Source organism: Pararge aegeria, chromosome 10, assembly GCF_905163445.1.
Source record: "Pararge aegeria chromosome 10, ilParAegt1.1, whole genome shotgun sequence".
Taxonomy (NCBI): Eukaryota; Metazoa; Arthropoda; class Insecta; order Lepidoptera; family Nymphalidae; genus Pararge; species Pararge aegeria.
This window is the reverse complement of record NC_053189.1, coordinates 9,852,101-9,996,279: the sequence shown is the minus strand read 5'-3', so window position 1 is coordinate 9,996,279 and position 144,179 is coordinate 9,852,101. Positions and strand designations below refer to the sequence as shown.

General features: G+C 34.6%; 5 protein-coding genes across 19 annotated transcripts in view; 3 read left to right on the top strand and 2 right to left on the bottom strand.

Moving 5' to 3' along the window:
* The window catches only part of LOC120626713 (protein lap4), a 130,794-nt gene extending 120,965 nt beyond the window's left edge, over positions 1-9,829 (top strand). For 6 of the 14 annotated variants that reach the window (XM_039894353.1, XM_039894348.1, XM_039894351.1 and 3 more), the window contains 6 exons: positions 1-303; positions 718-823; positions 2,102-2,273; positions 3,375-3,516; positions 4,381-4,476; positions 7,703-9,829. The exon at positions 1-303 is cut by the window's left edge and continues 1,032 nt beyond it. In XM_039894353.1, the coding sequence (XP_039750287.1) occupies positions 1-303; positions 718-823; positions 2,102-2,273; positions 3,375-3,516; positions 4,381-4,476; positions 7,703-7,945 (1,062 nt within the window). In that variant the 3' untranslated portion in view covers positions 7,946-9,829. Of the gene's footprint in view, positions 304-717; positions 824-2,101; positions 2,274-3,374; positions 3,517-4,380; positions 4,477-6,944; positions 6,989-7,702 lie in introns of all 14 variants that reach the window. The other 8 variants (XM_039894359.1, XM_039894358.1, XM_039894357.1 and 5 more) reach the window with 4 other exon arrangements.
* Positions 9,830-9,875: 46 nt separating this feature from the next.
* On the bottom strand, positions 9,876-12,674 carry LOC120626979 (putative inner dynein arm light chain, axonemal). Its single transcript, XM_039894804.1, has 6 exons — positions 12,540-12,674; positions 12,241-12,375; positions 11,685-11,834; positions 11,290-11,418; positions 10,711-10,908; positions 9,876-10,011 (listed from the first exon to the last, which is right to left on the bottom strand). Exons 1-6 carry the CDS (start codon positions 12,624-12,626, stop codon positions 9,976-9,978), a joined length of 735 nt encoding a protein of 244 aa, XP_039750738.1. The 5' UTR covers positions 12,627-12,674; the 3' UTR covers positions 9,876-9,975.
* A 155-nt stretch (positions 12,675-12,829) lies between these two features.
* Positions 12,830-16,164, bottom strand: LOC120626805 (mediator of RNA polymerase II transcription subunit 4). The gene is made up of 5 exons (XM_039894555.1): positions 15,975-16,164; positions 15,717-15,897; positions 15,484-15,635; positions 14,975-15,153; positions 12,830-13,257 (listed from the first exon to the last, which is right to left on the bottom strand). The coding sequence occupies exons 1-5, from the start codon at positions 16,040-16,042 to the stop codon at positions 13,082-13,084; spliced, it is 756 nt and encodes a 251-aa protein (XP_039750489.1). The 5' UTR covers positions 16,043-16,164; the 3' UTR covers positions 12,830-13,081.
* A 4,152-nt stretch (positions 16,165-20,316) lies between these two features.
* Positions 20,317-46,645, top strand: LOC120626988 (peroxidase-like). Its single transcript, XM_039894824.1, has 13 exons — positions 20,317-20,636; positions 26,758-26,858; positions 26,944-27,244; positions 27,349-27,586; positions 27,687-27,849; positions 28,282-28,478; positions 34,604-34,799; positions 35,229-35,426; positions 38,182-38,465; positions 39,031-39,186; positions 40,042-40,162; positions 41,203-41,383; positions 42,648-46,645. The coding sequence occupies exons 1-13, from the start codon at positions 20,518-20,520 to the stop codon at positions 42,787-42,789; spliced, it is 2,397 nt and encodes a 798-aa protein (XP_039750758.1). The 5' UTR covers positions 20,317-20,517; the 3' UTR covers positions 42,790-46,645.
* A 9,622-nt stretch (positions 46,646-56,267) lies between these two features.
* On the top strand, positions 56,268-127,165 carry LOC120626847 (tachykinin-like peptides receptor 86C). 2 transcript variants are annotated; one of them, XM_039894622.1, is made up of 11 exons: positions 56,268-56,322; positions 66,382-66,594; positions 88,281-88,423; positions 93,062-93,275; positions 99,031-99,165; positions 103,785-103,862; positions 105,374-105,521; positions 115,048-115,244; positions 117,678-117,781; positions 123,744-123,833; positions 127,054-127,165. In XM_039894622.1, the coding sequence occupies exons 2-10, from the start codon at positions 66,455-66,457 to the stop codon at positions 123,785-123,787; spliced, it is 1,203 nt and encodes a 400-aa protein (XP_039750556.1). In that variant the 5' UTR covers positions 56,268-56,322; positions 66,382-66,454; the 3' UTR covers positions 123,788-123,833; positions 127,054-127,165. The 2 variants fall into 2 exon arrangements, with proteins under 2 accessions (XP_039750556.1, XP_039750557.1); XM_039894623.1 differs by having other exon boundaries at positions 56,298-56,492.
* Positions 127,166-144,179: the final 17,014 nt, after the last annotated feature.

Sequence of the window (144,179 nt, the reverse complement as noted above, 5' to 3'; positions counted from 1 at the left end):
TCAAACAATATGACTTATTCAACATCTGTACCCACATTGTCACCTTCATTAGTTAGTTCAGTAGGAAAAGATATAAATGCCAACGTCACTCAATCTATTCCAATTAAAGTGGGAGATGCGCCTAAAAGTGTTCAATCAGAAAGAAGAGTGCGTTTTGGCGAAGTGACGACTGCGCCTGAATTTGATAATTTTTCAAACAATTTGGCGCCGACGGGAGAAGGAAGCACTTCGCCCGCGCCCACCTTGAAACCCGCATGGAGCAGCAATATCAAATCCTTCGCCATCGGCGAGGTAATCTTTAATGTACGGCATCTTACCCATACAATACACAGCTTCTTATGATTGTGTTCGTCGACTACCCGCCCAAAACTTACTAAAACACAAATGAATGTTTTGTTCCATTACCCATTGTGTTATATCAATGTCGTCATTAACTTGCATATTATTATATTTTGCATGTTCCCATTTATTTACTTAATTATTTATTGCATATTTTACTACTTACTTTCAATCGATAAATCGATTTACTATTGACTGCATGGGTGTTTATTAGGCTGGAGATGGGTTTATCATTGCATGTACATAATAATGACGTATATTGCGTATGCTTTTTTATTTTATTTATAATATTAATCATATCATTTCACTATAATATTTATATTCTTTATACTTTAGAGTATAAGAACAATATTAACGTTTTTTTAAAAAAACTTGCAGGCTTCCCCACCTCAATCTGGTAATTTTGTGAAAGCATCTGTCAGCGATAAGAAAAAGTTCTTTGAAAACGCAATGGAAGAAAGTCATAAATCATCGCCAAAACCAGGTATGTTTAATTTTTTGCGCGACTAGGGAGTAACTCAGATTTTTTGCGTCAGCGTCAGACCTCGTCGCGTCGTTAGGCTCGTCGTCAGGCGTCGTCATACGTCTGTGTAGTTTCAGCTATTTAAAAATAATAATTTGGATTGGTTTATGTCATATACTCCAAGCTTCTTGACTTATACGCCAGCCAGTGGTAAATATAATCTATTAGGATTATTTCTTCTCAAACGGATCAATTTTCTACTCTCAATTATTCTATTTAACAAATGAAAATATTTATAAAATGTGAAAGTGATATTAATGATTTTTAAATAGAATATAAAATGAAATAGTGAATATTAAATGAAACGGCGGAGTCCCAGGAACATTTTACTCTTTCATCAATAAATAATAATAAAAGTTTTACTTCAATCGCGCGTAAAGGTTACACGCTCACACTTTTTTTTAATAATTAAGAAATTTCACACCCTAGTTTACCTATTATTGAACTGTGTCAAAAATTGTGTTACACCGCAGTTATCACCTGAGTCGTGCCATTATAAACATCAATAATATTGGGGGATTTGTGATATATCGACAGCGGCAGGTACGCGCTTTTTAGAAATCCTGACCTCTTTACAACCCAATGACCATACATCGATACTGTTTAATACGCACGTACCTACGACGTAGATAAACTCGAGCGAGCGAGATAAATAGCTAATAGTAGATTATTCTACAAGGGGGTAAAGAAATGTCTTTCATTACGTGCGCCGGGATAAATCCCAAGCAAACGAGGGATTTTTAAGTATCTCTCAAGCGTAGTTACGGTGTTCCATCTAGAATCCTTAATGTAGCGAGGGTATTAGGGGTGCCCAAAACGAAGGCAGCTTTAGCCTTTAACCCTGAGTTGAATACTCTACTTTTCACGCCTTGCGAGGCAATAAAATCAAGTTTTGAAGGGTTTTTTTTAAAGTTATACTCAACGGTTCGCGTTCACAGGCAGGCAGGTGAGTGACAGGGAGGCCATCATTTGTTAGAGCGAGAAAGCAATATTAGAATGAAAAAATTTTATTCAGATAAGCCGTGCGCTAATTTCCTCATTCAAATCATAAAAGCCCCTAAGACTCCAGCCCAATATTACTTACCCGCTAAGCCTGTAGGGTGTATTGACATATTTGACCTTTAAACTAGGCTATATAATAATGCATTGTCAAACGAGTGGTTCGAAAAAATACTAACGACCAGACGAGGTGAATGATATTGGCATTACATTTAAAATGTATTTTGAATATTGTTGCAGAGAAAGTGTTCACATTCTTATCAGCGGATGAGGTGGAGAAATTGAAGCAGGAAGAGGAAAGGAAGATGGCATCTCTGTCGCGCGCTGAGCTCAGCTCGTGGTCCCCAGGGGAGGACCGCCAGAGTGAATACAGCTCGCATTCGGATGATGAACCCTACGAGAATGGCCATAGGTATGCCAATAACACATAATATCTTATCTTATATATACAGTGTTAAATATAAATACCAGAAAGCTCTCAGTCTGAAGTTGTTTAGATTAATACTAACAATTTTAGTTCCACGCCTTTTTTTAGCTCGATAGGTTGTAAAATATTCAATATTCAATATTTTACATAGATACTCTACTTGTTACTGCTCTGTAATGTAACATCAGCAAAAGCTTGCACGACTCTATCGTTCGGTCTCTTTTTGGCACTAATTGGCTTTAAAGTGGCAGTATTAAATTATTGTGTACTTTAATAATTTAATCACGAGGTGTGGACAAAGTCAAGTTTTGAGCATCTTTAATAACTTCCATTTTACAGTGTTGTAAACAAAACGACTCGTTCAAAACTTTTGAGCCCTTAGACTAGTCCTATTATAATGAATTATACATAAATTCGCCAAAGCTATTTGAAAATGTTTACCTAAATAAGTTTACACTGAATATATAAAAAATAAATATTATGTTGAAAATAAAATAAACAAAAAATCAAATTATACTTACGATTTTTTTTTTTGTTGTAAATCTTAAGTCTGCACGAACAAATAAAAAATACATCTTTCGTTCGGTCGTGTAAAAAACTATATGTCTTTTAAAGCTGGTGTCTCGAAAACACATCTAGGGGTCTCAGCACCTATGAATAGGATGTTAACTCTGTATAACAGCATTAATAAAGTGCTATCGCAATACTGTGGTATAGTTCAAACTTAGTATCTTTTTATTCCTTTGCTCTTTAGTTAAGCTAGTTTTGTTCTTTAGTATATATTGTCAGCATTCAATATTTTTTTATACATCATTTCAGTATTTGTTTTTTTTGTAATTAATTCTAAAATGTATGTTATTGTTCGCGGCACTAGATCCGGCTAGTTGTGGCAGTCTCTAAGTGGGTCTACAATATAACATTAATATGTTTTTTAATTTTTTGTTTAGTTTTATAAGAGTTATTGTAACCTGTTGATTATCTTTTAAATAAATAAATAAATAAACATTGACGAGTAACGGATTTCATATATTAAAAGTGTAGATATTGAGCTAAGCTACCACTAAGAGTTTCGAATGTCCATTGCAGTGTTTCTTTGGGTGGTGTAAGTCCATCCGCAAAGTCGCAACGTCGTCGTGCAAATCGCGAAGGTTCCGACAGTGAAGACCCAAGTACACGCGCTGCTCGCCGAGCGGCGTGGCGAGCCGCAAGGCTACGTTCACTTGAACAGGTACCGACGAATTGTTGCAGTTATTAATAATTGTTTACATCACGAGTGGCGCACCTGAAGTGAAGCGAACAGAAGCCAAGACGTGTAGGAATTGTCCAATTCGATTATTAAAAGATAACCTGATTTAGTTATCACATCAACAATAGCCCTTAACAGTCCAAGCTTTGCCCATGTTTGCCCATAATCACCACGCTGGAAAGGCTGGTTGGTGATCGCAATAGATATAGTAGTCAGTGGACAGAGGACGTTGCATTCCCTTAGTCAACTAGTTCGACATAATCACTTGCAGTTCCAAGTCACGACTTTCTGACAGCAATTACACCTTAAATACGAGTGTCTTCGGAACTAATATTTTAGTGATTTTAGTTCCTTGAACATTCGTATTATAGATTCACAACGTACAGCGCCAAAACGGCGTCTATCGATTGGAGGCAAAAACAAAACGACAGCTTGTCCAGTGGTTATGATAAGAGGTCATTAGGCTTAACTGAACAAAGATAGGCGTGAGCACAGCCTAATATCTGACGTTAAATATGTCCGATAATCAGCCATTTTGTCTATTTATCAGAAAACTCCTTATGATTCTGTGAGAAATGAAATTAAATCCAAATATTTTTTTTTGAAACTTACATCAGTGTCCTTGAACCTATTGTCTATGGGCGGCGATAAAAAAAAAACAAATACCTACTCTCTTCTAACCCTAACTTATGTGAAGCCTAACTTCCTAAGTTTTAAAAACTCTTCCATATAGCATGCTATATTAAGTTGTAACTCAAACAGTACTTCGAGTTTGCGTTTCGATATGCTATTTAACAATCGATTGCAATCGCGTCTTAGAATACATTTAAACTCTTAACATTTTAGGACGCGATTGAATCACAAAAAGCAATTAAAAGCATGGTGGGTCCAGCGCATGAAATTATAGGAGAGGTGCCGACCAGAGAAAGATCACCCTCCGAGGTAAAACATGTTGCTATTCTAATCAAACTCACTGAATGTTGTGATAATCTTACTAAGGTTGCTATAGATAGAAACAATAAGAAATATTCGTAATTTCATTATTTCTATCCATAGTACCGCCATTATCATCTGAGTCATCAACATCAGTAACATCACTAATGAGAGCGAGATACAAAATAATAAATAAAAAACGGGTGATAGAAGCAAAACTTAACTTAATTTTCTCTATACATTTCTGCATCTGTCTGCGCGATTTGTATTAGAAATACAATGCTCCCATTTCCTCTTCTCTCTACGTGTTGTCATTTTTCAATCTCATATTTAACGAAAAGTGCCTCAACGTGACCTCTATTTTACTTTAAAGATAAAAGTTATTGAATCGTGCAAAGTTTATCTTCAAAGAGATCCTAATTACGCCTCAGATGATATCGGCAGTGCTATAGCAATACATATTCATTTTCTTTAATAAAGTAATACGTGTTTTGTCTGTGTAAACAGTAACGATGATTTGGTCATTAACAAATTTATATGATGGGGTTGCAAGTTTAGACATCAACTGGGACATGAGATTCACTGATTTCAAAATCGGGTATATGACTTAATTTTTTGTATATCGGCAACAAGTGATATAACATTATAATGTGATATTGATATTTTTATGCCATTCCATCGGTAATCGCGAAAATCGCTTAAAAATACCATTTTAGTCGAGTCGATATGAAAAAAACTCTCGCTATTTGATAATTTACAACAATATGAAACTTAATTTGCAGTATCTATGCATTGGTTGCGTGTAAATTTTAGAAGTATTTTCATTTATTTATTCTGCAAATACATAAACCGGCATATAGTGATAGATTAGCAGACGTAAATAATATTGTTATATGTTTGTGTTAAGTCTCTCTTGTTGTCGATGTGCTATATTGCGAAAAAGAAATACATGATAATAGACATTTTGGCAAGCCATCTACCCTTTTATTGTACTTCACAACCATTTCATTATAAGATCAGCACTATTAAACTTGTCTCGCTTAATTTAATAACCCATTGTATGTTTAGGAATGATTTGACTAAATTTTTATGTTAACTGTTATAACTTTGTGTTATCCGTTACCTGTGGTTGAGGGTTGTTGTCGCTTCGCTGGCATAAACTGTACGTTATACGGTGTGTATGTGAAATTGGCTTTACAAATTATAGAAATGGCCCCTGCCACGTATTGCGTTGCGTACAAAACCGGGCCAGATACTGGCCGTGAAGGAGAAGGAAAAATTGTTAGACGAGCGAATAACACTACGCACGGAGGAATACGTGTGTCCGGCCACCGGCGAGACTAAAGTGCGAACCGTCGAGTACATTGAGAAAGTTATTGAGAAAGAGGTACGCGACGCGTCACTGTACATGCTAAATACTTAGGACGCTGTACACAAGCAATGCCGTTTCGTGTGCTGGTTTTACGTTTTGTATTATAAAGAATTACGCTTAGCTTTTTACGTGCAATTACAAGACATGCAACTTACGATGACCGATTACCCAATGGACAGTTCACGCGAGGAAAATATAGAGATATCATTCATACATTGTTCCGACTTTATCTACACAACCACTTTGAAAATTATAAATTTTAAGAGCAATCAATACAGCGAAAATTTTATACAAGACGCAACTAAAACTGACAGATGGCAGATCATTTTTAAAAGAAAAGATAAAATTAATTAATGAAAATGTAACGAATTCTTAAGACTTGAAATAGCCAATAAGTCAAGGTCATCTCAGAGACTAAGTTCTCTTACAATTCTTTTTTCTTATCGCCCAATCCCAAATATTTTAATCAACCCAGTAAAATGCCTTTTGAATGATCGGTATGATCGAGATCGGATGAGTCGATATGGTCTGTATATGTGGTCTTTCTTATTCCTATTGTTTCTGCATTCCATAGAGTAAACATTTTCGCCTAATTGATTGCTCGCAAAATAATAGCTATATCTCGCTATTTATCTATCTTGAATGCCAGTTTTTTTCATATATTTTATTCGCTACGAAAACTTGCAATGCGCGATCTGTACCACTTTTGACTGAGTAAATACTCGATTGCCGTGAACGATAAATGACTGACTGATGATAACCGTGAAAGTATATATTACTGAGGCCTTTTCGCACATAATGTTATGTACTAGGCATATTCGTGCAACACCGTATTTTACAGCGGAGTAGCTTTCTAAGGTAGATACATAAAACACGTAGTTCAAACACTAATTTGTAAATATTGTGGTGGTGAGGATACGTACACGTGGAATTCTTTAGGAGATATCGAAGTATTTGAAAGATTTTTTTTTGTAAGTCTGACAGCGTGTGGTGCAAGAAACGTTGATGTTTTTTTTATTTATTTATGTATTGATATATTTTGTCTTTGTGTGTTGCATGATGTTTTGGCATGGCATGCTAATATATTAATTTATGTATTTGTCAGACAATACCGGGATTCTAGACACGGAATCTTCACCGAAATAAATGGTTTGTTTCGTTTCGATATATATTTATATTTTATGGTACTGCTTTAATAATGCAATTATTTCATACATTATACATTTTGAACAGCAACCAATTCATATTCACTTTTTTGTTTATGCACAACAGAAAAACCAAAACTATTTCCAAAGGTATGAAATTATTGCAATGTTTTTTATGTTTGCTTGCACCGTAGTTTATCACCTAACATTTATTTGGGTTATTATGTAGTTAGAGCATTTCTAAGACACATTAATTCATTACAGTTAATTTCATCAAAAGTTCACTCAAAAGTGTTAATTTGGTTGAATAAGAAAGATGGCGTACAAAAAATCGCTGTTTTATACCTTATTCAAAAATGCTTCTTAAAGACTATTTCGAGCAATCCAACATACCCAAGATTTTTATAATTTTAATTATTCGTTGGATTCATTAAGCTTGGGTTTTAATAATTTTTTAATTTATTGGGCGACATCGCATTTCGAGATGTCTTTAGGGAGTTTAATATAACCTTTAAACGACTTTACGATCAATTATAATGAGTTCGAATTATCGCGGTCTCAGTACTAATAAAACAAAAAAAATAAAAGTTTGTTACTTCGAGTTTCTTATCATTTTCCCAACATTTCAATCATATTTATTCATCTTAATAAATAAAAATTTTGTAGCATTCTGAAAGTCGAATAACACGAAAATCATTGACGCACATATTTCTAATAGGTGGAGACGACGCAAGAGAAGATAATATCACTGGAACTAACAACCAGTCCCACAAGTGAGACCGCTCCCTCCGACTTGGAAGAAACGAGTCTCGAGAATGAAGTTGACACCGGGGAGAATTCACTCCAGCCGGACATCGTTCAAGTTGTCAATCCCATGCTCGACGGAGGCGTAGGTCGCGTAACGGCAATCCCAGTCGGACCCGCGCACCGACTAACGCCGTACAACGACCATCAACAATGAACAACTATCTGAAATATCCCACTAAGCATTTTTATCCATCCAGGTTTACGGGTAGAAAACTTCTTTAAATACCTTGTGTCCTTCGCACACCGACTCGACTACAATTAAAGCGTTAAACACGTTACAGAAAGTGTTGTTTAAAGTCAATGATGCATGGCCGACGCATGGTCTTCTTGTCGCATACTTATTATTTTGAATTTTCTCTGATCTGGTGGGCTTCGGCCGGTACGATACCGCGTAGAAAGTTATTAGGGGTTTAACATAACTGCCACGCCTTAGTAGATTAGCCCGCTACTATCTTAGACTGCATCTTTATGTAATACCAGGTGAGATTGCAGTCGAGGGCCAACTTGGAAAAGGCACACACATTTGTAAGGGTTGCTTTATGTAACATAACTTAAGGCTAAAAATAAGGCATAAAATGCTTTAATTTAAGTCGAGTCTGTGTTGAGTCGATATGTTGTGCGAATGCCATATATCTGTTAAAAGCAGTTGCCTACTATTTCATCTTTTTTAGGGTTGCATCTTAAGTTTATTATTTAGATACTTTTTCACTTTTATAAATAAAGACTAAAACGTTTCTAGTATCCGAAACTTTCCAGGCAAGCCGATGTACAACCCAGTTTCTCACAGATTTTTTATTGGCTAATAAATTATACACATCGTGAAACAAAAATTGGCAACCCGAAAACTATACACATGACAACGTACTCGGCTTTATTTTATTTAACATAATATAACTCGACTTAGCTCGTCGATGAACTCGAAGTAGATTTTTCAGCGATAAGAACGACATTGAACTATTATACATCCTTATTTGTATTTAAACTGTGATAATAAGTTTAGAATTCCACCGACTTTGCTCTTATTATTTGTATGGGATACGTTGAGAAAATCTACAGTCGAGCAGCACTTTTTACTGTGGCATTTTTTATTTCGATCACAATTTTTAATTTTTTTATTATAATTTTGCATCGGAGGTTTGTGATAGATTTTATCTATTTTGATAATATTATTTCTTTTGTGTACTTTACGTATGTGACTTTAAATATTTTCATTCCGTGCAAGTTTTACTGTTTGACTGAATGTTGTTGCTGTACCTGTTTATTTCAATTTTTTAGGAAAATGATTGGATGTAAGTTCTTATGAAGGAAATGTTTTAAGAGATTATACAAAACATAGTGTACATACCATCGTTATATGTATACTATTGAGCTATTGAACATTATGTTGTTCAGTAAAACCAACGACAATTTTTTTTGTACAGTTGGCATCACACAACCGCCTGCTTGTGTATTAATTTAGTTTGATATTTCATATTATATTATTATTTAGTACAAATGCTAATTTTATTCTGGCATTGTCTTAATTGTTACAGTATTTGTGTTAACTGGTGTATTAATAATTTAATTTAATGTTTTAATTTAATGTATGTGGTGCCTTAATTCCTCAAATAGATTACTGTGTAACACGATTTTACTCTTAAATGCTAGTACACTTACTGTATTTGATAATGCATATAAATGTTTATGCTGTAGTTAAATTGTTTTAATAAAAATACCCTTTTGATAATTTATACCTAAAAATAAAATACTTAATTATTTTTTGCATTTTAAGCATCCGAAGGCCGTTAAATTTTTCTTTTAAATGTACATTATATTATTGTTCTTAATCTCAACAAAATGTATATTTCCGTTAATGAAGATGTTTTGGAGTATATTTAATGGTAGTAAACTATTGATAGTTTTGATGTATTGAATGAAAGAATGGTCTCTATGCGTGTACTTTATATCTTTTTAAGATTCTAGTAATGTGGATTGTAAACTAATGAAAATATTGTATGTTTGTCCAATAAATGGTTTAATATATATTTTAATAAAATTATACGGTTGTTTTTTTCTCTTTCGAACATTTATTAATGAAAATATAATCACTTGTAAAAATATTTATTGAATAAAAACTAGGTTAGCGTGCATCGTAAAACATAAATCCTTTTAACTTGATCATCCTGACAAAAACTACGACACAACTTATTTCTTTGGGGCAATGATGCCTTCTAGTTGGGCCTGAAACAAGGAACAAAGTTCATTAACAATTCACGACGGGTCTAAGAACAGAAATTTGAATTTAAAAATCATTATTAGATTGGAAATGAGGAGGGGACTAGCGTCTCACAAATACAAGAACTAGTTAAACAAATCTTTTTGTAAAAATATGAAATCTTTGATTTTCCGCAATAATACTTTTTCTGTATGGGTTATAAGACAAGGATTCTTAGCCTTTCGCAAAATCGAGCGGTTCAGCGATTGAGCCACTTTATTCGCCTACTACAGAGCACGGGTCTCCTTTCAGAATGAGAAAAGTATAGACCGTAGTACACCGCACTGGTCAAAAGCGAGATGGTGAACTGGAATAGTTTTTGAGAATATTCTGATGCTCTCAGGCATGCAATTATGATCGTATTACAAAACTCCGAAAAGTTAAGTTTGCGAGCTTCGGATCTTCTGCACGCAACCTTAACGCACATTCTTAGTGCTTTAGGGCACCTCTAAGATAGAAACGCTTTTCTCTGTTTCGCAAAGATCGTTGCAATGGTGGAGCTAAACATAGTCAACGACACTATCATTTATACTTTTATAGTGCCCGCGTTATGGACTGAGTCGTCGGGTGATAAATGTCAATAACAATAGGAATGTGCAACGTCCGTCGACTCTTTACGTTTATAACGCGGTCACAGGATTCACGCAAAATAAACTATAGTGTACCTTCAACTGAGCGTTAGTTTTCTTTAAAGCTAACAATTCTTCCTGGTGTCGTTTCTCTTCGGCAGCACGCAGCTCGGCCGCGCGTCGCTCCAGCTGTTCCGTTTTTTGTTTTAATTCCATGCATTGCTTTTCCAAAGCGGATCGTTCGCTTTCCAACTTTGCCACTTGATCCATAAGGTCTGATTTACCTTGTTCCGACTAAGCAAATAAATAGATCTTTAGTTTTTTTTATATTAATTGCAGGCAAATAAACGGACTTTCGGTTCTACTTTTCTGTAATTTTATCCAGACATAGTTGTGGGACACCCCCCAAAGAAAGGTGATTATTCCATAATTTGCAAGAGCACGGGATACCTACGTTATCTAGTATAGCGAAAGGTTGGGGAATGCTAGGCATCCGGATGGTGAGCATTATAAATATTGGGTTATCCTAACCTAATTCTTTTCCACTGTAGGTACCTATTTATGTCGTAAGTCGACTCCAGAACCTGGCCAGAGTAACGATAATTATTTTTTAAAGATCTGAATAGTTTAGTAGGGAAAAGTTATTTAAATCATTATATGTGATATGCATTTCACCTGTAAAGCCTTTCGCATACCAAATGCAATAGAACTGCAATACAATGTTTGATATGCTTCCATCGTGATACGTGCTTCATCGCGTACCCTCAGAAGAAGAAGGCCTCGTTCACCACAGTTGATTGTGACCTGAGGAATGAATAGTTAGTTGCAACTGTTATTCGGTACCGGGCCAATTACCTTACGCAGCACAGAAATTTTTCATATCCGAAATAAGTACTAGTAATAAAGCTAAACACTACACTGCCGCGTTTACGGTTGCATGGATATTTACGACTGATCAACGCCTGTTTGAACTAGCCATGTTATTGTTCGCAAGAAGGTAAGATGCAAAGCACAACCTTCTGAAAATGCGTCGTAGGTATTTAAGTAAATTAATGTGTAGATATAGGTACCTGTCGAATAAGCTCGTCGAAACACTGGGTATAGAGTTGTCTGCGCACAGGGCATATTCCAGTTTCTCTCGCCTGCCGCTGTTGTAAACGAGTGTCCAGCATTTCTTGGAGGTTTATAACATCTAGTCTGGTGGCTGGCGTCGATGATATCTAGGGCACAAAATATTTTGGTGTCGGCCCCGTTCATGGGGATAGCGGGAAATGTTTTAATCATTCCGGTAAATATTTTTTATAAGATGATAGAAAGTAGATTTTGGATCTATAGTAAGTAGGTAGGTATTAGCTATCATTGGCACTAGTTTCATCCATAAAACATGCCCACAAGGAGCTACCCTTGTTAGAAGTTTGATCGTTACTCCTAGAGAGACACAATAATCCCCTTCGTTTATAGATTACTTCATTCTTGCCACTACTTTTCCACTTCCCACACTGTTTATTAGGTTCAGATCCTTTACTAAAGTTAATTTGCAAACTAAAAATTTTGTAGAAATTACGAAAACAGTAGGGAGTTACATATATTTAAAAGGACAGTGTAGGTCATACAAAAAGCGCTTACTTTTTGGGTCCATATTTGCCCATCTTCTTCCCATTCTTTAGGAGGCAAAATTGCATTGAGAATTTCCTCAGTTTCCCGTTTGGCCTCGGTTGGAATACATGGTTGTGCGGCGGCTGCACCAGCCGATGGTAAACTCTTGAAAATAAAACCATCAGGACTAAATACCCACAGTTAAGGTGTGACTTGTGAGGAACGTAAGTGTTACGTATTCAAATACTTAGATTTCGACATATTATAGAAGTTATTTTTTTCAATGTAGGCTTAATACTTATAAACAGCTGCTATGGCAGATTACTTACTACTTTTTCTGGTTGTTTTGTAACTAATACGGGATTATCATAGCGAACTAATGTCTCCTCAGTGGAAACAGGAGCCCTTTCTCCCATTTTTGCTGATAACCAGAAATCCAAATATTTTTATTTCAACAGCTTTAGATGCTGGATATCGCAATAAGTTCAAAATATTTATATCCATGACGATGACACTGTTACATAGCAACGAGTTTGATTGTCAGGTTTAAGTGATCGAATATCATGAAGGTTTTATTTGTATAAAAAAACATTTAGAAAATGAAACAATGTGCTTTTTTAACATACATTTATTTAATTATAAGAAAACAGTCTTACAATGCGATTACGAAGCTCGATTCGCAATTGAATAGAATTTTCTTAGGAATTTCCAGAACTGTTGCCTTTAAAATGCCACATCAATCATCAGTTTGAAACTTGACCTATAGACTACTCATTGAGTACCTATCGATTCTAGGAACAATCGTATAGCCAGGGTTTCCACTGATTGATTCAGAACCTTTAATTGTCTAATTGCATCCTCCAACCGCAAACTATTGTGAATCACTGCTTGAACTGGAGCTTGAGTCAGTGGACATGACTTCAACATCTTCCTGCGTCGGCGCATCTTTACTGCGCCCATCTATAGCAACGGAGTTTCCACCGCCCACTGACATGTGAAGCTCTCCAGACGGATGCCATGTGAATTGGTTGGTTGCTGATGCTGGCACTGCAAATTTTTTAGGCAATTAAAATATGTCTTTCTAACGGTGAAAGAAAACATCGTGAGGGTTCAGCATGACTGAGAGTTCTTATAGGCGTGGTAAGTCTACCAATCCGCATTTAGCCAGACTACGGCCTAAACCCATCTCACTCTGAGAGGAGACCTGTGCCTTGTAGTGGGTGGCTAATGGGTTGATAACGATTATGATCATGATACAGCGAATTGTGTTTGTTTGTAACCTATGTTCGGTTAGGCTCCCAGCTGTACCAATCTTTATAAAATTTGACTCAGATGTAAAATGTATATATTTATTTGTGGTTTGACAATATTGTATATATTTATTTATTATTGATATTAATTATATAGGTATATATTAATTATTATCACTATCTATATAGTTTATTGTAAGTTTGTTATATGTACATATTATATTTGTATATATATAGGTTTATGCATGTTTATTTGCAACACAGTACAGTTAAATGCACCACCTACCTCTCTTCTTGAGCTGTTTTTAACGCCTTTGGTTGCCTGGAAGAGATCGCTATGTAGCGATAAGGCCGCCAAATTGTATACCTTTTGTTAAATTTTTACTTTTAATTTGTTATGTTCATGTGGTGTACAATAAAAGTGTATTCATTCATTCATTCATTCAATGTTTCTCGAAAATCCAACCAATAGTATTGACAACCCTTTTAATGATTAATGGGGAAAAAATATTTCATGGTTTAAAATTTAAGTTACTGTGATGTTATGAAAACAAATACGTAAACCACTGGTTTGAGTGTGCCAACGTCGGCATAGTATTTAATTTCTTAGAAGCGCAACTGAGACCAATGATAAATGTATAGAGCTTGTATGTTTGAAAACACTAGACTCAGGAACTAGCAGAGATTTAAAAAAATGCAGTAGGTAACCCATTCATTGAGGGATGCTAATATGGCTGAAACCACTTAAAATTCAAAATTTCTTTATTCATGTAGGCCTATCATAGGCACTTATGAAGCGTTCATACATACATGTTTACATAATTGTAAGGGGATGGTGATAACTTCGTTCGCCAACTTAAACCTAAAGCTACGAGGGTTCCAAACGCGCCCTAGTCTAAGAAGAGCCCACAACAAACTTAGCCGGGAATTATTTTTTTGTTATCACCATCACACAGTAAATTTATTTAGCAATGAAGCTAGAGCAATTTGCACCCAAGCTTTTTTATTGTTTAAGTAATCCTTAATAGTGTGTGTAACACTTGTAAGTAAGACATCTTGAACCCTTAAATGTTTAAACAATAATATGGCAAATATCACATTCCATTCCCATTCAATTCTCAGAACAAAAGGTTACTAAAATTTATTTTTTACTCACAAGTCACAACAGAGACTTGAACGAAAATGATTAAAACTCAATGACTAAGATCAATTGAAAATAAATTTTATAAATAATTAGTTACATTTTGAGGAAGTATTTTATTAATTTTACAAGCTGCACATGTCAATTTATTGAGATGATGGTTTTTTCAAAATGAGTAGATAAGGTAATTGTAAGCCTGAGTCAGTCAGTAATTAATAAGATGCATCAGAATATTTCTTGGATCTTATCCAATTGGCAACTAGTTAAATAGTCAAGGAAGATATCAACCCAAGTAGTTCAAGTAAATATAATTAGGGGAAAACCTAAATATTAGCATAAGAGTTTTATATACACAAATGATTAATAAAGTTACCTCCTCCAGTAGTTATTCGATGCAGTTCATTTAGTGTGGAGGGAGTGTGACCATTCAGTGGCAGATCGCAAAGACGGCCAAGCATACCCAGTCTCATCTCCAGATCTGTGGGGTAAGGACGTCTTGGATCTCCAGGCTGCCAAGACAGTGGTGCACTTACTGCATTTGATGCACTTATCCTAGGTAGGTACAGAATATGTTATTCAAAAATTAAGTATCCTCTTATTAGTAGTTAAATTGAATTGAAATACACTCTTGAGACATTAAAAAATATGTATCAAATTAAAATCAAATCCTTTTTGATCTGTGTTAAAAAAATTATAAGATTGCCTTCTGTACAAATATTTAATCATGTTATGACCATTTCACAAGTATCTAGTAAATTCAAAATAATGTGCTAGAAATTGTCCTAAACCTGTCTAGTCCTCTGTGGTTTCTAAGATTAGCTTATTATACGACTATATGCATAGTCTATTAATCTGCAATAATTAGAGATCAAAGATCAATACCTGTGTGCAAATTTGATTAGCTCCTCAGAAGGGACTGGTCTCTTTCTTGACTTTACTATTGAAGCAAGTTTCTGCCGTGCTTGATACAAAGATGTGGCTAATATCTGCTCTGCATCTTTTAACTGTCTTTGTAAATGGTAAATGTCTTGATCCTGTAATATTTCAATGAAATTAGAAAACAAATCAAATGAAGTATGGTTTTAAAGTAAAAACAAAAAAGGATTGGTATCAACCTTGTTATCAACTTCTGCTTTTAAATCATTCATTTTCTGTTGTATTGTGGCCTGTTCATCAGCTAAATCCAAAGTCTTTTTTAGTTCAGCGTCTTTTGATAGAAGCAATTCAGTAAGTTGTGCGTAATCCGCGGCTGAAAGCTTTTGCTGCTTCGGAGCTATGGATACTTCAATTATCTCTCTAAAACAAGATGTTAGATTTAAAATAGCGTCTTGAACTTACGGAGAAAGATTTTCTTTGGCTAAATCAAGACATACTTAGCGATGAGTTCCATGTCGTCTATTAATGAAAGAAGCCTGTCTTTTGTGCTCAAATGCGACGCCATAATTATTAATGTTTATGTTATTCAAACTTATTATAAAGCACTTTAAAAGCTGTTATGTGATTGTTTACTAAAAATGCTCTATAAATTCGACAAGAAACAAACAATCATTCCATTTTGATTGTCAAAAATGTCATGTTTCAATAGTGACATTTGAATGACTTGACATATTACGTATTGCTAGAAAATTAATTTAAGTTTTTTTTAACAGTAAACACTTAACGATTTAATAAAAAATATTATAATGTTTAAACTAATATACGAAATTAATAAAATTGTCTGCGGGTCGTCTGATAACGTCTTCATACCAGCGCAATCGTTTTTCTTGCAATTTATGAACGATGGGGTTTTCTATAACTACCTTTAAGTAATACCTTGAACACGAGGACTATTAATATATTTATTAATATAACATCATCGAGTATGCAGGATATGTGTTCAACCTTATCTAGGCTGATTCGAAGACCATTCTGTTCCAGTGATGTTATCCAGAGATTTAATTGGCTTTGTAGTTCTGCAACAGGGTCAGATATGAGCAGGTGGTCATTTGCGTACAAGATGTTCCCCACCAGTACTGTCAAAGACCTGTACTCTTTGACAGTCTCTCGTGAGATAATCCACGATCACATTGAATAACAAAGGGCTGAGTGCCGAACCCTTATGTACTTTGACTTCTATTGCAAATCCATCGCTAGTTCCAGCGGCGCTTACTACTTGTTGGTGACATTGTTGTACATTTCATGTATCAACTGTTCGGGAAACTTTTGTGCTCTCACCGACTCCCATATAAAATTTTTGGGATCATGTGTATGTGTGGGTACTTGTTAATCTTCGCTTTTTCGAGCATGATTCGTATGGTTTGTATAGCGTCGGATGTACCTTTCTTTAAGCAAAGACGCACTGATTTGATCCCAAATTTCTAACGTATGCAACAGTTTTATGGCTCTGTAGTTATTACAGTCCCTGAAATCTCTGCTGCCATTATAAAAAAGTACCAAGAAGCTTTGTTGCGATGAGTTCATAGTAATACCTACCGTTAATTTATTTAATAAATTACTTACCTACTTATTAAACCCGTTAGCTTACAAACCCTTATTGAATACACAATTTATAAGTAATTGAGGATGGTACCTTTATTAGTGTTACCGACCTCTGGTAACTATCGGTTTTATTTTTTATATTTCGATGAAGGCAAATATAGTTTAGATATTAATTACTATCGCATTATATATATTCAAAATTATATTTACACACCTAAGGGGTTAAATAGGGGATTAAAGTTATCAGGCACCGTCCGATTTATAATATCTTGTTTGCATTTGAGAGGCAATCGTCGCGCGTCATTGATTTTTATAGTAGGTAGGTATACCTAAATAAATATTTCGGGAAGGAATTTAGTAACACACATAATTCTTAAAATAGGTAGTTAGGAAAAGAAAATTTACACTTATTTATTATACACTAAGTAGGTACCTGTGGCAATGAATATGCTTAGATAAAGAAGATTGTATTATTATAAATATATAATATGCTGATTTCTAGGTGGTATTCTGATTCACACTTAATGTGCATTAAAAACTAGCATAATTTTTAGGTAAATAGGTATGATCCAATTAGTAGAAATAAGTTTGTAATATGCAAAATTTTAAATTGGTACCTAGGTATTTACTTTATATTATTTTTTGCTAACTTATTATTAATAAAAAAAGCAGGTAGGTAATCTAAACTTTTATCCATATTCAATCTATACTTTATTCTGGATGGCAGTTGACCAAATTACCTACCTACTTTTGATCAATGCTTCAAACAAACAGTTCTTGCATTGAAATTATTTATGGCTGATGTAGGTATGAGCCTCATGAAAAAGCTCACAGTCACTTATAGGGCTGTGGAGAGAGCTATGCTAGTTATATTAAACCACCCGAAAGAGCAGTTTGAACTGGAACAAAAGTATAGGTACTCAAGTTGAGTACCTAGCAAGTACCTCTTTTAGCAAGTCTAGCACAGCAGGAGACATAAATTATATTCCCCGATTATATCCCCTGACAGGGGAAATATATAGGTAACCTGCTAAAGCACGGGAATATGGAATAGGAGAATGTGACCCCCGTTTATTATTTAGTCAATTATTTCATCTTTTACATCAGTGATCAAATCAGAAATCAAGAGATCCTTAGAAATATCAAAGTTACCAACATGGCTGAACGAGTTGCGAAGCTAAAGAGGCAATGGATAGGATACATATTGGGAATCGTCCCAATATGCTGGAAAGCAAATCGTTGTTAGACCTCCATTAGCCGTAGAAGCGAGGATATCCCTAAATAAGGCTAACATTCTTATATTATGTGCGTTTAAGCAATGAAACAACACTTGCTTTAACAGTAAAGGAAACATCGTGCGGTGCGTGCCTAAGAGTTTTCGTGTCAAGCGCGGATTAGTAGACTTCACACATCCTTTTGTACAATAGGATTTGGAAAACTCTGAGGAGTCAGACATTCAGGCTTCCTAACGATGTTTTCCTTCACCGATAAAGCAAGTGACCGAGTGATATTTAATTGCTAAAACTACTGCGAAAAGTTTCTTGTGCGTCCCCAAAGGGAAGCGGAAGCTAGTAGGCTACCACGGCTTTTTTTTGGATCAAAATTACAAGAATGCAATTTACTTGCAGTTGTAATCTGAATACACCTTTAATGCGAATACGGGTAAACGGCAAACTGGCTTTTTGTGCACGCGGTCTGTGCGTGACAGCGCATGCGCGCAGCGAGGGGGTACGGGGCGCGGGGAGGTGCACACCATGCCGCTTGCATGCGCTCCCCACGTGCTCATGATCCTGTATGACTGTACAACAACATTGAATAAATAAATAAATAAATGTACTACGATAATACAAACACCGCCATCTAGCCCCAAAGTAAGCTCAGCTTTTGTTATGGGTGCTAAGATGACTGATGAATATATTTTTTGTTATGAATAATACAGATAAATACTTATAAAATACATTTAACACCCAGACACTGAAAAACATTCCGGTTCATCACATAAACATTTTCCAGTTGTGGGAATCGAACCCACAGCCTTTGACCCAGAAAGCAGGGTCGCTGCCCACTGCGCCAATCGGTCGTAAGAAATAATACGGAATATTTTTGTCGATGCTTTCAAATTATTTAAACTGTACTTATTCAACTGAAGAAGAATTTTCACGTTTTAATAAAACATAGACGTTAACTAACTAAAAACTGAAAATTATTTTCTATTTCGGCTAAACATATTGTCTTCTTCGTCCACTATCCACTTTTTTACACGCAGATCCTTTTTTACACATCCATCCATTTCTCGTTTGGTCATCCTACTACGGTAGGTAATGTAAAACAAAACAATTGCTTACATAGATTTACATTATAAAATCCTAAGAATAGTATTGTAAGACGGGTAGCCGATCATACTCTTTATTGATTTTATTTAACAAATATTGACTTCTATACAATACATAGGTATAATGGAGATTAATAAAAAATAATGACAAAAATATTTTAAGAAAATAATGCTTAGGCATTATAAAGTTATATCATTTCTTAAATCAAAAGTGAAAATTGAACATTACCCTCCAACTGTTGCAGTTGGGTTATTTATGCAATTCTATTAATAATGTAGGCACAGTGATCGAGGCTCCCAGCGCAACATGCACCACAGCGTAGCATGACACAGTAAACTTAAACGTAGTTAGCGGTAGACGTACCTATATCGACTTCATATTTTATTAAAAAAAGGCATAAGGATAGCTACTGGTAGTAATAATATATGTTTGAGAATGATTTCATTATAATTTACTTGCTATTATAAAAAATATAAGATGGTATGGTAAGTGTGATACGCATCGCATAATCTAAATGACCGTTCTTAAGTTTGTTTTCGTAAACTTTCGCAGATTATAATTACATACATTTATGTCATAAACTGTCTGACTGGGCTATAAAAAATAGTTATCCTTTTTCACGACGCATCAGGTCAGCAAAAGGTACTTCAAAACCTGAGTTTAGTTCAGCGTGGTGAACTACGGCCTAACCCCTTATCATTGGGGGAGGAGACCCGTGCTCTATGATTGATATGATGATAATGAATGCCTGAAAAATTAACATATTGTGACCTATAGCAGTCCGATCAACAGAAATCGCGCTTCGTTCCGTGGGATAGCTCATTTCATTAGTATGTGGCGCAGGTTCGGTTGTAGGAAGGGGGGTGGCGGGGAGGAGGGGCGAGGCCAAGGCGCATTGGATTGCGCGCTGAACGCACCACAGTCCGTACGGAATTCTGTTTTGCTACAACCACCAGTGCTAGTTTGGCAGTCGAGGTGAAATTGGCTCCTCTGCCAATCTAATGGAAGAGCGTCCCCTCGGGCCAGTGTCATCAGTTCTAAGCAAATCAAACATTCGCCACAAACGCGACAATTGCCGTAAACAACAAATCTTGCTACTGCTATTATGCTGTTTAAACGGATCATCGAAGGAAAGTCGGTGTTGAACGAGGCGAAGGATAGTAGGTCTCCCGATAAATGTTCTAGAAGGAAGTCGGAATGCGTCGGTTGTGGGGAACATTCCACGTAAGTTGAGGCTCAGAAGTTATCTTTTGGTCTTTGGCTTTGCTTTCACTGCATTTTTCTACTTCCAGTCTATCCCATGCACTAATAACTTAATATACCATAGTTTATATAGATTTCGCTGACTTTTTGGTGCCTATCTATATATTTGTAAACAGAACATCGGTTGATGATAATATAATGCCGCATTTATAATACAATCTAGGTAGGTATATAGGTATATATAAAAGAGAAAGTGAGTGGGTATGTTCCGTATATGCTCCGAAACGGCTGGACCGATTTAAATGAAACTTTCAGGGAATCTCCGGATTGACCTGGCAAGTAATCCTGTAAAGTTTGGTGACGATCGGAGCACTCCTATTTTTGAAATGTCGAACTGTCAAATACAGCTTTTATTTACTATGACGATATTCTATTGTTATTGTGGGTGTACATGGGTGTAGATAATGATCTTCACCCGCTCGAGATGAGAATAGAAGAGAATGAATACCTACGGAGAGAAATGATTTAATATATTATGAGACTTAAATTAAAAATTTAATGATGTAAGTTTATTGTTTAAATAAAATAAAGCAAAATCTAGCCCGGCGAAGCGGACTGGGTACGCTAGTAATATATAAAAGAAACCCCATATTCATATCTCACAACGATTAATCGTTTTGATTCTCTAATTACAACATAGCACATTATAAACTCAAACATTAATCTATCTCAACTTATATCACACTGTTAATTTAACTACAAAGAGATAAATTCTTCAATCTTCCCTTGACACTTCTGTCTGTACTCCTCTGTGCCTCTACATTTTTTCCGCCATTTTATAATATGATTTTCCTTTTGGATCTGGGTTCCTGTGATTTTGAATTTCTACTCCAAGTCGCCATCTTTTTATTCTTAACCAAATGTACATACAAAGGCAGATTTGCTAACATATATTACTTACCTAGGTGTTGTTTGCTACTTTGATTTGTTTGTTTTGGTTTATAAAATCCGCACGAACTGTTTCTTTTCTTGCACATAAAGTATCCTATGTACCCATAGCCGTTATCATGTAGTTTAACCGTTACCGGCATACAAACTGATCACTACGAATAATGTCTTCAGAATTAGTTCGATTGCTAATATGTGAATACCTAGCAAAGGCATTTTTTTTATATGTGCATGTTGGTGATGAAAACGAATGTCCAGTTTATGTTGAGCCAAATTGGGATGGGGTGGAGTATACTTTGAGATTGAAGTAATTATAAATTACAACAATAAAGATTCTCCTGCTTTTCGCGGAGTAGGTAAGGCAAATTAAGCTTAATTATCACAATCATTGAATTCCGCAAAGTAACGCCTGTTAGTACGCCTTTTGACAATAATAATTGTCAAAGCGAGCAAATCTTGGGCGTTAAGCTATACTTATCTTTATTTGTAAACACATTACCGTGCCGTGTGATAACAAAATACCTACACCTCAAACGATAATATTATGATAGGTAAGGTAATAGAATAGATAATTTTCTTATTAGTTTAATAGTAGGTAGTTTAACGTTACAGACCTAACTCCTCCTAACCTAAAAATTTGGAAATGTAGGTAGGCAAGTACCTACGGAAGTAACTGTCCTTTTGGGCAGGACAGATGTTATGTGGGACTCGTTTACCCAAACTTAAAACCACCACGGCATGTCCCTCTCGTTGGTTTTAGTAGACGTCTGGGGAACCCGTTGTATACTTCTCAGACGTCTACCAACCGCCCTAACCGATTTACAGTATAGGTACCGCATGGAACTAGATAGATTTAATTGAACCCTATGAAAATAAAATAAAAGTCATAACGCTTACGCGCTTAGTTAGGTTTAAGTAGGTACTTAAAACAGGCTAGCTATTATGAGAGTAGCGCCCGCGCCGCGTCGCTGCGCCGTAGACGGTGTCATATTAGTACATTTCCAGAGCTCAGAGTGTGGGAATTTCAACAAATTCAAATTCAAATTCCAAATTTCTTTATTCATGTAGGCCTATCACAGGCACTTATGAAGCGTTCATACATAATTGTTTACATAATTGTAACGGGATGGTGATAACTTCGTTCGCCAACTTAAATCTAAAGCTACGAGGGTTCCAAACGCGCCCTGGTCTAAGAAGAGCCCACAACAAACTTAGCCGGGTAAATTTATTTTTTTGTTATCACCATCTTCCAGTAAATTTAAATTAAGCTATGAAGCTAGAGCAATTCACACCCAAGCTTTTTTATCGTTTAAATAATCCTTAATGTTATAATTGGATTTTTCTGTAAGCTTACGTTTTATATAAACTTTGAACTTATTGAGAGACAACTCAAAGATTTCATTTGGTAATTTGTTATAAAATAATATACAATTGCCCTTGAATGAATTTGCAATTTTGTGTAGCCTAGTAAACTGCACAACGAGTTTATTTTTGCTTCTAATATTTATATTGTTACAGTGCATTTTCTTTTTAAATTTTGATATATTTTTATGGACATAAATTAAATTTTCATATATGTACTGACTATGCACCGTCATTATTTTAACTTCTTTAAATTTATCCCTTAATGACTCTCTTGGGCCCATTTTATATATCGCACGAACAGCCCTTTTCTGCAGGACGAAAATAGAATCTATATCAGCAGCATTACCCCATAATAAAATGCCATAGGACATAATGCTGTGAAAATAACTAAAATAAACAAGCCTAGCAGTGTCTATGTTTGTCATATGACGAATCTTTTTTACCGCGTATGCTGCAGAACTAAGTCTGTTCGCTAAATTATTTATATGTGGGCCCCATTGAAGCTTAGCATCTAAAGTTATTCCTAAAAAGATTGTCGTATCCACCAAATCCAACTCCTCATTATTAAGTTGTACAATGGTTTTTACTTGTTTAACATTCGGTAGTGTGAATTTAATACTCTTCGTTTTTTTTCCGTTAAGAGCTAAGTTATTAGCCTCAAACCATTGTACTACTTTAGCGAGACATATGTTTACATCGTCAAGATTTTTTTCACGACGTTTAATTTTAAACATCAATGATGTATCATCAGCAAACAATACTATCCCGTGATTGTCCTCAGCTAGGTAAGGAAGGTCATTCATGTAAATGAGGAATAGGAAGGGTCCTAATATAGATCCCTGGGGGACACCAATTTGCACAAATGACCCGTTAGACCGCTTTCCTTTCACGTCAACTTTTTGAATTCTATCATTAAGATAGGAAATCATTAAATCTAGAGCTATGCCCCGAATTCCATAGTGGTGTAGTTTCCTGATTAATGTTTCATGTTGTACACAATCGAAAGCCTTGGACAAGTCACAGAAGACGCCAAGTGCGTCCCGTGACTTCTCCCAGGCTTCAAATATATTTTTTACTAACTCAACACCAGCATCGGTTGTTGAGCGACCCCGTGTAAAACCAAATTGCTGCCCGTGCAATAAATCGTTCTTATTAAAAAAGTGAAGTAATTGATTTAATATAAGTTTTTCAAAGATTTTACTGAGAGTAGGTATCTGTAGGTAGTACAGATATTGGTCTAAAGTTAGAGGGGTCGGTAGTACTACCCGATTTGAACAACGGAACTAGTTTGCTATGTTTCATTAAACCAGGAAACACACCACAGTCTATAAATATGAATGATAGGTCAGGTGCAATTATATCAATCAAAGACTTTACAACGTTAACGGAAATGCCCCACAAGTCATTTGTTTTCTTATTATTTAATAATTTAAATGCCTTAATAACGTCTGAGCTGCTAACGTGTCTGAACTTAAAAGTATCGTTACATTCAGGCACATTAAACTTCAACAAAGAGAGAGCGGTGTCCGGTGATGATTTCAATGATTTTGTTGTGGAGACAGGAATGTTGGTGAAAAACGTTTCAAAAGCAGTTGCAACCTCGAAAGCTGACGTTATTGATTTGTTATCTACATCAAGTTTGATGTCATTAGTTCGAGGTGTTACTCTTCCTGTCTCCTGATTAATTATATTCCAAGTTGTTTTTATAACATTACTGCTATTTTTTATTTTATTCTGTATGAATATAGATTTAGCCAAAATGAATTCACGTTTAAATTGTTTGGAAAACAATTGCACATTTTTTTTTAACTCATCACTGGTGTTATATTCTCGTATCGCGTACAGATCATATAACCTTTGTCTACTTTTATGCAATTCAGTCGTAGCCCACTCACTGAAAACTAGTGTATCAGTAATCATGACAGACTTACTAGCGAAAATGGAATTATATATTGTAATAAATTTACTGAAGAAAGTAGTGTACATTGCGTTAGGGCCAATTGTAGATGATAAAAAAAGGAAGGTCCTTAACAAGGCCTATTCTCATTTTCTCCAGTCGGTCTGATGTCACAGGCACAAAAGTTATTTTATGTTTAGACAATGTTTTTTTCCAATTTTTGAACTGGATTAATTGACCACAGTGATCAGAATCTAATTTACTTATGATATTTTTAGTGATTGGGTTGATATTTGTGAAGATATTGGCCAAACATGTGGCGCTAGTGGCAACCAACGTCTACTTATTTAATCACATGAAAGTTAACTTAGATTAATAGGGTACCACATGAGCAATACTGGGAATTTGTACTGTCATTAGATGACGCTCTTTCGATACCATATAAACCGTAGTTAACTTTCAAGTTCAAACGAACTAAGAAGGCATTCCATGATTTTTACTTTAGTTTACTTACCTATATTTAATCCGATGTTCGACTAAGCAAGTTATCAAAGGTGTCTTGATCTTGATCGACTAGATTTTCAGGTGTTACCCTTACTTCCTGCTGATGATGGTTTTTAATTTAAACATTTACTTAGATCTTCTGCTGTTGACCTAGTTAACTACAATTAGCCATTAACAATCATCTTTTAAATTTTCGATAAACTAGCTACTAAGTCAGTTTAACATTACCAAAGCTACTAGGAGGCGTCGGCAGAAATAGTTTAGGTACGTCGCGGGTTTTTTTAGAAATTTTAATGTTAGTTGTATCAATTTATCTCTGACGATCTCACTATGCGGTACGAGCCACAAATTAAGTTCAATCACTATTAATTGATCCTAGTACTCGTTAGATTATGTCATAACTATGAGACCAGTGAGTTTTGTACCTCTACGTATCTCTGCGGTGATCAAATAGGAAATTTGAAGATCAGTTGAAGAACCAGACTTATTGATATAGCACAGTGATTTGCTAAGGTGAATTAGCAATAGCCTACAGAAACAGAACAAAGTAAAGATATACTTTGGATTTCAAGGTGTTTAAATGGAACCCAGCTCTGAAAAAGAAAGCTTTGATGTAGCCCCACTACGTTGTTTACAAGCGACTGTTGAATTTGGAAATAAAAATGTTTTAAAAACACCAGAAGTGGACGTGCAGCGGTTGATAGATGATGATTTAGATATATTATGTAATATCAGTTATCTGCACGGTAAATTTTTACTGCGTAGAAGTTTTCCGTAGTAGGCACGAACACTGCTGGCAGTCCACTTACTACCTCAGTAGAACAGCTCCAAAGAAATTGGCTAACGAGTTTTTGTTGTACGAACTAGCCTAGATTACTCCTCAAGTACAAGTCCTCTATATTTCTGAGAAGGTTTTTGCCTATCCGTTCTGAAGTTAGCCCGAGATGAGAGGCAGTTATTATAAAATAATTGATTGGTAAAACCTACTTGAAATTTATTTCTTTGTATGCATTAAGATAAAGATGTATAAATTAATGTTTGTACTGATAAAATTGTGCCCATCAAATACTATTTACACAGAATTGTTGTGTCTTCTAATACGTAATTATCGCATTTTGCATCCGGGGGCTCGTCCCGATATTGACCATATAATAATAGAAAGAAGGCATAACCGTGACGACACTTGTTTACTGACAATCTTGAGGTCAATCTTGAGTCAGAACATTACTGATACCCTCTCCTCTCATAATATGGGTTTTGATATAAACTATTTCTTGCAATAATACTTCATCAGTTCGTGTTCATTCTTAACGCGTGCCAAACGAATATTTAAATTGAGATTTGGTCAGAACCCGTTGGTATTCTTTATTATTTATATTTTTTTTAGCAGCATTATTATTTTCTGTACTAAATGAATGAAACTTTCAGTATATTGGAGGAGATGTTGAAAATGGGGATCGTGCTGTGGGCTGGCGTGACATTTGGTGCTCACGTCGCTCCATACCCCCTAAATCTAATTCTGTCAACTGGTAAGTCTGACTTTGGTTTATTGAAAAGTTATAAAACGCTTAAGTTACTATTTCAAATGGTTTCATATTAAATTTATTGTTGCAGACATAAGTCATCCACCACCAATGTATGACTTCCCATTTCCAAGCGCTCAAATGTTGAAGAGAATACCTCCGGTGACCGCAGCGCATACAAATAAGTCGATCAACTTCAGTAAGCTATCAATTGCGATGCTTGAACGTTTGGAAGAAAACTTAGACATAGCAGGGATAAAGCCAGTACCAGGTTCGGCGGCTCAGGGTCTTGCCATTCAAGGCTATCCCTCTGTTAATGCAATGAAGTATGAAAAATCGTCCATGACAATAACAAAGGCATCGCAAAACCTGGTCTGGACAAGATGTACAAGGTAAAATTACCGCTCTGTCTATTTGTTAATATTGTTTACGTAAATTCCGTAATCTGTTGCAATACATAACGTATAGACTTATCGAAGTTCATGTTACCATTTAGATACGGCTTGGCGAATGATGAATGTGCGAGCTTTATAAGCACGTTGAACTTACGCGAAACGGAATATGGCAGTGAATGCGCACAATTGGAAAGGTTTACATGCCGGACGAACAAAATGTCTTCGAGGTACCGTACTTTCGATGGCTCATGTAACAATCCTGTGAAATCTTCCTGGGGGCAAGCGCTTACTGGGTATAAACGCCTTTTGCATCCAAGATACTCTGATGGCATTGAGGAGGTAATTATTAACTTGCAAAACCACCATTTAATTCTAGAAGCTTCTTCAAAGCTAATTTTGGTATTGTCAGACTGGTTTCTATATAATATATTACTTACAGCCTCGCCGTGCTCTTAGCCACAAGGAATTGCCATCGGCTCGTTTAGTGAGCACAGTATTAGCGGACAACTTGGATGTGCCTAATAGCAAAAATACAATTGCCCTGCCTGTATGGAGTCAATTCATTTTCCATGACTTGGTGCATACGCCTGTTCGTAGAACAAGTAAGTAGTTTAAGATGGTTTTAACAGTATATTTCAGGGTGCGTTCCAAATGAAGCGCGAAGAGCAAAGCAGAGATTCACAGCAGAAAGATAATTGCAGGCGAGATTTTTTAATCACGTTATTTCTTAATGGTCTGATTGGTTTACGTTTGGAAGTTTTGCCCCGGTCCGTTCGTCTCCTATTCCTCTACAGATTAAATGTCCCTTAAAATGTGTGTTGGAATAATATTAAACGTACCCTCTAAAGACGCGTTTCGAAATTCGCAAGAGTCAAATAATTGTGAGAATTCAAAAGGCGAGATTTTTTAAACACGTAATTTCTTGATAATCTGATTGGTTTGCGTTTTGGAAATTTTGCTCCGATTCAGTTTTACAAGTAATATTGATAGTAATGAAAAGATGGCAAAAGTTCAACTAAATGTTTTGTCCACAGTTCACACGGACGAAGCCATCCGTTGCTGTGATGATTCGGGATATAACCTGAGTCCTCGTTATGTGCACCCGAGTTGTATGCCTATCTCAGTACCTGACCAGGATCCTTTCTACAAGGATAAATATGTTACTTGTATGGACTACACACGTTCTGTCACAACCTTCCGCGGAGACTGCACATTTGGCGCTGCTGAACAGGTTAGATAGCATTTTCTGTTGATTTTGACTGACTACCAAATGGTTATAACGGCCCGACCGCGACGCCCGATATTAAAAATTAATCTAATTAAAAATCTTCACAAGAAAGATTCAATATGTGTAGCACTACTAAATCTACTATCTGAAGATGTTGGTTTAGATTAATAATTAATTTCGGGCTTATCTCGCTCTAATTAGTATTATTGAAATTACGTATTATATTTTTCCTCGTAATTTCCAAATTCCTAATTCCATTTTGGTAAAGATGTTGTTGGTTATATGCCAGATTTATATGTGTTACATTTTATCATAAATAAATGTGACATCAGGTCTTTCTAAATCATTAATATCATGATTTTTTTATGTTCTTAAAGGACTTATGCACGTAATAATAACGCTTTGTCTATGCTATGTGCACTTGTCATTGACGTGCATATCAGTCCATGTTTTTGTGTGTGTGTGCTATGTTTAAAAAACGTGTAATATGGATGTTGTTAGTGCTCTTAAATAAATAAATAATATAATATCTGTGGTGGGTAAACACCGACGCCATAAGGAATAAGACGTAGGTATTACTTGTAAATTGACAAAGTAAATACAAAAGTTTTGGTTTGATAGGTACTTTATAGTCAGTGAGTAAAGGATGTAGTTTATTCTCCTGTGCCGTATACTTTTCAACAATAAAATCTTATTCTTAAACTAAGAAGTACTTATCCATGCTTATTTTAAATTTGATTAAAATGAAACAGGCAATTCCGACTCGCGCTTCGTTGGTTTTTACCTTGAAAGAAACCGCTGAAATAGTTTTGGTTAAATAATAATTATTCGACAGATTCGAAAACACCGAATAATAAAATAAATATAAATCGTTTATTTCGTTTCCTTTATAGTAAATGATACAAGTTCTGAAGTAAAGAGTTATAGCTGATTTATAAAAAAACTTAGCTTGTTAGACCAATTGCCTTTATATTATCTGTAGTATAAACATCAACTTATTTTAATGCTTGGAACATTTTTCTTTATAATTTTTCAATATGTTTAAAAAAATACAAACGGTTTAAAAAAATTGTAACGGAATAATACATATTCAAAAGTAAGACCAAAAATAGCTCAAATTTTATCTTGTACACAACCAAAATTAATTATTATAAATCAAAGAGTCGTGAAACATCGTTTACGGTGTTGATGTCAGTATGTAGGTAAGTACGTATCTACCGATTTATAACGCAGTTATACCTACTTAGTTGTTTACTTACAATGTCCCTACATATCTTTTAAAATGAATCATATAAATTTAAAATAAGTAGCAGAAATGAAAAAATCACAACGTCCACTGATTTACTATATTAATATTAATCTTCATTTACTTATATATATTACTACGCCACGATTTCGTTCGTGTTTGATTCGGGTTTTTTAAATTCCGCTGAATTTGTTTGGTTTAAATTATATTCGTGATTCAAGCTAATATCTCTAGCTCTATTCAATTTTTTTATCAAGATCGGTCACGGCGATCCGATCGTTAATTTTTTAATCCTGCTGGAACGGTGCCTGGTTGTTTTCCGGGATAAACAGTAGGTACCTATTCTATGGCGGCCTTATGATGGAAACCTAGATATATCTGTGACAAAGAAGGCTTTCAATTAAACCGGCTCCGTAAAAGGAGAAGTCACGTCGAATAAATTGGTATCAAATTTATTGTTATTAATTACTTTATTATGAACCGTTCTAAGTAGAGTTATAATTTCTCAGAATGATCTCTTGCCGTTATAACAACAAATAGTAAAAGTAAAAATAATTTGAAAAAAATAAGGAAGGTTTAAAAATCGTGTTTGTTGATGTCATTTGTTCGATCTTATTAAATATACCTAATAAGGTCGAGATCAAAACCTTGGTATGGAACCCTTCGTGTGCAAGTCAACTCGATTATTTCAGAAACATCTCTTTGCTGTGGGAATTGCATTTTATTTCTATAACCTGGGCATTATCCTTCCGTCAAGATCAATGCATTAGTTGAGCTAAACATACGTAGCAAGTGATCAATAAAACAAACAGACTCTCCCATATACATATAATATTAGTACCTAGGTATGTAAAAGATTTACTACCCGTCCTGACTTAATACTATTGAACCTCTCTTATCTATTATTGCGTCTTAATAAGTAAGTAGGTACATGACTGGGTGTCATACGTAGGATTTTTTTTACATTTTTTTTGGCTATTATCTGTACTACTATATGAAGACTGATAAACCATTTTTATTTAAATGTTAGTCACAGTAGTAGGTACTTATATATGTACTTATCTATTATATATCGATCTTATCTTCTATGTTAGATAGTTATTATTTCAGGGAACTAATTTATTGTGTTTCATTAACGAATTTGACCTGTTGATTCCCTCAAATAGAATTTTTATTAGCAGTTGTAATTCAGTCTGTTTAAATTGCATACCATTATTGTATATTAGATTTGGCTCAACGACTTCTTTACTTACAATATTGGTCTGTTTGACTTACTTGTTGAAAAATAAGGACTAGGATAACCTAAAAATTATTTCACGCTAAGTCGTCGAAACTGCTGTTTTTGTCGGTTAATCGGTTTCTACGCGGCATCGTACTGGAATGCTAAATCGCTTGGCGTAGCGTCTTTGTTGGTAGAATGGTAACTAGCCACGGCCAAAGCCTCCCACCAGACCAAACCAGGGAAAACTTGGAACTTATAAATGACCAAATAACCCCCGCTGGGGTTCGGAACCGGGAGCTCCATTTAATAAACCGCAACGCTAACCACTGCGCTAGAGAAGTCTTCGAAAATATTATTAAATTAATAAGTGACAATAATCGTCAAAGCCTGGGTCTTTCTATGCTTTCTGCATCTATGACTTCTGAGACTCTCTCTTCTATGACATAGGTCTCCTTTCAATGGTTGAACGGTAATATCCATTAGTGAAACGTTCATAGCCTCACCCTATTGCAAGCTGAGGCTATTGCGATGTATAAAAACAAGTTAGGTCAATAATCTCTCCCTATGTAGGTAGGCAGGTTTATACAAAGTATAAACTGCAAGACGTAATAAGAAAAACACGTTAAGACGCAATAAGAACGCTTTATAAAAATAGATCGTCAATTATCCTGTGTTAAAAGGGGACCAGACCTCTATCCCTGTAGTTTCAAACTAGTTTCAACTTTAACCGGTCTTCTAAATATAGCACTCTTATTACGATACCTCCATGACTTACGGTAGTTTCGTATCGTCTTATATAATGTGCACTGTTATTACTTGCTTAGACTACAATTAATGCACCCACGTAGCATTCCATCTTCAATAGAAGGAGAGTTGGGAAAAGAAAGGAGACGCATTAATCAGAATAAGAGGCATTATTCAGTAGGTTCTGGTTCAAACAGAACAACGTCAAGGTAGAGTTACTTAAATTCTATCTAAGCTCAAACTTAGCGTCGTAGAAAATTAAATTAAGAGCAAAAAGGAATTTGTATATTATCTACCTAACTACAAATCTAAGTTTATTAAGATGTAAGGGTAAAGTAAAGGTGTTGGCCTTTACTTTTGAAAATATAGTAAGCGAAATTATGTGAGTAGGTATAGGTAGGTTAACTATACTCAAATAATTTCGCAATAACCCTATCCTACATAAACATACCACTAAACATACGTTTTAGTGGTTTGGTTGCCCAGCGTTTGTATAGCCTTATACATTTAAAAGTACCTAGTTACTGTTTATTTCCCTAATTCAAAATATTGATGACGCTTTTGAACTTAAATGAGTTGGTCGGTATTTAATACTGATTAGGTAGTTCATTATGAACGTATGTACTTAATACCTACCTCGTCAAATATTATGCACTATCATACATTTTTTAAGTTCCGATTAATGGGGTTAAGAAAACAACAAAATAGTTACCTACCTACGTCATTTCAAATTCCGTTTCACCGATTGTGTCTACACGTGACTAATTTATTGTCCATTAGCTGAATATCTTTACTTCATGCCGAGTATATTTTCTTTATTAATCAAACTACAAATGTTTTACACACATACACACACACACACACACACACGCGCAAGAACACGCAAGAGAAATGGCTCCTCACTAATGAAAAGTAGGTATACATTTTTTATATAATATTAATATATATATCGGTACGTATAAGTAGATAGGTATAAGTTGAAATCAAAGATTATACTAGAGTACTCAGTTCTTTTAGGTATAGCTAGTATGTATTGACTAAATTGACCTTGTTTACGGTATTTGTCAACCTTGTGTGCCTGCTTGAACAGTTCAATTTGTTTGTTGATCTATCGAGTTTTAACTTCAACCTATCATAATATTAATGTATATATGCATAACATTTGATATGAGGACAGGCTGTCATTTACGAATTTAAATAAGTACAGATACGTATCTAGGTAAGACTAAAAACGTGTTGGCAAACAACAAACTAAATGATTCTTATGAACTTTGCACTCAAAATGATGCATGTTTTTAAGATGTGGCGTAGAAACCGATTAGGGGTTATCTAGTTATCAGGTGTAGTTGCAATCTACGTTTACTTGTCTTCGAATTGGTCCCCTTTTGGGTCGAACCTGGGTCCCATAAAAGTATAAAGTTACGCTCCATAAGGGAGTTTACTTCCTCCACAATGAAACAATGCGTTGTCTACGTGATACATGTGTGTAAACATTGTTTAACTTCGTGGAAAGTTCCTGTTCTCCGATAACAGTTTCTTGAATTGTTTTACACTAGCTCTTGCCCGCGGCTTAGCTAGCTTTATTGTAGATTTTTATCTAGAATAAATAATTGTTATCAGAATGGGTAACTATGCTTTGCATAATGCAGCTTGTTTTTTTTTGGCAGTTTATATTGCACTTATCACGCATCCAAACTATATCAAACTAGGCACAAATGCTTTTTCGTTCCACGGGTTATTTAATAATACAGTTGCGATAAAAAATATCGCACGGGTAACTTTTGTAGGCAAGCAAGCTTATATAGGTATCTCTTGGTTATATTTATTAGTGGCAGGTGGTCTGATCCGTCTAGTAAATAGGCATCGATCGGGTCCCGTTCGTGGATAGGATTTGAGTTTATGTAGTGTATGGCTAGCTTAAAACGATCGTAGTTCCACTCCAATCATTATTCACCTAGGCTTACAACCCGTTATCCTATCCTAGTGGCTAGAGGTTCCCTTTGGGGTGACCGGCTTCCGGCACGCACCTTTTCATAGTTATGTGCGTGGAAAGTCAGAAGTCCTATTAATATTGCTTCGCAATGTAGATACCTGATTGTAAACACAAGATATAGGTACCTAACTTTCGGTCACATTTCCTATAAGTACATACTTAGTTGTTAGGATTTACAGTATGTTTTGTTTCGACTTCATTAACGTATTTATATTCTTTTATAGGTAACTTAAAGTTACGAAAACTTTCCATTCCGCTTTTTTGTTGTGCTAGCAGAGGCGTTATATTTCTCGTCCGTAGGTACCTAGTAATTCTTGATTAACAAAACAAACAACACAATTATTTAGTTGAGTTGTTTCTTATGGTCCCTTGACGTCCGTTACAATTTGCGTAATTAATAATTTTCATCGTGTAAATATGTATGTATATATTAGTATATTATATATATATATATATATATATAAATATATTAAAGAAAATGAAGCGGTGATAGCCCAGTGGGTAGGTCTTCGACTAGTCTTTCGGGGGGCCGAGTTCGAATCTGGTATTCAAGCACCTCTAACTTTTCAAAGTTATGTGCGTTTTAAGGAAAACATCAGGAAACCTTCATGCCTGAGAGTTCTCGATACTGTTCACAAAGGTGTGAGGAGTCCACCAATCCGCACTTGGCCCGCGTGGTGGACTACGACCTAAACCAACCCCTCCTCATTGTGAGAGGAGATCCGTGCCCTGTAGTGGGCCGGTAATGGGTTTATATGACGATGATGATTGAAGAATGTTTATTTACCTGCACCCATAACCCACTTGCCACTTATTACATCCTCTGGAGTTTGGTTGCCTTGCAGAGATAAATATGGCCGCCAATTGTAAAACTTGTGGTCCAGTTTTAGAGAATAAGATATTTGAATATATTTTTGTTCTAGATGAATCAAGCGACGCATTTCATGGATGGCTCTCACATCTACGGTTCAAACAGCCGTCATGCAGCAGCTCTGCGTGAGATGACCGGGGGCTTATTGAAGACATCTCTTATTGAAAATGAGGAACTGTTGCCTTTAGCTACAAACCCCACAGAGAAGTGTCTCGTTGATAACAAGTCGAGTGCCTGCTTTAGCTCAGGTAAGATTAAACATTTTAATATTGAAAAAAAATGGTCGTACTTCCTCACTGATTTGACACACTTATGTATGATTCCCGGGGCACGCCAAAACCTAGTAGTTGAGTAACGTCATATTATTTAGCTACAAACCCAACGAAGTCTCGTTGGGAACAAATCAAGTGCCTGCATGAATAAACCCAGAGATATTAAACATTGTGATATTAAAAACAAAATGGCCCATAATGCTACGTTAGTTAGTTTTGGTTGGAGACCTTGTTAAGCTTTCGGTTCATATCACTAACCACAAACTTGTGATGTCAATCGTTAAATACTTAATTTAGCAGAGGGTTTAAAGAGGGTTAAATCTGTTTTATCTAGAATCGTCTCTTCAAAAAGAGAGGATGCTTTGGCTGAAGACGACAGTGATAGTAACATTGTTTTAATTGCAGGTGACATTCGTGCAAACATGCATCCTTGGCTAACTAGCCTTCATTCCCTATGGGTTAGAGAACACAATCGTGTGGCCAGAACGTTGGAATCTCTAAATCCAGGATGGAATTCTGACAAGTTGTACCATGAAGCGAGAAGAATTGTTGTTGCAGAACTGCAACATATTACCTACAAGCATTGGATACCTGCACTCACGGGTAAGTTTAATTTTCCTTTAATAGTATTGTCCCCTAAGCACATTTAATATTTTTACCTTCATACTATATCAAGATTTCTTATTGCACGCCTCATAAGCGAAGCGTTGAGGTGGGTATTACTGTCAGTTTACGCACACCGAGTGATTCTCCAACTTAAAATGTCACTTTTTTATTCTTTATTGCTTTTATAAGTGAATATAAATAGACAAATGTTGAGAAAAAACACTATTTTTAACTCTCATGATGTTTTTTATTTCTGTAATACCTAATGTACGATTTAAAGTGTTAATACCAGTTCGTTTATTGCCTTTGATTTTTTGTCATTGTGTGCCTAGATTTATTAATAAGTAGTACAAGCAGTGATAGCCTAGTCGTTAGCTTCGGCCTTTCTTTCGGGGGGATCGAGTTCGATCCCTGGCATGCACCCTTTTCAGAGTTACGTGCGCTTTTAATTTATGCAATTGAATATCACAAGTTATAACGGTGAAGGCAGCTTCGCATGGAAACCTGAACGCCTGCGAGTTCTCAATAATGTCCTCTATAAAGGCGTGTCAACAAACCCACATCCTCTCTTGACCAGCTTGGAAAGCAGTGGAATTCGACCAGCCCTTTTCATCCTGAAAAGAGACCCGTGCCCTGTAGTGGGTCATGGCCCACTAGGGGACAGATGGGTTGATGATGAATGATGTCTCGGCGTAAATTGAATTTTTTAAGTCATTACAGCATTTTGTTCTTGTTATATCTCTCATAGACTCTCCACTACATATTCCGAAACAGGGAAAACCTTCGGAAAATCCGGCCAATCTTTAACCATTCCGCGTCCTTTAAATATGGCTACTCATACAAGAGCACTCACTCGTTTCGTGATCATGACAATCAGACCGCGTGACCGGTTTCTTCAAGTAGTCATATTTATGCAACTCATATAACTACTGTAATGTGAGCACGGTATTGTATCTATAATTTGCACTAGTTGATCTCGTGATATTAACCAATAAACGACCATTGGTTAAATTATGAGGCCACAGCTGGGTCTTTGTAGGGATATTAACACTCCGTAGGTACTTTCTTTTATTGCTCGCGTTGCCGTGTCGAGTCACCGTTGCGTCGTAAATAATATTACAGTTAGGTACAGAGCGCGACATCGAACTACATTTTGCTTTATGCACCATTTGAAGTTTAACCAACGGCCGTCAACTGCCGGGCTTTGGAGGGATGTTGACACTATTGCTTGTGTGCAGCGACTCTTTGCTGATGGCAGCTGGTAGAGTGGGTAGTTTTGTTTCCTCCGTGATACTGCTAATAGCTATCATGAATCACCCTTGACTGGAATTGCATGCAACTCCTTATATTATACTTATTAAGAAACCTCGTTTTTTTTAAGTTATTGATCGTAGTATTTTTTCTCCCTTTTTTCTTTGTGGGGTAAAACATTGCATTTTACGGTTATTAAAAACGCACATAACTCCGAAATTTAAGAGTGAAATGTTAGAGTTAATCGATGTAGTAAAAAGAAATGAAGTGCCTGTAGTTTGTAAACATCGGAGTGCGTACCTACCTACCAGTCTAATAACAATTCAATGATATAATCATTTGTCATCGTTCAGTGTCGCATTGCTCGAGTTTGTTTTGACGTTTCAATAATGGAATGGAATGTTCGATGTTGTTTCGATGGTTTTTTCCATTCACAAAATTTATCTTATCGAATAAAAATTGAATGGAGAACGTTAAAAATACTATCATTATTTTTTTATCTACAATTTGATTACGTAGGTTACCTATGTATAAATTAATCCTTAAACATATAATAATTATGACGATTGCCTTACGGCACACCTTCAAGGACCTACCTGTGCGTCATTCAGCGTCAAGACAAAGGTTACTCAATAAAGGCTTGGTTAAGTTACAGCTAAAAAAAAGGTACTAAGGGAAGTAAGTAGGTATATGAAAATAAATATAAACTAACCATATCTACTTTATTTAATCATTTTTTGACATCAATTAATTTTCCGTCGTCTTTGAAAATTTAAAATACTCCAAAAGTGAAACCTAAGTCACAACAACTCTGCTATCGCCGCTTCAATCGAGCATTCGTGATAGTCTTCTTCTATACCTATTTCGTTCAATAAAATACTTACAATAACTTAATTGCTCGTACCTTAAATACCGTTTTCGCTATATTTCTGATTCTGCCTCACATACTGACCTCCGATCTCGGCACGATAACCGCCTGGTACTCCCATTTTGCAAAACCAAGTTCTTCGGTAACTCTTCCACTTTTAAGGCTGTTGTTCTTTGGAATAATTTGCCTGCTGACATCCGTAAAAGTCAATCCCTTCCCATATTTAAATGTCGTCTTAAAGACTACTATCTGTCTTTGAGTGAAGTAATTTGAACAAATATCGTAATTAATGTGTTTTTTTTTTTTTTTTTGTATTTTTCTTTTTTTCATTATTTAATTATGTATGTATTTATATATATATTTATTATATATGTATTTATATATTTATTTATATTATATGTATGTCTATTTATTGCCGAATATATATGTATATTATATGTAGTATAATTGCACTATCCCGCTCTCTTGCAGCTTTTCCTTCTGTCAGAGGTTGCCTGTAAGAGATTGCTTGCAGCAATAAGGCCGCCTTTGCATGCCTACAATTCTTGTTGTTGTTTATTCTATATTTTATGTATATTCTGATGTTTGTGTGCAATAAAGTATTTCTTCTTCTTCTTCTTCTTCTTGCTTCAGGTAAGGAGTTTGATGCGATGTTCGACAGTTATGACGTTGGTTACAACTCCGACATCGACCCCACCATCACCAACTCGTTCGCCACCGCCGGCTTCCACTTCCTGAATAGTCTCCTCGACCAGGACATCCAAGTGGTGGATGAGAACAACAACGTGACCGCATACCGCCTCAAGAACAGCTACTTCAAACCCGAACTGGTTGCTGAGAAGAAGGGCCTAGAGAATATACTCCGAGGAATGGTTAATCAGAAAAGCCAGAAATTGGACTTCAACTATGACGATGATGTAAGTTTTACTTGTATAATTATTACGGTTCATAAGGAACTCTGATAGTTTCATCCTATTTAACCATATCCGTTTGTTAACAAATCATATCAAAATAGTTCACACAACTTTATTTAAAGATAAAAGAACTCACCAGCTCCAACTAAGCTACAACGATCCTTATCGAAGGTCGGTTTCGAATTTCTATCCCCTGTAACGTCAAAGTTTAATGGATGTAGATATTTTATGGTACTTATTTTAACGTTCAAATTCGTCTAAACTTCTACAGCAAGCACTCTTGTTGGATAAAAATCAGGATAACGGAATGTGCGACATTAGGTCCATTTTGCTTTGACGTTATGGTGTTTCGATACTCCATAACGACTGCATGATTGCGAACGTGCTAAGCATATACTAAGCGTACACGGGAGTAGTTAAAAAACTACAAATAATTAACGTCAACCTTTTACATCACAATTGAACTCGGAATTATCGCATTTTCCTGGAAAGTTATGATTAAGGTCCATCAATATTTTTCTTAGTACCTAATTAGTTACAAAGGTTTAATGCTTATTTCTTGTTGCAGCTCCGTCATCATTGGCTGGGTGGTTTGGATGTGATGGCAGTGGACATACAACGCGGACGTGACCACGGTTTACCCGGATACGCTCACTACCGTGCTTTGTGCGGATTGCCTTTACCCACTACCTTCGCACAGCTTACTGATGTCATTTCCCAGGAGGTAAAATACGCTTCCTTAACACTTACCTTTAGCTAAGTTTTTATTCGAAAGCATATAAGACTCGTAGGGCTTTAAATCAGCAGGGATAGTAGGGTTGTTATAATCGTTAGTTTCTGCAATTGGTCATGGATGACACAGTATACAGAAGATAATGTCGCGCGTTTCGTTAAAAATCATAAGCCACACCAAATTCGAATAATGTACCTGCCAAATGATTCAATTCAAAATTCAATTCAATTCAATTCAAAATTCATTTATTTCAAGTAGGCCTAATACAAGCACTTTTGAAACGTCAAGTCTGTCCGTGTGTAGTGACTCTACCACCGGTTCGGAAGGCAGATTCTACCGAGAAGAAGCCGACAAGAAACTCAGCAGTTGCTCTTTTCCAACATCAAAAATTTACATTTTATATTTTAACATTCATTTTTCTATCTTGTGAGAGATGAAAGCGGAGCCGGGTGCTTCCAAGCAACCTTGTCATTAAGAAACTCATCAATTGTATAATAACCTCGCTGTAATAAATGTGTTTTAACACATTCTTTAAACTTATGGATTGGTAGGTCCAAAATTACCTTAAAAGCAAACATTTTAAGCTCTCGACTTCTTATAAAATTGCGCCCTGTTCGAGAAACGTTAAAATATTATTCATGCATAAATAAAAACCACTATTGTTTTCCACCAAGAATCATATTGTACCCAATTGGAAAGCTATATTTGCTCAAAAAAGACTAACTTTTTTTCTGGTCGAGTTATGAAGATGGGTATCTCGGCAAACGAAGTGTTTTATCTGTTTGTTAAATTATGGAGATTTCTTTTACCGAAGATTCTATACTATTAAATTCATTTGTATTGCAGGTTGTCGACAAGTTATCTGAATTGTATGAGCATCCCAGTGACATTGATTTAGTCGTCGGCATGATGGCGGAATATCATCTCGATGGCTCTTTATTGGGACCTACTGCTTTGTGTTTCTTTAGTAAGTATAAATTGTTAAAACATCTAGTTATAAGAAATATTTATAAACCACTGCGATGTGTATAAATGTTCGTAAACTTATCAAAAGTCGGAGGGATATATGAAGTGAAGTGACAAATGGAAGTATCTAGTATAAAGTTGCTCTTGAAGTCGGATTTTCATGTTTGTTATTACACATTTTTTTTGGCCTCGGTTTGTCATACTTAAAAGATATATTTGTTCACAATTACACATCAAATTCAAAACAGTTAATCGGTGCCAATTCTGTTGAAGGTAAATAAATATTGAATAAAGTTTACAATGACAGGTTTTAAAATAGCGTTATCCTTTTAGGCTTTTAGACCTGTCAATTTTGTTTAGTTTAAGTAGAGATTTGTATGAAAAAGTATTGGCAACAATAACTGCTCAACAAAATTAGACCAAAGTTAAATGAGCCCCATCAAGAATATCATATAGATAGACGATGTTAAAGGTGTAAACTTAAGTTCTTCATATTTTCGCAATTAACTTAACACCTATTAGGTAGATTTGTACCAGTAAATAAAACCTAGGGTTTACGCTAAAACTATGTTAAAGAGAACCTAAGATAATTTTAATTGGTATTGCTAACTCTTCATGAGTTATGGTTCATGAGTTACGTTGAAAAAATATGGTAAGAATATGAGCATTATAATATGCCTGTTTGATGCCTACCTGGTTAATACCTAACTCACTTATACACACATAATATCAACCCATTATCGGGCCACTACAGGGCCCGGGTCTCCTCCAACAAGGAGTTAAGGCCGTAGTACACCACGCTGGCCTAATGCGGATTGGTGGACTCCACAAAGCTTTGAGAACATTATGGAGAGCTCTCAGGCATACTTGTTTCCTCACGTAACATCGTGAGGAAACAAGCCCTTTACCGCGCACATAACTTAGAACAGTAAGAGGTGCGTGCTGGGATTCGTTCCAAAAGTAAAGTCGAAGTTCTACCTACTAGCCTATCATCGTTCAACTCACTTATAATAACATCAAATATGAACTGTTATGTTTCAGAGGAGCAGTTATGGCGAACACGCAATGGTGACCGTTACTTCTACACTCATACCAGTGAAGCGGGAAGTTTCTCAAAAAAACAACTTACGGAATTGCGCCGCACTTCTTTGGCTAGGCTGCTTTGCGACAACACAGATATTAGTAGCGTGCAAAAAAACGTGTTCCAACCACCTTCTGAAAGGTAAATCATATTATCCTACTTAATACCCAAAGAGTATACAAACACAAGGCGGTTATTGAAAAAACATTTAAAACTAAGAACCCGCTGCAAAATAATTACTAAAAGGCCCATTTACACCAAGCCAGCTTTCCGCTTGCATATAATACGCGGAAGCAATATAAACTTGCGTTCTCTATCTACCTCATAAAAGTTTGCTCCGTTGGGTGACTTTCCTATTTAAAACCGGTTTTGTTGACCAGTACAATAATATCGGACTTTTTTTTATTCAACTACAAGTTTGTAGTAAAATAAACGACACCAGGGAGAGAGAGAGAACACCAGGTGAGACTGCAGTAAGTGCCCTTGACTGGTGTTAAGCGATGACGCAGTCTAAGATTGTAACGGGTTAACCGGTTAATGGTATATTATTTACCCCTAATCGGTCTCTACGCGGCATCGTACCAGAACGCTAAATCGCTTGGCGGCACGTACCGTATCTTGTGCGTTAATCAGCCACGTACAAACCGTCACACCAGACCAGAGTAGGGAAAATTCAGGAATTATAAATACCTGCCCCACCCCACACCCATTGCGCCAGGAGGTCGTCATAAACTCATTGCATTTCATATACGATTTGATTCCTCTCTGTATACCATTTGAAAACATTGGCTCATTTACACGCAGCCATTTTTTTCGCTGTTGTAAATTGAAGCAAAAAAGAACTTGCAATGTTTAAACACAACGGCACTTTGTTCTATAAATGCAACAGAGTTTCTTTTAGAGCCAGAGAATCTGTAGCACCCCTTGTGTTTTATAACCAAATAACATATCTAACAAACCTATGTTTAATCGCCGTATCTGAAGAGATACGGCAATATTAAATAACAAAATATTATTAGAACAGTAATGTGATGATAATGTGATGATAAAGAGTTACAGCGATGATAGTCGAATGATTAAAACTTCAACCTTTATTCCATGGGTACCCAGTTCGACGCTAGGCACCTTTAAATTTTCGAAGTGCGTTTCTTATTTGAAACAATTAAATATTACTTGTTTTAACGGTGAAATAAAATAGTGAGGAAACCCGCATGCCTCACCTGTTCTCCATATTGTTCTCAAAGGCGTGCTAAGTCTACCAAAACTGACTTTACCCGCATGGTGTACTACGGCCTTCTCATTCTGAGATCCCGTGCCGTGCAGTGGGCAGTTAATTGGTTGATAATGACCATATTTGAGTCGGTACTTTCATATAGTGAAAAAATCATATTTATTTCTTTCATAGTAACCGCATGGTGTCTTGTGAAGAAATCAAGAGAGTAAACCTGGCTGCGTGGCAAGACCCATCCCAGCAACCAGACATCCTAACACGCACTACCAAATGGATCAAGAATAAAGTGGGCAGCGTTGGTAACTCCACTAAGTAGACTGTTAAGTAGTTCTAGGTACTGCGGTGCTGGAAATAAAATTGTATAGTGACGATGCAAATGATAATATTTAAAATAGGTACTTCTTCATAGTCGTTCTATCTCAACAAACACCGTTTAACCTCGTGTTGCAGTATTGTAGTCTAATGACCAGTGAATTGGTGTCATGTGCATTAAACTTAGTGTACGCGTATCTGATGTTCCGTGGTGTGCACTTAATACATGCACAAAAGCAATGCCTACCCTAAAATTTATAAAAAACTCGTATTAGAGGAGAATTTTAGCTGTTTTTTGCAATTTTCTTGCTGTATGCATATTTTCTTGTAGTATGGTGAGAAACCCAGTGCACGCCACTCCCAAACCTTAGCCAAGTGGTTTTCTTGAGATAGAAGAACTATATCTACTCCACTTAGTTCAGAAATGAATGAGTTGTTGATAACATTTTTATGATTCTCGATAAAAAATGACGTAAATTGATAAACCAAGAACATCGAAGAATTCCATATTACACAACTTTTTTTATATAACGCACAGTTATGAATTTTAAATATTAGATCGTAGATACCACATTCGTTTAATTCTAAAACTACCTATATTAAAAATAAAATTATATAGTATGCTCTGTGAAGCACCGCAGTTTCGTAATCGAAAGTAGAGTGATTCAGTATTGTGGTTGATGAGGTTTGAATTTATTTAGCATTTAAGTTTTATTATAAAAGTTCATCGCATTTTGGGCCTGTCCAACAATCCTTTTTATTTTCACAAGTAAGGTTAAACCACTCTTGGTACATACTCTAACTTGTACCATTGTACTTTCATTGTTTATTATTTCTTTCAAGGGTTTGCAAATCTTCGCCAAAATTTGTAGATTTTTGATAAAAACGACTTATTGATGACATTTGATAGGGTATTAGATTCGTCGTATCAATAAACCAGTTCCAGTTGTATAACATATTAAATCAATGAATTTAACCATAAATATATTTAAGGTTTCGAATCGCGAAAAATAAATCCTTATAATTCGAAACCGCTATTTTGTTAAAGTCTTACTCAGTACTTAATTACCTTAGCAGCTTTTTTGACGTAAAAACGTCTTAAAGATCGATAAACGCTGGCTGCACCCATTAAAAAGCGTGACTCATTGTCACGTTCCGTGTTAGCCCAGCGTGCAAACGAAGCGATCGAGAGGGACTAAGCGATCGCCTCGCTATCACGTAAAATTACCGTTGGCAAACCGACTTTATAGACAACCAATTTTTTTTAAGTCCCCTGTAGGAAATGCTCTCAAGCTTATATGAAATTTTATTATAGTTCGATGAAATAATATTTGAACGGGCCTAAAATGGGATTTAGTGCGTATTAAATACGCAGGGACGCCATGTTGTACAGTGGCTGTGATAACGTGGAATAGTCCACTGCAATGACAGTAGTCGGACATAAAGACGTGGTACAGATCCTAAAGATCCATATGTTAAAAGGTCTTTAGACTAGTATGTTGCGAATACACGTCTGCGGCTACATTAATGCATTTCGAAGTTTGTAGAGCTTAGTGTTAAGACTTTAGTCGGATTGTCCATAAGAGGCACAAGAAATTATTGTTTAAGTATTTTTAAATTTATAATCTCAAATCATAGAAACATAGACGTCTACGAATTGAGAAATATTCGTTAAAGACAATAATGGAATTAGAGGAGTAAGAAAAGGTTCCTAAATGGTTGGTTCTAGTTTATTTTATAAATTATACCCATATAAAATGCAATCGATCAATATGTTAATAATGTCAATTATTTACGGTCATGTAAGTGGGCGCATGATCAAAACAGTTTTTTTTTTAATTTTGTTATCTCTTAATTCTCTTAAAGTCTTACTTTTTCAATATTATAATCTAAAAATTAAACTATAAGTATTGAGTAATCAAGGTACTGCACATTTTAATGCGAGTTTTGTGTGTAGGGTACCATCTTGCCAAAGACTGGATTGATCAATTCTTAGCCAATAAAATTCTTAGGATCACGTATACTTAGCTATATTTTAAGTATGCGTTAAATATCTAATCGACTTAATAGTTTTGGAAAGTCTTAATACATTTTTTATATACTTATTTTCTACTATTTTTACCGATTTCATGTATTTATTCAAACTCGTCGCAATGTTGATTAATAAACATCTTGTTTTTATTTACTTTTTATTAGAAAAGAGGCTTAATAATTTTAATAAAATTGTATATGTGCTACTTATCAGCACTTTTTATGAATTGACTTCTATAATTTATTTATTAAATCATTATTCTGTTTTCACGTACCTATCGAGTTAATCAGGGTAAGATTTTTGTTTAATTGTGTCAATTATTTTCTTTAATAAAAAAAATATCGTCCTAAATTACCGTTTTATGATCTGCTACCAATGTTTATAATCGCTCGATTTTAATTTGTTCCTCAATCTTTAATTTCTTCTAGATTTTCCCCGCGACTTCGTCCTCAATTTCACATAGTTTGCACACTGTAGACAGATTATACTATTTATCCCGGGAAACCAACTATTTCCGCGGTATTTAAAAACAACCGGATAAAGTCGTGGGTAACACAGCTATTTAAGAATAAATTAATTTCAGACAGATCTGTCTGGTTAAATAAAGCTAATTAAGTTTGATGATGCAGTCTAAGATGGTAATGGCTTAACCCGTTAGGGGTATGGCAGTTATATTAAACCCATATCGCTATGTGGCAAGTTGGTCGGTACAGTAAACCCACTCGACAAAAGAAATTGTTTGAATTTTTTCAATTACTTATTAAAATGTTAGCTTCTGATCTGTACCCAAGCGTTTTTTTTGTACTCTTAATACGACGATCAACGATCCACAATAGATTACATTTCCTAAATACTAATAGAATTCTTGGAAGGCATTCCAAAACGGTAATAAGGTTGGTAAGCTCATCCCGATAAGATTATTTCCCTATAACATTCTACGTATTATTATTCGAGGATACATACCAGATGGATATTAAGCATTTAGAAACCTTTAGACCTTATGAGAGGTTCTCATTTGTTCTGTTTGACTTAGTTTGGAATTCCTTGACGTTAAAGCCTTTCACACCACCTGATTCGACGCCGACTTGACACCACTCAATTAAAAGCATGGAAAAGTAAGTAAGTTTTTTTATCATGCGGCATAAGGTAAGTTGTAATAAAAACTGTGAAAATAGTCGTAAGTACACGTCTTACCACCTATTGGTAACACATTGTCGACGAAGCGTTGCCAACTAGGGGACCGTAGGTGCGACCGTGTTCTGTAGTGAGACGAGAATAGGTAGAAGATGATGACTATTTCATACCTACGACAGAACGGCGCCAAAACATGCTGTAGCGTCACATTTTAATAATTTTAGTTACCACCTTCTATTGCTAGTTAATTATTCTACTTTGCCAAAAGAAATCGCACATTAAATTTAATTTTGGAGAAAGTTCTTATAAGTTTTTACGTACCTACATAAATTACGTTCCAAATTAATCTGCTTTAGCATCGGATTTTGTAGGACTTGCTTTATTAAATAGCACATGTTTTTCATAGGCGTTAATTAATCAAAAGGTTAAATAGGTAAGTACCTATTAAAAGTTCTCCTTTGATGAACTTTACGATAAGTAAGAGCTATGGGTTCAAAAACCAATTTCAATAAGGCTGCCTTTCCACAACATTTGTAAGAATCCTTAGTCAGGGAGTTGTGAATAAAATCACTTCGATTTTATACCAGTAGATAGCTTATTGAAAATTCAAAGTAAGAAATCATAAATTATTCTCTACTTTATAGTTCATAGTTTATTTATGATTTAATTCAGACCAAATAAATATGAAAACCTGGATAGCAGTTTCATTTTTGTGCCTTTGGGAGTAGAGTTTTGAGACTGGGGTCCGGAGGCACGAGCTCTTTTTAAAGAATTATCGAAAAGGGTTATCGAGTCTACCGGTGATCCTAGAGCGGGCAGTTACTTATTCGGCCAAACTAATTCGTTGGCCAATTAGTTTGGCCATCCAAAGGGGCAATGCTGCCAGCATCTTAGGAACTGTGGCCTCGCTGAGGTGGTTTCGAAGACGTTTTGATTTTATTTAGTTTTACATAGTTTATTTTACGTTATATTTATAAAACAAATGTGAAAGCTATCTAATCTAAGCTAGTTAAATTCAGACCAAAACAAATTATTTTTATTCCTACTGATATAAGAACGATGACAAAATGAAGATGAAGAAGATGTAGACTTTTTTCAGAAAGCTGCGGAGTAGTAGAATATTATTTTATTTCCATTTTTTAGATAATACAGTTAATAGCTGAAGAATAAGCTTCTAAGGTTATCTATTACCCCAGGAAATCATTAGAACACACACACACACACATTAGAAATCGTAGCATAAAAAAAAAGGTTTATAAAAGCAACTTTTTTGAAAAAGTTAATTTCAGTAGCGAATACTTACCAAATTTTGTCTTGTTACATACCACGCTTATTGTTATTTAACTCCCTTCTAATATTGTCTTTCTTTTTTCTTGATTTCATTCTGAAGTTAAGTTTGGTTATAACATATATTCCCATGAATATAGTTAGGTTAGGTTATAAGCTATCTTTACTTTGGACTTTGGAAATACGGTCCCATTCCCGTATCTTTTATTTGAGTAATTAATATCTATACCTAGATTTTGGATAGCTAAAAACATGCTAAAACTGTTTTAGCTTCCCATTATTCGCGTCGCAATTCAAGGATGTTCGCAAAAATTCCACGTTTCCCTATTACTACGACTTATTATTAAAATAAGCCAGAATATGTTTCCAATACTTTATCCGAGATTTGGTTACAACGTAAAAAAAAGTAATACCTATGCAAAATTAAGCAGTCCCATTTTCGTCTTAAGTTTGCTTACCTACTCGTATATCGGGAAATAAACAGATTGCACTGGCGAATTCGCAAGCGCCGAAGTTATAATTTATGATTATAACTTCGGCGCTTGGCTCGCTTGCTTAACACGAAGTTGCCCATGTTTCCCTTATGATGAGTTCCTTATTAAGAAGTCACTCTTATATTGTATCTCTCTTGGATGAGGATTTAAAGACTTCCTTCCACGAAAACCAGGGTTGATTCTAGATCGGGATTTAATTAGAACTAGCTGATGCCCGCAACGATGATAATGATGCGGCTATAGCCACTAGGTGTCGTGAAGAGCATCACTTTCGTTGCGCCGAGTTCTTATCCCAACACGCGCCTCTAACATTTCTAAATTAAGTGCGTGTTAAGCAATTAAAATATCACTTGCTTTTTTTTGAAAACATCATGAGAAAACCGGCATGCTTGAGATTTTTCCCCAATGCTCTCAAAGGCGTGAGGAGTACACCAATCTACACTGAGCCAGAGCGTGGTAGACGACGGGCGAAATCGTTCTTTTTGTAGGAGATGACCCAAGCCCTGTATATGAAATGAAATGATATGTAATGAAATATTTATTTTGCTAAATATGGGTTAATTATTGGTGTTTTGGATATAAAGTACATCAACATGCAAAATTTAGACATTAAGTCATATTAATAATAATCTTATTTGTTATCAATTATATAAAATAATGTTCTGAGATTTATAGTGTCATATTAGATCAATGTATTAGTTATTTAATCACAATTCTAAGTTTTAATATCAAATAAATACAATTAAAATTAAATTTAATTAATTAACAAATCAGAAAATTGAGGTCACGCACACATGCAAAATTAAGCAGGAACCACATTGAGTAATGAATGGGTTGATATGATGATGATGATGATGATGCCCGCAACCTTAAGACAGCGTGGTAGGTCTTATTTAGGTTAAGAATTTTTCCCAAGCTTCATAAGAATTCATTAAGTAGTTTCGGCGTGTTGCAGAGCCAAGATATAACCAGACAGAAATTCGAAAGGAATTACTATTTTGGTAGTATCGATTTTTTAGAGTGCCAAGCAAAAGAAATATAAATACCAGTCAGTCTAGAATTTTACTTGTCACATGTATTATTATATATGAGTATAGTTACATAATTTATTATTTGTAATTTATATGAGGCGCAAAAACTACAAAAAATAGAATAGTGAGACTGATGTCCTGTCTTTCCCTTGTTTTATGCAGCTAAGACATGCAGGAATTTTGAGTTTAGAGAAAAATATAATTTGGAGATATAGTCTTTTAGAATTAAGATGGACTGCAAATCGACAAATGTCTGCATACCTACAATAAAAACTAAAAATAGAGCAGAGTTTCGTCCCTTGTTTATTTGATTTGAACACGCTCCCATCATTGCATCACCATCAGATGAGATTGCAGTTCGGCGTACTAGTCATTCCATAAATTAGTTTTTGTTGTCTGTGAGACTGCTGTGTTTTAAGACTCGTGTGGATGATCATTATGTAAGTTTCGAAAATATACTTAATTCTAGTTACATTAACTTGTCTCTTATTCGGTATGATATTCTGAACATATCACACTTGTTATCACAAAGTGTGATGTCAAAATTGACGTGTAGATACGTCATACAATTTGAATGAGAGGCCCCTGACGATTCTACACTTTAGTATCACGAAATAATTCAGCATCTCCAATATTCAGAAGGCAAAGTTGTAGTTAAAACAGTTTGCCTTTGGAATTCTTAACATTGCGGAACATGTAAGTCCTTATTTATGTGTTACAGTTTCTGTGTAATAGCTACCTACTATCGATTGGATTATTGTGCATAGAACCTTAATAAATCTCCGGGCCTAATCAAGGGACCGGAAGGGGACGAGCTATTATAAACATCGAGGGTTTAAACTTGGTGAAACGTTATGTAGCTACCTACTTTAAAATAAAAGAAATATAATATTTGTAAGCTTGATTAATTTAGAAATACTCATTATAAAGAATAATTATAATAGCAGTTCAAGAATTTGAAAAAATCATTTAATTACCTTTTCATAAATTTTATTAATAAAAAGAATAAAACAATTAAGTATCTGTCATTTAATTTTCCGAATGGAACAGAGGGCAACAGTTCTTCTTAAGTGCTGAGTTTATGAAGTAGCCTACACTGGCCTGTTTCGGCAAACGAACTATTTATGTATGCACGTCATATTATATTTCTTTGGCATTCGTCATAAATGTTTCTGTTTTAAATGTTTATTTGAGGGTAAAAATTATAACACGCTATCGCGGTCGCGGTCACTTGGATGGCATAATTCTTCTAAATACTTTGATGTAAATTACATGAAAATACATTTAATGCCGTTGTACTAAATGTTCCCATTTTACTGTTTTGATCAATCGCACTTTCCGTATTTTGGTTAATTTACTAGATACTAAATACATTTTCTTTCAATTGGTGAAGCCTATTGCAGAATTTTACGTAAAAAAAAAAATAGTTACATTATGCCTTTTGGTAGCATTTTATAATTTAATTGCCAAACAATCTTTGCTTAGCGGGTTACCAAAATGCTGTTTAATTATTTTATTAAAGTCAACATAACTTTCTATATCTTCCCTTTCAAACAGGCTGCTTCCCCTGTTAATCTACTGCTAACAACTTGGGAATGATACCTCTTGTTCATTTTTTTTGATACATACTCGTAATGTGATCGCATTTTTTAGAAACAAATAAGTTTGCCTTGAATTCCCATCAAAACATAGTAAAATTTTAACAATGTCACTGGGGATCGGTTTAATATGCTTCGACATTTTGTTCTTATGTTGTTATTAACTGCTGAACAATTGCAATTGTAGAAACTAAGAAAGTTCGCTGCTGCCTGCAAGTCATGATAATTATGTGGATTAAACATTCATGTTAAGGAAGGAAAATCTTCAACCGATTAATAGGTGCCTTTTTTATATTACCCGAGCTTGTAGAATTGTCTTGTCACTAAGAAGTGCTTGCTCATTAAGAAGCTGTTTCTCCGACGTGTTGTATTTACTCGGTTTCTGCTCTGCGTAGTATGACGAAGATCTTCAGAAAAGCTTGCGTAGCTTGAGATCTTCTAGGCAGGAACGTGTAACCGAGGAATCCTTGAAGAATCCCATCCGACAGTTTTATTTTTGGGGGTTTGCTGTCGTGGCTGTTGCAGCGGTGATCAGTGACGTTTACTACGACACATATATGAAATGAATAAGTCAAGAATATTTAAGCACTTTAATTTATTTTAAAGGTAACTAAACCAACTACCTAGAAGAGCGTTCCTAGGCGGCAAACCTAGGATGATCTTGTTAGAAAATGTTCTGTTTAAGTTTAAATCAATAAAGAGTTAAGGAGGGTAATCTATCATTGCCATTGTTATCGCAATGAGTTCCCTGAAGTCGTGAAAATCTATATTTTGCAATGGTCCGTGACATTTGGTGATCGTGAAACAAAATGATTAATTTAAATGTAATGTGACAACACGTAACTAATCCGATATCTTTATGATCGTAAAACCACTAGTCACTGACTAGAGTCCTTGTTTTTATCTGTTACTTAACTAGGTTTGAATCATTACGAGAATACAACTGATTTGTGAACCTCGATCTCCGTTCTTGGATGTCGGTTAAGAATGTAAGACAAAGGTTTAAGGAAGGTACCTATTGCATATGAAGAATTCAGTTAGGGGTCAATAACACAGTAAACCTACATGTAATTGACTAGATAAACAAGCATGAATGTAATAAACAACGTCCATATATCTAACGTGAGGACAGACAAGACTGGTCGAATGATATTCTCACCACAGAACGTTATCTCTTTAGTTCCCCAAAAAGTCCGAGATGAATTGATGCTATTCATCTTTATCTAGGGCTTTTATTTTTGTCCGTATTTTTATCGGAGACTCTCTTTGTGCTTCCGTATCGCCTTACACTTTTCTGTGCGGTGAATGGACGTCAGGAAAACCTGCTATTACAACTACAACAAAAATATTCAATTGTTAGAAATATCCTTATCTTCCAAAGGACTCTTTTTGTGTGAAAAAATGTTGAAATGTTTATTTGCATCATTATTAATATAGGTAATATCTTTTTCGTGTTTCGGGATTTTGTGGCTCTCATTCTTCTTTCATTAATCATCTGTCTCACCACTGGGTACAAGCCTCCCCTCCTCGTGCAAGAAATGGTTCTGGAGCATAGACTCACCACGCTGCTCCAATATAGGTTGATGGGTGGGTGGTATTAGGATATTTGAGTGTTATAAACTGGGTTCTTCTCAGCCCCTAGGCTGGAACTCAGAATTTATAACAAAAACATCCCATACAATTTTGTTCACATTTTAATTTTCAAACGTCAAACTCTTCAATAGAGAGCCTGCGGGATAAAAAGCCGTCAAGAAACTTAGCAAAACTTGCACTCTGCGATAATAAACATTTTATACAAATTAAAATAATCTATAACTTTAATCTATGCGTGGTTTACTGATAAAATTGTATTTCTTTTTACGGAAGATGGGCAACGACTACTTTTTGTTTAGATTGCTGTCTATATATTTCGGGTATATATAATTCGGGTACGTGAAAATTTAAAATATTAAACAAACAAATTCATATTTATCTTACAAGAAATGTACGAAAACGCGTAAACGAAATTCAGAAAAAAAAACAGAGCATAAAATACTGGTCGGATTTGCTTAGGTAGGCACATGAAGCATGAACGGCAACTTAGATCATGAGAATTTATTGTTCATGAATTCCTTTAAATATTCATTGCATACGTTATAATCATTCGGTAATTTTTGGTTTCGGTTTAAAGATACTTATTTCTCATAAAGAACATACTGTTCAATTAATCGAGATAATAGGTTTACAATTCAATTCTTAAAATCTACACAGAACGCATATTACATACAGTAAATGTTCAGTTTCAGTCTGAAAAATGCTTCTTTTCTTTTGCGAGTTATGATATGCTATCGGCTTTGAGTCAATACAGCAATGCGGTATTTATGATTGTTAATTAAAATATTTATTTCTGAAAGTTAATTTTTTTCGGGATTCGGTAAAAATAATCTTTATTTGCGTGTGTACCAATAATTATATCTCTATATTGACGGATGAAAACCAGCAATTTATATATTTAAAATATTTATTTGATAGGTAGAAACCGGATGTTTTAATGCATGGCTACGAGCAAGAGCACGGGTTTGGAATATTTACAATGATGCTTCTACTGGTATCTTCATTAATATAGAAACTACGCAAAACGTACAGTCTCTACACGTTTCGAATTCACCATTTTCACAAACATCGCCGTCGACTTTGACGACCTGCCTGGCGCACCGGTAAGCGGAGTGGTCTTATATGTCGAAGGTCCCAGGTTCTATCCCCGAAAGGGCTATTTTGAATTTCTTACATCTCAATTTTCTTTGGTGTGGTCTGGTGGGAGGCTTCGCCCGTGCCTCGTTACCACTAGACAAAGACCTGCCGATAAGCGACTTAGCATTCCACTCGCGTAGAAACCGATTATAGTGTGTAGCTTATAGTGGAATAAGGCAGCACAACGTCTTCCAGTGTGCTTGTATTAAAGTAAAGCTGTCGAGTTGATTTGTTTGTATACTTGGACGTGCCTATCTCAGAAACTTCAGAAATAAAATATGGAAAAATTATTTATTATTTATCGGATAACCTTGACAGCTCCGTCTCTTAAGAAGGGGCTTTTAGTGGTTAAAAGCCCATTTTTAAGCTTTTCCGATCCTCCTCGGGACCGCGAGAGTCGCTCGGCTTGTTGACTTTTCTTCCCAGCCGATTGTCGGGGCTTCCGACCCAACATTTGTCGTAGGCGTCCATGAAGTATACAATGCGTCCCCCAGGCGTCTAAGAAAGCCAACAAGAGTGAGATTTTAGTTTCAGTTACACCCTAGGTAGTGGATAGTGGGTAGTGTATTAGATCCCACATAATCTTCGTCCTGCCCAAGCTTTTACAGCAAGCCACAAAAAAAGCTAGGCAACATCACGCCATGTTGAGGAATCCGTAGGCTACCGCTTGTTCTACTTATGGTTTTTTATAGTTATAATTGATTGACCAAGCATATGGCCAACATCATGGTAATTAGAAAATCGCCAATAAACAGAGCAATACTTCGCAGGGCATGCAAGGATCACGTCCTGCAACGTGCCGCCCTGTGTCCATCTACATTAGGCGTGGTGCTTAGCCTCATGTGCCTGTAATTACACCGGCAACCACGCCCTTCAGACCGGATTACAGCATTGCAACAATGCTGCTTGATGGCAGAAATAAGCACGGTAGTAGTCAAGCAGAGGTCGACATTAAGCTCTACTGCTAAAAAATTGTTTGGGTTGGTATTCGGTCTGTAGGTATAAAGCTGAGGAACAGAAACCTGGGGCATCTTTATATGGAACATTTCTTCGTATTATGTGGTAGCATATTTTTACTTTGTATATTATTCTTGAGTTCGGTAGAATCTGCCTTCCGAACCGGTGGTAGAGTCACTATACACAGACAGACTTGACGTTTCAAAACTACTTATATAGTAGGCCTACCTACTTGAAATAAAATAATTTTTAATTTTGAGTTGTTATTGAAAGTCAAATGATGGACATATTTGGGCAACTCGTCTTCACTGTTTGAAATGTTTGATACAAATACAACCTAAAAGGGGTTATCAAACAAATCATTAGTGTTATAAGATTCAAGTTTATTATACGAAATAAATAAATATCCTCAAGACCTGGTCCCAGCGCTTCGCACAGCCTCTCTCTCTGAGGCCAGTGGCGTGCATAGAGGGTATACACAGGGTATGCAGATGATATAAAATGAAGAAAATCTCCAGTACGGGTTATAAATACTCAAGGGTAGGCTTATAGCTCTTACAATGCCTATCCTTAAGTTTTTTACATACCCTGTGCATACCCTCTATTCACGCCACTACCCCTAATCGGTTAAACGCGACATCGCACCGCACCCACTGTCTGATGCAGGTTTAAAGGTTTATAATGAAATGTTATAATGACTTTACGTGCTCGCTAAGGAACTGGATTGGAAAACGCCTTTCGCTGTAACAACAGATACATAAAAATACTGACTGATTGCTACTGTATAATATAAATAAACTCAGACCCACCTAACAGTACAATACAATATGAGATTACTATTATTGCTCTTAACTCTTTATTTATAGTCGTATACACTAACCAATAGATAAATCAGGCTGTCAGACCTACAAGACATATCATCATCGGCCTGTTGATGTCCCATTGCTGGGCACTTACGTTGTCTCTCTTAGAAAAGATAGTTTTTCAAAATTCAAAATTCAAAATTCATTTATTTCAAGTAGGCCTAATACAAGCACTTTTGAAACGTCAAGTCTGTCCGTGTGTAGTGACTCTACCACCGGTTTGGAAGGCAGATTCTACCGAGAAGAAGCCGGCAAGAAACTCAGCAGTTGCTCTTTTCCAACATCAAAAATTAACATTTTACATTTTAACATTCATTTTTCTATCTTGTGAGAGATGAAAGCGGAGGCGGATGCTTCCAAGCAACCTTGTCATTTTAGATCCACCCCGCTGCTCCAATGCGCGTTGCTGGGCTTTACTACAACTGATATCACAAGTTAGTGATAACTCCCGGGACTGGAACTTACTCTCCGAAGCAATTTCCTGACTCCAGGCTGGTACGGAGAAAAATCAAATCAAATTACCTAACAAATATTTTATGGCCAGACCCGGGATTCAAACTCATCCGTAGTTGCGCATGCTAACCACTCATCCAAAGAGGCATAAACAAGTATACATCTAAAACATTACTTATTAATAGAAGTAGAAACTAAATATAGATTTGTAGTAGATTAGACAAAAGATTTTTCATAATATCTTGTTCTATCACAACTAGAACATAACAATCGTGCCTGCGCACTTGGAAAAAAAATTATAAAGCTATTACAATGTCTATAGACTATAAATACACTTCACCAAACGCAAGAAGAATGTTTTCCGTAAATATTTTCACCTGCCGAGCCCCCCAATTGCATTCTTAGTATATACTGTAAATGTATACGTATACCCATACAAAGAATGCATTTTTTGTTAAAATATTTAGAAAATAATAAGTTTCCTTTATTTTCCATGTAAAGTATATATACCACATGTATATACTTTATATGGAAAACAAAACATTTATGGATATAGGAAGATATCTTTTTAGTAAAGAAAAGATATCTAAATATCAAATCAGATTTACTAATCTAAATACGGTACGGTTGGAACTATATACGGTATAAATTAAGCGTATTTGCAACATACAATATAAAAATATTCGCTATTCCTTTAATTTACTTTCTCACGCCCACGTTTACTTAAAAAAATTAAGGTGGAAGCAGATTATCCAAATTCCAGAGCGTATTATTTTATTAGCTGTAAGAATTGTAATGAATTTTATGGTCTCCCTTAGAATAAATCTATTTGTGAAAGACTGAAAGTATAATGGGTGATAAGAATGGGTTTGCTCAAGTTCAGAGTTCAGTCGAGGTCGGTACGCGGTACTGAAAGGACGCGCGAAATGCTTCGGAAAATGATCATAATCACTTGCCGGTACTAAGTATCTTAATTGAATAATAATAACAGTGGTTATTTGATAATTCATATATGTGCAATAAAATATGACTTGTTTAAGTGAACTTATAAAACTTTACGTGGAACTTATAAATATAAAGTTTATTAAACTTACTTGCGGTTTGATCATACTTGTGCGAGTGATCTAAGTGTGTTTTGAGTAGTTTGTTAAACGGTATTAATAAAAAAAAACATGATTAATGCCTAATATTTCGGAATTTTTCAATTTAAATGTCTTATAGGAAAATGCGTCGTATCCATAATGTTTATTTTTTTGCGATCAAGTATCGACGCCTGATTGTTCATTATAAAAAAATGCTTGATGCATTTGTGCTTGGGCTACGATCAAAGTTAAACTTACAAAGTTTTTTTTTTTAATATTTTAAATAATTATTAGCCCTTCAACCGAATTTAAGGAGGAGCTAATCTTTTAAGCTTTAAATAGAGTGATGTTGGTGAGAAGCTAAAAATATTTCAGGGGGTTAATATTTCTAAAAGTTTCTTATACTAACATTTATTATTAATTTCCATTCAATATTAAATTATAACTGTAGTAAATAAAATTAAAAAATGTAAATACTAACTTATAACTTAAAGTTCAGTAATGTTTACAGCTCTTTACAAAATGTCTTTAAGTTTACGAAGAGCAACTTCAGGTACTCCATAGGCGGCAGTTAATTTGAGTTAACTTTATTACCTCAGCAAAAGTTTTAATTTATTGTGTAATTTGATTAAAAGCACCTAAACTTGAACTTTCCAATACAAAGTTAAGGCGTGTTTAGAGCGGGAAGTCAAAGCTATTTAAAGACTTATTTACAATTTATTTAGGAAAAAGGGGCAATGCCAGCATCCTAGGTACTATTTCTCACTGCAATAGGGTTGAAGACTTTCTAGATTTACTTAGTTTTATTTTAGTACATAGGTTATTTTTGTCTATAAATATTAAAATCAATATATGATTATTAAACGGCTAAATACGAAGTAGGTATATAATATAAAATTGGCATTTCTTATAAAATTGGTATACAAAAACGATAATGTAGCAAAATTCCATAAATACGCTATCAAAGTTTATAAAATATACTAGCCGTTGCGTCCGCTATTCTTTCGGTTTTTGAGAATGCCGCGGTTAGCTTTCCTAAAATAAAAAAGTACCTATGCTCTATTGAAGTCATCAATGCAGGCTCTCTGTACAACGTTTAGCTGTGAAACAAGGTTTGTTTTATTCTTTTGATTAGATGTTGTGGTGAATATACGTAACAAACAACCAATTTAACAAATAGTCACACTGTCGTAATTAGTATGGATAGATGTAATATTATGTAAATAAGGATAGTTTGTCTTTTCCTTTAATACTTAAAGTTTTTGAATGGTTTCTTTGCAGTAACAAAGTAACAGTCATTGACGCAAATCATGTAGCTTTTTGTGTTTGTACGACAAAAACCTACTGTTTGTCTTAAAGTCTTAATAAATAAACTACGATAATACACACATCGTCATCTAGCCTGAATGTAAGCGTAGCTTGTGTTATGGCTACTGACTGAAGAATATTTTTGTGTATAATATACATAAATACTTATGATACAGATAATATCCAGACTATGATAGGTTTACGTTTTGTTGACCTCCCTGGCGCAGTGAGCGTTATGGTCAAATAAAAGGGAAGTCCCTGGTTCGATAAAAGGCAAAGGCAATTTGGGGATTTACAATATATATAATGCCGCGTAGTAGAGATAACTTTTTGTAGCAGCTTGTACGGTGACACTTACCAGCAGGTTGGCGATCTGCTTAGTCCGTTAATTAAGTATTACTATAAAAAAAACCGAATACGGACAGGTTCCTAAATATTCTATTCCACGGGTATGGGCGCTGTAGGGGACGCTGCAATTTTGTTTTTATACTACGTCAACGTTATCCTGGAATAGTACTTTGCTGATTTGTATGCGGTATTTTTTAATGCCTTATTCTTCTTCTAAATCTAGTATTTGTCCCTCGTCAAACTTGAAGATAGGCTTGTTGTTTTTTCCCACCGCGTGCCTTACGTAACCCTCCTTGGGATTGTTTTCTCTGGTGGAATAACTGCCACAATTCAGTTTAAAAGGGTTGAGGTTCTAATTCTCTTTTAATCACAAAGTCAGTCTCGATGAGTATCATACTTGACTTCTTAACTTGTGTACAAACATATTTTCATTAAATCCATAATGCTGTTCTGTTTTTGTATTGCCGAGATATCGTGTGGTGACGGCAGATCGGAATACAGGTTTCCCCTCTTTATCTCGCAAGTGTCGAGAGACTACTAGGGAATCATAACGAAGAACGGGTAGCAGCGACTTCTGTGCTACAATGTGAGCCGACATACGAGTAGGTATTCGTGTTTTATACATTTTCTTTTGTACGGAATTTAAAGTAATCGTTGATAGGCGTTCAATGCTGATATGCGATGTCGTGTATTCGTTTTGTACATGCTCAAGTATAGTTATGCCACTGTGGCGGTGGAGGTAGGAGGGTGTGGGAGGTGGCAGGTGGTATCACTGTAGTTAGATAATGTGGATACCGCTACACCACTTTTGCGTATGTGATATAGCGCTACGCGTTGCAAGATGAAAACGAAAGCGCAGAATGGTTGGTACGCCTTAATATAATATTAGCAATCCAGTAAGATGTACCAATATTCTGATATTGTTCGCAAAATTAATAACGAAGATCAGAGTCATTAAGAGGCAACCCAAATTGTCTTTAACTTTTATGTCTTCATTCGTTTTCCTAACGAAGCCATGTAGGGAAGCACGCACGGTATCTTAAGTGTTAGACATTTTGCCTCTAAATTGCTTATTTCTATCACTTCCCTTTTATAATTAAGTACATGATTTCAATAGTTACGAAAATATTTTATATCAGAAATTCAGAAGTAAAGGACAAACTTGAGTAGATATGATGCTACGCAAAAGTGATAGCTCGAATTTCCTAATGGTTTCAATGTATACGCTTTCTATACTTGAATCTCGTAACGCCAGTTTTAACCCGTTTTAAACTACTTACTTAATCCAAGCTCTTAAAAGCTCAGAGTCTACTTTTTAGTGATTGAACAGTTTCAAAAGCCTTCAAAAGCGGAGGTTTTAATTGAAAACTATAGAAATACTCAGAGTACTACAGTTAATATGGTTTGAGTATCTTTAGTATCTTTTGAAGTAGTATAAGCTTTTTGTGACAGACCTCGTCCGGGGAAGTTCTACCGCTAGCTTGTTTCTGCCGCCAAGCAGCTTAGTTGTAATGCTGTTCAGGGCGTGGTTGCCGGTTTAATAACAGGCTTAACACCTGCGCCTCAGGTTAAAGGAAACAGCGCGGCAAGTTGCAGGATTTTTCCCCTGCGTGCCCTGTGATGTGTTCGTCTTTTTATAGGCTATACTTTTATGGAAAAACATCGTTGTGAATCACAATTTACATGACTCAATTAGGTTTTAAAAATCAATTTAAATTACAAACTCTTCAACCAATTTACAAATTAGCAGTTGCTTTCGGGATGGAAGGAATCATGTGTCATCTTGATAGGTACTTGATAAATTTCATCGAAATCAATTCAGGCAATAACGAATTGTAAATTCGATCCCTCAGAAATAAGTAGTGTCCGGAGATAATAGCACATTGTCCTTCTCCGGTATATAAACTATATTAACGCAATAATAGTATTTTGAAAAAATATAATCTTCATTGTTATGCAATCCATTGAACCAAAAACCAAAACATCGACAAAATTTTTTTTTCTTTTTATTTTTCGAAAAGCGCGAAAAGTTAATCTATTACAAATAAACAAGTATTTCCTTTCTTCAATATTTATAACAGAAGTTCATATCATTTACATAAATCAAATGGCAAAAGCTTTTAATTTATACATTAATCAAATTCCCCCTTTGGACGTCCGAGAAAATCTGTAATAAAAAGTAAAGCCAGGAATGGGTGGAAATTCTTTATTAAAAAAGTTCTCGTTTTATAAATCGGTTTTAGATAAAATGTTATTGAAACGTTTGTCCTCAGCGATTGTCCAAATCTTCTTCCTTTGATCGTGAAAAATAGAATTCTAACTGCCTACAACTACTGCATTGTTGCCAAAAATGTTAATTTGAAATATTTTAGGGAAATTTGAGGCTCAATTACACGGACTGCCATGCGTTAAGGATTTGCAATCATCGTTAGCCTACATGTCTGACCACTGAACAAAATCATTCTACTATGTAGTATGAAAGGGATAGATTCTCTCATTTTTCAAAATTTCACAAGAAACTACCAGTTGATATCTTGGAGATGTCTCTGAAAAAGTTCATAGTTTGTGTTAAACTTAAGGTTATAGAAAAGTTCTATTACAGTATTAAGGACTAAGTCAACGATAAAAACGCTTGGGTGTAAATTATTACTCGAACCAGGTTGCTTCTTTAATAGTTTTAAGTGACAATGTGAGATGGTGATAACAAAAAAAAAGAGGCTAAGTTTGTTCGCGTTTGGAACCCTTGTAGCTTTAGTTTTAAGTTGACGAATTCAGTTATCGCCATCAACTCACTACTACGTTATATTTTACATGTAATATACGCATCAAATGTGCCATATATGTGCCTATTTAAATAAAGAAATATTTGACTTTGATTTTGACTTTGACATTAAAAGCAAATTAAAAAAAAATATCTCAGATCAGATATCTACTAAGTTTTCGTACTGGTATTTCAAGTTTCAACGATTAATAAACAAATAAATAAAAACGATGGATCGAATAGCTTCGATTTCATGACTTAGGTTAACTAAGCAGAATAAATTAATATTTAATTTAATTTATTTTATTTTATGGTTACGCCCCTTTTGTTACGGTTACCCAGCAGCATGCACTTCATAATGAAAATAGGCACAGCCTACCCAAACATGTAACTCGTACATCGAGGAGAATCTTTACATTTTATGCCATCTTCAATATGCCAACCTTGGTTATGGACCATGTACATATAATGTACATGTTATCTCGTTTGATGCCTAAAGGTCTCGATCTGCGTCATAGTTACCACTGGTTACGTATGAATTTACGTTGAGTAGTGATAAAATGGTCTGCACTGCCGTCCCCGGTGTACGTTGGACATTCAGTCATATCTACCCATTATCGGCCCAATACAGGGCACGGGTCTCCTCCCACCATGAGAAGGGGTTAAGGCCGCAGTTCACCTCGCTGGTCCAGTGCGGATTGGTAAACATTGAACATTAGTTGGACGTTTCCTTTCATAGGTGCATTCATATCTACTTCTTCCTGCTGTTAGCTTACTATATGTCCACTGGTTGGAGGTCCATCAACCAGCACCCTCGAGAACTTCGTGAGCTTCGCAACTCGTTTCGCTGCATTAGCTACTGTTACAGACAGATAGATGAACAGTTTATTGCACACTAATTCGTCAGAAATAACATAAATGATACACAATAATCAATTTATAAAAATATTGTTACGCAAAGGCGGCCTCTAAGGTTATCTTTTCCGGACAACCCTTGAAGTAATCTGAGATTATAAAAATATTAAACCTACTTTTATAAATATTAACCTACTTATACATAATATTAATATAAAATATAGATATAATTTAAATAATAATGACAATAAATATAACCTAAACTAAATTATGTAAAACTAAATAAAATCTAAAACGACTACGAAACCACCGCAGCGAGGTACAGTTTCTAAGATGCTGGCAGCATTGCCCCTTTGGGTGACCAAACTTAATCGTTGGCCAAGGTAACTGCCCGCTCTAGGATCACCGGTAGACTCGATAACCCTTTTCGATAATTCTGATACATAGTTCAGTTACAGTACTTTGTAAAGCGGGTATATAATTAAACTTTTGATAAATACAACGTTATGTGTTACAGAAATTTTATAGAATTTATTAGCATGCTAACAATGCTTACTTAATTAATGAATTGATTCAAACCGAACATGACAGGTATTTTGATATAAATACAGGTGCGGTCTTCTCTATCCGATTATGTAGTAAAATAGAGATGACAATGTTACTAGTATTTGTAAGCTCACTGACTTAAAAACGTGTATACGTCGTAACGTGTGTTTGACGGCCGACTGGCGCAGTAGGCAGCGACCTGCTTTCTGAGTCCTAAGCCGTGGGTTCGATTCCCACAACTGGAAAATGTTTCTGTGAGGAACATGACTGTTTTTTAGTGCTTGGGTGTTTACCTGTATAATGTAAGTTTTTGTGTGTATTATATTAATAAAAATATTCAACAGCTATCTTATTACCCACAACACAAGCTACGCTTACTTTCGGGCTGGAAGGCGATGTGTGTATTGTCGTAGTATATTTATCATTATATCATTATTTATTATCTCTATTATGTCGTAAAATAGAGATGACAATGTTACTAGTTTTTGTAAACTCACTGCCTTAAAAACGTGTATACGTCGCAACGTAAAAGGTGTGTACGAATATTACATATAGCTTATAAGAGCTTTAAAATCCTACAAAATAAGTTTATGTGTATGCCTAGGGGCAGCCTGTGGTTCGTGCATAACGTTGATCTCCTCAGAGACCCACTATAGCTTCCTACAATAGATCAGTGTATTAAAAACTTATCAAAGTCCCGTAACACGTTAGTGGTCGAGGCGTCCACTTACACACCCGATCCTTACGTCGCTCTCATTCAAAGACAGGTCAAAAATGTTCTTGGCGACCCATACGAATATGTGCCTTAATTAGTTAGTAAACACACAACGCCTGCAAGTCATTCGGACGTTGGTCTTTACAACTGTCACCGCTCACGGGGGCGTCCGGACTAAACACTAATCCAAAAACCTGGTCCGAATCACCGACCGAGATTTTGTCTTTGATTTTGTGGGAAGCTTCAACCGTGGCTAGTTACCACCCTACCGACAAAGACGTGCCGCTTACCGATTTAGGGTTCCGGTAAGACGTCGCGGTAGAAATCGATAATGGATATGGTTTTAATATAACTGCCATACTCTCTCATCATGATTATCCACCAGGTGAGATTCCAGTCTTAGGCTAACTTGAAGTGGAATAATAAAATAAAACAAAAAAAATGTCCGAGCATGCAGGAGGCACCCTTAGATCGATTATTCCCCCTTTCTCCCGATATCGTCGAGCCCTGGGACCCAATCCTCCGATGACGCTATTGCAACCCTTCAGGTGATTATCAACTACAACCCTTCCAAAAAATGGGTTAATTAAATGATACCCTTCAGTCTGTATAAGATTTAGACGGCGCAAAGAAACCTCATGACCTCTTTGTCGTTAACAATCTGCTCTCTTTCTCCCTTGCTTATAGGGCTGTTTTATTTACTGATTTCCTCGTTTATACTTTGATTACGTAGCTATACAAAAATGATTTTATTAACATCTCAACTATGAATTCCGACCGCAACGTAGCCCTTTTAATAGAAGCACAATAGAGTTCGTTAAATGGATTGCTCACTTCATTGCATAATATGAATATTCTAATGTTCACGTTATTAATACTTGCTTTTGCAATGGTATTACTTGCTAGAGGAATATATAGGTCTGGAGTCATTTTCATTTGGGGTGTGTTGCGCTGATTTAAGTTTACTGGTTCTGTTTTTTTATACATTTATCATCATCATCCGCAGCCTATATGAATATCCCAATGCTGGGTACGAGTCTTTTCGAGGATTATCACATGATAGTGATTATGACGACCTTAGCGACCTCTCTGTGGTGATTGTTTTGATTTTGAGTGTGAGGTTCCGGCTTCGATCCCCGGCAGGCATTTTCCTTGGTCTGGTCTGGTGGAAAGCTTCGGCCGTGGCTAGTCACCACCCTACAAAGACGTGCCGCAAAGCGATTTAGCGTTCCGGTACTATACCATCCCCCTAACAGGTTAGCCCGTTACCATCTTGGACTGCATCATATCCATGTTTGTAAAAAAATTGTGACAAATTCAGAAGTGTGCGTTCTATTTACTCGTACTAATGAAACCTGAACTCGTGCATTATCGATTAATGGGATCTCGTCAGATTGCACTCCATGTTGATTAGATAGTGGGTATTTACGTAGACGTTGGATTTCTGATTTAGTAGTCCATTTTTTTAGTTTCGATTAAGGAGAAAAGTTACCTTATAGAGAGTAGAGCTTTTAGACAAACCTCGTCAGGGGAAACACTTCTCCCATACTTATTTCTGCCGCTAAGCAACATTGCTGTGTTCCAGTCTGCAGGGGTCGGTTCCCGTTTATTTTAGAGGCACACGTGGCTTAACGTATGTACCTATGACAGACAAACGGGGGCATTTTGTTGGAAGTATTCCTTGCATGCCCTGCGACGTGTTGCTCTGTAGACGATGGTTTACCAATTACTGTTTGTCCATTAATTATTATTCTTCTTCCTCTTCCTTTGCTTTTTTTGGCTTTTAGCTGAGCCAAATCTGGTAGTACGGAAAAATTGTTTTGAGTTTATGCTTACACCTTTAAATTAAGACCTGTGATGTATATAATGTGTCTCTCTCTCTCTGGTCGTTCTGGTCCTGGTGAGATCTCAACTTCGCGTTGGTAAACTGTCTCCATCGGCTTCTGTTGGAGGCCATTTTGACGATTTGATAGAAGCGGTCCGAATTTGATTTTTTCAACTGGTCTGCCTATCTTGTTGGGGACCGGCCTCTAGGTCTTTTGCCTTCGGTGTTGCCCGTAACTATAATTTTTTCCAGGCTATCATTCCCCCGCCGCATTATGTGCCCGAAATAAGAGCGCAAACGTTGGTAACATATAGAGGAAAGTCGAACACCAAATCCTAGCTGCGCCAGGATAGACACATTTGTGCGCTTGGCTGTCCAGGGTATTCTCAACATGCGCCTCCAGCACCAAATCTCGAGATATAATGTGTAATGAGTTAATAAATAGAAAAAAAAATCGGCAGTTTGTGTTTCACCAATGTCACGTATATAAAAAAAAATGGCTTGAGGGATAAAGTTGATACTAATATATTTTAATTTCTGTAAAGATATCAAGGGGCTTGTGCGTGTTCAGGTACGCTACTACGTATAAACTGATCAGGGGGAATGGGTTTGGAATTGCAAAAATATTTTTAGTTAAAGTGCCTCTAACTGACTGAAATCAACACCTGCGTAGTTACCGCGACATAACAATCGTTTAAAGTTGAATTATAGCTAGGAATGAGCGTAGAATTTTAAATTATGGCTCAGGTGGCAGTCTTGTTAATGTTATAAAAGCAAAAGTCTGTTTATTTGTTAAATGTTTCGTTTAGCCAGTGCACCGATCTTGATAAAATTTGTTACAGATATAGCTTACATACGAGTACATGACATAGGTATAGGATTTTTTTTTCCGGGAATCTTTTTTACATTGGAATAAAACGCGTGTGAAATGGCGAGCAATAACTAATGGGTCATAGTTTGCTTTAGGTTTATTGTTTTTGAGCGGTCTCTCGCGACTTCGTCATCATATAAATATACAACCTTAAAAAATATATACTATCCCGGTCTTTTTAAATGGATACAACTTTGTCACACATGATGTTATTAAAACTTGAACCGTTTACGCAGCGCACGCAGCCGAAGGTCTCAAAATAAAACTGAAACCTCTGATTTTGAAACATATACCTAGGCAAATAGGCTATTCAACTCAAAGAGTTTTTTTAAATGAGACCAGTAGATCCTGAGATCATAGCGTTCAAGTAAACAAACCAAAAAACAAACTCTTAAGCTTTATATATTTGTATATGAAAACAAAAATAAAAACCGTTAGCTTTGTCTCCTGTCTGAAATAATTAGAGCTTTGCGAAGTTAGGGAAAATAAAACTTATAATTTAACCAACCCAGTTTTTTAGAAATAGCCTATATAATTAAATTAAGGAACTTAGTTATGATGTCTAAAACAAAAGGGTTATTATAATGTTTGAATAATAAAGCTTAACTAATAATTCGTTAAGTTCCAAGGTACAGTACGAGGTTAACCTACGAGGTTATAGGTATTTTGTTTGTATATATTTTTATTATTCTGTAATCAATATTAGGTATACTACAATTTGATCGAATTAAAATTGCTAAAATCAACGATATGCGAAGTGGTTGAGTGAGTGACTTGCAATGGACTCTGAGACTGAAATCCGAAACATTATTAACTGCACCCAGCAGGCATTGGGGTCGGATTTTCCTTGGGACGCGCTCAACGTTTCGCAGATACTGGACTTGCTGCCGAGTCAGATCCTCGGGGACATCGACCTCAAGTAAGTATTTCTTATAATATTTTTTGTTCATTATTATCAACTGTTTACCGGCCTAATACAGGGCATGTGTCTCAGAATGAGAATTCCCAGTGTGGAGTGATAGAATGTCTTTGAGACAACTATGGAACTCTCTGGCATGCATGTTGGCTTACGATGTTGTCCTTCTCCGTTAAAGCAAGTGATATTTCAATTTAAAAAGCACATAACACCGAAAACTGAATTCGGTCCCCACGAAATGGAGGCCGAAGCCTGAACCAGTGAGCCATCACCTTCACATTTTAAATAAAAAAGTTAATTATCGTGTTGCGTGTATCATGTATGCAAGATACATATTATATCGGAGTTACTTGCTGCCGGCCATCTGCTTGGTCTGGCATACTTTCCTATAAAACGTGAATGTAATCTAATGGATGAACACAGAATTAAGATCCTACGGAATCCACATTCATTTATCCTCATTGCATGCAGTGCATTGTGTCCAAAAACATTGAAAACGCCCCGCGCACGTCTCTCTTTACACCCGCTGAATGATGTTAGCTCGCAAACTATTTCCCATTTCATGGTAAAAGTTTAGAATATTAGAGGTAAAATAATTACTTTCAACTACTAAATGGTATGAGTTGACTAACCGTTTGTTCGAAAAACCACTCTAAAGTAGAGAGGTTTTTGATGCTTCAATATTAGTAGTGTAGGTACACAGCTTCTGTATGTTCTTAAATCTGTCTGGATGAAATACAAGAAGAAAGAACATTAGTAGCTAAAGGAAAAATATAAATAGCCCTCTTCGCTAATCCGTAGCCAAAGGAAATAAAAAAAATATTAAATTTTTTACTCACTCGAAGCAGACAGCAGTAGTAGTACAGTACTCATAAATGTGGCAAGATTTTATGTTTTTATTATGGCTAAGCCATAAGTTGCAGGGGGGTTTGCTACTGAGGAGTTCTGTCCTCTATCTCCAGTCATATTCAACAAATCTGAACGAAAATGGACAGAACTAAACTGATACTATAACCTATTCGTACAAAAATAACTAAAATTACGGCTTATATTTGACGGAGTTATGCTGTAAAATCGTCAAATCTCTCCTAAAAGAGCTGTACTGAATTTCAGGGTAAAAAGTATCCTATGTCCTACCTCATAGTAAGAACTCAAATCAAGCTTAGTTTTATTTAGTAGTTTAGCGTGATGCGCGGCTAAGACAAAGACAGGAAGGCAAAAATAAAATAAATTACAGTTTTGGCTTCAGTATCGATGAGTGCCCTCAAAATTTTTTTTTAGTTAGTGGTTTAATTATATCTACAGATTGCCTTAGTTTACGCCTACTATTCAATATCGACAGAATAATTTGTGCCTCGTTGTCCTGGAAGCAAGAAGCAGTCGAATAGGGATTAATTAATAGAATCACTTCGTCAGTCGTAGCCGGTGAATGGCTATTGGCTAGTACTAACATTTCGAATATTATTTCCATTTCAACTCGGACATCACAGAAAGTTTAAGTAATAAGGGTTGCAACCACAGAATTAAGAACATACAGAAACCGTGTACACCAATATTGAAGCATCAAAAACCACTCCACTTTAGAGTTGTTTCTCGAACAAACGGTTAGTCACTTCATACCATTTAGCAGTTGATAATTATTATTTTAATTCTAATGTTCCAAACGTTTACCATAAAATGAGAAATTGATAAAAACCTTGTGAGCTAGCCACGTTCCGCGGTGTAAAGCGAGACGTGCGCGGGGCGTTTTCACTGTTTTTGGACACAATGCACTGCATACGATAATAGCTGAATGAGGATTCTGTATGCTCTTAATTGTGTGGTTACCACATTCCTTAAATTTTTATTTTACCTAGCTATGGTTAAAATTATACTGTGTGCAAATGTATCTAGTATTATATTTACGGTCCGGATGGGGATTTTGGGTGCGAAAATGTATCTTGTTTGCAATTATTGCGTTTTGTAATAACAACAAACATAAAAAATGTAGTTATGACTTCATAATAATGCGAGAAATATAAATAAAAGCTTCATAGGAGCATTTTTTTCGTTAATTAGGATTGGAAATAAAATTTTGAAAATAAAACCATATGTTACTTCGACATTTAACTTAAAACTTTTTTCTTGATCACTTAAGTTTGGAGAGATACCTAAATTAGGATTGGCAAAGGATAATAAATCAAACTGAATCCGAGGTATGTGTATAAGAAAACTTTCTTACCATTCTATATTTATTACTTAGCTACGTGTAAAATATCAATTCTCTGACAATGATTTATTTTCGAAGGATACCCATTACGAATTTTTGAGTCGTGAATGATTTATTTTATCTGTTTCATTGCACGCCACTGCTTAGCGGCATGTGTACGAATTTACACTTCCTTTCTAATAAAATGAGATTACCATTAAAAGCTACGCTAAGCTACGTGTATGTATTGTATATTAGCCTGTTACACTTGTAAACATTTTAGAGCATCTTGAAGTGTTTTAGCTCTAAATAATGGTTAAAAAGTACTCGTAAATCGGTTTTCAGCTAGCCAAGTAAAATGTAGCAAATTACTAGGTACTTTCCTTGCTACTAAAGTATATCTATACTTAGTAATGTTTACATTTCACCTGGCACCGACTTAAAATTGTTGTAGAAAAAAAAAATGTTGTTTCTTGCTTTTTAGTAGGTTTTCAAAGTCGGTTTTTTGTCATAAAAATATTTTTCACGCGATTTAGTGGGTAGTATGGTAATGTATTTCTAACAGCCGAATATCAACTGCTCAAACCTTTTACAAAAAAATGGTATATAATTAGCGAAGTAATTAGATACGTAACAAATATATATATAAAAACATACAGTCGAATGGCGAACCTCCTCCTTTCTTTGAGTCGGTTGAGAAGTGAGTTGACACGAGACACCATCCACACTTACCGTACATTTAATCCGTGGTATTGCCACTCACCAACAGGCAACAGCTTGGCAAACCACCCTTCCTGGTTATATGAACTTAATTAAAATTAACTATAATTATTATGGGAATAATAAACGAGAGTTTATGTTTAGATTGTTCAGTACTTTCGTATTTAATTGTCACAATGAATTCCTAAAAGTAAGGGAAGAATATTGGTTCACCTAATGAACCTCAAAATTAAGTATAACAAGGAAATGAAAATCGATTCCCCAAACATAACAGTTCCTTTTTAGGCCCAGTGGAAGTAATTTTTGGAATCCTTAATTAATTCCACCATTCGTTTAACGATCACAGTAGATTTAACGAACGTGCTTGACGTAGTGGTTTAGATTTATCACTACGCTGCCATGCGATGGGCTTATTGCTTGGCCAATATATCTTTATTATTTCACATAAAAAGCTTTTAGGACGTAAAGTAATAAACATGTTGTAAAAGTAATATTCCCTACGACGATCAGACAAGCGTTCTATATTTTTAAGCTAGCATGAAATTTTAATCAAAATCAACAATATTTTTTTAATAGGCTGGATTGAATGGATCTTATGACGTTTATACATATTTATTTATTTAAAAAAATAATAACTTTATTTTCAAACAGATTACAACAATCGATTGCTATAGTAGTAAAAATGTAATAAGCCCGTTTTGACATTTATGCAAGACCATAGAATGTAACTTGGAACGAAACTGAAAGAAACAATAAAATAAAAATAAATTACATACAGTGTTTTTAAAAATACGCCAATTTTTTTGGGACGTTAAATAATATAAAAGAATATATTGCGAGTATTCTTTTTGCGCTTACTTTATAGTAGCATGCAATTTATAATTGTTGCGAAACGTTCCGAAAACAGTTACGTTCTCAGTCTTTTTTTTAAATACTAGAGCTGTAACCATTTTTTTACTGAATATCGAAATTAAATATTTTGTAGTTATCTTTACTGCAAATAATGAGCTTGGTTCTCAAAATGGGTTCTAAATAATGAGTCTGAGTTGATGTATCTGACCAAGCGGCACATGACTGAAGCGTCCCCGCGCGCACTGCGCAGTTTTTCGTTCCTCATCTTGTAAAGTTGACTGTGCGCTCGTTTAAGTTTGATATATATCGTTTACGTTAACTATGGCTCTTCTATTTTGGACATTAATTTAAACATAGTGATTTGAGTCGATTTTTGTGTTTGTTGTTATTTAGTACTAACTCTGTTTCAACATGTTGAAAAGTGGACGTATAATCAACAGCCAGTCACGCGTATTGCTTGTGAAGTTAAAGGAATACTTTGAACAAACGAACACTTTACAATACATAATAATATCAATCAAGTACTGATACAAACTTGAATTGATTTATCGTGAGTATCGAGTCCCGAGTCTTATGGTTCCATAACTAGTTACGTCGCGATGACAAATGTCAAAACGGGCCTATTACATTTTTACGACTATAGTGGTTCCACACTAGGTAGCCTATATCGTGATAATGATGAATATCTATAGATTGTGATAATATTTGTATGGTTCATAAAATATAAAATACACGTGTTTCGCCTCCTACAAACAGGATTTCCACGAAACTCTTAGTGCATTCAGAAACTAATAAAATTGTCGTTCCTACTCGATTAAAACCACTTGTGTCTCAAACTTTGGAACGGCACCTGCACGTGTTTTCAATGCATTATTCTCTCGAGAGCAACAAAGTTAAGTATTAGGTGGTCGTTGAACATTTTTCTATATTGCAATAGTTTTTTCCTGACACGACTGATATTGGTTTCTTATTCCTTTCACTCTATTCTTTATTTCTGTCTTACAAAATAAAAAATATTCACGCCCTATCATATAACAGACCTAGTGCAAAGTTATTACAGTATCATGTATGGTAAAGTAATAATAGTACAGTAATTGTTATTTATATAATATTGTATTATGTTTTTAATATAAAGTGTACGCTTGCTTGCAATCTTACCTGCGGCGGTGGCCTTACAATGCTAACATTTTGCGTTAAAAAGGTGGAGTGCGCTTAACTAGAAGATGCCTCATTCATTTGGAATTTTTTGGCCCCTAAAGTATATGTAATATACAGCAGTGATAGCCTAGAGGTTAGGTCTTTGGTTTCACTTTCCAGAGGACCTAGTTCGAATCCCGGAACGAACCACTAACTTTTTGAAGTAATGTGCGTTTAAAACAGTTAATATCAACGGTGCAGGGAAAATGTCGTGAGGAAATCATGCATGCCTGAGAGTTTTACTTAAAGTCTTTTAAGACGTGTGAAGTCTATCAATCCACGTATAGCCCGGAGGACTATGGCCTTAAACCCTTCTCATTCTGAGAGAAGACCGTGCCCAGAAGTAGCCGTTAAAGGGTTGATAATGATAATAGTATAATGTAGTGGCGGTGGCGTGGTGAAAATTCTTGCATGCAAGTTGTAAGTAGAGCGGTAAACACGTTAACCATTATATGAGTAGGCTAGCTGACCCACGCAACTGCGTTGGCATCAAATCTATTTTTAGGTTTTGATATCTTAAAAATCCAATAACCTAATTGCAGCGCAACCTACCGGGTCCAGTTTCATTTCCAAAGTATATAATACGTGGCCGGGCGGCCCTCGGCATTTTTCTTGCTTTTAGCATTTCGATACAGGTCGTTACTCCTAATGATAGGTCCAGTTTGAATAATTTAAATATGAATTTGCATGTACATAATCAATTTTAATTATATTATAAAACTATTTATTAGTATAAGGATTAATATCACGATAGGTCACCATCTTTAGATTGTCCGCGTGTTTGAATGACAAATTTTAACAGCGGTTATTGTGACTTAACAGTTAGACATATAGCCCTCCGGATTTTTTTGTAGGTAATAATGTTTACTTTAAACATGTAGTACATTATTGTAATGTATTATCAATAATGTTCACGTTGTACGCCAGTAGAGCTCTAAGTCGGTATGACATCTTTAACAAACATCGTTATATTTCAGCCAATTTACGGAAAACCATAATAAAATACACTAAAACCTTGAGTCCATGAGTCACTATGTTCATTAGAGAAAACCGTATGAAAACCCTTTCGGTAGTTAGTCAGTTTTTCACGCTCAGGCAGACAGACCGACACGGCGGGGGACTTTGTTTTATAATATGTAAATTGATTTTAAATGTACCTCCTATTATTTTACGTGGTTAGTAAGTTGTCATTATTTTAGTTGATATATACATATATATATATTCACACATACACACACATATACACACACACAAGCCTATGAGCTATTTCAGTCTATAGTGTATGTCAAATTTTATCTGTGCCAAATTTTAGCTAAATCGCAATTCGTTGTGGCGTTAGAGAGTAACATACATCCATCGATCAATACATCCATCCTCACAAACTTTCGCATTTATAATGTTAGTAGGATGGTAAAATAAGACAATTGATAGTATACGCTTTCAGATTAAAAAAGAATAATAAAAATTGGTTCAAATTTAAAGCAGCTATGAAGTAAAATATATATTTCTTCGCATTTCCCAGAGGAAACTTATTGTTTATCAGGATAAATGGTATCCTATATGTTGACCCGGAATATCAGCTACGACTATACCAAATTTTAATTATATCCGTTCAGTAGTTTTCACGTGCTCCCCGGACAGACAGACAGACGGACCAAAATTAAATAAATATCTGTTTTGGACTAAATATCGATTATAAAGCATCCCCCAGTCGAAATTTTTATATATATTAAATGTACATAAATCTTCCAGTTACAGTTTTATTATAAGTATAGTAAGATTAGAGGTCTTACGAAAAACGCGTAGTTATTGCTGTCATGCATGCGTTATATAAGAGACGTCATACCTACATATATGGTTTGGCTTTATTGGGAGCCTTGCTGCGATTGCAAGAGGGGTGTTGATTCAAATATCGAAGCAAGGTGTGTGAATTTTGCCCTTTGTGATTTCATTACCAATGAAATGGGGCAGGATGTATTCTGAGTGAGAAAATATCACAGTAGCCTCTAGGCAACATCAACATAAAAGTGCCATGCATACGTTTTCACGAATTTTTCGATGAAATGGCAAATCTAGTAGCAATGCTGGAAGCCAATCGGCTTCCAGCATTGCTACGTCTATTTGCGAAATACAGGCAGCTTTACGACTTATTACAACGGGGGGCTATATGGTGATGTTTGATCATCTTAGTATATTTTATTATTTAAATACAAACAATAAAAGGCACGTACTTTTTACTAAAAAAAAAATTAAATGGATAGTTCAACTTCGACTTGGATAAAATTTAGGAAGTGTGTTATTTCATGTAGTTTCACGCGTCCTGTCTGTTATCAAATTTTCAAGTTAAATTTGACCCATTCCCATATGTAAATCGAATGAAAATATAATATCATATTGAAATTGGGTACTGCAATACAGAACTGAGGAGATAACCCATTGACCACAAGCACGCAACGTATATTTTAATTATTTAAGTAATATTTTTTTCTATGTGCTCTTTTTATAATTATTTGTATGGTCGAAGGTCAAAATGCTTTTTATTGTTATTATTATATATTATAGATCCAGATCTGACGATGGAGACGTAAGGGGGCCATAAGAACTCTGTAATCAAACACTTGATGAGGAAATTAAAAAAAAAAAATATTTTGTACCTAGATATCGTGTGGAAAGTTGGAATTTTCGCACTAGTGCTTTTTACTTTTCTCTTTTATTTCACGAGCTACTGTCCGCACTTGTATCAAAAGTATTAATAACAAACAGCGGCGGTTCATTTATGAATGTAGTTAACCATTAAATCGAACGAAACGACTCCACAAGTCGTTCGAAGGTTAACATCATCATTGCGAGGCATATTCTCATACGAATACTAAAAGCTTTCAGCTTTTTACGTTATGAATAACAAGCTAGTTTATGCTTGCCTAGTCCGAATTATAGCTCCATAACCAACATCGTTTGATTTAGAGAAATATTAATTGGTTCTTGGCTTATTTCAAATAACTTAAATTAATTATATTGCATTGAAGTAACCAAAAAAAAAGAATTCTCATCCCTAAAACTATATAATTATAATGACGACAAATTACATTTACACGTGTACGTTTGAGTGATTTATTGGTCTAATATTATCTAGAGCGTAAATGTTTCTTTTCTGTTACCGTAGTAACTCGTAATCCTCAAGGTCAATCATAAGTACAAGTACCTATTTTCCTCCCATTAATTTGCAATTTTTGCAACCGGCTAGTTGTTTACCTGCCAGGGAAGCACCACAGCTGTCCAGCGATTTAGTATTTCAGTACGATGCTGATAGAAACCGATTATAACTATACAACTTTCATGCATCTATCTACCTACCAAACATTTTGCGTGGTTAAATCTTAAATTGTAAAAGTAGTTAGTTATTATTAAGTCCGCTTACAGATAAAGAATTACACTCTTTAAAAAGAGTTTCTCTCTGGCGGAATAAATAACTTATCAATCAACATAATTCGAAAAAGCAAACTCTGAGTTCTCTTCGCAAATAGTGATTGACAATTATATTGAATACCTAAGTGAAGGAAAATAAATTATAAAAATGTATATTTCTTTTGTTCTGTTAAGATGGAAAATAGCTTTGATTGTTTTTCTATAAGGCATCGTGGGAAAACAAAGGCCTAATCGCGCACAATACATATTATTATTGTTTCCTATTTGGGTTAATGTTGCCTCAATCAATGCAATACTTTGATGTGTAATGTGGCTATTAGGCCACCCCCGTAGATCGTATTCCAATATAGATTTAACAATGAACGATTGCTTGTTGTTTATGTGCCCTGTTAAAAGGCAAGGTCGATAATGTTATATTTCAAAATTATTCCGTCCTGTTATAAATAAGTCAGGGGAAATAATGGCCCTTACTTCGATTGCGTAACCTAAAACTAAACTTAGGCGTAAATAGTAGTGTGTCGAATTTTAGGAGCATCCTAGTAATTTAGCGGCAGCATACGTAAAATATTCAATAACTAATACCAGACTCATTATTATGACACATAAATAGCTCACAAAAGTAGCTTAATAAAATCATACCACAATTATTGTTTCTGACGCTTATTAAGCCCGAACGATCAACATTGAGTGGCTTTGGTGTCTTAGATACTTTGCCTTTGGTATTATTCAAATTTGCAGTCAGTAGTAGACGAGATAATTGTTCAGCTCGTCCGGGGAAGTAGGTACTAGCGCCATGCTTATTTCTACGGCAAAGCAGTAATGTTGCAATTCTTTGTCGGGTTTTTATTATCACCATCTCACATAGTCATTTGAAAATATTTTAAAAGCAACCTGGTTAGAGAAATAGTTCAAACCCAAGTTTTTTTATCGTTTACGTAATCCTTTAAACTATAACAGGAATTTTAAATAACTCTAATTTTTTTTTATTAAATAAGATAGTATGTAATACTTTCTCCCTTTTAAGGCTTTCATCAAAAATGTATTGGAAATACCATCTATGAAACCTCTACAAAATAACTCAGAAAGAATAAAAAAACACATCGAATTACGAACCTCCTACTGTTTTATATTTAAAGATGAATTCGTAATATTGTATTGTATCACTGAGGTACCTGGACTTCGGTTTGCCGATTTATTCATAGGCTTCTATTAAAAATTTATCTTTAAAACCACGCATGAAACCTCTACAGAATACATAAGGAAGAGAAAGAAAATACATCGCATTAAGGACCTCCTACTTTTTTTATCAGTAAACATGAATTACCATTCGATGGAATTGTGTTTTAAATCATCGTGCCATTTGTGTAATTTATTCATTGATTCAATAATGGTAATCTAACGAGGCAATTTGCTTTCTGTGGGATAATGCAATTATCTTTATTGGTACGATTGCACTATAACCCTTTGGGGAATAGGTATACCAAAAAACGGCTTAACTTGTTTACGCCGAAACCGTCCTTTATGCTAGGCATAACTATTTTATGTTTATGTATCACTTATAATAATGCCAAAAACTTTAAGCCCTTTCAAATATGACTGATAACAGTGATTATATCAAATGCAGGAGTAACAGTCAAAAGTTCACATACACTCACACACATAATAAACAGCTTTATCGTACTCGTAACGTTAATATATAACGTTTTGAATTCAGGTTAAGGAATTATATATCTTATATCTTTAAAAGAGCAATTCTTGTATATATACATATAATTAGAATCTCGGAATCGGCTTCAACGATTTTCATGAAATTTAGTATACAGGGGGTTTCTAGAGCGTTAAATCGATCTAGCTAGGAATCATTCATATTGGAATCTCGGAATCATTTATATTGGACATACGACTATTTTAAGTCGACTCATTCGCGGACGAAGTCGCACGGGTCCGCTAGTATTACGATCACGAACAAAATAATTTGGCAGGGAATCGATATATACCTACTTACGAGGCTTTTTTATCTTCTCTCATTAGAAGCTAGTTTAAGGGTGTCTATGGTAATGTTCATAATATATTTGATTTACTACACTAGTGATAAAAAACAATCAACACATAAACAACTGAGTGAGTGCTTATTCGAATATTTTTCCGGTGAGCCAATAATTGCTACATACTCGGTGTAGTACTATAGTGTACTTATTTATATACCACGCCACTGCAAACTTAAGTACTGGCCACGAAACGTGCAACGCGACCGTTAAAGCGTTTAGTGACAGAAACAAATGTTTTTTTTAACACTAAAAATTTGCCTTTTACTGCAATCTCGCCTGCAATGTAGTCGTATTTAATGATGTAGCCTAAGTGACAGGCTAACCTGTTAGAGGAATGGCAGCTGTATTAAATCCATACCACTAATTAGTATCTACGCGACATAGTTCTGGTACACTTACTCACCATTACAGTTCTTTAAATTCGCGCGACGAGATTTTGTTGATGAAGTGTTTCTAATGCTCGTTGCATCTACATATCTCAAATAAGCTATTGCTAATGTCTTTTTAAAAATCCCCAGGGAACTATTCGTGTTTCAAGGATAAAAAATATCCCATCTCCTAGATGAACCTTATACCACGTGCCTTCATCAAGATGATTCAGATCAGGAGTTGTTGAACCTTGGATCAAAAGTTTGCAGGGCATGCAAAGAACACATCATCATGTGTCCATCAACCACAGATGTAAGTGTTAAGCCTCATGAGCCTGTAATTACACCTGCAAACATGCCCTATCCTAGGAAACCTAGATCTATTTATGTAGATATTAAGCGCAAAAAAATACCTTGAATATATTTCTGGGAAGATGTCATCGAAATGCTCAATAATAATAATAAAAAAGTTCTTAGTTACATCGAAACGCATTACGTTTTTTTTGTACCTACAATTTTTGGCAACAAAACGATGTTGCATTGGACTAGACAGGACCGATGCTGCAATGCCAGAATTTATAACCTCGCTTTTTAAGAGAAGTTTGAGCTGAAATTAGTTTAAAGTTTGGGAGTTGTTATTGAAACTTTTCAATTAAGTTTACGCATTGCTGTGTCGTATTTATAAAAATTTGTTATGTTGAAAGTTTCAATCAGTAAAAATTGCACTGGCAACACTGTAACATTATTGTTAATCTTTGGGACTTTTGTTGGCTAACTTGAGCCGAATTGCCGAATCACGAAAAAGGGTCACTTGTCTGTGGCTATCGTGAATATACTGGGAAATATATTTGTAATGTATTTCCAATTCCCAGTATATTCACGATAACAATAGGTACAATAAAAAAGAAAAGATGTTGATGGTACATTCGATCATTCCGATTTTGTACGAGCTACCTTGTGTGAGAAAAGTATTTGTAAGATTTGTAATTATACCCTTTAATTTAAATAAAAGTATTCTCTTCGGTAGTATCGCCATTGTTTTAAACGGCCTCTTTTATCATGGCGCAGCATGGCAGGAGACAAATAATTTAACCCCCGATTAAATTCACTGTCGAGGGATAAAGTTTACTTGTCTACCTAAAAACACACCCTATATTATTTGGACATTATTTCCACCCATGCTCTGAGAATAGATAAAACTATAGGTATATATTTTGTCCTTTACCCGTGGTTAAAATGTATCCTGTTTTGCTAGCCGTGCGAGTATCATAGCTGTAAACGTAATGAATGCCTTTGGATAATCTTATATATTAGTTCAGGTCTATTACATCTGAAAAAATATTCTAAACCGTTATTACAAATGGTATTTTTTGTTTACTAAGGCATATACAATACATTTTATTACTCTAATATCAATATCAGATCGAGTGTGGTAAGAATAAGAATTCCTTTTTATATATTTTGTGGCGCATTTACGACGGCGTTCAATTTCTTGTTTGAAGCGTTAATGTTTCATAAAAGACATCGAAGGCCGCCGGGAGGACGAGGCCGCTTTCAAAATTACTGCAAATGGAGGAGAAAACTGACTTGAATATCATTGTCTCGCTTATAGAAGTGATTGAAAGTGACAATGTTTTACGTATCCTTCCCTTATCTCGATACTGAGGCACAATAGACCACTTTATATACATTACGTAGGAAGGTGCCATAACAGTTTTTAGTAAGTACATTTATTACACCTTTACTCTCACCATAGACAAGAATATACTAGCCTTTTACTTCGGTTTTTCAAATGAATAGATATGTGTAAGTGTGAGTTGTGTTTAGTTTAGTTTTGGTTGTCCAATAAAAAGTTCGGTTTTGGAGTGATGGTTTATGGTTTTAAAGTCTGCTAACTTGCATTAAAAATGTAGAGCGAAAGAATCGCTAAGCGACAGTCGATATTACAATATCTCGAATAGATTATGCTGTGACACTATCTAGCTCAACAAAACTCTGTCGTGCCTTCCTAACTTTTCCCATTATCGATGAGTAAAATTAGACTTTGTTATCTTAGTCTATAATCTTAAGCTTTTCTGTGTTCTTGGTCTCTTGATTCTTTGTGTTATTCCATTGGGCTTTCGCCTAGAACTCGCCACGATTGATTAAACTCAATAATTGGTGGGATTTGAAGAAAGACCCCGCGGGATAATTTATTGTAGTAGAAAAATCCTATCCTACTGGCCGATATCAAATAATTGAAGTTGATAGAATTAGTAGTAAAGCTATTTCAGTATTGGTAAAGCTTTTTGTGACAGAACACCACCAAGTACTACCGCCATGCTTATTTATGTACAAATCCGCATTGTGACAATGCTCTGTTCCGATCTGAAAGGCGTTGTGCTGGTGTAATTATAGGCGCATGAGGCTTTACGACTACGCCGCAGGTTGAGGAAAACAAGCGGCACGTTGCAAGACGTTTTCTTTGCAAAGTAGGATATCACTTTGTATTGTACTGTTTATAACATCAGGTAGGCTATCGGCTTGGTGCGTCAATTATTACTTAAAAAAAAGTTATTGTAGATACGATAATTTAGAAGGGGCTGTCGATATTCAACGTTAAAAAGATATCAGAGATACACAAAGTCTAATACTGTGTATTAGACTTAGTGTATTATTCTGGAAAAGATTAGATTATCTACTTGGATTATTAATATACAACATAAAAGTGGGACGTCTATACGTAGATAACTAAACTATTAATACATTACGCTCTCGTAGTCAGGAAAAATTAAAAGAATAGTCTAATGGAAATACCTTAGTGAAAATAACAAAATATTGAAATCCCAATAGCAGCTGAGCTCCTGATTTTTGCTAATGATCCATTAAACGTTAAACAGGTTGCTAAAAATAATTAAGATACTCATTTGTTTATTAAATGAATCACCTGAGAGACCTACTCAATGGTCCCAATACTAAAATAGTCTATCCGTTCGAAAGCTACGACAAACAAGACAGACGGACAAAATGGTTCCACTTATAATATCTACCAGTCTTTTGTTGTCCTGAATAGTAAAGTAATAGTGGTAAAAGCTCAGATTTCATGTCAGTTGTAATATACACTCAATCGATATAAATCAACATTTTATTAGGGAAACGGAAAAGGGTCTTACATGGTAAATAGCGTGTGGTGATCATAAATAAGAAGGGTCAATATTATGTGCTAGTTACCCATTCTATCAAAACCAATCAACTTAAAAGTCCCACGCATTATTCTTCTGCGAGATACTTTCTAACCGCATTTTATAGAAGTGACCTAGGCAAACTCTCTCCTAGCCTCACTTAACCTGACGTTGATATATTTTAAGAACCTATAAAATATTTAAAAAATAAGTAGGTAAAAAATAAGTAAAATCTGAATTTTAATTTACTGTTAATTTTTTAGCTTATTTCTTTTAAAATCTAAACTTTATTAATTCTAGAAGTTTAACGGATTATCACCTATATATTAATATTAATAGTTTTGTTAAATTTTTTAGTCATTGAGTGGAGAATTATCTCTGGATAATAACAACTTAATAAATATACTACGACATATAAAACCATATGCTTCTTTATAATATATTGCTCTTTAGAATGGCATTAATACACATATAAGACATTAATGTTATTATAATGCATTTATAAATATATAAATAAATAATTATTACAATTCAGAATTAGGTAGTACGGTATACAAAAGTCATCCCATTACGTACAACCTTTTCTATTACAGAATTACTGTAGGTGCGCGGAACACAAGATATATGGTTTTTATATAACTCTATTTATTCAAGTAGTGCACGCTTATTGATCTCCCAGTTGGCATGATTTTTTTTCCCAAGGCCAATAATAATGACCCATTTAAAAAAAAACTATTTTTTTACAAAATGCCGTCATTTTGTTTTGCCGGTAAAATATAAAAAAATACTTACAACAGAATGTCGAATCTCTTCCTCTTTTGAAGTCGGTTAAAAAGGACATGTTTGTATCTTTAATAAACAAAGGAAGATTTAACAACACAAATTTCCCTGTTAATTGAGCTCTTGTGCTTTCATCCTTGATGAAAATTGTGATCAAAAGAAGAGGTTGCTATCTCATGGTCGGAAACGGATGGGCGGTTCTTTTAATTAGATGTCACTTTTTATAACGGATTCAGGGTTTCTCGAGTTCTTACGTTTAAAATTACAAATGAATTATACCAAGAACCATACATATCTTCTATATTATATAAAAGGCAAAGGTGCTCTAACCACTTCACGGATCGGGCTGAAATTTTGCACACACATGCAGTTATTACAACGTAAGCATCCGATAAGAAAGGATTTTTGAAAATTCCAACCCCGAGAGGGGGATGAAAGTCTGTATAAAATCCTTCATTTATCATTTTATTTTTAAAGTTACATCCATGAAACTTATATTTTAGGTTTTCGATTAAAAATAAAGTAATACGTGTTTCACAAATTTTAAAAATTCCAACTCCAAATTCATCATTTGATGCCTTTGGGGGCATAAAATTTATAGGTTTCTGATTTTATAAGTAATTTAGGGTCATAATATTTTTCTATTAGCAAGACTTTTTTTTAAACCTTTGTAGTTACCAAAGTATTAGTATATAGTTATTGTACCAAATTAAAAATTGAACTTAACGTGAGCGCAGTTGCGGGCCAAAGCTAGTATCAAATTCATCATTTAAACGTATTTTAAGATGTTTACCTTTTACTCATAAATCAGGTTAAATAGGTATTTTGATATTTGCCTAAAGTACCAGTTGGATTTCAAAAATCCTTTTTTGTATTCTATATAGGTCAGACGAATTCTTGAGGAAGGATATATGCTATTTGACATCACGCCACGATCCTTAGGGGCGAGGAGACGAAGTAAACGAGCGGATAGCCGAGTTGACCCCGTGGGTCGTATATTGTGTATAATAAATACTTAAGACTGTGACATGACCGGATTCAATTTCAGTATGTTACGTGCAACACAAAAATCAGTATAAATGAGTAATTAAAACTTTTTTGTTGAATAATATTAAAATTTTTTATCAAAATTTTAATATTATTCAACAAAAACGTACTAATAACTTTTATATTTATTCCTATCTAGAAACAATTTTTGATCGTGCAAAACGAACAAACATTCAGTCGAAAATATGGTCAAGAATAATAATAACATATTTTTCGCTGTAAAGAACAACATAGATTAATAATAGTTTAAGTTTTAGTTTGTTAAGTTTAAGTTTAATTTTATTTATTACTTTTAAGACATTAATATTAATTATTTTAATCCGATTTAATTCATTTTTGTTTTGCTTTGTCTTCTAATAATTGATTAAGTTAATTTTTTTATTGTAATTTAGCTTTAAATATTTATACTTTTAAAGGTTTATATTAACTGACTAGTAATTAATTGTAAATAATTTATAAGAATGACTTTTTTACATTTTAATGCATGCTGTGACAACCTGTAAATAGTTGAACATTTACTATGTGACTTCCAAAAAAAAAAAGTTTTAATGTATCTACTGTTGGTTGTCCTTTATAAATAAATAAATAAATAAATAAGTTCTTTAACCTCATTCAGCTGCACTCAGCACCTTAATAAAAGTCGTGCGCTGATAAAGCTAAGCAGAGTACCACTGGTATCATCATCACCCGTTACCGGCCCACTACAGAGCCCGGTTCTCCTCTCAGAATGAGAAGGGTTTAGGCCAAGTTAGGATAGACTTCGCACGCCTTTGGGAACGTTATGAAACCTCTCAGGCATGCAGGTTTTTTTACTATGTTTACCTTCACCGTTGAAGCAAGTGGTATTATAATTGCTTAAATTAAATATACTCTGAAAAGTTGGAGATGCATGCCGGGTATCGAACTCGGCCCCTCCGAAAGCGAAGCTCAAGCCTCACCTACTAGGCTATCACCGCTTTTAAAGTAGAAGCTAGTTTGATTATAGCGTTAAAATACGAGCTTTTATGTTATCGAAGTTCAGAACTATGTTTCTCAAATCCATCCAATTAAACCCAGAGATCTCACTTCGCTCGGTCAATTATTGTCTATCTATCTATTAACTCTTTGATCTTCGCTATATTAGTGTTTGAAATATCTATACCTGCGAAAGTTTGTGTTCTTGTTTTGTCTGTCTTTCACGTAGCAAAAAAGTATAAGATTGATGTTAAATATTGTTTATGTTGACAACCTCCCCTGGCACAGCGGTGAGCGCTGTGGTTTAATTTGGAGGTCCCGAGTTCCATTCCTGGCAGGGACAATTCCGGAAATTATAATTTTAGATTTTTCCCTGGTCTGGTCTAATTGTAGGCTTCGGCCATGGCTATTTATGATTTATCTCCCGATACGATTTTGCGTACAAACCGATACCAGTCATACTCACTAACAGGTTAGCCCGCTACCATCTTCGACTGCATCATAACTTTCCCTCTCCTGGTATTAAATGACGATGCAGTCTAAGATAGTAGCGGGTTAACCTGTTAGGGGTAAGGGAGTTTCATTACACCCATAACCCCAATTTCCGTAACCTATATCGGCACCGTTTTCTATGGTATTTATAACATTAAGAAGAGAAGTAGGTCAAGTAGGGATAAAGTACATAAAGACCTCATTGTAAATAAAAGTTGATAGACTGAAAGAATAGGCTTTTAGCCTAATCAAACAGGTGAAGTAAGAATACACACTGTTATACTTTTTGTAGCATTTTTATAGCCGCCGGCGTTCAGAAATTTCTTGTTAGAGGCGTTAACGTTTCTTAAAGGTTCCTCGAAGGTCATTTGAAGGGTGTAGCAACCCCCAAAAATATGGCAACGTAAGTAGGAAGCCATTTGTATATTCATTGTTTATTTAGGGTATCATTTATGTTATATATATGTAATATTATTACTCTGATCGTATGTATAATTTTTAAGGTTAAGTTCCAAAGATTAAATACCAGCTTTTCCCGCGGCTTAGTACGCAGTTTTTTGGTATTTTATGAATTTTGCTGGAATCGTACATTTTCACGGGATAAAAGCAGCCTTTGTGTCAAACCAGGGTATTATCTATCTCCATTCCAAAATTCAGTCAAATTGGTTCAGTAGCTTTTCTGTGAAAGTAACAAAAATCCATCAATCCATCCATACAAACTTATGCATTTATAATAATAGTAGGATGAATTTAAAATTTAATAGTAGGGGAAATTGTCCCTCTGCATCACTTAGCGGGCGATGGAGAGAGCTTTCCTAAGAGCATCTCTACGCGATCAAATCAGAAATCCGAAGGGAACAAGAGTTACAGACATACGAGTATTTCATCGAGTTGCAAAGTTGAATTGGCAATGGTTAGGGCACGTAGCTCAGAGAACCGATGGATATTAGTTTTAGAACTCTACAGAAGAATTATGTGCAGTAGTGGACGTCAATTGGATAATGAAGATGTTAATGCGTACGGGACATTAATATAATAATAATTAATAGCACAGATTCAGGATAGATGGTAGGCACTAGCTAGCAACGGTCAACGCCTCCCACCAGGCCAAAAGATAATAATATATCTTATTGTATGCAAATTGCAACCGCTGAAATTCGAACCCGGGACCCTCAATTATAAAACTACAGCGCTTACCACTGCTCCAACAACAGCGGGAGTGGGCGGGCGTCAATTTTAAAGAACTGGCAAACTCTAGGACAAAGGATTTTGTTTGAGAAATACAAATGCACATGGAATAAATTGTAGTCAAAAGCGTAGGTTTTATAATCGGTTAATACAACTTTAATAAAGTAGTTAGTCTGTAACCGTCGTCGGCACTATGGTAATTCCCAGTTTAGAAATCTAATGGCGCATCATTGGAGTAAATTGGTTCAGTGATTACCAGTTTAATGTCTTAGTCAATTTACCTAAACGCATTTGTTTGTTCGTTTTACCGAGGGTAAAATAAATGCAGTTTGTTTTTCGAATCCTATGTTTTACAGCGGTTATACACGACATCGTGTTTATAGCCTAGTTAGGGCTTCGGCCTTCCGAAACGGAGGTATGCACCACTAACTTTTCGGAGCGATGTGCATTTTTTCTTCTAGTAATTATAATATCACTTGCTTTTAACCGTGTACCTGCTAGTCTGAAATTTCTTCGTAACGTTCTTACAAGCGTGTGAAGTCTATCAATGCGTACTTGGCAAGCGTGGTATATTACTACAGGCTAAACCCGTTGACGATTTTTATTCTGAAAAAAAACCCTTGCCGTGTAGTGGGCTGGTAATGGGCAAATTATGACAATGATGATACATTACATCGTTTGAAGCTGTTGAATGTGAATATACAATATAAAAATAAATAAATAATAAATAAATATACTACGACAATACACACATCGCCATCTAGTCCCAAAGTAAGCGTAGCTTGTGTTATGGGTACTAAGATAACTAACGAATATTTTTTTATGAATAATATACATAAATACTTATAATATATTGATAAACACCCAGACACTGAAAAACATTCATGTTCATCACACAAATCAACCCAACTGCGCCAATCGGCTGTCAATTTTTAATGTATTTTATTTCACGCCTCATAAGCGAAGCGTTGAGGTTGTGCTCTACTCTCGACATTTCAAAAAAAGCAGTTTTCTCGAAACAGAAATTGATTTTTTGTTATTTATATTGCACTTACAGGTTAATTTGAGTACACTAATATCAAGTCAACTAATTTGTCAGGCACATAAAATACATTTCAATAACAATTTTTTTGTTTAACATAGTAAATAATAACATTAAACATAATCTTTTCTGGACGTCCGTGTATGGACGGGTGTATGTGGCAAAAAAATTGGTCGAAAAAATGATCGTATCGGAATAATTTTTTTTTAATTATCTAAAGTAACACACGACATTATTTCTTAGTTAATATGAGCGTTCAATTCACTGTCGTTAAATTTCCATGTTATTATTCTAGCTAATATTAATTGTAACTTTCAATGTGCAATCATTATGACATTCCCGTGTCTTGTTTACAAAAAATGAATAATAATTAATATGAAAAAAAAAAATTGTAATGAGCATTGAAAGTTTCAGTTAAAAAAAAATCAATTTTATTGTGAAAAAAATGAGAATATACGTGCACTTTCGGATTTTCCAATTTTTTTTTATATTGTTCTGGTTTGAAATATTTAAATTAAATCTGTGGGTCAATTGATACTGTAGAGGCAATAGGTGAGGCCGTTTTATCTCAATGAATGAATGCTTGCTGCAGTATTAGTTTAAAATGACAGTTATAACGCTAAAATATACAGTATTAACGCTAACCTTGTATAGGACAATTAAAATTAAAATTTTACGATTGTATTACTGCAAGTGATTGTAGCACTAAAACATTTAAAAAAAATAAGAGCTTGAACAGCATTGGAATAATAGTTTTTTAACGATGCCATTAAGATCCTATTCACTTTGGTTTTGGAGGAACTCATGGAAGACTGTCGGGTGGAGGAATCCGCAAGTATATTCCAGTTCTTATCTTTGAAAGCAAAGCGTTACAACCTTTTGGTAGGAGAAAGATAAAGATGGAACTAATTTGAGCCACTTTTGAGGACACTCCCAGAAAAATATTTTGTAGAATACTGATAAAGAAATGATCCATTGCAAAAGTCAGTAATAAACAAATATTTCTACGTGCCTTTGGAATGGTATCCAGGATTAAATTAATAAATAAATATATTACGACAATACACATATCGCAATCTAGCCCCAAAGTAAGCGTAGCTTGTGTTATGGGTACTAGGACGACTGATAAATATTTTTTTTGATTAATATACAGATTACTTACTTAGTACGTTTTTATGTTGTTTTTCTATATGTCAAAGCGGAGGAAACCACTTCAAATACCATATTTGCGGCTTCGTTTTTATCCGTCTGATTATTGGCAAGATATGATGAACATTTATTTTGCCTTGTGGGTCAGATGAAGTTCGTAAAAATAATTACATGTAAATTTCCTCTGTAAAATGTTTATGGTAAAAGCCTTCGGGTAAGAAAAATTGTTTCCAACATAAAATATCAACCATGAAAATAATTTGAACTCCTGTATTTTAAACGGCTTGTTGAGCTCTAATACTTCTAAACAAAATAGATAGGATATTTTTACACATATATGTAGGTACACATACACACACACACACACACACACAGAACCCTCACACCACCTCAAGTAGACACACATGTTGTAATTATCTTTGGTTAACCTTATAACTTTAAATTATCCTAAATTTTGATTTATATAACTTTGATCTACTTATTTATTTCAATTTGTATACTATGTTATAGAAGAGCGGGGCCGCCTGCCACAAGTAGTAATACTAGTTACTTACTAGGATGACCCCAATTTCAATGTATTATTTTGCTGTACGAAACGAAATAAATATTTTAATTTTTTTTTTTTCATTTAATATTTATATAGCTATATACCTATACTTTTTATTTATTACGTTGGTATAGTATGTATGATCATGTAAATAAAGTCTATTCTCCTCTTCTTTTTTTTCCTGATTCAAAGGTTGCCTGGCAGAGATCGCTATTTAGCGATAAGGCCGCCTCTTGTATTCTACTTCTTTCTTTAAATTTCTGTATTTATTATATTTTGTATATTTAAATGTCGCGGAATACAAATACGGCAAAATCAAATTATTATTTATAATAAATTTATTATTTATCGGTTTAACAATAATAAATAATAAATTTATTTATGTATTACCACACCCAGGTTGCGTTTAAGAGATTGCTTTTAGTGATAAGGCTGCCATTGCACCCTAGCACTAAGTCCTATTTCTGTTTGTTTCTTTGTGTTTTGTTGCAATAAAGTTTTTCTATTCTATTTCTATTCTTTTTTCACAGAGTCACTCTCGGCAACTGTATGGGGCTGGGCAAGAGGCCGTACAGCCCCCCCTGGTGGGGGCAGCTGGCCTGGTTCGTGGTATTCGCGGTGATGCTGCTGCTCGCAGTGCTGGGCAACACCTTGGTCATTTGGATTGTTTTGGGTACGTTCTTTTTTTATTCCTCTACAAGTTAGCCCTTGACTACACCGAGTGGTTAGTGATGATGCAGCCTAAGATGGTAGGGGGCTAACCTGTTAGAAAGTATGGTAGTCATACCCCTAATCAGTTCCTACGCGACATCGAACCACTAGATCGTTTAGCGGCAGGCTTAGTCGACAGGGTGGTATGTAGCCACGGCCAAAGCTTCCCACCAGACCAGACAAGAGGTAATCCAGAAATTGTAAATTCCCAAATTGCCCTGATTATAAAATAAATAATAATAATAGCTCATAACTTACGTCACCACTGTAAAATTTCTGCTGTGAAGTGAATTCGTCTAAACCGTACTGAACCCGATTCCAGAATCTAACCAGTGCGGCATATAGGATTTATATTTGGGGACACTGACCGAAACAGTGTCTTAACTGGCCAAAAGATAACAATTAAAAAACCTCAACTGTTAACTCACCATTTCAGTTTTTGATATTGTAGTTTTGTATCTTCTTCTTTTTTTATATTAATAAATAAATATACTAGGTGATGAATATCTTTATGAATATAATACACATAAATACTTATAAAATACAGATAAACGCCCACACACAAAAAACATAAAAACATTCATGTTCATCACACAAACATTTTCCAGTTGTAGGAATCAAACCCACGGCGTTGGAGTCGGAAAGCCCACTGCGCCCGTCGGCACATCATTTGCTGACACTCTATTTGCATTTTCATTTATTATTTACGACATGATTAAAATATAAGCCACTTGTCTGTGGTGATATCTTACATAAAATGACGTAACCTGAATATAAATTTTTGGTTTTATTTCATCACTTTTAATTAGCATAATTCATATTTGCCCACGCTAAATAAAAGCTTTTCAGGAGTCTTATGAGTATCTGAGCTTAGCTGCGGACGTTCAGACACAAGGAAGTACGGCAAAACTTTAAGGGATTCCTTGTTGACGATGGAACCCTAAAAAGTAGCTTGATCATTGAGTCTCCAGACATGCTCATAAATTTATTCCATGAATTAAAAGGGTTACAAAATAATACCACATTTAAGTTTACTTTTACACCCATAATAATGAAGTGGTGCTAAATGTATTTAAATATTTTGTACCCAATTTATTAAATTTAGGCTTTGCTCTCATTTATCCTAAAAGCCGGAGACAAAGGAGCTTTGTAACGCCTAATAAACATTGGTCTAGATACACCAAATGAAAGGAAAATATCACTAAATATTTGAAATTACAAATACCCACCCTGGGTTTAGAAGGGTCGCGTAAAAAGAGCATTGTTAATTGACTTACGCAGGCTCGAATACATCAGTCCAATAAACAAATAGAGACCTCGCTGGACGCATAGCGTTTGTGAAACAACATATTTTGTTTCAAAAGAAATAAATGTGGCATACTTAAAAATATAAAATACAAGCTGTTGCCCGCATTTTGTCTCTGTCCTTTCAATTTACTCTCAAACCAAAATCAAGTTGATTGGATGCTTAGTTAGGGCGTAAAAAAAAGACAAATAAACAAACACATTTTCGCATTTATAATATTAGCAAGGATTGTTATCAGTTATTATTTTAATTTAAAGATAAAATAAATTTAACGCTTTCTGTATCGCTGCATTAGATGGACATCAAAAAAATATTTTTACTTTAGATAAAGATTTATTTAACATAACTTATATTTAGTGATATTTTCTTTATCCGTACGTATAAGACGGTTACATACCATAGTGCGAGCGAGGGGAACCGAAAAATATTTTACAATAAATCGCGGTAAGTATACAATTATTAACGAAATAATCGGCACTATATTTCTAATGGCATTTCAAATAACACAAAAGTTGCATAATAGCTTTTGAGCCAATACGATCAAGCTAGAATGCAAGAACTCTGTAGGTTTATTGCAATTTGCGACAGCGCAGTAGCGGGCGCGACCTATCTGCGCTGCCTTATAAAACCTTAAAAAAGGGGTAGGGACTAAACTCTTTCAAAGTTAGCGCGCTCACTTCTCTCACCGACAATAAAATAAAAAAAACTTTGATACCAATCAGTATTCACTCTGTACTAAATCTAGATTTTTCGGATAACTCTAAATTTAATTATCTACGAAAGCTGATGGATGCAGTAATCAGGTAGGATGCCGTCTATAAAGTCAATCAGATGTTGCAATCTGAGTTCTCGAACATGGAAAATATCGGACAGGTAAAATGTAAATCATTAATAATTAATACAATAGTAATTTTGCCCTTATTATATTTATAGTGGCGTGAAATTCATATGTGTCTATAACCCTATTTATCCTCAAGTTTACACATACACATAAATGTTTTATATTCATACAGCAAATCGAATTTTAGTTCTTCTTGGTTACTCTTTGTAACAGATGTGATCTTTGAAATTGCGTGAGGTAGACCTACGTCACTTTATCGAGATACAAATTAAGTCATTATTATCTGAACCGATAGACATCCACTGCTGAACATAGTTAATAAAATAAATAAATAAATATACTACGACAATTCACACATCGCTATCTAGCCCCAAAGTAAGCGTAGCTTGTTTTATGGTTACTTAGATGAATATTTTTATGAATCATATACATAAATACTTATAATATACATAGAAACACCCAACACTGAAATACATTCATGTTCATCACACGAGCATTTTCCAGTTGTGTCATAGTAGATCTTTTGTAGAGGTTTCCACGTTACATATTCACCGTGTGCTGTGTATTAATTCTACCTAGCGTATAATAGTGCTGTGTTTTCTGTGCAGGGTTACTCAATCGGCTATCATAGCTCCAAACTACATATGTGCCCCGACCATTACCACTTTAACTCTGGTCTTCGAGATCTGTTTATTTCTGAACAGAGTAGAATTAGGAACTAGTGTAGTTTATTTTACTAAACTCAATTGCCGAGCGTTTCTTTCGTAAAATCTCAACAATAACTTTACCGAGATTTTCATTTCTTCTCGTCTCTAAATCCCAGATGGTTTAATAAAATTAGGAGAGATCCAAAGGGACAGCCGAAGAATCACAGTTTAGAGTATTTATTTTTAATTAAAGGTGTACACAATGTTCATCGGGTGATCTAGTAGTATTTAGTAAAAACAATTTCGTGCCAAATTCTGCATTGAGGTGTAACATACTTTAACTAAGAGTTATCCTTGTCTTAAAACTCTCTACTTGCTTCGAGTTTCAGCATAAATCACTACTTCGTCTGGATCGAGCATTAGCGTGCAAAATGGACTAGACTGACCAGATTGTTGCCATTAAATACAGTTCTGTATTCATACCTACTGCGACATATTTTCCCAACCGTAGTAGAACCAGATTGTGTGGAAAGCTTATGTGTCTTATTTAAAAAGTACTTTATGTCAATATTCAAGAATTTATTGTATTCTCAACCTTGAGAATTGTATTTGGTTTCTGGTGGAAATATCAAATTCAAATTTAAATTCATTTATTTCAAGTAGGCCTACTTTATAAGCACTTTTGAAACGTCAAGTATGTATGTTTGTGTGACTCTACCACCGGTTCGGAAAGCAGATTCTACCGAGAAGAGCCGGCAAGAAATGATAACAGACGTTATAATAATATTACGACATGGTCTGTGTTTTTGATGTATTGGCTGCTGACAGAGGAAACAAAACGTTTTAGTTGATTTCAATGAAGTTGGATGTACAATTAGTACATGCCTTGAATAAGCATACAAACTGTTTTAAGTAGTATAGCTATGAAATTGAAGAAATATCAAAATGAATAATTGATTCAAGTGATTTTATCCCAAGAAAATTTCTAAAAGCTTATTAATTACAGAGTAATTAGAGAACGTAATGGTCTCGAGTGTAATTGGAGTCCTTGATATTTTTTTTTTATGTTTTGCGAGCGGAAATACAGCTAGCTTTCTTAGCATCATTCTACGCAAAATCTTCTGTTTAAATGGTTAAATTTAATGTTAAGTTCTTTGGCTTTTTAATTACTGGTTAGTGGTTATGCTCATACTTTTTGCTTGTCTTTTACATTGCACATATTACAGGGTTTCTTACATACGCGTATGTTCTTACTTTAATGTTTACTTGGGGAAATGTGCCTTCGTAGGTTTGTCCGTATGCCTATTCGTTCGTCCATCCGTCTTTTCGTCTGTCTGAATAACGGGATGTTGCTAGTCAGTACCAGTGACGTACTCAGTGACGTATACCCATACCCTGGGTAAGCAGAAGAAAATATTGTATAATTTTTTTTTTTAAATCACGCTACAAGTTAGCCCTTGATTGGAATATCTCCTGGTAAGCGATAACGCAGTCTGAGATGGTAAGACTATTTTTATTTTTTACCTGTCAGGGGGTATGGCAGTGACATCAAACCCACACTCCTAATCGGTTTCACTACGAGGCACGTCTTCGTCTGTAGGGAGGTAACCAGCCATGGTCTCTTAAAAATCAAACCTCTTAAAACCACAGCGTTCACCGTAGTCAGGAAGATCTTCCTTCTTGTACGAGTTATACTATATAGATTTTAGGGTAGGAAATGATTTTTGACTTTGTGCAATTATAATTTGTACGCCATGACTGGAAACTATTTTATAATTATTATTATTTATTATTATTTGTCAACAGCACACCGCCGTATGCGGACAGTGACCAACTGTTTCCTCGTTAACCTCGCTGTGGCAGATCTTCTTATGGCAACCCTCAATGGTGCTCCGAACTTCGTGTTTCTTGTGACGGCGCATTGGCCCTTCGGATCCGTGACATGCACCGCTAGTAACTTCACTGCGAACCTCACTGTGTCAGCTGGCGTCTTCACTCTGGTTGCTATTACTGTTGACAGGTTAGTAGATTTAGCCCAATCCTAAACCTAACTACCTTATATAAATGCGAGTGTGTGTTTGTTTGTTTGTCCTTTCTTAACGCTCTAACTAAGCAACTAATCTTGTCCTTTAACTGACTCTATGCCAAAAATTGATTTTGGGTCATATAGTTAGTTAATGGACGGAGAGTAACTTAGGCTGCTTTTTATATTATACATGTATGTATTTGCCTGAGAATGTGTTTGTGAATTATTGTTTTAATATTATATATATTTATTCATTATTCTATCAAGTAGGTTTTCTTATAAATATTTTATAAAAAATGTGAAATACTTATAATCGTAATACTTATGAAGATGCTCATTAGTAAACCTTCGCTCATTTATATGTATAAAAAGAATAAATGGTAAAATAAAATATTTCTTCATTCGAATAGGTCTAAATAACTTTATATACTTCTTTTTTTGATTATAATTAATTTTGTATTTAATTTGTTTAAAATGCAAATCAGAATTTACCAAATGGCAGGATTTTAATCTGCATCGTTCTGACTACCGTTATGCCAATTAAACAACTGTCCTCCTGCCGCCGAAATTTAAGTTCTTCACCTTTGTTAGTTTTCAAGCGACTGTTAACGTCAACTTCTTAGAAACATTACAGTTACAATCGGATCCAAAGTCCTGTTATTAATTAGAAACTTTGAATAAAACAAGACACCTTGCTTATTGTAGTTTTTATTTGTGTTATAGTTTTTTCTAAACATATTTATTATAAAATGCAGGTCTAAATCTCAGTGCCTGTGGGATTAGAAAAAGTTGACATTTTCCCCAAGTGAAGGACTAAAAGCGTTCTGCTGTGTAGTACTGAATTTATTTATTAAAAGTCATTAATCAAAAGTTCAGAACTAGTATTAAATAGTAATTATGCCAGGTACAGAAGTTATAATAAAAAATAATTGTTTATTGTTAATTATAAAAAAATATTGAAAAGAGGAACTAAATTAATTTAGAATTTACTCGCTGTTATTTTAGGACGATCAAGAGGAAGAAGAAACCAACAGAAGATTCAGTTGGATTTGTTACCTGGAAATTGTCGTCGATTACAAGGAAATGAATATGTTTTATCGCTTAAAACATATTCATTTCCTTGTAATCGTTCGTAAGGATAACGTGCAAAAAGTTTTTGTACTAGCAAAAATTAACTATGCCTTTGTATAATAAAATAAATCCGCTAGCATTTCTGTCTTGCTCAGAATAATAAATAAGGTCGCGTTACACGTGTAGATAGAGTTTCTGAATTTCCCATGGAACCTTTTTTAATTAATACAAAACTAAGCTGGGCTAACGTAGAATTTAGCATAATTATTGTAACGTTGGAAGAGAACAACAACTGTGTTTTTTGTGGGTAGAAACTGTCTTTATTACCGGTGGTTTAGAAGACAGTAAGAATTACAAACAGCGAGATTTGACATTCAAAAGGCCTATAAAATAAGAAAGATAGATGGATAAAACAATTTTTTGGCTAATATACTCGTAAGTAGGTACCTACATATTACATGACTATTAAATTGACAAGAATTTCTTTAAATGTTTTTATTTTCAAATAATTATACCTTTTTGTTTGAATAATCAATGTTGTACAAACCGAGATATGACAAACTGGCTAGACCATGGCTAGACCAGCCCTTTACCCTGGATTAAATTTAACCAAAAATATCAAAATTTAGACGAAACTTTTACATAGCTTTAAATTTTAACTTTCAACAATGGTGTAAAAAAGTTGTAAGTAAAGCTTTAAAAAGTAGAAATGTTACAATCCTCTTGTCTTTTCAAAAGTGAGTTACTTAGTTAGAGTTGTAATTCGGGGCTGAAATTTTCAAGCTGAAGTATGTTATTGTATAAACTATAAATAAATAAATATACTACGGCAATACACACATCGCCAAATTGCCCCAAAGTAAGCTCAGCTTGTGTTATGTGTACTAAGACAACTGATGAATATTTTTATGAATAATATATAAATATTTATAAAACACAGATAAACACCCAGACACTGAAAATCATTGATGTTTATCACAGAAACGTTTTCTAGTTGTGGGAATCGAACCCACGGCCTTGAACTCAGATAGCAGGGTCGCTTCCCACTGCGCCAATCGGCCGTCAAACTATGGGAGGTTCATACAGGTTCAGGATCAGCGGGCGATGAAGAGATCTTATGTATAGTGTATTTACAGGCTTTTATTTTGACAAAAAATGAAAAGTTTACATTAACATAATAAGACTTACTTAGGAAATCATGAAATTAGCCCTTCGATTCTTTATGGAGGTTTCTTTGCTATTATTACTATTTTACCATCAAGTATGTTATATATATCTATACCTACGAGTTTCAGATTCAATGTTTTTAATGTAGTTTAAATCATCGCGATTAATTTTAGAAGCCAAGTATAAATTTCCCATTCACTGATAGTTTATTAAAAATAATATCCTTAAGGACAATGATTTTTAAAAGTTCTATACCAAAATTGTAAAAATGGTCACCACTCTGGTATCTTCGAAAACCTTCCCTAACAGACAACTCGATCGACTACTCTTGCTGATATTCCTGACACAAGTAACTGAATTAAAATTATATCACACGGCTTAGTAACGTAGACATTTCAATTTCTGATGGTACATATACATAAATATGTAGATAATATCAACATTCAAAAGTTTTATATAAAGACAACCGAGTTCGTTTGATAGAAAAAAAGGTGAAAACGAATAGTTTTTTGTTAAACAAAAAGTATGATATGAAATTAGTTTATGTCTACACATCTGTGCAATATCTTTTTACTTATTCTTGTCCTAGACCACCAACCCTAAAGTTCCCAGAAGAGGCTTTTTGTTCGTGTAATATATCTTTAAAGGAATAGGAAAAAGTTTTTCCTCAACCTTCTTATTCCATTGTGATGTTGTTGTAAAACCGTAACCTCACTAATACTTACATATGATCACATTGATCAAAGCAGCCTTATTGTCTTTTCTGAATATACTTAGTACAACCTTGTATAATATAAATTGAGTGTTGGACCCTGTACATCAGAATATTTTACATAAAAAACAAACGTAATTTTTTTTTGTGTTTTTTTGTTTTTTTTGATTTTTTGGATGAAAACAAAGTTTTATTACTAACATACCTCGACCAACTCTGACCTGTTTATTTACCTATTTGTGACAAAATACTAGGATGTGTCTTTCTACAAAAAATATAAATCAATTAGCCCGTTAGTATCTTCCTATTATTATTAAGTATTATAATGCATGTTTAATATTTAAGCTAAAAATAATCAAAAACCGTAGGGGCTGAAGGCACTGAAGCTGAAATACAAGGTTTCTTAGTTCAGCTTAAGAAGTTTGTAGTAAAATAATTATTTAAGATTTCATGGATGCCCCATCCTATAAAATAAGAAAACCTTTTTACTATATTGTTTAGACTTAAGATTTTTTGGAAATAAACTATTATTATTATTATTATTTCATCCAAGAATTTCGTAGTGAGCATGTACTAACCCGGAATTAGGAAATTACCGTTGTTTGTTTTCCGTATCTTGAGAGCAAGTTAAGCCATTTGTCCCAAATATTGCAGCTAGCATGCCTTAGTTACAAGAAGACAGTAGTAGATGAACTTTTTGTAACTTCATGCTTATATTCGCCTTGCTTTTTTCTGCCGCTAAGCAGCATTGCTGTGTTCTGGTCCGAAGGGCGCGGTCTGTTTAATAAAAGGTGCAAGCCTCTGCTGGACACAGGCCGGCATTTTGTAGGAAAAACTCTTTGCATGCCCTGCGTCAGTTGTTAGTATTTTCTTTACACATGGCTTTAAAGTTACCATCAGGATCTTGCTTCGTCAATTACTGCTAAGTAAATATCGTTACTGCTGGCCACAAGACATGCTCGGTATATTTCAACACAATTATTTTAATTGCTAGACGCTTTGACATAGGCGAAATTTTAAACTTTTTTTTATATTGCATCTTAATATTTAATTATTTACTTTTTTTAAATATTTAATGTAAGTTTTTTTTTGATTTAGTTTAGTTTTCAATTATTATATTTATGTCATAGTGTAGTGCGTAGTGGTAGGCCATAGATACCAAATAAATAAATAAAATAAATAAATAGACTGCTAATCTGCACTGGAGATCCGTAAAAAGTCTGCTTTCGTATGAAAGAGGCTTCTAGGCTTCGCTTAAAGCAGTATTCAATTTGAAAATTAATATTTACTTGCTGCAATGCCGGTTATGCTAAAATTGAGTAATGAGTACGAAAGCAACCGAGTACATCGCTACTCTGTAGCAGATAGAGACGCATTTCTATAGTTCCGCAAATAGCTTTCTCGATCATACTTGTATAATATTCTCATATTAGGTGAACGAACATTCAGAATTGTACAAACAAGGCATGAGATAAAAGATGTCGTATGCATTAAGAAACCTTATGTTCGTAAAATTTCAATCTTCCATTAATTAGTAGCTGGAAATGTCACAACCAAAACAGCCTTCGTCAACGACTCGCGTCGTTATTTCAGTGTAATAACATCTTAAAAACACATCAATGGAAATTAAAGCTCCGTTTAGTACTGTCAGTTACATGTTTTCCCGCTGAATGGCTCTTTCAATTTAATGAGAATAGGAATAGGAATTATCTATCTTACTTCTATCATTTATTCTATTCTATGATAGACTGGCAGAAAACCAACGGCTAAACGTAGAAATAGAAATTTTGTATTATTAAAAAAAGATCATTATTAATAATAAGATATTGTTAATGTTCATTGAGCACCTTAGAGCTGGCCTAAAAATATATAACTAGCTATAAGTTTCTCTAGCTATGAGTTAAGCGTAGGTAAGTACCTACTTCTAAAAAGTCTAAAATAGTCCTCAGAACCTCATCTACCTTAAGTATTTTTTTTACAGATACAGTACATATTAGAGAATCAATGCAACTTCTTTCAACATACTTAAACAAACGATTGCGGTCTGGCCGATTAATAATAATGTCCTTGCTCTTAGAGCTTTAATCACCCATTTTTAGAAACCTCAAATCACGTAAATATTGCGGAAAATTGCGATTCTTAATTCGTCTTTATTTTGTGTAAATAATATGTTACGCGTCACCTTCGTTTGTTGTGATCCCACTTTAATGATTCCTTCTTTAATGAAGGTTTACCTCAGGGTTATGAAAAAGTTCAACATTTAAGGATGGCAAAACGGCGGATGAAACATTTTGCTTTTGTAAAGCTTTTGCTTTATAAAACACAGTTTTATCGATATCGCTATTTTATTTATTTACATAGATAAACAGACAGCATTATTTACAAAAGAAGGATTTTTTTTTCTAAATCCTTTTACGTGCCATTTCTCCACAGAGAAAAAAACGTGTTATCTTTACTTTAGTTGTGACTAAATGGATATCCGCTGTACCGATTAAAGTAAAATTCGAACGACAGAAATAATTACCTCTAACCCATAGTAAAGCACTATTTATTTTTGGATTACTGATTATGTTTGTTATGTTATATTTAAGTAAGTAAAAATGGCAAAAAAGTGGCAATGGATAAGTACAATGAGTACCACAGGCCACGTAACATTTTATTTTGCTACGTTCTGAAATCGAATGGTTATGTCACGCTTTTAAGTTTTATCTCTTAAGAGAGCGTTGTTTTGCGCTTAGACGTGGCCCCTTAATGAAATAATGTTGATGAAGATGATGATCCTTAAATTCTATTGTTCAGGTATGTGGCGATTGTGAAGCCTCTGCAACATCGGTTAAGCCGCAGAGTGGCTCGTGCTGCTTTATTTACAGTGTGGTTTGCAAGTGTATTACTTGCGTTGCCGAGCTTACTCTACTCCGATACATACACAAAGAAGTAAGTATACATTTCTTGAGAATAAGTAATGTGCATGGGAAAACGTCGAAAATTATCATATAGTGCATTCCAAAACAAATTGACGAAAGTAATTTTAAACTTTATAATAAGCCAATGAATGATGGAAATTCATTTCCGTGCGTTTGGAAATACTAATTTAGTCGTTAAACAATAGTTATTCTAAAGTACTTATAAAAATAAGTGCAGGTAAAACTTTGCAAACGAAAAAAGTGCTTATACCTCGTACATTGGAGGACCGATTAATAAATAGTAAAAATATACATTTACCTTGTGCACGTATTTTGAATGCATCGTGCATTTTTCATTCGTCTACCTTTTTATATGTATTTTTCTTATTTAGGCCATGTATTTTATTCTTTTAAGAACGTACAAGGTAGGTACACGTCGCGAAGGTATTTTTCCTAGGTATGCAAATTAGTAATTTCATATTACGAGTACACTGACGGGTTTAATAAAAAAAAATCAATGCACCCTCAATGGGTACAGGATACTATTACTACATGTTTTGTGAAAACCTTTGCTCCTCACTACACACAATTACAAATTTACCCAAAATTTGGAATTCATTAAGCTGTAGGTATTATGTTTCATGCTAACGGTTGGAAACAAATAAATCATTCCGACGGATGTTCAAACTCTTGATTTGTATAAAATATGCGATAACATTGGCATTCAATTAATGATATGTTGGTTATTTGATAGTTAATTGTTTGGAACGAATTTTGTTTGGGAGTCCTATTACTGTTTAACTCGTCAAACAAATGCGAATATTTAGTAAAAACGATGCAATGCGAACCATTAATGTTCAATAAAACAAAGTCGGTAAAATATAGATAATAATTATAAGAAGTTTTTTCGAGACTTCTTCAGACTCTTTCACTAACTGTGAATTTACAGCGTATTTGAAAGTATTTTAATAAACCTCGTTACGCGATATTTATATTGAAAAGATAACAAAGCTAGAAATCACAAAGCAGCTAGGAAGCTACGTTAGCTGTTCTAAGAAACTTTATTATGAAGCCAAACGTATTAATGAGCAAAATTCTCATGGTGCAAACATGAATAGTTCATATTTAATTTAGTTTATTTTGAATTATGTCTTCGGGTTCTAATAATAAACGTGGCATAACGTTGGCTGGCATTTGAAACGAGATGGTAGATGAAGTATGAAAAAGACTGCATAATGCAGGGTGCAAGTATCAGAAAAATCTTTTCTTCATTTCATCACGCAGCAGCGGTTGCATGCGGGAAAACTTTATACAGCTATGTTTTCGTTTGATTTTATTATTTAACTTCACGAGAAGTGCAAATACAGCTATCGATTTTTTTTAAACATTTTGGGCCCAAAATCTTGGGCCTCGTTTATCTTCTTCTCCTCTTGGGCTTGTCTTCATACTTCGTAGGCCGGAACCAAAGAATGAAGAAAATACAGACACCGTGTACTGGACTAATATTGAAGTATAAAAAACCACTCAACTTTAGTATTTTTTATCGAGAAGTCGGTTAGTCACTTCATTCCATTTAGCAGTTGACAGTTATTATTGTACCTCTAATGTTCTAAACGTTAACCATAAAATGGAGAAAATGGGATAAGTTTGTGAGCTAGCAACATTCCGCAGGTGTAAAGTGAGATGTGTGTGGGGCATGCAATAATGGCTGAATGAGGGTTCTGTATGTTCTTATGTCTGTGGCCGGAACCTTCCGTTGGACGTAGTGCCACTGGTACGGCTCCCCGCTGGGTCACTCCAGCCAGCTGAGCTCACTCCTGAAGCTTAGCAGGCAACCTAGGTCGCCAAGTGCTTCTAGGAGTGATGGCGCGGAGCCAAGGTATGCTGAGCTTGGTTCTGCTACTCTGTTTTTGTGTGTCGGTGTTTCATCCGCCTCCATTCATGCTCTGCACAGAAGACTGTCGTTTATATCTCAAATGGAAAGGTGTTTGTTTAGTGGGCAACTCCCTGTTATTATTATTAAAATTTAGTTTATTCGTATGAGTTATAAAGAATCCCGATAAAAAACTCATTATATAAAAAAAGCTTTTAAGTTTGCAGCTTTTTTGTTATATAATACAATAATCTATTCGTGTCTATAGTTAATGAGAATTTTAAATCACGTCTATCAGTCTGTCATGTGGTATTAATATTAAAATGCCATTAAGAAATGTACCTACATTATGCGCTACGGTGCTACGACGTAGCTGGACATGTTACGTCACGTTACTACTGTAAACACGTCTAAAGTTCTTGTGCCGTCATAAATATAATATTATTATGGTTTAAATAATAGGAGCTGAAAGTTTCATCAAATCATTTCTTGACCCAGGAAAAGGTTTCTGCCAGCTAAATGTGGAAGTTATAAGAAAATGTATGAGAGCTAAGAAGCTTTACAATTTAACGAATAATGGTCGATCAACTTATAAAATATTAGAGAACAGAATAAGAACAGAAAGACTTAATGTGGCAACTATACTCTGTCTGCTAGCTTTATTTGCCTACTAATAAGAAATTCTATAAAATAAACACTTAGAAAAGCTAAGTAACTTTTAATCAAGCTGATTGTTTTAAAGCTATATTTAGCATTGTAGACACGTATCATAACTTTACTATGAACAAACCTAACTTCCAGTCTATTCACTGGCGAACCTTTCAAAGTTTGTTTGTAGGATTAAAACTTCTTCCGCTCAATTGAGTTTCGACAGGAAGCTTTCTTTACAGGAACATTTTGTATATTACCTGTAAAAGGATCATTTGCAGTTTATAATGTTATCAAGTTTTCCTAACTAAAAGGTCTCGATTATAACGATTTCCTTGCAAATATTAGTGAGTACTTTAAAATGCCTCTTTAGTCTAGATGCTGACATGTTTGACTGCAGACAAAGCTCGAGGAACGGATCCAGGATAATAAGTTGTTAGTTGTCAAAAAATTCGAGCCCGAAGTTATGAAAATGACGTTGTCCACCCCCATACTTTGGAGAGCAAGTTAAGCCGTCGGTCCCGGATATATCACATAATTATATCAATCATAGTTAAAACTTACCAACGTATCCTGTTGTAGTGCGTTAGGCATGTTTTCTGAATCAGGAGTGCCTTATTTTAATGCCAGTGTTGCTACTTTGTTGTGTTCTTACTTTCGGAGAAAATCAGAGTAACTCAAACCAGCATACTCCAAGCGGTGTGGGACGGAATGCCTAGCATTCTCGTATTAAGGATTACTTAAACGCTTGGGTGCCAATTGCTCGAACTTCAAAGCTAAATATTAATTGACTGTGACATGGTGATAACAAAACAAAAATTACCCAGCTTGTTGTGTTCTTCTTAAACTAGGACGCGTTTGGAACCCTCATAGCTTTAGGTTTAAGCTGTCGAACAAAGTTATCGACATTACACAATTATGTAAACATATATGTATGAACGCTTCCTAAGTGCCTGTGATAGGCCTACATTAATAAAGAATATTTGAATTTGAATTTATTAGCTATGTGTTCACCAGAATGATAATAGATAACAAAATAATTGCTATGACGTCAGGGTAAAGTTTTATAACCTTCCCAGTTAGAAGGTAAGTTTTAAGGTAACCTAAAATTATTTTCAATTAGAATTATAAATTTTTTATGTTTCTTTGCCTTTAAAAACACTATATCATTATTACAACAGTTCGATTATTAGAATATTTATAAATTCTGGAAGCCACATTAAAATCACAAAGGCTCTCTGATTACCTGCCGTTACATTTAGTTATTTAGTAGGTCAAAGAAAAAGAGACTACCAAAAAATCCCTTTAATTAACAAATTATAAGTCTTTGCCTTCATTACGAACTCAGAACTACAATTGTGTAATTTGAATTATTTTATTCATAGTCTAAGGCTTTGCAGATAAAAATCCTAGGTAATATATTTAAAACACGTCCCGATCTAATTAATCTAAAACCCCGCCAGAGCCTTTTCGTTTAAAACACTTTGAAGATTCCGGTGCGAGATATTTTTGCCGTGAATTTTTTAAGGGTGATGGAAAGACAGCGGAGGGTGGAGGCCTTTTGGATTGTGATAGCTATCTAACAGCGTAATTAGAGAGGTATTTTATAGTTTAACTGGGAAAGACGTTTAATGATTAACTATAATAGATATATTATGATTACACAAATTTGCATTGAACTGTAAATATTAAACCTAATAATAGGTCTACATTCATATAAATATAATTTTTAATTTTGCAATAAAATAAAAGTGTGAAGAGAACAAATAATCTCTATACGTATATGAGATAGTGCCGTTAATAGATTGTGTTGCTTCATTAAAAAAAAAAACCATATTTTTACCGACGCTGAAAGCAGTATTATTATAATATTATTGTCGTTTTCTTAGATGATGATATCTTTCGTTCTAGCTATGAAGTCTGACGACGACGATGTATGACAAATTAACTATCGTGTATATGTTTGTAACTAGTAAGACCGACAACAATATTAAATCTAAAACTAACCTTACTTGATACTTAATATAATTTTTTACTTTGTTGTATCCAATTACGTCTATTACATAGTATAACAGAGGTAAGTTGTTGTATCAGTTTTATAATATGCAATGAATAATGTCTGTTCTAAGGTACATAAACGGGGAACGAGAAATATGTTTCATTAAGTGGCCGGATGGTAGCTACCCAACTTCCAGGACGGATTACTGGTGAGATTAGACATTTTTTACAAGAATTTGATTATGAGAATATGCTATAGCAAAACTTACCTTTAAAATCAGCAGATAATTTAAAAACTCTCATAAAATAGATGTGCTTTTGTTGTTCTAGGTGTTTTTGATTTTCGGATATTTCCTATGGAAATGATGATGTGATTGTTAAGTATTCCTTTAGTTCTTGCTCGTAGAATTAATAATTATTATGGTTTTATTTATTATTCGAAAATAAAAATAAAGCAGATTAAGTGAAAAAATCGATCGCGGCCTAAAAATGAATGCATTTGTATAAATGTATCACAATAAAACTTTTTATGAAGTACAGTTGTTGTATTTGATATATTTTGAAAACAAACGATAAATATGTGCGGTCATGATCCGAAGTAAAATATAGCTTCCGATAATTTTTACAGCGCGGTACAAACGTATTTTTTAAACCAAGTTTTATGTGGGTATAGATAGTCATAAAGGCTTCACGAAACGTATAATTTAGGCACTTCGCTATGACGCCTGACATGATTTTCTGAGATCATCATGCGAAATCCGATACAAGCATATGATAATAAATCAAATGTGTTCTAGATTCGGGTTTCTCCCGAAGGATATGATTCCGACAGCTCGTTTACTTAAAATATATAGTAAAAGTTCGAAAACTGAAACTTAGATTTATATAAACCTAAAAAATCCAAAATTGGGCTTCATAAATGATCAAAACAAGTAGGTTCCAATAAAAAGTTCAACCCCATTATTTAATAACGAAAATCTTATATTTAACCTAAAGGCGTAATTGCTGGCACCATAGTTATGTTTATTAAACTGTGGCTGTCCAATACTACAAATTTATATGACAGCGTACAACCACTAACGTCGTTGACTGTAGTCGAGTTATAAGAAATGATCCAATGAATACACTTTTATTGTACATCAAAGAAAAAAAGGCAAAGGTGTAAAAGGAAAAAACATAGAAAAGAGGTAGGTGGTGCAATCAATAAGATTTGAAAATTATAAAAATATATAAATAAGAAATCTAATAGTAAAACAATCCGAGCCACCGTAACACCAACTTTAATACTGAATCACAAAATTATAGTTCGTGTAGAGTTAGTTTAGTGAGTTCGTGTAATTATGACAATAATTAACATTACTGATAGGTATATATGTATTTTCATCCTTCGTTGACAGTATCGGATAAATTCTTACACTTATAAACACTATTATTAATAAGAAAAATAAACTTTAATTTGATTTAGAATTAATCGAAAATAGGTTAATTTGTGGCATATCATACAAATTCATAGATTTTACTGGAATATACATTGGTGCCAATTCTGTTGTTCACAAATCTCTAACTTATTGATAAGTCTAAATATAGTTCTCTACTTTTCCACGGGATATGTTACAAAACGGATATGAATACTTGGCATTTAAGTTTAGTTTATCTGTGTGTGTGTGTGTGTGTGTGTGTTTTTTTTCTGTGAAGAATAGAATGTTCTATTGTTGCGCAGTTACAATCTGGTATTCTTGTCGGTGACTTACGCGGCGCCGATGGTTGTCATGGTGTGGGCATATGCACGCATGAGTGCAGCACTGCGAGGAAGAACCATAGGAGAGTGTACACACCACCAGATGCAAGTTGTGAGGGCTAAGAGAAAGGTAAGTGGCCGTTATTAATATCGAAATTCACATATTGCTTAAGAGGACTGCTGATTTTGAAACAAATGAATTTTTACTAGAGGTCGCCCATTGGTCGAAATTTTACCATAATTAATTTAAATTATAAGTTTAAACATTATTAAGGTTTTATTGACAAAGACTACTTCTTTATCACAGATATCGTCAAGGCTACACTGTCAATTTACCCGATTTTTCAAACAAATTATAGTACAAAAAATTATTTATATAGAGTAGGTACCTATATATTCGTGTATGTGTCAAATACATAGTGTAATTACGACCCAGTTGCATGGATCGACCTCGATCCTGGGTCAAAATATCGACAAATCCAAAAATAGTATCGTGGTATGTACCCTTTGAACTATATTTAAGAAATGTTGACTAACCAAGAAAATCTTAGTTTAAAATCTTTAATTACATGGTGATAGTAACATATTAAATCAATGCATGCTAGTGTTTTTTACGATTGAGTGTATAATTGAATAAATAATATTAGCATTCTGCACTCCCTCTCTATATAAACTACAAGTGTGGGAAATTTCATACTCCTCCTCCGATTTCATACATTATTGTATGTACATATATTAAATTTATACATTATAGATTACATTCACTCGTTAAATTTTTCTCACATTCGAGGGCTTCTGGAAGAAATCTCTTCAGGGATAAGTCCTTGTGCACGTCCTGTCCTTTTTATATTAATTTTAATTTTCGGTACTAAATAAATAAATATAATCTGCTATAAATAGAATTTGCGAAAGCAGACAGCCTTGTCCTTATAAAAGTAACCTTTTTAGGTGCGTCGTTTAAAATCTTTTTGGTTACCTTCGATTCCTTGTACAGGACGGAGGTTATGTCAGTATACTTGATCTAAACGTGGTGGTTTCCACGACATCTCCTTTTATTTTTTATTTTATTTTATTTATTAGGTTTACTTACAAACACTTACACTAATACAACCGTTTTTAAAATTTAACTATTCTATTTAAGTGTAATGTTTTCTTAAAAGTAAACACAGCATATGAAAATATACAATAACACCATAACATGAAAACAAAAGGTATCGTGAATGAGAATATAATAACAACATATCTCACACACTAAAAAATAAATCAAGGTACAGTAAATAAGGGTCAATTGGTCCATGATAAAAATATCTTATCTCTGAACTTATACAACGAGTCAGAGTAAATATCAACTTCAGTGCTAATGTGGTTTAGGGTCTTACATAATCTTGGAACAGGGGAATTGGCACCAAGAACAGTTCTACGCAACGGGGGACAGAGTGGAGTTATAGGTTTACGGGGATAATTAACAGGTACCCTAAATCTAAAACTGGATAGTAATTGAGGACAGTCAATTTTAGCGTTTAGAATCTTATAAACAAACTGCAGGTCTAGAAGTTCCATGCGTTTTTCTAAAGAGTGCATTTTAAAGTATGCTAGCCTTTCCTTGTATGAAAATTTTCTGTCACCATTTCCAATACTTGCAGCCAAATGCCAGAGAAACCTCTTTTGGATACGTTCTATTCTTAATATGTGCGTTGCGTAATGCGGCCGCCATACCACACAACAATATTCTTCCACTTCACTTCACTTCTTACCAAACTGTTATAAAGAAGCTTCTTGGTTTTAATACTTTTAAAAACTTTTGCATTTCGCATAACAAAATATATATAACATAACTTTTGTTTGGATTTGCTAAACTCCCGGGGAACTTGTACCTGTACCTGTACCGTGTGTAGCCTAATTGAAATTAATTCATTATGATTTTTTATTTTCATAATGTGTTGTGAAATTAGAACTGATATACAATTTTTAAATTGAATTATGCACATGTATACATTTGGCCTATACATTATAGCCTTACTAAAGCTGCCTGTGCTTTTATTCTAAAAACATATCTAAGAACCTGCTTTGAAGTGTACATTGAAAATAGCGGTAGGTACATATTTAAATCGGCTCAGTAGTTTACCAAGAAATTAAAAATCCTCTTTTATCCGAAAATCTCCGTTTAGTAAAAAGAACGACAATCGTATTGGCTTATTTAAACAAATCATTCATTGTTCGATGGGTTCAGATTAATTTATCTTCCTTTAAGCTTTCTTTCATCCCCTATTAAGTTGATATTGGATATAAATTAGATTTACACAAAAAATATCGGACTTTACTTACAAGCAAATTCGTTCTGTTCAAACACGGATTTGATATTACACTTAAGAATATTTGATAGATTTATTAGGAAACTAGTTCTTCTCCGCCTTATTTATTTAAAGGTCGAACCGTGATATAGTACGCCAAAAAAATGAACGTTGGACGTGTAAGAGCGTGAACGTGGAAGAAAATTTTACGAGTACTAAAAGTATATTTTTGTTGACCTCAATGACATAGGTGTGAGCGCGGGCCAGTAAGACGTCCCGGTTTTGATCGCCGACAAGAGATTATTGAAACTATTGGTATTTTTTATGTGATAAGTGTGTCAACATTGTCATAAGAGCATATACATAAAGGGTCATTAAAGATGCAATACTGGTTCAAGCGAGATATCAAAATTTATGTGCAAAAGCCACTTGGCAAGAATTTAGCGTTCAGATTGCAAGTAAATGGATTCTGCTGGGTTGGAAAAACGACTACGACGAGCAAAAATCTGCTTTCCCTCCTTGCTCCAAATAGTTTTATCATTCGGGCAAGCGAGAAAAATAAGGTATCAAAAAATACCCACATACTATAGCTACAATTTTTTTAATTAAATATATTTAAAATATCACTGCTTTGACGGTGAAGGAAAGCATCGTGAGGAAAACTGCGTGCCTTACAGTTCTTCATTACATTCACAAAAGGTGTGTGAAGTCCACCAATCCGCATTTGGCCATCGTGGTGGACTATTGCTTAAACCTTCCTCGTAGTGGACCGGCAATGGGATGATAATGATGACGATTACCACCATACCGTTGAGGACTTGCTGCTAAGTAACGTGTTTTAGCATTTATCTAGATTTAGCAGTGATCGGGTTAGCCCTCTTCTATCTTAGACATATCACTTAATATCCAGGGTTAAAGTTTAGAGGAATAAAAGAAGCACTTCACACAATTAGTAGTGGAAAATCTTTTGTCAAGAAAAGCAATAAATATGATAGGCGGAAACACGATCACGCTTCACAGAATATCGTGACAAATGACTAACATTAATTTCCGCTCGAGAATATTTGGAGACGATAATATTTTCTTCACTTTGTTGAGTATCTCTGTCAAATAAATCAACTATTTCATCGAAAATATTGTTACACACATTTGTACGGATTCAAAAGGGTGATAGAAATGGTATTAATTATGTTAGAGGAACGTTCAAACGTTTCTTAGGCCTGCTGTGACATACATGTACATTATCAGTAAACCTGGAAAAGAAGCTAAAAGCGGGAGCGGAGTATGAATCGAGACATATTAACATGGGTTGTTTTTAAATTAGCAAGAGCCAGATGCACGCCGAAAAAACATATTATTTTGTATAGTCGTAATACCTGGTTGACTTTGTTCTTCTAGTTGTCCGTAACACAGTTAAATTATTATCAAATTCAAATTCAAATTTTCTTTTTTCATGTAGGCCTATCACAGGCACTTAAAAAGCGTTCATACATATTTGTTTACATAATTGTAACGGGATGGTGATAACTTTGTTCGCCAACTTAAATCTAAAGCTACGAGGGTTCCAAACGCGCCCTGGTCTAAGAAGAGCCCACAACAAACTTAGCCGGGTAAATTTATTTTTTTGTTATCACCATCTTCCAGTAAATTTATATTAAGCTATGAAGCTAGAGCAATTCACATCCAAGCTTTTTTTATCGTTTAAAGAATCCTTAAAATTATAATAGGATTTTTCTGTAAGCTTACGTTTTATATAAACTTTGAACCTATTGAGAGACATCTCAAAGATTTCATTTGGTAATTTGTTATAAAATAATATACAATTGCCCTTGAATGAATTTGCAATTTTGTGTAGCCTAGTAAACTGCACAACGAGTTTATTTTTGCTTCTAATATTTATATTGTTACAGTGCATTTTCTTTTTAAATTTTGATATTTTTTTATGGACATAAATTAAATTTTCATACATGTACTGACTATGCACCGTCATTATTTTAACTTCTTTAAATTTATCCCTAAATGACTCTCTTGGGCCCATTTTATATATAGCACGAACAGCCCTTTTCTGCAGGACGAAAATAGAATCTATATCAGCAGCATTACCCCATAATAAAATGCCATAGGACATAATGCTGTGAAAATAACTAAAATACACAAGCCTAGCAGTTTCTATGTTTGTCATATGACGAATGTTTTTATCCTTTAAACAGTGTGGTAAAACTTACAATCATACTAAACAATCGATGAATTTCATAATTACAAGGTTGCTTGGAAGCAGTCAGCTCCGCTCGATGACAAGATAGTATAATGAGTGGCGTAAAAAGGTTAACGCTGCAAATATGCAACTGCTGAGGTTTCATCACAAAACCTTTCTTCAGTAAAAATGGTTGAATCAAAACAAACAAAAAGACTACGTTTTATAAGTGTTCATAAAGTAGGGCTAATCATAATCATCATTATGTCAACCGATGGAGTCCACTGCTAGAGATAGGTCTTTAAATGATAGCTCAAAATACGAGGAACAATTAAAATAAATAATTTCAGAAGTTTCTACCGATCGCAGTACATTCATGTTGCTTTAGATTTTATATACTTCATCTTAGCAACACTTAGCATTCTCTGGGGCATCAAGTACGTCAATATTAGTATCGTGTTCTACATTATATTACTATTTGCATAAGAGCTTTCGCCTAAAACATTTCGGGCGTCGGTTTCATTCTTCTCGTTACAACAGCTGTCCTACATACTCTGAACATCAACTATTGTCGAAGATATCACGTTACACATTTGATGCGAGAGTTCACATATGTCAATATTTCCATTTGTTTCAGCAGTTATTGTTAGTCGGAATGGATTTCGTTCCCTGTTGGCTGAAACCTTACGAAATATTAAACGAAGTATTCTTCCGTTCAAATGTAACAGATGTTCAAATATGTGAAAAATAAATAGTACTAACGGTTATGCGGCACATTGTCCGCTTTTTTAAATTTCCGCATGTGTTAGCTTTATCATCTATAGTCCTTGGGATGTTAACTATTTCTATGTAAATTTATATTTAAAAAAAAAAATTGGTTGTCTGTAAAGTCGGCTTACTGACGATAATTGAACGTGACAACGTCGTAAGAAAATACTGATGGAATGGTTGCATTTTTCAACAGAAAATTTTAATTTTATTTGTTTGATAGATATTATCGTTGCGATAAACAATTGACACCACACTTTTCACTGCACTTCATCGTTGCCGAAAACATGTAAATGTATTATTGTATAGAAGCTGTCCACGCGGACGCATCGCTCACTCAAGTAGGAGAGAGACAGATAACCATCATCGTGAATTTAGGATACTTTTTATCCTGGTAAAACTAAGGGTTGGAAACCTAATTAAATGCGAACTTGGCCGCGGGCAACAGTAAGAAGTAGTATTATAAGTTTTCATATACACACATCATCGCCAGCAACCATGTATGTTACTTCGATCATCCATTAGACACGGTAGAATTCACACCATTTCCGATATTTGACCGCTCTCGTAACGCTTCAGGCTCGCAAATAATGGCCATAGTACACTAAACTACGATTGTCTATTCTAAAGTAACGGATCGCTTGTATTGACTAAAGTAAAAGCTTTACTGAAACTACAAATATTTATCATAACACGTGAAAATAATTTTCTTAAGGTCAGAATTTCAGGTCTTGGAAATTTTTATTTACGCGAAAAGGATGTTTATAAAATTTTGCTATTTCGGTTACTAACACGCTTTATATTATTTTATGCTAGAATAAATATTTGCAAACCCAAATTATAAGATTATGTATTATATAAAAAAAGGTATTTGTAAGATTCTAAATCACCATTTGATGTTCAATATAATTTTGTAGCGGTGGAGGAAAACGTCGAAGAATCGTAAAAACAATCAGCCTCGTTACTGCCCTTCCTGTTAGTTTCATTCGGGTTTGGTATACCCTGATAAGAAAAAGGGATTTTATGAAAGCAGTTGCAGGAAGGCATTACGCCCGGATCCCTTTCGTTAGCACGTTTTTTTTTGTAGGATATTAGGCGAGAATGACAAAACTAAATCCATTTGTACGAGTGTTATTACAGTTTTATGGGGTTTCGTGTTGAAAGCGGAACGTATAATACTTCCAAATGCGATAGTGTGTTTGTTCGTTTGTCCTCACTTTACGCCCTCACTATATATAATAAATGGCAATTATCCCAGGAAAACAAACGGTTCCAACAGGAATTCTAAAAAGCAATAATAAACGCGGATGAAAAAAGCGGGAAAAAGCTAGTCCAATATAATTAGGAGCAAAACCTTATCATTTTATTTATACACCACATCAAGTGAACTACATCAAGTTCAGAAAAACTAAATAAAAAGAACAGACACTTCGTACTACGTAGAAGGATACAAAAGGTAGCCTTATCGCTAAGTAGCGATCTCTGCCAGGTAAACTTAGGATCAGGAAAACTAAAAAGACAAACGGAATGGAGGAGTACACTGTTTAAAAAATACCTACGAATAACAACATACTAATACATAAACCAGTTTACATACATACAAACAATACTATTGAAAAATATAAAAAATAAATCAACTAATATATAGGTAATCTAGCAAACCATAAATACTTAAATATGAGTAAGAGTAAATAAATAATAGTCGTCTTTATTGAGCGAGATAATGAGCCTTAACAGCATTTTTAAATGCCCCCTATCTTCGACTTATGTTCATTGACAATTTTGGAATGCACTCCATTCCAAAATTAAATAGCTTTGACAGTGAACGAATGCTTGTAATCTTCGTTTTGAGGAACGGCATGCTCTAAGTTCGGACTGCACTCCAAGAAATTTAAACTTCTCCTTAAGATACGTAGTAAATAACACACAGTATAGATGAGAAAGTACATGGAGATCCCGGCGTCAGTGAATAGGGAGCTAAATGGCTTTTGAGCTTTTGACGAAAGTCTGATAAGGTACATGGTCATATTTGCACAAGCCTAATATGACCATGTATCGCCATATATATAGCCAGATTTCGAAGACGCTCTAACCTTCAAAATTGCTCAATTTTCCCTTTTGTCGTTGTTGTTAAAACACTACATTTTAATATTAATACATTAATTTTGAGAAGTGCTTCTTAATAAAACATTTTAGATGACGGAAATAGGATCGTACTCGGCTGAACATAGTGATAAATGGCGATAATGATATCTTCACGCCTATAAGTGCTTTAACTTCCGAGATTCATTCGTCAATTATGTACTATTTCCTTATATGTATCTAAAAGTAATACAATACATACAAAGTATGTTAATGTTACTGTTACTATTTGAAGTTGACAGATCACCAATTACTAACTGAGAATACGACTTCAATTTGTCTTCTCGGTGGCAGTTAAGGTGACAAATGTCGCGAGGTTCATTCAGTCTTCCAAATTTCATTGTTACTATCCGATTCAACCTTATTATTTCGTCTAATTTAGTATTTGTTTAGGTTCCAAATGCCTACCTCCAAAGTTAAACTTAATAACAAACGGGGTACTTCACAAGTAATATTTTCAAGACTTTCATCTGGATAATAATTCCACTAAAGTACGCAAGTGCTTTGACCTATATGAGTCTGGCACAATATTCTACTTGCAAGACCCCTTTGTTTTCTTTTACAAATAAGAAATCTTTACAATTAAACCTACCAAATGGAAGTTAAAGGACCCATTACGAAATGTTAAGAATATAATGGCATGATTTTAACGTGTTGTTCAAAGACAACATTTCCTATCAACAGTAATTTTTCACTTTAAAGCAATCTTAATATATTCATAGTAAGTATGCGTCTACTTACTATGAATACAAAGCATTACTACAAGTAATTTACATCAATAAAATACTTGTATAATATAATCTTATACTTAATATTAATACTGTCATGTCGAACGGTTATATATAATTCAACAAGAATTCAAATGACTAAAATTCTACCCTATAAATTTAGTTAATGCTTTTTTGTTCTTCCTCTACAACTTAGCATTTTGAGATGGTAGCGGTAAGGCAGTTGTAATCCATATCTCTAATCATTTTCAACATCGTACCAGAATGCTAAATAACTAGACGCACGTCTTTGTTGACTAGATACGGCTGAAGCATCCCCACCAGACAAGAGGCATATTAGAAATTATAAAATTTGTGAAAATTACCCCTGCCGAGGATTGAACCCGGGACCTAGTACTTAAAGGACAACAGCGCTCACCACTGCGCCAGGGAGGTCAACAAAAATATATTTTTAAGTCGGTTTGGAAACAGTTTGATTGATATGTCATGTTTATTCATTTGAACCTTTGATATGGATTCTTGTGTAAAATGTCTAATTGAGGCTTAGGTTTAGGTTTACCTTTTTATGATTTACATCTTTGCCTAAGTACGTATAAGTTATATTTTACATTTTACTTGTTGTTTTTCTCTACCTCTTTGTTATTGTAAACGTGTAAGTCAACAACTGTGATTTCTATATTTATGAGCATTTAATAACATACAGTTACTTCGGTACTTTACTAAATCAGTACAAATAATAGGTAGTTCTGTTCGTTTGTTACTTCGGTACAATATTAGGTTTCAAGTTTTAGATAGACAAGTTAGATGGGAAACTTTGACTACTGTTGATATAGAACATATTCATTTCATAGTGCTCACGGTTTTCCGATCTACATACAGAAAATATTTGTTAAACATAGGAAAAATAAAAATGGGTCTTAAAATTAATTTACTAACAAGGCGGAGGTTCTAGTTTTCATTGGTTGCTACTTAAGAACTCCGTCATCTATAAACTTACTAGCTTTTTCCCGCGGTTTCATCCGTGTTAACGTGTCCGTGTCCGTGGTATATATAATATTATAATATTTGCTGTCGGGTCGTAACGTAATGTTATATAGACCATGTGGATACCTTATTCGTACGTAAATCCCTCCAGTACGTCCCGTTATTTGAATTTTACCCACAAAATACTGTAAAGGGCAACCGGAACAAAAGATTATAGGAAAACTAAATGGTATTTTTATTATGAGAAACTGATTGCATAACTAACACTTTTATAATTTCACAAAATCCTTTTATTAACATAGAGAATTCTTCTATTAAATAGAGAATTTAATCTTTGATTATATCTGGTGGGAGGCCAGGTGGGAAGAAAAAGACGTGCAGCTAAGCGGGTTAGCGTTCCAGTGTAATAAACTGTGAAACCGATATCACTGTGCCTTAACCCTTAACTGTTCAACCTACTACTATCATAGGTGGCATGTAACACCACAAGTTGACATTGCACTTGCAACTTGTCGGGAAATAAATGAAAAACTATTTTTTTTTTGATAGGTGGTGAGAATGTTCGTACTAGTAGTCGTGGTCTTCGCACTCTGCTGGCTGCCGTATCACGCGTACTTTGTACTGGTGTACCACCATCAGTCACTCGCCTCGTCGCCGATCGCACAGCATGTCTATTTGGGGTTCTATTGGCTCGCTATGGCCAACTCTATGTTTAACCCGCTCATTTATTACTGGATGAGTAACAAGTAAGTGTAAAATTTTAGTTACTATATTATATATCTATTACTTGTAGAGCTTTTTGTGACCATTTTGTGGTCGTCTGGGGTAGTACTACTGCCATGCTTTTTTCTGCCGGTAATCAGCTAGACTTACCGATAATAGATGGACCCTCAGGTTAACGAAATGGCCAGGCCCAACAGGTAACCGTACTAGAGGTAGACCGCACTATCGGTGGGAGGACGATATCAAAAACGTGGCTGGACCAAACTGGATGCTGAAAGCAAAAAAACAGGCAGCGCTGGCTGTCTCTGGAGGAGGCCTTGACCTTGAAAAAGGGTTCTTCATAACGCAGTTTTTTTATTTAATTATTATAACTATTATTTTTTTTTCACTTTATATACTTAAAATTAAGGATAAACATGAAACTATGTAAATGTATGAAGAAATAAAATGCTTTTTTATTTTTATTTTACTTATTTATAAGCATCATTGCTGTGCTCCGGTCTGAAGGGTGAAGTCACTGGTGTAATTAAAGGCTTAACAGTGCTCAGGTGGATGGACACAGGGCGGTACTCCATAATATTTATCCCGGAAAAGCTGCTGATAAAGGTAACCAGTAGGATTGTAAAAATAGCATTAACTGTTACCTATGCATGCTTCATCGCTTATCTTGGTGACCTTTTGCATGGAAATAGTTTGTATCCTTGTTTGGTACTACAAAATAAACGAGATTCGAGACAAAAGCTAGTTCTCAATATCTTCTCCCCTTCAGAAATATTCCTTTTTTGTATTGTATTGCGGCCACCAAGCAGTAATTTCTGTTGTCAACATTGTATGCTATAAAACCAGACTGGTGGTTTAGAAAAATTAATTATTTACATAATAATTTCGAGTTATACCGGGGTTGAGTTTATATTAAAACCGTGCATTGCGTGGGTTAACCTCCATGTTTTTAAATTTCCTCGGGGAAATAAATATATTTTATTTATTTGCTTATCTAAATTCACACCAACTTATTGGTAAAGCCGTGCGTGCATAGGTACTAAAAGCTATTTTTTAGTTCGCGTGTAATCGGTCCCCAGGCGATTTTCCTTTAATGTGCGAAACCTCAAATACAGTGCTGAAGTTAAGCCGATAACAAACAAATTAACAACTAGAGCACTTTCGCATTGGTAGAATACCAAATGTTCAGGCATATTTTAATTATCTAGCATTTAATATGCTCATTTATGATATTCCAGTATTAAAAGAAGACTTCGAGGCAGCAAATCATCGCGAACTTTCAAACGGGAGCTGAACCTTTTTTCGAAAAGTTCTTCATTTATATGACCTTTGTTTAGGTCCATAACATAAAGGATGGCAAAACTTTTGAATGGTTGATTGTTAGATTTTTATATTTTGATTAATAACGGTTGCTATTGTCGACTTTCTCCTCATGGAAATAGTCCCATAGTCTCAATTTATCTTAGTGGTTTTTAAAGATTTTTTTTTTTGCTTAACAGGCAGTTATTTTAAAACCGCTGGCAGATACTTAAATTTTATGAATTTGTTTAAACACAAATGAATTTGTTTAAACACAAGTGAATGTCTAAAAAGCCCGAGTTTCTGAAAGCTGTAAATAATTGAACCTATCGATGCGAACTAAACTGCTCTTATCAGCAGCTCACCAAACAAAAGCCTGGTTTTATTTACGTCTGCTTTTTCTTTTATAGTTCATAAGGTATTGATCATAAGGATCTTCAAATCTAAATAAAGGAATTTTTTATAAAAATTAAATATGTTGAGTTGCTTTTACCTGAACTCTAATATTAGAGTACTGTATTCAGCTAATGGTTATCATCAAATCTTCATCCACATTTAAGTCTGCGGACATCCACTCCTAAACATAGGCCTTTCCCCAGACGCGTCACTACACCTCGTCCTCCGCCTTCCTCCTCCACTCAAACCTTGGACACCTTTTATGTCGTCCCACACTACGCCTGCTTATTCGCGGTCTCTACTCTAGGACTTTAATGGTCTAAAATTCATGGCACCTACAACAAGCACGGCCAGTCCATTCCCACTTCAACTTGCTGATGGTTTGGGCTAGTGACTTCAGTGACTCCGTGTCTTCGTTTCTAATTGTCTTGTGGGAAACTCCTAACATAGCCCTCACTATACCCCGTTGAGTGACTTTAAATTTGTGGTTCAGTACGTTTGTAAGAGTCCACGTTTCAGTGCCATAAGGGAGGACGAGAAGGACACACTGAAGAAATTTTATAATGAAAATAAATGCTGTAATAATAAATTAAGATTCCCAGTTCCCACAAAAAACACTCTGTAGGTAACAAAAATGTCTAAAATTAAAGCGCTAATGAATCATTAAAAATGTGTCTAAAAAAGGTCAATATTTAAATAAACACGACTTCTATAATAATTATTTTATTTATCTAAGTATAGTAAAGATGTTTCTTGTACAGGTTTCGAATATACTTCAAGCTAGTGCTATGCTGGTGTCAAGCTTCAAAGACTCCGACGCCGATAAACTTGACGAAGCAATTCGAGATGAACAAATCGTTCTCCGGTAAGCGTTACTTGCTAAATTAAGTTTGTAGTGCCGTTGGTAAATTGAATCCCGATTGGTTTTATCTGGTGATTTTCTTTCTAGAAAAGCTGGAGTTACAATTACATTTGCAGCACGTTAAACCGTCGTTATTTGAAATTGAATAATTTATGTTATCGGTAAAGCTTCGGTGACCCTCATTGGAAAGGACGGAGGTTAATGATGTTAAAAAACTAAAACTGCATTTACTAATTATCGTCATATTCTGATACATTACGCTGTCGTGTAATCGAATCAAAAGATTTAATATAAAGCTGCAGTATATTTAAGGTTGATAAGACAGTTTTACTTAATTTAGACCTGACTTAACGAAAACGTTTAAAAGTCGTGTTTAGATCAGACCTAGTCATTTTTTTTAAGATACGGCTCATATGTAGGTACTTTGTGCAGAATACTTCAAGCAGAATGGGTAACTTGCAATCTATAATAGTATCGTGTGCTTCCGTGCATTCTAAAAGAGTATGGTAGCCAGAAGAAAATACAAACGATGTGTTGGTTCGTTTAGTTTAAAAGATAACTTTGTTAGTGATGTCAAAGAACACTGAATAACTTTTGGGTCTACAATAAACTAGTTGTACTTGGAAGCTGATTTTTATATAACATTGATTGTTAAATATTTGCAAAAAAACTTCTTATTAGTTTTCAAAATATGATCATTGAACATATACAAGAAACGCCTACAAAAGAAAAACTGGTATTTGCATGAATGTAAAATTAGGCTGCTTTCAGATTCCGTGAAACCTTTCTAGCAATTTCCGCGCGGCAGCTGTTTGGTCTCTGCATTCACGAGATTTTAGCAACAATTGTGAATTCTATGAACAGCCAGGCAAACTTTTCTTGAAAACACCCACCCAGTAGTGCGCAAACCATGCGGTTGTCGCTCGGCGTGTCCGCATTGTTGCCGAGTATTCAGCCGATTACGAGAAATATAAATGTTTTTGTGTGGATCATAAAATTCACATTCAACATTATTCTTTATTATTCTATGGGGAACGCGGCGACAAAGCAGATGTACGGAAGCCGCATGACCTAAACGCGCACTTATTTCTATCTTTAATAGCAGGCTTGCATTTATGAACACTAAAGGAAAATATTATTATAATATCGCGCATAACTTATTTAAAGATTATTATTTTTAAAGGGCATCATGGCTTTAACCTTTAGAGAGGTACCTATAGTCATTGCACTCTACTTGGGCAATTCCTTGCCTCATGAATAAGTCCAAAGTATTTACCCTGGTCGAATTTAATGTTACGCCGAATAAATACTATTCCACAATATAATAATAAATTAAATATAAATTCCACAATATAATATTGGTGTTCCACAGGGTTCTATATTAGGACCTTTTCTATTCCTTATTTACATTAATGACCTGCCTTACCTTGTTAAGGACAATCACGGGATAGTATTGTTTGCTGATGATACATCACTTATGTTCAAAATTAAGAGACGTGAATTAGCTTTAGACGATGTAAACAACTATCTCGCTAAAGTAGTACAATGGTTTGAAGCTAATAATTTGGTTTTAAATGAAAATAAAACTAAGTGCATAAAATTCACATTACCAAATGTTAAACATGTAAAAACCACTATACTACTTAATAATGAGGAATTGAACCCGGTGGATACAACAGTATTTCTAGGAATAACGTTAGATGCTAAACTTCAATGGGGCCCTCATGTAAATAATTTATCGAACAGGCTTAGTTCTGCTGCCTATGCAGTAAAGAAGATACGCCACCTGACAGACATAGAAACTGCTAGGCTAGTCTATTTTAGTTACTTTCACAGCATTATGTCATATGGAATTTTACTATGGGGTAATGCTGCTGATATTGGCACTATTTTCGTGCTGCAGAAGAAGGCTGTTCGTGCGATCTATAAAATGGGTCCGAGAGAGTCATTGAAAGATAAATTTAAAGATGTTAAAATAATGACACTCTATAGCCAATACATATTTGAAAATTTAATGTATGTTCACAAAAATATATCAAAATTTAAAAGAAAATGTGACTGCAATAATTTGAACGTTAGAAGCAAAAATAAACTTGCAGTGCAGTACACTAGACTACACAAAATAAGCAATTCATTTAAAGGAAATTGTATACAATTTTACAATAAATTACCGGTTGATATCTTGGGGATGTCACTAAAGAAGTTCAAAGTTTGTATTAAGCGAAAGCTTATAGAAAAGTCCTATTATAGTATAAAGGATTACGTAAACGATAAAAAAGCTTGGGTGTAAACAATTGCTCTAACCAGGTTGCTTCTTAAATATTTTCTAATGACAATGTGAGATGGTGATAACAAAAAGAACACCCGGCTAAGTTTGTTGTGGGCTTCTTCTTAGACCAGGGCGCGATTGGAACCCTCGTAGCTTTAGTTTTAAGTTTACGATTGTAGTTATCGCCATCACTACTCACTGCTATGTACACATTTTGTATATAATAACGCATCAAAAGTGCCATCTATGTGCCTATTTGAATAAAGATATATTTGACTTTTGACTTTTTACATCTATAGATAAAATTGCTAAGGTGTTCACCTAAGGAACCTTATCTTCGCTGTTCGATATCCAAGTAGAGTAGAGTGAACACAATTTATCAACTTCGTCCTCAGAAAAAAAACTATTGATTGTTGAACTGTAAAATGATGTTGAAAAAGAGTAATCTGCTGAGTTTTTTGCCAGCTTTTTCTCGGTAGAATATGCCTTACAAACCGGTGTTACAGTCACTAACACCTGTTTGTAAGGACTGACTTGACGTTTAAACTTTAAATAAATGAATTTGGAATTGAATTTGAATTTTGAATTGAGATTTTAAACGTTTTAAAGTTTATTAAATATGTATGAACGCTTTTGGTTTTTTGAGTATATTTAAATCAAAAGCTCTCCTCTCAAAGGAGGGATTTATATTTCACATCCAAACCGTTCCAGAGTTCTCACATGTTTTGGATAATAACAGCTTAAAGTGGCTGGCACTAAGAATTTTTTAGCAGTAAAACACATTACCCATTTGGTATTTGAGTAAACGTGATCTATAATCGAACATGCATACAAAAATAATAATATTTGTCTTTAATAAATCAATCATATTTTTTTTTGTTAGATTTAATTAATTTATAAAAGTGTCACATATCTTGCCAAGATTTTTCAGTAATCATTTAACAATTTTTAACATTATTTAACAATATTAGAAGTGTCACATTACAATTAAAAGTAAAAAAAATTAAAGCAAAACACATGGTGAAAATGACACTAAAATAAACAGTTTTAAAATAATAATCAATTAATTATCGTCTATAATTATTAAAATTTTTCATTTAGATAGATATTAATGTGCTTATAAAACCTATCTAAAAGAATTTTAAATAATGAGTACAGATTTGAATCGTGCAACAGTGGAAAGTGGTTCAACTTGTAAGTACAGCCATTCAGTGTTCACTTTTACTAATCACGTAAGGTAAGCTTTAGCATGGGAACACACCTTATTTTTATTTCTGTTATTTTCATTTCTTATATCTACGAGGTCTAGGTTTTGGCTGATAAGAGGCTTGCAATCCTAGGCTATTTACTGCCCTACTAACAAGGACATATCGTCAAGTGATTAAGCGTTTAGGTACGATATTCCGTAGAACCCGAGTCGGGGTTTGATGTACCTGCCGTAGACCTGACAGGCTAGCCCGCTAATATCTTATTACTTACCACGAGGTCATAGGTTATATTACAATCAAAGTACTTGTACTGTAAGAAAACGAGGCAGTTACAAAGAAACAAGATTATTTATGCATTATTACACGAGTCTGTCCGGTTTTCAGTAATTCAAGGCTAAAAAGTCGGTTTAAAAAGGATGCTACGCAATATAATTCAAATTTTATGACCGACACAAAGGCGGCTGTAAAATAATGATTTTACACTGGGCGGCAGATTTCCTAAAAGGTTTGCTCTAATTAAATACTGCGCGTGGTTTTGTTTTCTTTTTAATTGAGAATCTACTCGTATTTCCCTTTTGCAATATTTCCCTCTATTCATATTTTTTTATAGAGCTTTCTATGAGTCGTATCATATTTTTAGGTGCTTTTCTTCGAGATCTTTCTATATAATAAATAATAATACAATATCGTACTTATTCTTTTGTACGAAATGAAACGAAGAGATTTATTAATATTATTTATTTTTTTTAATTTTATTTATACACTTTATTTGTAAACCACAAATAGTAAAAAAAAAACAATGGACACAACAAAAATAAACTTAAAAAGTAGGATACAAAGGGCGGCCTTATCGCTTAGTAGCGATCTCTTCCAGGCAACCTTAGGATTAGGAAAACCAAGGGAAACCGATTGGTGGGGTGTATTATTATTCCGTAACTAATTAAATAAATTTGCTGAAGTGTGGCTGGTACATACTTATATAAAGTTTCTTGTCGGTTTGTACAAATTGAATACTTAGCTGTCTTCGAAAATGGTGATCTTTTTAATATTGTTTTGTAATGATAAATATTTTATAAAATTTCTTAATAAATGAACAACAAGAGAACACAGTTAAGTTGTGGTCTCTATATATTATGTAATATGGAATTTGCCTCAAAATCTAGCGGTTCACACAGCACCGCGACTGAAACCTTTTGTTTGGGTCCTTTTGTTAGCAAAATCTTTTAAAAAATTCAAAAGTTGTTTAACAAGCCTACGTTTCTGAAACAGAAATGATAAAATAAACCACAGTTTTGGGACAGTTAAAATTAGCCACAATACAATATTAAAGTATGCATTTTCTCACCAAACGTTGGACGTTTTTGTTTGTTTCTTTATTTTTGTACACTTTATTGCACAATGATATTTAATTTAGATATTATTTACATTTTTAAATTGATTTCAATTGAAACTTTAAAATTGCAAGATAATTTACTTGCAACTTTATTCATATTTTTCTACCACCATCCCCCATATACATCCATATTATGTGATAGAAACTGTAGATTTGGTGTAGATAGTGATCTGAGGGGATACAATACTTTAAATGTCTAATCCTTAAATCTGTTATATATCTACTTTATGTTTTAGCCAGTACAAACCAAAAAGTCTAAGAGAGATATTATTCTAAGGTATTACGAGAATCATAACGAACGGCTTTCTCATTAAATAAATTGCAAATTTAGACGATCATATTTTGAAATAGATAGGTTCCTATTGTCGATGTAAATATTGAAGGCAAAACTTTGGGGATTTCGTATTAAATGTGTACCCAAGCATGTTTATTTTAAAAACAGTTAGTAGTAATTAGTTATGTTCAACTAAGGGGCGATACAAAATTATACCTAAGTGCTTTGTTGATCTCTCTCGCTTTGCTGATTTTACGGGTAAATAATAACCACCAAGTATTTTGCCGCCTGTTATACGATCCTTCGTGGATATAAACCGGAAGGTGTTGTTTACAAAATGTATCAGCCTAACATTGAAAAAATCTAGATGCTTTTAACATCGTGTATAATCACCATAAACGTTCAATTTGCATGGGTTAAAACATCATGGCCTATATTCCTTATATTTCTTGTACTTGTACTTTGTATATATTATAAATAAAAAAAAAAATGTTTCGGGGACCCATATAAACTAAATAATATAAAAATTAAGAGATTACAAATAAAAAAAAATAGGTGTTAACTAAACTCAGATATGAAACAAACAAAATAAACTAAATGAAAACAATAATTAACATTAAAATAACAATTAAGAAGAAATCTATTTTATATTTAAGTTTAGAATCAAGCTCTTATGTGATGAAGTGAAGCATCTTGATGTGAATACCCCAATTAAATTAATGCCTCACATACCGTCCAACCTCTAACATCAGACAAATAAACGAATAGGCATGTTATATTAAGGTGTTATAAGACGAGCTAAAGTGAATGTTTTGTTACAGTGAGCCAGCGGCCTCGGGACGCATCGTCCTTAAATCGGGCATGACATTCGCGACGGCGCAGCAATTTGTCCCGCTCATTGCCAGCCAACGGTATTCATTTTTCATATTTCTGTGTTTATGCTTCATTTCCTTCAACATTTTCGCACTTTGTTTTGCACTCACAATGCTTCTTCTTTATCAGACCTTTGGATAACATGTCAAAACAAAACAAATGCATGTGTTTTTGTTCAACGTTATTTTACAAAATAGTAGTAATAAAAGATTATTGTTTCTTCATTTAAAAAATAAAACTACTTTAACACCTATGTTTGTTTTTCTAATAGTAGTCATCGTCATCATCATCACTGCAACCTATTGATGTCCACTACTGGACATAATAGGTCTTTTGTTCGGAGTTCCAAAATCTTCGGTCCTGGGCCACTGGTTTCCAGCGGCTCCCAGCGACTCGTTTGATGTCGTCTGTCTACCTCCTTGGGGGCCGACCGACACTGCGTTTTCCGGTGCGGGTTGCTATTCCCGCACCATGGGACCCCAACGTCCATCGATTCTCCGAGCTATGTTGCCACTTCAGCTTCGCGACTAGGCTTTGTGTCGGTAGCTCTAGTCCTTTTACGGATCTCTTAACATAGCTTTCTCCATCGAGTGACCCGGAGCCTTCTTGCGAGGCCCATAGCAAGCGAACATAATATGTTATAGTAATAGACTTTCAAAAATTAAAAGTAACAGGTTTAAAAGTATGCCGATTTATCGTAGTTTCACATTGACTTCCGCCCCGCCCCCATTAAGGTAGAATACCGAGGAAATCAGAGTTGACTCGCACGTGCAGGGTTTCATATCACGGTGTAATATGAATCAAAACATTATATTAGCAATATTAAGATCGAGCAACAACACCAAATTAGCACGTTTCTAGGGATTTGGGGTTCTCCTATAGTGATCAACTTTATTTGGTTTTTAACATGTGTTGCTACTGCGGCAATGGCCATTATATACATTCAGTAAGCATTTTAACTCTACCTATTACGGTTCAAGAAAGGTAAAAAATTTCATACAGTTCAACAAAAAACAAAAAATCGAATGAGACCCAAATTGAGCGCTACCCGCAGTTATGTAGTAGATGAACCCTAAGAATTTATGGATGGATATGGATGGACCCTAGTTCTATCATAAACATTTTTAACGGAATTAAGTAGAGTTTCTAAAATAAAGTAGCAGAATTCTGAAAAAAGATTTTGAAAGTATTTGGTAACTCATTTCCAGAGGTTACTTTTTATTATTAACAGTTAAATTATCAGTTTAAGTCGATTTCATATCAACTATATTAATGCCCAAAAACTTATTACACAAATTATAGGAATTGAAACGATTGCTGGGCTTTTTCTCCGATCTGATGAATTACCTATTTGGAATTTTCCTTTCTTTATGTGACTCCAGAGAAGGTCTGTTTCTTGAATTGCATTACATGAACAAGCTCCATTATCGAAGTCGTTTATCATCATTTACTGCCTTAAAGATAACGAAATATCTTATATTGTTCAAATTGATACGTATAGAGATTTCGGTAACATTAACAGCGCATTGTGAAACCTAGTATCTATTGAATACAATTGAATATATCCATGAATATTATAATTATAATGTATTATAATCAGTCTTTAATTTTTTATTTATATGATGAGATCTCTTGAGAAATGGCAGCCCTTTTAACAAATATTCTTCTCAGTTGAGTATATATATTTGTCAGAGCTTTATTTAATTGGCACTGGTTTCGGTTTGCTCGTTTAGAAGCGAAATACTTTTGAATAACTTGTGTGGTTATTTTTCCTAATATTAATGCACCCTAACTATAACTTATCGACGACACTCATGATGATGATATCAAATATATCCTTATAGTTGTTAACGATAATTGTAGTACTCTAATATTAAAGTTTATGCTTATATATAATTGTTTTTAAAAGGAAAACCGAAATCCCTAGAAGTTTATAATTGATTTTGAAAAGATAGTCCAATCGATAAATTTAAATGAACCAAAAAAAAAAAACACCGTTATGAATGATTAATCTCTAGGCACTATTAACCCCTTATTATTTATTAGACAGCATTGTTGTAGCTTTTCACAATGGCAAGCTTAAAGCCAAGCAAAGGAGAAGTGGCACTAACAATAAACTATGATACACATTTCCAGCATTCACTGCACTAATCGCAGATAAAGGTCCTTATAAATTAATTTAACTCAAACAGCTCTTTGACACGTTATTAAATGTCTCTGAAATTTGGCAGTTCTATTAAGTGCACATACTTGTGTAAAATTAGTAGCCAAAACTTGGCTGCTAATTGTGTTGGCTTTAATTTTCCTATAATAATAGAGATCAGATAGTTGACTACGATATTTATTTTTATGTCCTGGTGAGATCAAGGCTCTGAATTTATTAAGGATAATTTCCCAGGATATTTTTCATAAATGTGCGATAAAGATATCACAATTTAAACTGAGTAACATAGTATTGTTTAAATGTTCTTAAAGGATATTTTAACTTGGCTGATGAATTCATTGTTTGTTACAAAGTTTTTGCTTAAACTGTCTGTTCTTTAGAATTTATTGCAAGGACTACAATGTTCTAAATAAAACGGTATTCTTGGAAGAAATTCAAAGACAAAATCACAAAATTAGATGTATTCTCAATGTTTCGTAGAAGGCTGTGTTTATTGAGGCTTTGTTATTACCATAAACACAATAATATTATACAATATGGTCTCAATATTAAATAAGTGAGGGATTTGCTGAATAATGCTGATTATCTTGATGGTGCATAGTAATTGGGTGTAAACTCCGACAACCGAAGTAAAATTATTTTTGCTAAAACAGTTTGTTTTATAGCTCATTATCAATTATAACTCAATCAATTATAATAGGTTTAAGATAATAAAAATGAGCGGTGATAGCCTGGGTAAGACCTAGACTTCACTTTCAGAAGGCCGAGTTCGAATCCTAGCACGCCCATCTAACCTTCTAAGTAATGTGCGTTTTAAGCAATTGAAATATCACTGCATCGTGACGTTGTATCTCCATAATGTTCCCAAAAGCTTATGGAATCCACCAATCTGCACTGCGCCAGCGTGGTGGACTATGGCCTTAACCCTTCTCATTGTAGAGAAAAGTCCTGTACCCTGTAGTGGGCCGGTAAAGGGTTGATGTGATGATGATGATAAGATAATAAATTAAATTAGATAAGGGTTTGTTGTGTTCATCCACCTTAATACCTTTAATGAAACGAGGAGTTGGTAATATGTTTTTTTTTATTACCAGATTTATCGAACGGCACTTCGACTGTGACAAATAGCGTCATAGTGAGAACTAACCCTCGCGGAGAACCAGACGGTGATAACCGATGTCATGTATGTGAAGACAAGTTATAAGCGCTTCTGATTAACTCTTAAATAAATGTAAATATTAATGTAAGTATTTTTATATTGATACATATTTATTTATTCGATAAAAAACGTTTATATACATTATTATTTATTAGAAAAAGCTTTCTATAATAATTATTGTTGTCAACTCCGTGCCGTGATCTATAAATCGGACTGAGCGTTACAGTTAAAACGGTGTCGGACATAAATCTAACTCTTTTTAAAACTAACATTTATTGTCGGACATAATAGATTTATGACTCTTTTTAAAACTAACATTTATTTTTTTCTAATAGCCACTAATTTATGTAAGTAATGTTATGTTAATTTATATATATAATGTGTCATTATTATACTTATATTTATATGTTATACGAATATATATTTTATATATATTATTTTAGTATGTATATTGCGCCGCTACCCTTTACTACCTTTAATTACTATCCCCAAGGGTTGTCTAGAAGAGATTGCTTTAGCAATAAGAACGCCTTTATATAATCATTTGCTTAAATTTATTAACTTGTATTTTGTGTTGTTTCCTTTTCTTGACTGAACAAAGTAAAAGTACGCTCTATAGATCTTACGGTAAAATACCTCAGATTCTATTGCGTTAATATCACAATTTTTTTCTCTTTCCTGTTATTACCATGTATAATTTATTATTATTTGCATAATATACCTAAATGTTTTAATTGTTAGTTATTTCCTCAGTCAAAATAGGATAAAGCTAAGAAAAAATGTAATAAAGCAAATGTTTAAGAATACAATATCGAAAGAAGGCTAACACATATTTCTGAGTAGGTATTCGAACAAACCTACTTACGTATTGAATTGGATATTAAAAAAATACCTCATACTATTACGTTTTGTATTTTCTTTTTTTTTGCTTGCGCATCGTATACCAGTCACACATCTTCGAACTAATCGTAGATACATGACTGCAAACGCTACGCAAGAATCAAACATTTGAAGTTAATCAGTATAAAACATTTGAGCTGTATTTTTAGTTAAAGACGAATCGCGTTAGGAAAATGTTTATTGGTATTAATTTAAATTAAATAAAGCGTTACATTCAGATTGTTTCCTCGCCTTGATTGTCCGATTTCTGACGCTTTCTAAATATAAAGCCATTCCATATAGTGAGTACGTATAAGTTTATTAAATATTTAGCGTAACTTAAAAATTTGTAACTAGATATTTATAATTTTTACCAATTCTGTCAAGAATAACAAATAATTTTCTGTAATTAAAGTTTATAAAAATGTTTTAATTAGTGTTTAAGGTGTCAATAATAATGAATCTATTTTTAATAAATATTTAATAAGGTTAAGGTATTTCGGACAAAAATCGTTTAGTGTACCTATCTACTAGTGGAGTTGGTATTAAAAATACTACAAAACTATTTAATCTCATTAATGAGAAAGAAATAAAGAGTATAATATAATAAATGTATTTAATATGTAGATACAATATAATCTTCATTTATAATAACAGTAACAGGTTACTTTCATTAATTTGTTTTTAAAGATTCTATTCATATTATGAATTTATTGTAACAAAATTTAAATATTACTAATGGATCAAGTAATTACTTAATATATTATATGTTATAACCTGAATGCTAAATTAAAATGTTTTTGTATCGGAAACATAGGACAATGAGTTTCGAAAGATTTCGTTAAAGATTATATATATATAAATATATGATGAAAAAGTAGTTAAATGTTAGATAAATTATAAATATTACAGTTAATAGTTAATAAATATATAATAATTATGCATTTTTTCATAACATACTTTAATATCTCTTTCTTGAATAAATGATTGTAAATTGTATTATATTCACTGTTTTTTTATTTCCTCATCTTCTTAAGAACTCAAAAGCTCAAATATATTACTATTATAATTAAATTGAGTGTTAAAATTCTACATAATCTACCCGCTTTGCTCGCGTTTATAGACGTAAAAGTTGCTAGGTGAAATCCGATCTGTTCTATTGTTATTACGAAATTACGAGTTACTGTTGAAGGTTGGATATCTTTATTTCATGAGGAATCACCCTGTAAAAATATTAAATCAAAAGAAGCATATTTATTTTCCATACAAACTAATTCAGAACATTCTAAGTATTAACTTAACAACCTTTTTGTAGATCAAAGAGCGACACACGCATAGTACGCTACGCGACGAGTACCCGCTGCGCTATCACCGCTTCAATATCAAAGAATGATAAATTATTATTGGTAGAACATGTCCAATTATATAATTAATTGTTAAAACAAAAAACATATCTATTTTTTTGCTCAGTAAATAAGAGGGAATATGGGATTGCACAGATAATTACATATCCAATACCTAGCTTACTTAGTCAAAACTACTAATAATTTATTTCTTTGTGATAGTTAAACTATTTAAAAATACAATTGAACTATTTTTTTTTACAAAAAGTTGAGTGTTAAGTATATAATGTATTTTGGGATACAGTAATTAATAAAAGTAATCCAAAACCGGATCCTAATTTATCGGAAAACACAAATATATCGACACTATATGGGCTAATACTATGAATCAAACACCCCATTTGATCCATAAACATTATTGACTCCTCCATTATTTTTATTTTCAGATTGTCGCTCTGTGTTTTCATCATAGTTTATCTGACATTATTTGAAGCGTCTGAGTGTAATAGTTTCGGTCCTTAATCAATTCAATATTTTTTTTGTTTTTCAACAGTTTTTTCGTTTTAGTAATAGACTCTTCTTGTTGAAGATCTGAAATAGTTAATTGCGATACCGATTTTACCCAGCAAGCTCTTGAAATAGACTGTCAGAATTTTCTTTTTGGAAATCATTTGATTTCAATTTAAGAGTTTGTATTTATTGATAAGCTTTATAAAGTTCTCTTTAAATTTTACTAGTTGTCATTTTGATTTATTTTTTCTAAAATAAATTCATATTTGATATGCAGCTCAGCTTATTCGATTTTAGATTAATATTCTTTTAAATGATAATTTGTATCTCAACCTCACTTAATTCGCGTTCGAAGAGTCCTGTTAATTATTTTACTTTTCTTTCGTTCTTGCAGAGTAAATTTTAACTTGTTTTCTTCATCTATAACAGATGCAGCTTTTCTGGTTAACATCTTTGATATTAATAAAATATAAAAAGTGGAAGCCAAACGACGAACTAATTTAAATAAAATTATATCTACTATTAAGGCTGTACTCTAAGAGTAAATACTGCTCTTGAAGCAATATTTGAATTTTCTTTTACACGTTGTATAGACGGACAGGCAACCTAGCAACAGGCATCCATTCCATAGCATTTACGCACTTATAAATAGCAGGTAAATAAGTACCAATTAAAGGGGAAGTTTGTCACCCAACTAATGACAGGCCTAAGAAGGTGGCGTGCCGTGTAGCGCACGTCTCTCTGGAGGATTTGGCAGCGATCAGGCCATTGATGATAGAACCTGCCATGCACTGGGGGGTCAAAACCTTGGCAAGAGTGCGGTGAATACGCAAGTGAAAACCCCGTGCTTTCACTTATAGGTCTATCGAGGGACACACAGAGTTTTTAGTGGGTGCAAGTCCCACATAACTACTCCGTTTCCCCCAACGGAGTGGTATGCGTCAGGCATTTTCTCTGTATAAAAAAAAAGGTAAATAAGTACGCTAAGGGCAAAATAAAGTTACTTAAGTTTGAGCGAGCGACAAGGTCATGGAAGATCTAGTCGACGGGACTTTTCCTCTATAGAGTGTTTACACGTACTTGTTGTGTTGTGAGTTAAATTGAAAGCAATAGTTTTGTGTTTATTTAATTTAATTGGTACTCGTATCTATGGCCCAGGTTACTACTTAGTGGTAACTTTTCGTGACAGAGCTCGTAACTTAGAAATTAAGCCGTTCTTGGTCCTATAGGTCATTAAACATTTTTTTAATTTCTTAAGTCTCAATATCTTTAGTCTTAATATCTTTAAAGAGTTGTAGTTATGGAAGACCATATCGTGCTTTGGTCTGGAGGCTTGGACCTTGGCTAGTTACCATCCTATTTACCAACAATGACGTGCTGCCATACGTTTTAACTTTCCGTTACTTTGCCGCGTAGAAAGAGTTTAGGGGTATGGTTTAGGGGTTGGTTTTAAGAAGGTAGCCTATCCTTTATGACCATCCTTGCGCAAGTATTTTATTTTGGTTTATAGGTAAATTGTTTTCCTGGAGGGCAATAGTGACTTACAGTAATCACAAGGGATTATTGGACTACTGGCCTAACCGAACAACAAACCAAAGGTAAATTTAATGAGACGTTGTCTAAATCCGTAATCAAGAACCTACTTTTTACCGGTTGCGAAAGTTTACTCTAAGCTTTTTTACGATCTCTGGTGCCACAGAGATCTTGGAAATGCTTTTAGATTTGATTTAACTGAGTCAATATGAAATTGGTTAACTATAAGTTCTCATATTAAATGCTATAGTCTTTCTCTTTTTTTTTTTTATTCATCAAATAAAACAATCACATTAAAATGGTTTGTATAAAAGCACCCAAAAAAACCGCAGAGGTTTGAAATATGTTTGTTTGTTGCTTGGTTTATATGTTTGTTTGTTATTTAAGTTCGGCTCAATCGCTGCAGCCTGCACCGATATTAACAAAATGTGGCACATATTCTTGCGTCCTGAAGATTTACACTGGATTATTTACGTACGTCTTACGTAAGAGCTTAGAAGGTGTCTATAGAATATTAACTATATAATGGAACTGCATCGATACTCTAGTGATTAACTTTCAAGATGGCTATCTCTAGTTTGATTTCCAGTATCAGGAAACCTCCCCACAAGCCCGTAGTTAGAAAGTTTGAATTGTTCACTCCACGTCGCTCACGATTATTATTTATAACATGTAATAATATTTGCTCGAGCAGCGTGTCGAGTCTGGGATATGAACCCACTCTGTAGAAGACCTGTTGCTCTTAATTTGCTAAGCATGACGACGGCAAAGGGTGAAGGCTCTTACGAATCCTTGCAATTAAATGGTTGAAAGGAAAGAGTGGTAAATTGACTAATTCCGGAGTAAGTTCCACTCTCCAGAATATATCTTGCAGTGCCCGAGAGACAACGTTTTAAACTTTAAAGGATTATTACAAATATCGCCGTTCACGTTCACTCTTGACAGAGTGGTCGTGGTTGACGATGATACATTTTATTTGGCTACAGCAGCCCTGGCTTGTTACGGTCTTCAGCGTTTCGGGAACATTGTACTATGGAAGCTTACGACATTAGTTGTTTCTGAAATACTATTTATATATATCATCAATGGATTTATATATATCATCAATTGTTGGACTAAAGGTCTCTCCCAACAGGACGGTTTGCCTATAATCACCACGCTGGGAAGAAAGGCTGGTGATAAAGGATGCCAGTGCTCGCTCCCAGTTATATTCCCGCTGTCGTCGACAGCTGCATTCTGATCTATCGTTTAGTGAATACGACACTATTAAATTATGTATGTATCTAGCGATATTTTGATCTTTTTTTTCAGACTTACTTACTTATAATAAAGTCAATGTTCTACTCTATCTATGTCTACTATCACATTCACAATACAATCAAAAGTAACTCCCCTTACTTGGGTTTATAATACTTAAGTCTTACTATCAAGATTCATTCAGCCCTGCTTACGGTTTTTAATATTTTATGTCATCATCATCATCATCATCTTTTCAACCAATGGACGTTCACTGCTGGACATAGGTCTTTTGTAGGGAGTTCAACAATCCACGGTCTTGGGCCGCTTGCCTCCAGCGGCTCTCAGCGACTCGCCTGATGTCATCTGTCCACCGCGTTGGGGGCCAACCTACACTGCTTTTACCGGTGCGGGGGCCAACCTACGCTACTTTTACCGGTGCGGGGGCCATTCCATCACCTTAAGACCCAACGTCGAAACGAAAAAGGACAGCACTCTTTTTATAACGCAAACTAGAGCTTTCACTCGCGGCTACGTGCACTTAAGTTCGAACTTGATTTGAAAGTGGCACAAAACCAAACCTTCATTATGTCTCCTAACGCGAAATCCTTTCTTAGCCCACAAGCCCACATGTAAAAGCTATATGTATGCCAAATGAAGCCTGCTTTATCCAGTGGTTTGAACCAAGCGTTGATCACTAGATCACTTGACCATCCAGTAAGTCAGTCAACATTTCCTTTTATTTATACAGACAGAACTTAATTTACGGTTAATTGAAATTAGCGTTGGTTTTGAACCTACAAACACTAACCTTTTGTGTTTTTTTTATCGCGGTGAAAGTCTTATGGATACCACGACACCTGAAGGCGTGTAAGTTAAGTCAGGCTCTAACGGAAACCTCACGCAACTCTTTATATTTATAATCCGTATTCACGCGTAGATACTAGGCCATAAGGAAATACAAAGAATGATTTGACGTTTACTCTTTTTCCCTTTACATTTCGGTATAGTTATTTCTTTTGTAACATCTGCCAACCATTTTATTTAATGGAGGATTAAATACATTCCCGACAAGATATACACTGTCTCAAATGTTTCACAACCATAATGAGTTAAACGGTAAGTAGCTATTCTCGACAGGACAGAAGGGTCTCTGTTTCGTACAAAAACCTTTTAGTAAGTTGCTCATTCGGCAATCCACTGAAAATTTTACCTTGTTTGACGTTTCATCTCATCTTATATTGGATTATTTTATGCATGCTAAAGTTTTCTTTTTTTTGCAATATGAGGCTGTAAATCTAGTCTAATAACCTTCAATTTCTCCTCTATTTCCCAGTTTGAAATTCGCAACTATTACAAGATACTACAAGAAACTATAGCAGTAATATATAGTTGGTTTTGAACCTACAAACACTAACCTTTTGTGTTTTTTTTTATCGCGGTGAAAGTCTTATGGATACCACGACACCTGAAGGCGTGTAAGTTAAGTCAGGCTCTAACGGAAACCTCACGGTGTTCCTTCTCAGCGCCTGACGATGGAGCCACCGGAACGCGTTCCACCGATTTCCGACGAAGCGGTCCCATCTCGGGTACTACAATGTAAAAGTAACAGGCGTGACGGAGCAAAGTCATGTCAACTAGCAAGAGGTCTGTACTGCGGACAATCGACTACACCTCCTGCCAAACCTAAAGTACCAAATCTAATTATTTATATTTAACCACTACCAGTACCCGTGACAACTTACTTGAAAAATTGGTGTTTTCCCATTTCCTGAAGTAAAAAACAATCTAGATTACCTGCTCTACCTATGGTATAGTTCCGCCCGTTTCGAATATAAAACGGGAAGGCAAACTTGGGAAAACGTATTTGGATTATGCTTTTGTTCAAAATAGAATGATTTAACTATACAAAATTGACCGCGATAATTGTACTCCGCATACCATGACTGGCACAGTCCACCGCATAATTCGATTAGGATTACGCTGTGACGGGTCGTTTTCTCCAATTTGTATGAAAATTGAATTGTACGGTAATTATTCTGGTAGGGATGTTTCCCTTTATGACAAAATATAATTCATTTAGGTGTAATATCAAATACCTTATGTTTTTAGGGTTCCGGACCTTATAAAGTTATTAAGCTTATATAAGCAGTGATAGCCTTATTGATAAGGCTTCGGATTTCCTTTCGTGGAGCTCGATTCCCGGCACGCACCACTGACTTTTCGGAGTTATGTGCATTTTTAATTAAGGCAATTAAAATATCACTTGCTTTAACGGTGAAGGAGAACATCGTAAGGAAACTGGCATGCCTGAGAGTTCTCCGTTAGGCTCTCAACGGCGTGTGAAGTCTACCAATCAGCAAATATTAAGTGTGGTAGAATACGGCCTATAGCCATTAATAGAGGAGACCCATGCCCTGCAGTGTTTGATGATGATGTTTTCAAGCAAAAGCCCTAAAGGATCTATTTTGAACAAGTCTCTATACTCATCCAATGCACCGGTCTTGATAAAATGGCACATGGTTACTCTTGACTTTAATCTCAGCTGGTGGTCAATGGTGATGCAGTCTATGAAGGTAGAGGGCTAACCTCTTGGGAAATAGGCCCTAAAGGGGTACTCTTTTAAATCCATACCGTAAATATAAATAATAAATATACTACGACAATACACACATTGCCATCTAGCCCCAAAGTAAGCGTAGCTTGTGTTATGGGTACTAGGATGACTGATGAATTTTTTTATTAATAGGTAATATACATAAAATACTTATAATATAAATATAAACACCCAGACACTGAAAAACATTCATGTTCATGACACAAATATTTTTCAGTTGTGTCAATCTAACCCACGGCCTTGGACTCAGAAAATAGGGTCGCTGCCCACTGCGCCAATCGCCCGCCAAGTGTTTGTCGGTAAAGTTTTAACTAGCCAAGAATGGTCTTGATAAAATGGCACATGGTAACTCTTGACTTTAATCTCAGCTGGTGGTCAATGGTGATGCAGTCTATGAAGGTAGAGAGCTATCCTCTTGGGGAATAGGCCCTAAAGGGGTACTCTATTAAACCCATACCGTAAATATAAATAATAAATATACTACGACAATACACACATTGCCATCTAGCCCCAAAGTAAGCGTAGCTTGTGTTATGGGTACTAGGATGACAGATGAATATTTTTATTAATAGGTAATATACATAAAATACTTATAATATAAATATAAACACCCAGACACTGAAAAACATTCATGTTCATCACACAAACATTTTTCAGTTGTATGAATCGAACCCACGGCCTTGGACTCAGAAAATAGGGTAGCTGCCCACTGCGCCAATCGCCCGCCAAAGTGTTTGTCGGTAAAGTTTTAACTAGCCAAGAATTTTCCAGACCAGACCAGGCCAGAAATTAAGAATTACCAAGTTTCCCTTCTCGGAGATCGAGCGTTGTGGTCTTATGAGTCATATGAGAACCACAACGCTTATCACTGCGCTAGGAGTTGTCATAAAATGAATTAAATATTGGCTCAAACCTTTTCCTGTATGTTCATATTTAACAATGTTAGCGTTTTATTTTAACCCACGCTTCGATGCTATCATTAAGTTAATTAACTGAATTTGAAAGTTAGGGTCAAAACGTTACCTTTCAAATTCAGTTTCCTAACATTCAATACTGCTGTTTGTAAACAACTTAATTGGGTATTATTTTCGTTGGAATAATGAGAGATTTTATCTTATTCTTAATAAAAGATTTTATATGTTATTTATTGGAATATGTATTATCCTTTTTTTGTTTTTGTTGGTCAAAAGTTGGACAGAAGTAAGTATTATTCTGGACAAAACGCCTGATACTAGGCTGATACTACTGATTCCTCCTGAGCAATTTTGACTTCATTTCATCCCTAGCAACGCAAAGCTATCTTTATCTTATTTCATCACTAGATCCTAATTTTCTCGCGGCACTATTAAAACCGGAATTTAAGTTTTAAACAACCCCTATTATAGGAAAATTTTACGAGCAACTATTTTAACACGAGAGAATGTTACATCCTGCCGTTGGGAGAGGTCGTTAGGTCAGCAGTGGACCATTTTAGGTTATTGATGAAGGTTAAAAGGACCACTGAAAAAGGAAGCTTGATCTACAATAACATATCTGGTATGGCCCAAGAAAGACAGATGGTGGTGGTTATATTTGTTTCTGCAATGAATGACACGATCATATAATAGGGAAGGTGGTAGAGAATGTTAGTTCAAACAACCCTTCAGAATACACTACTTTAGATCTGACATCGAACTGTATGTATAGTGTCTTTAGTGTAGTGCACGTTTCTGATACGTTGTGGAACACCTTCCATGCAACTGTGTTTCCTGTTACGTATAACTTGAATACCTTCGAGGCAAGAGTGAATGGGCATTTTCTAAGAAAGCGTGCTCCAACCTAGACCTCATAATAATGCTTGATTGTCGTCAAGCGCTGGCCAATCGATAATAAAAAAAATATATTAGCCTCTGAAACGTAGTTCATGTCTATAAGTTATAACTATTATTGGTAATCTTAGAGTTTATTTTTGTGAAATAATTAAAATATAACAGATATACAGACGAAATACAGCAAGCTATATCGCTCAGAGGGTAACGACGCTGACGTGGCATTATATACATAACTAAAAAGATCGACGGAGATTAAAACGTGGGGTAAAACAAGTGATCGGTCGTTTTCTACGAAAGCTGAAGTTTAAATTCTATTGAGGTATCCATTACGAGAGGTATTCAAAAGCGAAACATTAACTCGTAGATTTTCCCGTTGCTCTGAGGATGCTGCAATAACACTGTATAAAGCTTAGTTTCACACTCTTTCGCGTTAAATTTTCCGCAAAAGCTGTTAAGTCGCTTAGGGTAGATTAAAAAAAATCCTTTTTGCACAACTCTTAGGCACTCAAAAAATAAACTCAGGCAGGCGTTTGTGCTGTAGTTTGTCTGTGAGTCTGTTAGGTACAAAGAAAAACTCGTTATAGAAGCATGTAGTAATTGTATATTTCGAGTATTTTGCCAAGCACGCGTTCTTTATTGACAGTCACGATCTTTTCAAAGAACAGTCTTTTCAGGATGAGATAAAATCTTATTACAAACTGGGAAATAATGAATGACGTTGATGGAATTAATACAGGATTATTAAGAGACAACTCAGAAGTCAAAGTAAAAACAGAGGCGTAAAGTTATAATGGTTTTATAACTTTACGCCTCTGTTTATTAAACAAGTTAGAGTGCTTAGAAAAACATTTTCCTATAAGATTAAAATTTTAAAATATCTTGTAAATTCTGCGATTAATCCATAGGTTCTAACGGCCGATTGGCACAGTTTGTAGCGATCCTGCTTTCTGAGTCCAAGGCCGTGGGTTCGATTTCCACAACTGGAAAATGTTTGTGTGATGAACATGAAAGTTTTTCAGTGTCTGGGTCTCTTTATTATAAGTATTTATATATATTATTCATAAAAAAATATTCAACAGTCATCTTAGTACCCAAAACACAAGCTACGCTTACTTCAGGGCTTGATGGCGATGTGTGTATTTTATTAATATAAATATTTATTTATTGATTTATTTATTTATAGGTTGATAATTGGCGGAAATCCAAACAAGTAAAATTTGAATTGGATATTTCGAAACGTCAAATTTAATCTTTCATTCAAATATTCTCCATATCAACTAAAAATCCTTCAATATAATATAGAAGGGATCTCATTTGCTGCCGAGAAGCTCATTTGTTGCTCAAACAACGACTGTAAGGACTGCCTCACTATTCGTCATACCTCGAGTAGGTACTAAACTGTCTTCGTTACCCGACCCTAAAGCCGAGCAAAAGCTCCTTTAGATTTTGTTTGAAGATTTTCGCTATAAAACCTTTGACCAAAATGACAGCTTAATAACTCTTGACTCAAAATACCAGATAACATTTATCTCATGAACAATGTATTTTGATATTCTTGACTTTGCTATAAAAAAATATATTTGGGATATAAATAACATGGATTCAAAAAACATTGTTGTGAACTTTGAACTCTGAGAGTAATAGGTATACAAAATTAATGCAATATCACGGCACCAGCTGCGTTTTATTACTAAAAGCGTTAAAACGATCATGCCTACGAGTAGTTACTTATATAGGTATGATCGTATTCACAGAGGTATGTTCCGAACAGTTTAAACTTTGGTGCTCGTAAAATGCAGCTCATGTTAACTGTTCAAAGGATGTCTTGTTTTAGAAGTTAACAAAATATATTTATTTTATAATGCCACACATTTCTAAGATTTGCTTTATTTTGGCTCGGAAACCATCAATTATACTTAACATGGCAAAATTATCTTAAAATTGGGTACGCTTTTAAAAATCTAGTAAATTACTAAAATGCAGTAATTATCTTTATCCTTCTTACGGCTGCATAGGTTAAGTAGGCACCTAAGTCATTCAAACTCGCGGGTTGAAGAGATCGTTAATATACTTATGCACTAACTAGTAGAATTAAGGTGAAAAGATAGAGAAAGTGGTGCCAATTCTGTTGTACATAAATCTTATTCTAAACAAAAAGACAGGTAAAATAATAGATCTAAGAGTAAGTATAGTACACTATTATGAGTATTTTATCATTTTTGAGTTTAGAGATCTGCGTATAATAGATGCTGTGCTTTTTTCAGTGGTACAGGATACGTGAGGCTATAATATTATGTTCCATTCTTGCAAACAATTAGTTACATTTCAAGCTACGCTTCGTAAGAAATAAACGATTTGTTAGACGGACCACCTCATTTTAAGTGGTTAACCATCGTCTATAAAAAATTCAAAGCAGGGCATCCAAGGAATATGTCCTACTTAGTTCCGTACTGTGTCCATGAACTGAGTTTCTTGCCGGCTCTTCTCGGTAGAATCTGCTTTCCGATCCGGTGGTAGAGTCACTACAAACATACATACTTGACGTTTCAAAAGTGCTTATAAAGTAGGCCTACTTGAAATAAATGAATTTGAATTTGAACCTGAGGCGTAGGTGTTTAGCCTCATTTGCATGTACTTACACCAGCTATCGCGCCCTGCAGACAGAAATGCTGCTTCTCCGGTCGAGCTCTATTACAAAAAGCATAATAAGCTTATGATATTATTGTTATCACAACCGTGATCTGGCTAAACCCTCAGTGAAATATCTATCAATTTTTATTTGTAAGAAATAGTAGGCAAGGAATATTACAAATGCTCAAGTGTGTTTATTTGTTTGTATGTCCTTCCTTAACGCTCTATCTAAATAACTAATCGACTTTACGTGAAAAATCTTCTCGTAGAGTTTATTGAAAGGAATGAGAGTAACATAGCTACTTTAATGTTTTTTGATGAAAAACATTAAATTCCCAAAGGTGGTATACAGGAACATTCATACTTTTACAACATCATATCGTCATTTCCTCACGTCCTAACAAAACAACCAAAGTTCTTATTCACCGCGTCAAACCGGGGGGCACAAATAGTAAATAAATGAAAGTAGCAAGTTATTGACAAAATTTTACCGCCATCGTACGTAGGTACACAAATTCGGCATTAGAATATCCTTCGATAATATTATTTCGCTACCCATGTCACCTTAGTAGGCTAAGACAACGTCTAAGCGATGTTTTGCCACTGTGGAAACGCTTATTGAATATTCAATGAAGTGCCTATCGCCTCCTATAACGAACTCGGAATAAGACTACTGCTATTAATGTCTACGCGGTTAATATTCTATAATCATACTTCGCTTGCGACGTAAGTGATGTGAAAAAAGCTTATTTGGAAACTTATATAAATGTCAATATTTTAGTATAATGCCTGGCTTACATACTGTCAGTTATTAATATAATATTACAGGAAATATCGTCATCATCATATCAAACCAGCCCACTACAGGGTACGGGTCTCCGCCCACAATGAGAAGGGGTTAAGGCCATAGTCCACCACGCTGGCCCAGTGCGGATTGGCGGACTCCACATATCTTTGATAACATTATGTAGAACTCTCAGGCATGCAGGTTTCCTAACGATGTTTTCCTTCACCGTCGAAGCAAGTGATATTTTTAATTACTTATAACGCACATAACTAAGAAGAGTTAATGATGGGTCCTGGGATTCGAACTTGGTCCCCCGAAAGTGAAGTCGAGCACCTACCCACTGCGCTATCACCGCTTCAATTCTTTTAAATTTCCAGGAAATATCAATTTTATAAATTTAAACTGTTATAAATGACTATACTAATTTCGGCCGTTATACTAAACTAAGTAAAATAGCCGTAGCTTAGTGGTCAAAGCGCTCAACCCGTGATTGCCAGAGAGCCGCAGGTTCAAATCCTGTCGGTTCCGAATTTTTTTATATGCATTTTAAATTTATAACCTATAGTCTCCAATATAAATATATATTACCAAAAAAAAGGGATACATAAATAATGTATCAACATTGTATTCAGTGATTTTGATGTGCCTGGATGGACTTGAATGACGAAAACCCCCAGAAAATCTTAACTTTAGAGTCTTCAATTTTAGTGTTAATAATAGGTTGGGGAAAAAGTCTTTCGCATTATAGTATGTATGAACTTGTAATAAAATCTCTGTGGCTATACTATTTGTATCTGGCTGTTTTGGTATCATTAAAAGTTTTAATTTTAAAGAAGATTATTTTCAAATTCAAATTAGGAAAATGTGTGATTTTTTTTGTTATTCGTACTGTGAAGATGAGTGAATCTAATGAAGAAATTCTATACATTTTAAAATTTTACTACAAAAAAGGTAAAAATGCAACTCAAGCCGCGAAAAAAAATTTGCGATGTTTATGGATCTAGTGCAGCGTCTGTGAGAGTAGCACAAATTTGGTTTAAGCGTTTTCAATTCGGAAATTATGATGTCAAAGATGCACCTCGCTCTGGTCGCCCTATTACGGATAAATGGGTGCTATTTTTGAAAAAGTGGAGCAAGATCGGCATATCAGTAATAACAACGCAGCTGAAGAACTGGAAATTGACCAAAAAACAGTTTTAGTGCATTTGAAAAAAACTGGGAACACAAAAAAGCTGGATATTTGGGTACCTCACGAGCTAACTGAAAGAAACCTAATGAACCGTGAACTTTTTTGTGATTCTTTATTACGACGTAATGAAACCGAACCATTTAAGTGTAAGAACCAGTGAAGAAGTTGATAACTGGTGCACTGGCACATACTCTAGTAAAATGTAAATAAACTATATTACAAAATGATTGGAATTTTCTTAAAAAATGCGAATAAACTTTTTCCCGAACCTAATATAACTATTTATAAATCACGCCATCACTCGGTAAAATTGTGCTAATTAACTTTCTAAATCCTTACTTTAATTACTATGATATTATGTCTATAAATAAATATACTACGACAATACACACAGCGCCATCTAGCCCCAAAGTAAGCGAAGCTTGTGTTATGGGTACTAAGATAGGTGATGAATATTTTTTTTTTATGAATATAATACACATAAATACTTATAATATACAGATAAACACCCAGACACTGAAAAACATTCATGTTCATCACACAAACCTTTTCCAGTTGTGGGAATCGAACTCACGACCTTCGACTCAGAAAGCAGGGTCACTGCCCACTGCGCCACTCGGCCGTCAATAATAAATATAATTCTATTTATGTTGATTTGGAATGAAGTTTTCTGCGCCAGCCGCAACATTTAAAATAAACAACCGGCATAAGCTGGGCAAGTAGCTATGAGCTGAACTATTGAAAGCCTTTCGAATAATACGGCTGGTCTCAAATCTCACAAGATTATTATTTTCGAATAATGTTATTTCAAATACCTTGGATTTTTCTTCTCTTTATGAGAATGAAATAAGTATAGACTGTAGTTCTTTAATTAAGATAATTTTCAAATATTTCATTATGAGAGGCTTTTAAAGTCATCATCTTTCTCATCAACCTATAAACAGCCCAGGGACAGGCGTCTTTTCTCAAAAGAGACAGGGTTTTTCGTTTTTGAGCACAGACCCATCACGATACTCAAATGCTTTTGAAGTGAGTTATTTTATTAATTATTCCAGCCACTCTTTATTAGTTTTCTCAAACACTCTACCGTTTTTCTTTCCCTATTTTAGGTTAAAATTTAAATATGCTTAGTTTAGCGAAAGCTCGGAAAATGTACCATGAAAAAGTATTAAAATTTTTATGCAAACTATGCATGTAAAGTTTATTTTCGAAACTAATTTTTTACTTGTCTCAAAGCGCTCTGTAAAAGATTGTTTTACTTAAATGATGATAAAACACACAAAACACAAATCTTAGGCAAACGCGCATGCTTAAATTAATATTTACTTGATTGCCTTCATTAACCTAACCCTTATCCACTTAACTTGTTTGATCGCTGCTTTGCTCTCTGGCATTAATTTGAGACATTTATAGAGATTTATGGAGAGATCGGAGAGCGGCCTATGTCTAATCGTCAGGCACTTCAGGCTAGATTCATTAAGATCTAATCTAAGACTAATTGTTCTTACTTTATTATTGCTAAGTAAGTCATTGTTCGAGTTAATTTAACAATGAGCGGTGATAGCGAATTGTTTAAGGCTCTGGCTTCCCTTACGAAGGTCCCAGGTAAAATACACGGCCTGGACAATTGGGGAATTTCTAAGCGATGAAATGAAATAAAACGTTAAGATTCCATTAGTGTGCTTGCATAGCTGCAATCTCACCTGGTCGCAAGTAATGATGCAGTCTTAGATGGTAGCGGGTTAAAATGTTAAAGGTATGACAGTTATATTAAATCTATAACCCAAATCGGTTATTTCCCTCTCATGGTATCGGAAAGCAAAATCTTATCTCAGTCTTTGTCGGTAGAGTGGTAACTAGCCGGGGTCACAGCCTCCTACCAAGCCAGTCCCGAGAAAATTCAAGAATTATAAGTTCCCAAATACAGATCCCAGCGGATTTAACCCGAGACCTCCTACTTGTAAGACCACACAGCTCTGCGTCAGGGATTTATCGACATTGTAATTTATAAAGTCGTGTTAAATTATAACCCCAATATTAAACCCAAATCATAAAGAGGCTCAAGAAAAGCTTAACTTTTGGTTCCCTAACCATATGTAATTATTCCGTCTGAGCTCCTTTTATAACATGTGATTATATAAATAAACATCACCAAAGCTTAGTAATGTGTAAACTGTTTTAAATGTTGGCACATACAGCAAGACAGTGCATTAGCTAGATCATGACTGTGAATAAGGAATAATATTGCCCCTTTTACTTAACCTTGATGCTTAAATGGGATGCCTAATGATTTAGACGAAATCCATATAAAAAACGTTTCACCAACTCTTAGGTGAACGGTTAATGTATGCTTAAGAATATCCCTAGATAAGCCATTACTTATTATGGGCTTGCTTTGTTCGTCGGTAGTGAAGGCGTAAGTGGTGGTGAAACATTTTTTTTCTATAGACATCGCTTGAATCATTAGGCATTCAATGTAGTTTAAGTGAAAAAGGGGGTAAGGCCCTAAGATTTTTTATGCATAG

Bases quoted from the DNA above. Each gene is read 5' to 3' on its own strand.
- LOC120626979 (XM_039894804.1), bottom strand. From the start codon at position 12,626: ATGGGAGAAAGGGCTCCTGTTTCCACTGAGGAGACATTAGTTCGCTAT. The intron at 12,376-12,539 runs GTAAGTAATCTG...TTTATTTTCAAG, and splicing joins CAAAACAACCAGAAAAAGTA to AGTTTACCATCGGCTGGTGC. The intron at 11,419-11,684 runs GTACCTATATCT...TTCATTCCTCAG, and splicing joins TCGACGAGCTTATTCGACAG to GTCACAATCAACTGTGGTGA.
- LOC120626805 (XM_039894555.1), bottom strand. From the start codon at position 16,042: ATGGCGTCGCATTTGAGCACAAAAGACAGGCTTCTTTCATTAATAGAC. The intron at 15,898-15,974 runs GTATGTCTTGAT...ATCTTGTTTTAG, and splicing joins GACATGGAACTCATCGCTAA to AGAGATAATTGAAGTATCCA. The intron at 15,154-15,483 runs GTATTGATCTTT...GTACCTACCTAG, and splicing joins CTAATCAAATTTGCACACAG to GATAAGTGCATCAAATGCAG.
- LOC120626988 (XM_039894824.1), top strand. From the start codon at position 20,518: ATGCTGTTTAAACGGATCATCGAAGGAAAGTCGGTGTTGAACGAGGCG. The intron at 35,427-38,181 runs GTAAGTTTAATT...TTCTTGCTTCAG, and splicing joins TTGGATACCTGCACTCACGG to GTAAGGAGTTTGATGCGATG. The intron at 39,187-40,041 runs GTAAAATACGCT...TTTGTATTGCAG, and splicing joins CTGATGTCATTTCCCAGGAG to GTTGTCGACAAGTTATCTGA.
- LOC120626847 (XM_039894622.1), top strand. From the start codon at position 66,455: ATGGACTCTGAGACTGAAATCCGAAACATTATTAACTGCACCCAGCAG. The intron at 66,595-88,280 runs GTAAGTATTTCT...CTTTTTTCACAG, and splicing joins CTCGGGGACATCGACCTCAA to AGTCACTCTCGGCAACTGTA. The intron at 105,522-115,047 runs GTAAGTGGCCGT...TTTTTTTGATAG, and splicing joins TTGTGAGGGCTAAGAGAAAG to GTGGTGAGAATGTTCGTACT.